Raw genomic sequence first — 144,179 nt, forward strand, 5'->3', positions numbered from 1 at the left:
CCCCCAATTATTGAAGAGATCTTGACGGAATTGCCACATATGAAATTGAGCACAATTTTACAAAGAAATACCCTAATGCCTTAAGCCACTCAGCCATACCTCCAAATTGTTGATCGGAATTTGATGTGCCGGGTTTGGTTGGTTGCCTGAAGGGCTATCTGATCCGATCAACTGCGTTTGCCTTCAACTTGAAATGAATAAATAAAATATCCAAAAAGGTCCTTAATCTCTTAGCTAAAATTTTAAGAATTATTTTATAAGAAACATTATACAAATTAGTCGATCAAAATTCATCATCCACTTTAGAAGCATTAGGTTTATTGAGGATCATGGTTAGAAGAGTGTAGTTAACCTCAAATGGAATGATATGGTTGGAAAAAAGTCTTTCACAAAGTTACAAACATCATTTTTAAGAAGTTCCCAACAAAGGTACAAACACTCCTTAGCAAGAAAAGGAGTGTTTTCCGGATCTTTATCGCCCCCAATATTAGAGGCGATAATTTTCCGTGTTTTCCTTAGAAAGTGTAGCAAACTATTGAATATTGGAAAAACTTTTTGTGTATAGGAGATAGAGCTATTCAACATTAAGTCATTAAGAGCTCTACTATCCTGGCCTGGACCCAATGTCTTCCATTTTTGAGTTTTATAGGCTTGATCATGAAGGCAAAGCAAAAGCAAACACTACCCAAGTCCTCTATATTGGTTTTAATTGTATTGGACATCAATGAACAAGTACCTGCACAAATATTTTGGTTCCCAATCCTTAACAAGCAAGAAGATCCAACTTTCAAAATCTTGGATCAAACACGGGATTGGGTTCCATTGATTCTTATTCAAATTGGACCAGAACTCTGTCAAAATCAGCCTGAACCATAGAAATTGGACTCCAATAGTAAGAAAGATTTCCACAAACCTGTGATTTTATTTTTTATTTTTTGGGAACTTTTTATTAAAAAGAATTATAGATTTTACTACAAGATGTAAGTTTCAATTGCAATTTTCTATTATACTGATTAAGAAAAAGAAGAAGATAGCTAAAAATGAAGATAAAAGAGCAGTAATATTCAATTAAAAATAGGTTGTAAGAATTAGCATTTTCTCTAATTTTGAGTTGTAAAATTGGTCAAATATTGAGCCATTCTTCTTTCCTTCAAAGACTTTTTGTCCATGGCTCTACTATCATCTTTCGCCAAATTTTTTGGGGAAAGTTAGGCTTCCTACCAGTACCCTTCTCTGACTATCATAAACAAACACATTAACATTGACTATATGAGAGAGAGAGAGAGAGAGAGAGAGAGAGATTCAATTCTTTGGAAGTCATTGGATTAGATCAAGGAGAGGCTCCCAAGTGTTTTAATTCGGGCAAAGGACGGGGTTGGGTTACGAATCTGCAAAAAGGCCATTTTAAGTAGAGAGAGCGAGTGAAGTTTATGATTTTTGTCTTTAAGCATACGAAAGAATCCGCACATGGACGATGTGTGAATCTTTTGCCACATCATTAATTAGAAAATTCTCTCCCTATCTCTCCAAGTATAAACTATTAGAAGAGATTTTCTAAGCTAAGCAAGCAGCATAGAGGAGCGCATCAATGACGTGCAATGAAATGATTTCATACATAGGGGGACAACGAGATGATTTCGCATGTAGTTGCTTAGATAACTTTTTTCCTACAGAAGTATTCTCTGTGAGAGAGCATAGCCTCCACCAGTGTCTCCCATAGATTCTCTCTCCTCGCCATGTAAAATGACTTATATGAACAGAGGAGAGAGATGTGTGTGTGTCGGGGGTAGTGGCAGAAGTTACGCTCCCTCACAAAGAACTTTATCACTTTTCTAAAATATTTATGTTATTGAATTTACTACTACAATACTACTAACCATGCCATAGAATATATGTCAGCTCACTCTTTCTCCTTCTAACATTCTCTTCTCTTGATCATTTGGTGTTAGGATCAACTTCCCACGTGGGGAGAGGAGTTACCCTACCCACACATGGGATCCCACTGCCCAAGGGGTATCTAAACCATGGATCGTCATTGACTCATGGTTTGATATCCCATGAACGGTGGGATCGCATGTGGGGAGATCACTAAATGTATGAATAGTGAGGACCTTAACCTGCGTGCCTATTGGCTTGTCATGGGAGATACCATTACATACAAGGGTTGTGTAGATTTCATTCCTATAATTATGTTAAGCAGAAAAACGAAATGGTAAAAAGACTAATATTGCAGAGAAATATAATTATGAGCCGACGCTAGCACCTTCTATGTCTAGCCCAATTATAACTCAATGGGAGAAAATCTTACCATGCAATCATGGTTCAAGGAATCGGTATTGGTAAATTCCTAACCAATACAATACCGATCCAAGGATACTGATCAAGAGTAGAAATATAAATAAAATCAAATTTTATTGAAATTTAGGGATAAATCCATCCGATCCAGATGATATGGGATAATCCGAAATCGGTATCGTTCTCGGCATCAGCCGAGATGAGTATGTTGATAACGATACCAATCCCAATAACGATTACTAAAAAACCCTACAAGCAATTGCATAATAAAAATAACAAGGGAAAGGGAATGCCAACCGGTGTTGTGCCTAGGCGCAGACACACCCTAATATGAAACAGACTGACGTAACGTTGAACCTTTCCACCTTTCCAGATGCACCAGTCTTTTAGTCTTGGGCTGTGTTTGGGCGCAGGTACACGCCCTGGCACAATACCTTTTAGTGATCCTTTTCCCAAATAACAATTACAGTGAGTGGGGGAAAAAAAGAGGTACAGTGACAGGTTATACGGTGGTTTAGCTCCCGCTTTCCTCGCCGGATTCAGATTCCCTCGTTTTGAGAGATAACAGTTTCCACTGGACTTGGGAGTTTCAAAAAACGAATGTTACTGGATCGCAAAAAATGTGAATGCAGGGTTTTCCCTTTGGCCTTTTTTCTTTTTGTTTTTGTAGGCTTTTTTTGGCATTTTGTGTTGTTTTGCCCAACCCCATAGAAAAGTTGAAAGTTATGAAAATCAATTAAAGAAGAAAACAACACTAACAAAGCAAGCAGGCAAGCACTTCATCCCTCCCTACCTCGCCCTCTCAGAAGCTTCCCCTCTGTTCGAGTTTACAAAGTTAAGGCTTAAAGAGTATGGACAATCAGCGCATCTCGCCTCCTAGCTGGGCTTATTACTACCATGGAAAGGTATAATTCCCATCTGGGCTCTCTTCTTCCCCTGCCTGCATTCTATCATAATTCTTCTTGTGGCATGATCAGTTAACGTCTTGCAGTAATGGGGGGAGAGTATTTCTTATATAATGAGTTTGGTATAACTGTGCAGACAATGGACGAGCTAAGGCAATCTCTCTTGTATACCACTCTGGAGCTGGAAACAACGAGGCTAGCAGCCCAAGAGGAGATAAGGAAGAGAGAAGAACAAATGATCCGTCTCCAAGATCTTTTAAGCAGAACCGTCAGGGAGAGAGACGAGGCACAAGACAAATTCCAGAGACTAAACATGGAGAAGAAGCTCTTACTCCTACACAAACATCAGAAGCATCTCCAGCAACCGCAACAAACTACCCCCTTCTCAGGGATCTCCACCATTGAAGACGAAGCTAGAAGAGGAGGAGGTGATTCCAACACCGGCGGCATATCTTCCTCGGACCGCGAAGAAAGCATCGTCTCGTCTCCTGTGATAGACCCAATTCCACCAGTGCAACCACCGTCAGCAACGGTAGAATTAGCACCAGAGAAGCCATTGCCAGAGAAGGGAAAGCTTTTACAGGCAGTGACGAAAGCTGGACCACTACTTCAGACGCTTCTCCTTGCGGGACCGCTCCCTCAGTGGCGACACCCACCTCCCCAACTCGACTCCTTAGAGATCCCACCGGTGGTCGCCATTACTTCGCCTCCACCAACACCCAACCTCCTGTATCAGGAATCTGCGATGGGCATTAATGGTGACATCAACAACAATGGTAGCAGTATAATTGCAAAAAAGAAAAGAGGTCTTGTGGGTTGCGGAGGCTCCGATTCTTCCACCAACACCAAGTACCAAAGAGTTCTTCAATGACTTCCACAAACAGTTGTTCTTAAAAAAGAAAGTCTCCACACCTACAAAGCATTAGGAAAGTGGTTCAATTTTAGGGGAGGATGGAAGTTCAGAGAGAGAGAAAGGATGAGCTAATGGAGTTTTCCTCTCTCCCTTTCTTTCATAATCTGGATTTTTTTTTTTTAAACTTCTGTTTCTGTTTCAAATGTATGGGATACTGGAGAGCTGGAGGCCTCTTAGAGGGAAAGGGGTTTCCAATTCTCCAGGTATTTATTTGAAATGTATTTGGATAATCCATTGATGAATATGAGCACAGAAACTAGTGTGAGGAGATCCAAATCCAAACTTCAAACTAGTTTTGGTGATGTAGTTGTTAGGGATTAGGACTTTGAAGATGAGATGCGAGCAGGTGTGGCCAACAAACAAACGCTCCTTGTCGGGAGAAGAGGGGGTTGGGTATCCGAATCAAGATCATCTACAGCAACTTTTGCTGTTGTAGTTTATTAAATCTTTATTATTTTTTTGGGTAACGGTGGTGTGTTTTCCTAAATCCTAATCAATCTCTCTCTCTCTCTCTCTCTCTCTCCTTTTATTTCTCCCCCTTCCATCTATGATCTTCGATGTAGCAATAATAGAACATCCAGCTGATCCTGATACACAAAGCCCTAATGCCCAAGGAACGGCCACCACACTGGGTTACAAAATTGGAAACCGACAATTGAATTGGTCAGTGCAGATTCTGATCTGAAGCCTGTCAGAATCAGTTTCAAACACCCTAGAATTAGCCACTCAAATATAACAACTCAGCTATCCAATGAGGAAAACCCTAGCATTGGTAGCTCCAAAATGTTCGGATTTAGGAATTACTGCCAAATTTGATCCGAATTAGCCGATTATACTGAATTCCATCCATGATTTTTTAAACAATTGAACCACACAGAGTAGAGTTACAGTGCGGACTCAGAAGCCGCTGTTTCAAGGAGGGATTAGACTTTTTAGAATGTGGTAAAGTTTAAAGAAACCCATTTTCTGGGTTAATGATTAATTGGGTAGGGACGACCCATACAGGAATGGTGACCCCTAGGCCGTAGGCATAGGGAGGCCCTTTGGGATTTGGATGATGGGTGAGAGACAGCATAGGCTGTTAGGTCGTTCATCACTTTCTGGATTCTTGACCCTAGTGCACATGATAATGGTGGATATTTGCTGGTTGGCACCAATACCTACCTTGGCTCTTCCAAGTTGCATCAGTTTGGACTTTGGAGTCAATTGTTTGGTTAAGTAGTATAGTCAATAAAAAGTGGATTGGTTCTTGCCTCGCAGAAATGAATGCAACCTGTTTAGCTCTATCTCCAATCCAAGGGGGGGGAAAAAACCATACCCAGTGCACAAGGTTCCCAATACTTCATGATCTAAGCAGAGTCATAATGTACACAACCTTATCCCCGCTTTGCAAGGGGCCGTTGCACCAAGGCTTGCCCTCTAATGTGAAGGAAATTTACTTAAACTACCTAAAATATAACTATTTCTGATATAGGATTAGTATTGTGGGCACCATTTTTTTCAGCCAGATTACAGGCCATTCACAATTTTGTGAGATAGTGCATAGCTGAACAAACACTTTTTTTTTGTCGAAGGAAGAACATAATTGGATACTACTCTAGAGTTCGAAGATGGCACTACATGATCTTAAAATAATACAAAAAAGTTTTGAAGTATCCTACAAAACTACATGCAAGTGGATATCCTAATTCTTCAAGCCAACTAGTTCCTACAAACATTAAAAAAAATCATTTGCTTGGAGGTGTCGGAGGGATGATAAATACAACAGTGATCAATGAACGCCACAACTAACTATTTTCAATAAAAAATAAATAAAAAAAACCCGAAGGCCTTACCTAATCAATTGACAACAGGATTGCTGAAGGTACATCAGTATATACAAACATGTTTTGCTCATTCAGTGTGCCTTTGATTGGCTACCACCATCCAGCATCAAAGGAACACCAGTGCGAGACTGCTCATAGCACAATTCATGTCCCCATATAATCTCACAACTGCAAAATCAGGACTATGAATTATTGTAAATTATACCCAAAAAAAATGTTTTTTTAGCCATGAACTTAAGAATGAAAAATCCCAGATGCATGGGATGTACATTTACCAACAAAACTAGTAAAAGATGGCACTACTGGGCTTAAAAGCTGCCTGCTTAAAATGAGCTCAAAGAAAGTGAAATCCTGGTCTTAATCATCTTCGTTCTCATCTTCATCCTGATTGTTAGCACCATTATGCTTTTGAGCACGATACATATCAGCAACCTGATCAAAATCAAGATTCCACCATTAACAGATTTGAGATAGGGACGAACTCCATGAAAATCAGCAAAAAAGGAGCTGTCCTAGTTTTACCTGATCAGATGATGTAGCTTGCTCAGGGATTTTATCTTTTCGCACACGAACTAGACGTGGAAATCGGAGAGAGATGCCCTTCAGAAGCAGAGCCAAGGAATTCAGATGGATGGGAAATGTAATAACAGTTGGAATCCATAATTGCAGAACAGTCAATTTGGGTTCAAGTAGTAATCACAGAAAAAGATTAACTACTTCCATTGTCAAACAAGACATCTAACCTTATTTGGATCCACAACACCAATTCCAGCACAATGAACAGGACTAATGGTCAAATCCGCAGCTTTCACCTCCCAAACCTTTGAGAGAAAGAACCACAAATGAATGGGTGATCGATGTGAAGAAAAATTGCAAAGGATTTTTAGATCTCAGAATAAGCCATGGAAACAAAAAATCAAATGGCCACATCTTTAATAACTATTTAATAAATGTTCATATTCTACACATCATGATTCATAAACATAGTTTTCAAGGTGGCAAGGTGAGCCTGGCCAGAGGCCTTAGGCCTAGGCGAGGCAATATTGGTGGTGGTGTGCAAAAAAAAGGTTTAGTCTAGGACCTTTCAGATCATGCCAGTACTTACTGTTTGCTGATATCCAGACCCAGTTATTTTAGTATTTAGTATACCAAGTCCTAATATAAAGTCTAAACTGAAGAGGAGACCTGAAGCATTCACCAGTCAATCAATGATCATTTATCAAAGTAACGAATTAATCGATGATTATCCTCATTCATTAAAACATGCAATAAATGATCAAAGGAAGTCAGTTTTTCTAAATACCATGATTTTAGGACTTAGCTGTATTTGGTTTTCCAATTGCAGTCCCTCCTTACAGACATGATGAGCTGCAATAAGGTGCGCCATAAAAGCATACAACCATATTGGCCAGACATGAGTTCAAAACAATAATAATAAATGAATCTGACCAAGGCGACACGTAGCCAAGCCATTGATACTTCTTTAGATCCCTTGTTTCACTCCGATAGTTTTATTGGTTGATTCGTTAATGGGTACAATGAACGGGTGTGTTATCAACTAATCAGTTCGTTATTAGACCCTGTCATAGTATTTGAGTCTCCAAATACATTATTATTGTATATTATTTCATATATATGGTGCAACCCAATCCTTATTTTCAATGCAAGTTTGCAAAGTTCAGGGAAAAAAAAAATACACTAAAATAAAAAAAAACCTAGGCAACACTGCCAAGTTGTAAAAAAACTAAGCGAGTGCAGACCTTGCCACTGTTAAGGGCCTTGGGGCCTAATGAGGCTAAGGCATGTCCTAGGCGGGCTTTGGCAACCATGTTCCTGAAGGTCAGAAACCAGGAAATAGAACCATGTAATCAACACTACCAGGTGAGCAGTTCCCAATACACTCAATTAACAGATCTTAAAGGCCCAGGAAACTTTCAGTTGATCATCCAAGTCGGGGAACCCTTTTCAAAGGGCATTCGGTTGACTGAAGGATAAAAAGGCATCTTTATAAAGGGGAAAAAAATCCCTGGATTGATCACTAGCATGAGTAGAACCTTTTCGAGAAGTGAACCTGTTGCTCAAACAATTCATTTGCAGTTATAGACAATAACTAAGCTAACTGATCTCAGTTCTTTCCCAAATAGAATTCACCTTTTTGGAACTTCTTTGATAGATTTAGTAAATACCAAATGAATTTTATTAAATTTATCCTTAACAGTCTTCTCGTAGGGAGGAATAGACCCAATAATCATTAGAATAACACCCTCCTGGGAAAATGTCAAGGTAATGAATCTATTTCTTAAAAACTGGAAAAAGAAATTATTTATGGGCAACTTAAAATGCCTTATATGTATTCCCAAAAGATACAAAGAAGAAATATATTCTTGCAAAAAAAATACTTTCTTTTCAAGGACAGCTTTCTCTCATTAAGCTGCCATTTTTCAGGTTACTGTCTTCTAGTATTCCATATATTAAGATATAGTTGCAGTAACAATGCATTTGGTCAAGGAAGATCTGAGCTTTAACAATGCACAAAGACAACACAATAGGTATTCAGCCAAACTAGAAAGTATGACAGAATGAAATGGTGCTGTATGATCCCGGAGGTAGTATGATGCAAAGAGAGAAATATTCACAAAAAGACATCAGGATGACAATTACTACCTCAGATGGTTCAAACCACACATCTGGATTGATTGTATCTCCACACCGAAAATATGGCTGGAAACAACGTAAGAATAAAGTTAAGCTTGTAAAACCATTTGCAAACTGACATAATTGTCCATTTTTCCCCACCAAAACTATTGAGAAGAGAAGTAACCTTGGGTTTTGGGATCACTTTAGTACGAACACTATTGGAACACTCCTCGAGCATTGCTTCAGAAAATCCGGTGCCTGTGCAGCATCAAATACAACTCAATGCATCACGGACATCCATCAAAGTGCAGATATCAATATGTTACAGGAAAGAATGCTTACCTATTTTGCAAATACTTTGAAATTCTTCATTCTTGTCATCATAACAAGCAAGGAGAAAGGCACCATAGAAACCTAGCAGGAGAGCAGTAAAAGCACCAAAATAATTCACTCAAAGGTACAAAAGAAAAAGGAGACACCAAATCTTAAATAAGTCAAAGATAAATAGTAAGACAAATGGTCAAGGAAATCAATTCAAAGAAAAATAATTTCTATTTAGCCATTTCATGGATGCTTGTTAGATTATAGCCTACTTCATATGGAAAATGGCTCTCTCTCAATGGTCATTACCTGTACGTTTCCCACGGCCATGGAATGCAGCAATAGGTACTAAATCTAATGAGTCACCAAGGCTGCAAAACATAGATTTTGTTAGGATGATGTCTTGACGATGAAATTAAATGAGGGCATAGAATCATGAGAGCTCAAAGGCAATTAATGAAAGGGGCAAGACTCTTCATCATTACCTGTCCATGTAATCCTTTTTCAATTTCAGCCAATTGTGGGACCGTTTTGAAGGCTCATAGGTAGCATCTCTATTTAATGTTTTGACAATCAGCCCTTCAGAACTGCAAAGTAAAAATGCATTAATAGCAAGCAAGTGCCAGCATAATAGTTTTTCATATATATATATGACATAAAGACATAATTTTTATTGCTGAACTTCCGATATCCCTTTGACATCATACACATCACAATAACTTCAGATCAAAAGAAAAGGGGTGCACAAACAATTTCAAAAACCTGGTCTTATTAAAAGTCACATGCTCAAAAATGTAGCAGTAGATACATCCCAAGAAACATCAATCAAAGCATAGCAATGCAAAAACTTCTACTAACTAGATTACAAGCAATCTTTAATTTCATTAAAATATAAAGATGAAGACAATATGTCATGATCTGCTAGAGAAGGGAACAAAATCCCAGCATGGAACCTCCTATGAGAACATTTGAAGGACAAGGAGGAAAAATAGACTGATGTCTAAAATGATGTATCATAAAAGTGATAAGATCATTGTTAATGTGAGACAATCAATATCCACAAGGAAGTTTATTTTCTGGGAGCAACAATGTCATAAAAAGAGATTCTATAATTTATGGAGAACCAGCTTTGGGATTATGAGGCTCTAATGGAGGGTATGCCTCAGGGTTAGGCAGACCCAAATGCATACAAGCCATAGCATCATCTATTACACAGAATCAAGACTGACGAGAATAAAGTTGGTTACTAGACCCATGAGTTTCTGTCAGTTCATGAATTAATAAGATAGTTGCTAATAAAAGTAAGAAGAAAGTAAAAATAGCATTAACCATATCATCCAGCAAACAAAATCTTGAACCTTTTATAGCCCCCAAGTACAGCAAATTGTTTGCTGACATAACTGAATCCAGATAAACAATTTTCTTTGGTCCAACAAAGAAAATTTACAGCTATGACATAATCCAGATATGCAGTTTTCTTTTGTTTAACCAAGAAAATCAATACTTTACCAAAAAAAAAAAACCAAGAAAATCAATAAATTCCAAAGTTTTACAGTTATGACATACTTTCTTCAACACAACAAAACCAAAATACAGCAAATACACCAAATGCTTGTGAAGAATACCTGGATTCAACAGCATCTTCGAGAAACTTTTGTATTACTTCAAGATCATCTGATGTTATTGCTTTAGCAAACTCAAAAACTCCTGGTTCTATCTCAAATGAATCATAAAGATGCTGTATCAAGCAAAGAGAATGGAATGAGGTAATAAGACATGAGAACGCAACCACAAAACTGTGTAACAGAACTGTTGCATCAGATAAAGCAGCAAATTGAACAGAGTTTATAGCATAAATGTACCTCCTCAACCATCCATCTGTTAGATACTAATTCAACAAGACTGTCTTACTGTTTCCATTTACCCGAATGGATTTTATATTATTATTTTATTTCTTTGCCTCTGTGTTTTAGAACAGGGTAGCTGTGAAGGGGAAGTATCACATCACAATTACTCGTCCCAATCCAACAGGAAGGTAAAAAATGTTTCCAATAGCCACAATAGTAATTCCGACTCTAGATGTTAAAGTCCCACTTAAGTACTACACTGTGTAATCAAGTCAGGTTATGATCGTTTGCAACAAGATCAGCTGATACGGCTACTCTGCATTCAGGTTTCAGATGCTATATCTGCTGTATCTTGACACATCACCTGTGCCACTACAAAATAAGTGAATGACCTTTCATAAGCATTCCCACTTTGAATAGTTTTACTGATCAATCCCAAGCAGGTAAGACAAACACCTTGAATTAATGAATGGGTTACAATACATACATTGACCATTCATGACAAGTGGAATCTGTCCCGACTTGGCACATAAATGAACATGGATAGTCTGTCTTATAGAGGAGGCCACACTCATCTCACACTAGTGAAGTTTGAGAGGAATTGCCTTGAAAGTGAGTTCAAGAAAACAGAGAATTAAAAAAGCGCTACTGGATTCCATTAGAATTAAATGGCATTCTCACAATCTAATGGAACTTTAGACTCGCTTCTAAACAACTCTCCCCCCCCCCCCCTAGCCTACCTTCTTAACTTTGCATGCTTGTTTCACCCAAAAAAATTGACCCATAAGGTCCATGATTCCCAGGGTTCACAAACTCTGTTTGGGTTCGCTATTGGGCCACCCAAGCTCTAAATGCACCAATAACAAGAAATAATGGCAGTTCTGTAAATATATAAAGTTTCCAAGGGGGAGTGGCAGGGCTGTAATTAACCAAATAGGAGAGAGTCACTTAATAGAACAAAGATTAGGACATAAGGGGAATTTAAAATTATTAACTAGGGATAAACTAGAAATAAACACAAATAAAGGGATGTAAGAGGGTTAGGAATAAAGGTAAGGGTATCTTAGGAAATCAAACAAATAGGGAAAAAGATAACAACCCAAGATTGTGAGGTTGTCTTCAACCTCCAGCAAACAGAACCAGTGGCAGAACCAATTGGTCTCAATGGGGAGAATTCTCTCTCCTAGTCTCGGATTGAGTCGAAACTTCAGGTCAAGGATGCCCTCACACAACTCTCTTGATTACTTACACCACCCAAACAAGTACCTGAGAAGCTAATAATCCAGATCTGAAACCTCACCAGGTGGAAGAAGCAAACAAGTTCCTGCAATCGTTTGCTCAATCCACCATTCCAGCAAGTTTTGGGACTCCAAACTAAACAAGATGGGTCACCCCTTGGGTAAGTAATAACATTCCAAATATGAAACTGAAAGAACTACAGATAAGGGGATTCAAAGGGAAGATTTGGTGGCTGTGTTTGAGCTAGACAGGTTACAGTAGTTTAGAAACCCAATATAGAAAAAACAAGGACTGAAAAAACGAAAAATAAAGAATAGAAGGAACAACAGAAGAGAAGAGAGAGCACCAGATGATGGGAGTTCAGAAATTGCAGAGAGGGAGATGAAAAGAGAAAAGAGAAGAAGAATGTCATGGTTGGTCAGTCATGATTGCACACACACCAGTCAGGCAGTCACACCACAGTAGCAGCTCAAAATAACTCTTTTCGATTCATTCAAATCTGCTCTCCATCATATTACATCAGTATAGAGAAACTCCCTTGCATCATAATAGAAACCCAACTAAAATGGAAACTAAACAATCTAGGCAACATCTCAAATAAATAAACTACCAAAATAATCTACGAAATCTATCCACCCAAATAAAATAAAATAAACTAAACTAAAAGATTGCATCCTATGTGTGACAAACACAGAACCTGGAACTAGCACCTCCAAGTGGAAAGGAGAGAGTGCTAGAACAGGACGGGATGATTCCTCCTATTGTGGGCTAGTCTGATATATATATATATATATATATATATATATAATGCCAAGTCAAAACAGCTCTTAGCAGGGAATCCTACTAATACACCAAGTCTGTTTACAAGGAGTTATAAATATAAAAGGAAAATAACAACTAATGAGCTAACCTAGAGTTAATCTAGTTCTAACTAAAATACTATCCCACAATACAGCATACACCATACCACGTCACACCACACAACCCACGATACACTTCAACACTCCCCCCCCCCCTCCCTCTCAAGCTAAAGTATATATATCAAAGGCTCTAGCTTGGAACAAGTATAGGCATTAAAAGCAGTACCAGTCTTGAACATATGTAGCAAAGGCACAAAGAGAACTTCACTCTGGTAGCAATATCAACTCAAGCACACCAATCACAACAGCATCAGCACATAAAAATCTTCATACCAAATAAATCCAAACAGCAACGAACAAAATAAGTGGTGGAGAACACCTATCTGCAATCCAAAGTACCATATCAACAACAGCAACAGCATAAGCTCTTTCCAAGGAAGGCAGGTAGTAAGTAGTAATCTGCACAAAGAAGACAGAAAAAAATGCAGCATAGGTCGCTGCAAACCACTGGTAAAAGTGCAGTATAGGTTACTGTGGACCACTGCTAAAAATGCAGTATATGTTACTGCGAACTACTGATAAAAAATGCAGTATAGGTTACTGCAGACCAGAGAAAAAAATGCAGTATAAGTACTGCAAACCAAGTAGCAGAGCATCAGGTTGCTGGAGGAGCTGATAAAAATGAAACATAAGTTACTACGAACCAAGTAGCAGCATCAGGTTGCTGGGGACCAAATACCTCAATTGCTTGTTACATAACTATCTTCATCGAAAAAAGTGTTGTTGCACAAGCAAATGACATGACCAAAATAATAATAATAATCTTCAACTGATGGCTTGAGTAGATAATAATAATAATCTTCAATCTCCCCCTCACGTGTAGCATTCCATACAACAACCCAATAATGTAGAGGATACAATTTAGAATATCCAGCATCAAAGAATGAGCATCAAATAAATTTCATAATCAAGAGCAGCTGCAATAAGATCCCAATAAAATAATCTTCAATCTGCCCTCATGATTGCAAATAAAATACCAAATAGGCCAGATTTCAACAAATTCGAGCAAATATTCTCCAATAATAGTAATAACAACCATCATTGCATGTACGCACCAATCTTCAAAAATTGCAACTCCAAAATGATGTGATTTAAGTCCCATTAAAGCAAAAAACAAAAATTGCAAATTTGCGACCAATGGCTATTCTGTAAATTCTAACCATACTTACGGAACCACTCAAGGAAGAGAAGACTCAAATGAATAGCTAGAAAAAGTGGCAGAATTATATATATATTTTGAAACTGTTATTATAAGGGGGACGATATGCTAAACCCTTGATCAGCAATGTTACACCCCGCATGCATGAGATAACTATTTATTATTATATTTGATATCCATGAATATTTTAATATTATTTGCATCATATTAAATGTGCATTACCGCAGTACTATTATTCTAACAGTGGTTTTACATTATTCTAAGAAGTTAAATGAGCAGTGGCTGAATTGTAATTTCGAGCATGACCTATGGTGTGAGAATGTAAGTTATTTAATATTAAATATTCTGTTTTAATAATTTTCTATAATAATTTATAGGGTAATATAGTATTAATATTATGTTAATGTAAGAGACATTATTTTATAATCCCTTATTTTATAATTTATCACATGAGTCTCACTTATTATAAGATTTTATTGTATTATAAGATACTATGGTCATGTGTTTATACTATGGTATGAATATATATGAATATATATATATATATGTGTGTGTGTGTGTGTGTGTGTGTATAAAACTACACAGTATGTGAATAGTGGTTTGATTAATGGTACGTTGTAATTATTAATAAGGTCATATGGTATGGTTTATTGTATGTTTTGGTTTGGTTTGGGGTTGATTTAAATGTTGGGTGGTCCAACCCATGGAATCAGTTCAAGGATTGTATGTGGATCACTTAAGGCTCAAGGGTAGTTTGTGTTTTGAGTGGAGGGTATTTTGGGAAGTGAAAAAATTAGTTAGAGTTGCAATGATTTTCTATTGCTCACATTGTGAGTTGAATGAGGAATCTTTGATGGGTATTTTTGAAAGATCTCTTACTCCATAATTTTATTACAGTTTTGCTGTGGTATGTTTGTACTAAGTATGAAGATCAGCATATTAGTTATGATTAAGTTGTGTTATTATATGGGATATATATATATTGCAAATCTAGATTAGAGCTGAGAAAACCTCAGCACAACAGAACTGATTCTATAGCTTGGGAGTTGAGAGAAAAAGAAGAATGAGAGTTTTGGAATGCAATGAAGATGGAGCTGATGCATTAGTGAGGGAACTGAGTAATAATATGTGATATGGTACTGAGCTTATCATTTGAGTAAGGAATTGAAGTAGGAGCTGCTGAAACTAAAGAGTTGCAGAGAAATCAGGTGAGTTGTTCAAACTTAAGGTTATGACTAGGTCATTTTGAATCTGAAATAAGAAGCTGTTAATCCATGAATTATAGGGTGTTTATAGGTGATTAGTTCTTTAATTAAAGGGTTTATTTCGTGAGTTTTAAATTGGATTGAAACCTCATTAGAAGTGCTATTAGATCTTGGACGAAAAACCCCATTCAAGCTGAAATTTTCTTGACTGGCATACTGACCCTGAAAAGTCCGAGCAGTGTAACTCTTTAATTTTAAATCCAAATGAAGTGATTCCAGTTTGGTTTGAAAGTAGACTCATTTATCTTCATTTTGTGTAGAAATAGCCATTTCTCAATTCTGCTCGGAAATGGGTGATGTGTTTATTGAATGATGCCTGATTTATATGTTGTTACATGAATGAATGATGTGCGAATGCTTAGAATGCTTTACATGATAGTAGTTGAATGTGGTGAAAATAGGCAACCAATACCTCCTCATCCCCACTCAAAATCAGATCGAGTGGACAAATAATAAAATCTAGCCACATACTCCTCGACTGTCATGTTGTCCTGCCTAAATTGTACAAACTTGAGGTGCATTCGCTGCTTAAAGTCAGCCGGTAGAAACCTCTGTTTCATAGATTCACTCGTTTCAGTCCAAGTAGTGACTACCCCAATGCCTCGAATCCAATTCTGCTGCTGGTACTTGATCCACCAAACCCGAGCCGTGCATTCAGTTTAGCATCCGCAAAAAAAATCTTCCTGGCTTCAGTCAACCCATACCATCTGAAAATATCTCCAAACTATGCGCCCAGTCAAGGTACTGCTCCAGGTTATTATCCCCATAAAAATCAAGGACATCCAACCTCGCTCCTCTGTCAGCTCCATAAAGATCATGTCGTCTGGTTCCATATGATGGAGCGATGGTGTAAACTGAGGGGGTGATGGTGTAGTATAATGTGACAATGTTGGTGGTGGCAATGAGGCATGAAAGGAACCCTATGGTACGGAGTTGGAAGAATCCCCATAATGGATGGGACCCTTTTCCTTTTCTAAGCTGTCAATATGGCAATAGAAACCTGAAGGGACACCATCATAGTCTAAAGGGAAGTAACTGTAGAGTTGAAACCGTCAACACTGCTGGCGAGTCTATCAATGCGGTCTGTGAGATGGTGATGTCAGCTCAGGTTTCCTCCTTATTGCAGTTGAGCTGTTTGTATTACTTTACTGTTAGCCACCATAATTTAGAGTTGGGAGTAGGAAATTTAGCTCTAATACTAAATTGATGCAATCTTGGGTTCGAAAACCCTGTTTGAGTTCGCTGCTGGCCCATCCAAGTTCTAAATGTGTCAATAACAAGAGATAGGGCAGTTCTGTAAATGTAGCAAGTTTCCAACGGAGATTGGCAAGGCTATTGTTCGCTACTATTTCACCTAAAAGCTCGAACTTTTAGGGAAGGGCAACGTCAATGTATACATCAACACTCCCTTGCACGTGCAAACAAAGATTCCATGGTCCTTGCAAGTGGAGCTTACGCGTCATTTCCGTTGCGTGGCATTGAGGGAGAAGAAATGTTGGGAAAACTCTTCTGATGCACTTCCCAGGAGTCGAACACTCGACCTCCATACTTTGATACCATGTTCACTACTATTTCACCTAAAATCTTGAACTTGAACTTGAGAAGAACCACTCGGGCATCACACCGCATAATGGGGGACAGAATAGGAGAAGTGGAAAAGCTAGATAGAAATCAGAATTGGAAGGGGGGAAGAGAAGAAGGAGGAGGGAAGGGGGGGGGGGGGGGAGAAGAGTGCAGACGCACAAACTCATAAACTCAATTCATTCTTCACTAAATTTCAAAGATGGGGGATTACATCATATATAAAGAAAATTAAAGACTCCTAAAAATAAAACTCACCCTCTAATCCTACGTAACTAATTGTAACTTCTAAAGTAAAGAAAATAAAATAAACTAAAACACATTATTTCCCCAAATAAGATAAATTCCTAAAATCCTACCAGATCCAAGAATTCAAATTGGACCCAGTTCATCAAAATGCAACTGGGTTTGGATCGATCCAAGGTAGTGCACCAATTGGGACAGCCTGGTCCAAGATTCTCTTGCATTAATTCCCCTGGGGTTCAGAAAAACTCGTCCAGGAGTTTTGTAGAATGAGAGAATCAAAATCGTGCGATTGACATCAACTATCAATCCACGTTCAACTTGTCTAAAAGCCAGGAGCCGAAATTCTTGATTGAAGTAACCATGGGAAAGAACGTAAGCAAATGGATCAACTACACAATCAACTGTCACGATTTCTTTACGTTCATCGACCAATGAAATCGCCTGGATTGAAGTCTGATCCGTAACTATTTCTAGATGTTCATCGGCCAACGGCAATTCCTGGATTGGAATCTGATCATGGAATTTCAATTCTTTGATCGAACCGCTGATTTCATTGTGATCTTCAACTTCCTAGGTCGAAATCTGATCATGGAGCTTTAACTTAAACTTCAACCATTCAAGGTTTGCTTCACGATTCTTAGGACTTTGTCATTTTGTTGACGTATTCTGGCCAGTCTTCAGGATTCATTTGGGTAGTGGAGTTAAAGAGAAAAAAAGAAGTGTGGTGCAACTATGGGTGGGGAAGGGTAAATTTGGAAAATACTAAAAAAATGTGGAATAATAATAGAATTGAGGGGCAATTCTGAAAAGAGAAAAAAAATTGGAAGCTAAACACAAAAGAATATTGCGTATGGGGTAAGAAGGGGTAAAAATTGGAAGAAAATTTTAAAAGGAATAAGGTGGGGGTAGGGGTACTATGGGAAGGAAAACAGAAAATAAAGTGTTACCGTTTGGGATATGGACTCTTACTTGAACCAGAAAAGTAGTGCGAGAAAAGGCGGAAAATGAGGAAGATGATGGGTTGAAGTTCCACTTTTAATGGGAGTCTATCTGTGTCCGCCTGCGATGGAGTTCGAACCTGCAGCAGTGGAGTTCCCTGAAACCAGGTATGTTTTCTTCTTCCTTCTCCCAGTCTGCCCTAACCATTGAGTTCCTAAAGTTTTTCCCAGCCGTACCCTGTTTTCCAGCATTACCTGCAACTAGTCAAATCCGAATCAATTCCAATCATCCTTTAACTGATCCATCTGAAATTAGGAGTGAAGGTCCTACACTCTAGGGCGACTTACCCACCTGAATTTCTGACTGAAATACAAAAGGATTTGGGAGATTAAAGTCAGAATCTGGTTTTACTTGTCCGCCAGAATTAGTTGCAGAGCAAGACATACTGCTATTTGGTGTTTTTTCTTGGACTCTGTTGTTTGCAGTCAAGAAGGATATGGGTTACGATACGTCATCCACAATTTCAAGTTGATCGAACTCCATATGAGAGAGTTTTTGCATCCGCAATCGAGCCTGGTTGTCGTGAGTACAGTTTGGTTAATCGAATGAAGAAGAAGATGCAATTTTTCTCATTTGCAAGTAAGGACATAGTTCTCTATTTACTTTCCAACTCTTATTTCTGAGTTTTGTTCTGTTTTATCCCTATTCTTCTGAAATTCCAAATTTGCCTCTCCCTTTAACACGTTTTAGCTCATTCACTTCTCTAGGAAAAAAAAAAAGGAGGAAGGAGAACAGAATGGGGAAAAGAGATCACAAGGGAAGGAGGAAGATGGGATCCTTCGTCTCCAATACCAGATAATGGGGGACAGAATAGGAGAAGAGGAAAAGCTAGATAGAAATCAGAATTGCAGGGGGGGAAGAGAAGAAATCGTAGGAGGAGGAGGGAGGGGGGAGAGCGTGCACACGCACAAACTCATAAACTCAATTCATTCACTAAATTTCAAAGATGGGGGATTACATCATATATAAAGAAAATTAAAAGACTTAAAAAATAAAACTCACCCTCTAATCCTACGTAACTAACTGTAAATTCTGAAGTAAAGAGAATAAAATAAACTAAAACACATTATTTCCCCAAATAAGATAAATTCCTAAAATCCTACTTGGTCCAAGAATTCAAATTGGACCCGGTTCATCTCCATGCAATTGGGTTTGGATCGGTCCAAGGTAGTGCACCAGTTGGGTCAGCCTGGTCCAAGATTCTCCTACATCACCGCAGAAAATTGATTGGATCAAACACCAATCCCACCAACGAACCACCGGGGCTTCACACCGCAAGGTGTCAATTAGATCAAACACCAATCCCACCAATCTTGATCAAACACAAGACAATCTCCAAAGGAGAGAACAAAGTTGCAAAGCAGCTTGAGCAGAATTTTCCAAAACAGTGAGGAAAAGAGGAGCCACATGGTTGTTCTTTATTTATATTGGCCAAAGGCCTAATTCCTATGCAGCCTAGGAATAGGAAATCCCAGGCTGAGTCTAAATACAAAACACTCCCTCTCTAAATTCATGTAGAGGTGTGGACCCTAAAATATACTTTAAGTTAAAAAGATTCTATCTAAAAGAATATTCTAAAATACTTAAATTGGACCAATGGTTCAACCGGTTCAATTTAAAACACTAAAACATGAAAGTAAACTAAGTATAGGGCTAATCCCATATGCAACTTATGTACCCCTACTTTAGGTCCATAAAAGTGACCTATTACATCGAAAACCCATGGGACCAAAGGCCTAACATATTTATAACCCAACCCTAGACTTATTTCTAAGGAAAGAAGCCCAGTTTGGTGATAAACCTGCATCAGCAACTGCATTAGTCCACGTATATCCCTTCAAGTCTGCAGCATGGCAACACAAGCCTCATGAGGAAATCAAACATCACTAAGAGCTGTGATATAAACCCTCAAACTTGCCAATTGTTAAAGTTGTTGAAGTGATGCCCCTTCAATCATTCAGGGTGGAGATACCCGTTACTATTTAGAGTATTCCCCACTTCCTTCAAAGGTCCTTACAAGTAAGAAGATATTGCACAGGCATCTATTCATAAACAACTAGCATAATAATTCAACTTGCTTATGACTATTATCAACATCCATAGCCATTAAATAGTTAGACGGAAAAAATAAGAATACCATGTATTTTTTTAGCACTGGGGCAATTACTTTTACATCAGGAAACCTGTCCATAATAGTAACACAGGGAGGTGATTACTGTTCTATAGAGAACTTCATAAACCATAATGGATCCCCTTGTCCAGAAAACTTACAGTAAGAAAGAGAAGGCACACTAAATTCTTTTCTTTTTTGTAGTTCTAACAAGTAACAACTAATTAAAATTTACCTGTCTACGAATATTAAGCTGCTCTGGAAGTAATGGCCGTCCATTGATGTACAATAAATCAAAAGCAAAGATGCAAACATCGACTTTCACGTCACTCAAGGTCACCCCTTTACGAGCACGAGTACTGAGGATCTGCCAGAAATGCCAACTAATTAAGCAGCATTTTTTTTGTCAAAATTAAGCAGTACTCAATGACAGCAACATCAAGGGGGGAAGAAAAGGGTTAAAATTGAGGGGGGTAGTGGGTGGGGAGTGTTGGGAAAATTCTAAAATGGACACCCCAAGGAAAGATTTTACACCAAATAGAATGTGATTGTGAAACCAATTTGTGCAGCCAGCCCCAGCTAATTGGGATAAATATTTAATGATGATGGTGGACATAACGATGATACAGAATATTGTAAAGGCCAAAGCAATGCAATATTTTCTTCCAAAACAGAAACTTTTCAGATACAAACAAAACAAGTGACTTGCGAATGAAAACCTCATAATATTCCATATATGTATCTAGGACACATATTAAAAAAGTATGATCAGCCAATATATACTAGGGGAAAGGATTGCCATGTCACTAGTGCAGCCTGTGCTTTCTAAGTGGTAGCCAATTGGGGGTTGGAGCCCGGTTCATGCAACAGAGGGACAGGGAGAACGGAGGAGAGAGCATGTGAGAGGGACTTTGGGTCTGGCGGTGTGTACAGCATTTTCCCTATACACTAATATAGGGACAAAGGGCTACTTCATTACTTATGAAAAATACAAGTTAGAAATACGCAGACAGAACTATAAAAAGATTTTAATCAGATGTAAGAAACAGATCTTAAAAGAATCTGGTCATAGAACTTAAGAACCAAAAGTATGAACTGGTCTGATCTCAAAATCCAAAACCAATGATGATAGCAGATGTAGAAATAAAATACGAACTAACTGAAATTTAGGTCAGGTTAATTCAGAAGTTCAATCAGTAGGGTTAGCAGTCTTCTTGTTAAAAGCATTTTATTATGCATACCCAATCCAGTGATCAGACCAGAAGACTAAAGCCTTTGGATCCTAGGTAGCCCAGTTAGGATTTAAAGGTGAATAGATTCTAGTAATGGAGGAGAGCTTTACAGCAAGAAGGAGAAGAAGAAGAGAAGAAGAGAGGATGAGGGAATCGTATGTGTTAGGAGAGAATTCTCCTAACATCTATTTACTTTACATTACTAAAAAACACTTTAGGGAATTACAAAGACCTCCTTGGGGAGGTAAAAGATAAAAAGAAATAAAAGTTAAAATTACAACTCTAGTGACTTATAACAAAGACATGGACTAAAGTTCCCCTAATACATAAACTCTAACACTCCCCCTCAAGCTGGAGAATAAATGTCATACATTCCCAGCTTGCACAATAAGGTACTAAATAGGCCAGAGATGAGACCCTTGGTGAAGATATCTGCTACTTGATCACCTGTCTTCACAAAAGGAGTACAAATGCAACCAGAATCCAGCTTCTCTTTGATGAAATGTAAATCAACCTCAATATGTTTGGTTCGATCATGTTGAACCGGATTGTGGGCAATACTTATAGCAGCCTAGTTGTCACAATAGATTCTCATTGGTCCTTCTGTGTCAAAACTCAAGTCTTGAAGTAGTCTCTTTAGCCATATAAGTTCACACACTCCATGAGCAATGGCTCTAAACTCTACCTCCGCGCTAGATCTAGCTACAACTGGTTGTTTCTTGCTCCTCCAAGTAACTAGATTACCACCCACAAAAGTGCAGCATCCAGAAGTAGATCTCCTGTCAAAGACTGAACCAGCCCAATCAGCATCTGTGTAACCTTCGATCTGCAAATGGTCATGCTTGGCAAATAGAAGACCCTTTCCTGGGCAGGATTTCAAGTACTCAATGATGCGACACACTACATCCAGATGTCCACTCCTGGGAGAATGCATAAACTAACTCACCACTCCTATTGCATAAGTGATGTCTGGTCGAGTTAAGGAGAGATTGATTAGTTTCCCAACTAATCTTTGATACTTGCCTGCATCTATGAGAGGAGAACCACATTCATCACCAAGCTTGTGATTCGGATCAATTGGAGAGGTGGCTGGTTTACACCCCAACTTTCCTGTCTCTTTCAGAAGGTCCAATACAAATTTCCTCTGGCATATGTTGATTCCTTTCCTTGATCTAGATACCTTAATACCCAAGAAATATTTCAAGAGTCCAGGAATATTTATCTCAGCAACATCATTCCCAGTTAGTACAATGTCATCAGCATAAACAATGAGAGCTGTGACCAAGGATTTAAGTCTCGGACCGTATCGTATCGTCTCGGCCTATACGTCTCGGTATCGGTCATGGTCGATACGATACAGGCCGAGACGTATCTTTTTTTTTAAACAATGCAAATATCTTGACTGTATCGAGACGTATCGACCGAGACGTACAGATAGATACGATACAACGATACGTATCGATACAGCCGAGAGTTTTTAAAAAGTGCCCTGTAGAGTTAAGCAGGACAATGCAAAAACACCTTAGAGATTCCAAAAAAAAAATTCAAGCAAGCACATGATGATGTTAATGCATTGGTGGAAAATTTTATGGAAGATTTTGAAGATTATGAAGGATCGGATATGGAAGCAGAGGAGGACCCAGAGTTGGCATTGGCGATGAAACAATCAAGACATGAAGCAAAAGAGCAACAATGGAGAGCTAAGCAATTGATTAGAAGTCAATTAGCTCGATCCAACCAGAGCCCTGTAGATATTGGTGTTGGCTCCTCTTGTCGTCCATCTCTAAGTAAGGGTAAGCAGCCTATTGGCCTTAGTAGAGCAACCAATGTGAAGGGGATGTTTGACCGGTTTACAAAGAGTAGTAAGGGTAAGAGAAAGAAGAGCCCAGATATCAGAGACATGGATCCTAATGTCTATAGACCAAGGGATGCTGGCCAACAGAGGATTGAAGAAAACTTTCAACCCAAAACACTTAGTAAAAGGATAGGCAGAGCAATCTCCAGATGGTTCCACAGTTCTATGATTCCACCACATAAGGCCAAAGATCCCCACTTCAAGGCCATGGTAAAGGAGATTCAGCGGTGTGGGAAAAATGTTAGCCACCCACACCTCATGAGATTGTTGGGCCTTACTTAGATGATATTGTCCAAGAGGTGCATAAGTATGTGGAGAGGTTCAAGGAGAAGTGGCCACTATATGGAGTGACCATCATGTGTGATGGATGGAGTGGACCAACAAGATTATCCATCATCAATTTTCTTATCTACTGTAATGGAAGGACGATCTTCCACAAGTCGGTCAATGCATCTAGTGAAATCAAAGATGCCAATTACTTGTACAAGTTAATGGATGAAGTTGTGGAGGACATGAGAGAAAAAAATGTTGTCCAAGTAGTAACTGACAATGCAGCAAATTTCAAGAAGGCTGGTCAGTTGCTTATGTTAAAGAGGCAACATCTATTTTGGACACCATGTGCAGCTCATTGCATAGATTTGATGTTCAAGGACATAGGAGAATTGCCCAAGGTCCAAAAGTTGGTTGGTAATGCAAGGAAAATCACCAACTTTATTTACAACCATAGTTGGGTTTTGGCATTGATGAAGAGTTACACACAAAGGGATTTAATGAGGCCTGCAACAACAAGATTTGCAACAAATTACATTGCAATTGATAGCCTCATTTCCCGAAAGCATGGGCTGCTACAGATGTTCACCTCTACTGAGTGGTTGACTAGCAATTATGCAAGGTCTGAAATTGGGAGATTTGTTCAAGATCTTGTCACCTCCTCAAAATTTTGGGCTGCGATGGGCCGACTTTATAATGTTATGATGCCACTCTTTTGTCTGCTTCGAGAGGTTGATGGGGATAAAAAGCAAACCATGGGTAAGATGGTAGAGACCATGGGATGTGTGAAGAGAAAAATACATGAGAATAACCCAACATCAAACAAGAAGAATTTGAAGATTATATCCGATCGATGGGAAAAGATGTTGGTTCAAGATGTTCATTGGGTAGGTAATCTTATAAGTATATGACTTTGGTTTCATTTTAAACACTTAGTAGTTAGTAAGTTACTATTTATTTATTTATTATTAGAATTTCTAGGTTTCTAACCATCCATTACAAACCATGTGCAGCACATTATTTGAATCCGGATATCCAATACTCCAATGATATAGGGTGTAGACCGGATCGATTGCGTACCCTAAGGAATGTTGTGAACAGAATGGAGCCAGATGTAGCGAAGGCCACACTTGCCATGGATGAGGTTAGAGCTAAATTAGTTGTATAAATGATTGAAACCAAGAATAGAGTGATTGGTGGAAGTGGAAATAATATATATATTTTTTTAATACCTCTCTAGGCTAAGTATTTTCGGGAGGCCACTAGTGATTTTGCTGATAGAATGGCTATCCATGCTAGGAGCACACAATACCCAGGTAAGTTAGGTTTATCTAATTTATTATATCATTTAAAATTTGTTTTAAGGTTTTGTCTTTTAATATTTCATTTATTATTGTACAGCTGATTGGTGGCTCAATTATGGGGGTACTAGTGCTCCACACTTAACCCGAATTGCAATTCGAGTGTTATCCGTGACGGCATCCTCTAGTGGCTGCGAATGTAACTGGAGTACATTCGGGTTGATACACACCAAACCCCGGAATCATCTCCGTTATTCAAAGTTGTAGAAACTAGTGTATGTCCATTACAACATGAAGGTGAAGCTTAAATATTTAGAGCTGGAAAGAGAAGGAGATGATGGAGATGTCAACCCAATCGACATCAACCACCTACTTGACGATGAAGATCCAGTTAGAGCATGGATAGAGGATACCGATAAGGTATTGGTGATGGATCAATTAAGTGAGGATCGCCAGACAACCAAACCTGATCCAATGATAGAGAGCATCATTCAACAGATGGATGAGGATGCAACATAGCCACCATCATAAGATCCTTGTCCTAATGTTGAAGAAAATGAAAGTAGCTCTAAAGAAGGTTTAGTCAGGAGGACGACGTCAGGTCATCCGTATGGAGGAACTCAACAACATGTTGATGATGAGGATGAAGACAACGATGGTGATGGTGATGGTGATGGTGGTGGTGGTTCTGTTGCTGCTACTACTGTTGCTGCTGCTGCTGATGATGATGATGATGATGATGATGGTAGTGGTGGTGGTGGCCATGGTGCTGGAGGTAGTAGTGGTGCTGGAGGTAGTGGTGGTGGCCATGAGGCTTCACAACATCGTGCTGGGGTTCAGTTCACATGTGAGGCAGGATACACACGTACTACCCAAGATATGGATCATGGTCCTGAGCCTGCTGGCCATAAGACTTACTCGCGGAAGCCGTATAAAGGCAAGTCTGCCAAGCGCTCCCACAATCCATATGATAGTGATGTGTTTATGCGTGGCATGGAGTCACTTAGCATTAGTTCTGATTATGCTGGTGCTTCATCAGGCCATGGGCATTATGCATCAGATTCTTCTTCAGGCTATGGACATGGGGCTTCTGTAGGGTATGGAAGTTATGGATACGGAGAGAATCAAGCACAAGCACAAGCACAAGCACAACCTAGTGCTTTCGTGACATTAGCCACCCGAGCGATACACGATTCTATTATGAGTGGGAGAGTCACTACCATCGTATTTTGTGGCTCGAGATTGTGCTTATGTTCGGACAAGACACAACATCATCCTAGTCGCTCCTATTGTTGAAGACCCTTACAGACATGACTTTGATCCACCCCGACATTCTTCATGGCAATAGAGTGACTCTACATGTAAGGAATTTCATCTTTTAATCTTTTATAACAATTTCAAAGTGCCGCACTTGTCTGGTTATTGATTATTCACAATTCTTAGTATATATGCATGATATATGACACAAATTGCTTGTTTATATTGTTTTTTGTGTCCAAAAGTGTATTTTCATGTGTATTTTGATCATTTTCATGCATTTCTGCACCGATTGATATGTATCTCCGATACGATACGATACGTCTCTTAAAATCGCCTGACCGATACGATACCCGATACCGATACTTAAATCCTTGGCTGTGACTACCATTTCCTCTCTTGATAAACAAAGTGTGGTCAGCTCGACTCCGGTAATATCCATTCTTTAGGATGGCTTGTCTAAATCTCTCAAACCAGGCCTTAGGAGATTGTTTGAGGCCATAGAAAGCTTTCTTCAAGAGACACACTTTCCCTTCAGCTGAGGGACACTTAAAACCAGGAGGGGGCTGCATGTATACTTCTTCTGCTAAATCTCTATGAAGAAATGCATTCTTCACATCTAATTGGTACATTGGCCAATCTTTATTGACTGCTACTGACAGAAGAACCCGGATTGAGTTATGCTTGGCTACAGGGGCAAAGGTCTCTTGGTAGTCAATACCATAGACTTGACTGTACCCCTTTGCAACCAGTCGAGCATTATATCTTTCCACCGTACCATCTAATCTATACTCGATGGTATAAACCCATCTGCATCCAACTGGAATTCTCCCCCTGAGAAGATCAACCAGTGTCCAAGTATTATTCTTCTCCAGGGCCACCACTTCCTCAGACATTGCTTGCATCCATTTTGGATCGGATAAGGCTTCTGTGACATTTTTGGGAATGGAAGAAGACTCAAGGGCAATGGAAAAGGCAATACCTGTAGGAGAAATAAAGTCATAGGAAACAAACTGGGCTATGGGGTTAGTACAGGCTCTCTTCCCCTTTCTCATAGCAATGGGAAGATCTAATTCAGAAGGAGAAGCATTACTTGACTGAGGAGGATGAGACTGAGGATTGAGGAGAAAGGAGTGCCAAGGGAGATTTGGAGCCAAGGAGTGGAGATGGCATCCAGTTAATAAGGAAGGCAGTAGTAAGAAGTGCATCAGACCAAAAAGTCTTAGGCACATGCATACCAAATAGAAGACTCCTGGTGATTTCCAACAAGTAATGGTTTTTTTTCTCAGCCAGCCCATTTTGTTGAGGGGTGTCAACACATGCCAGTTGGTGGATAATGCCATTATCAGTAAAGAATTGTTGGAGCCTCCCATACATGTACTCACCCCCCTTATCAGACCTAACAATTTGAATTCGAGTACCAAACTGAGTACTGATAAAGTTATACAAACTCTTTAAGGCATCACAAACATCACTCTTTTGTTTCAACAAAACAGTCCAAGTGGATCTAGAATAGTCATCCACAAATGAAAAAAGTAACGAAAACCAGACAAAGAAGTAGTGGGAGAAGGTCCCCAAACATTAGAATGAACAAGAGAAAAAGGAACTGTTGATCTATTACTATGATAAGGATAAGATGTTTGACAATGTTTAGCAAAAATACATGATTCACACTGAAAAACATTAGAAGAAGGAAAAAAAGTAAACAAATGGGGTAACTGTCTCCTCATAACAACAAAAGAGGGATGACCCAAACGTTGATGCCAAAGCATTACAGACTCCAAAGTACTACGGTCACTCCGACCACAAACATAAGCTGCAGCAGTAGATGAATCAGGTAACCGTGGTTCAAGAAGGTAGAGTCTTCCTTTCTCAGTCCCACTGCCAATAACCCTCTTTGTCTCCAAATCCTGAAAAAGACAATAGGAAGGAAAGAAAGTGACACAACAATTTAGGGATTTGGTTAGGTGACTTACTGATAATAGGTTAGTAGCAAAATCAGGGACATGAAGAACAGACTCAAGAGAAAGAGAGGGAGTAACCCTCACGTTACCCTTACCAGAGACAGAAGAAAGGGAACCATTAGCAACCCTTACCTTGTCCCGGCCAAAGCAAATGGAATAGGAATCATAATACTATAACTTACCAGTCATGTGGTCAGAGGCTCCGGAGTCAATGATCCAAGTGGGAGCAGTAGGAGCGGCAGATGAGACCTGCAGAGCTGAGGCAGAAGCAGTGGACCCTCCAGGGGTAGAACTACTAGAGGAATGACCAATGTGGGACATCAGCCGCCGGAGGGCTACAATATCATCATGTGAAAGAGAATCAATAGCAGACTGGGATCTAGATGTCTCAGTCTCAGATGTCACAGAGTGAGCCCTAGCTCCCCCTCGCTTGCCACCCCGAGCACCAGATGAACCACCACGCATACCTGGGGGTTGCCCATGAAGGTCCCAACATCTATCCTTGGTGTGTCCCAGTTTTCCACAATGATCACATTTAAATCTCTCACAGTGATCTCCACGAGTTGGCCCTTGGCATTTCCCCCCGGTTTTCCAGTCTCTGTGGGAACTAGAAACAAGAGCAGATTTCTCCATTGATGGTGCAGTATCCATGGTTGCTCTCCTGGTTTCCTCACTTTGCAAGTAACTACATACTTCATCCAAGGATGGAAGGGGAGACCTCCCTAGGATCTGTAGACGAATGGGCTCATACTCGGGATTGAGTCCACCAAGTAGAGAGAAGATCCTTTCAACTTCCTGGTTCTTGTAGACCTTAACTTCATCTTCAGAATTGGACAGCCGAAGGTATCTGTAGTGATCATATTCCTGCCACAGGCTAATAACAGTGTTGTAATAATTAGAGATGCTCCTCTCACCATGCTTCATATTGATAACCTTTTGGTAAATTTGGTAGATCTTTACATAGTCACCAACTCGATCAAAGGTCCTGGTAATATTATCCCACATATCCTTTGCAGTCTCCTTGTCCATAAATCTCCTACTTATTTCAGGTTTCATGGAGAAGACCAGCCAAGTCATAACGGTGGAGTTCTCAGTTTCCCATTTCAGGTATCCTGGATCAGTAGTAGCGGGCTCCTTAATAGAGCCAGTAATATACCCCAACTTTCCTCTACTTCTCAGAGACATCTTCATAGAACGAGACCAGTCCAAGTCGTTGGTTGTATCCAACTTCACAACCGATATTTGGGTGTTGGGGTTATCATAGGAAGCCATAGTGGGGATACCACTAGCCGGAAGTAGTCCACTAACCTCAGAATCAGCCCCAGAAATAGTAGAGATGGTACCAAAAAACCAAACAAATCAGAATGTTGTCTTGCACAAGTGTGGAGTAAACTCTACCCAAATACAGGCAAGATATCCAGCAAACAAAGGGCAATACACTGCCCATCCAAATATGAAAGGTGTCTTGCACAAATGGGGAGTAAACTCTACCCAAACACAGGCAAGATATCCAGCAAACAAGGGGCAATACACTGCCTAAGTAGTCACAACAGTAAAAAAAGGAGGATAAATCCTTCACAAAAATTAAATCAAACACCTCATGTGCAGCCGAACTTCATTCACAGCAGCCATACACCACATAACAACCAAAAAACTTCAAAAGAACCTCAGTGCATAATACCCAACAAGTGTAACAAGATGTAGACCTTCCAATCTTATCAGCTAATAACCATCTCAATGCATTGGTTTCCAAAAAAGAAGTCAAATAAGAAGCAGAAACAGAGCTGGCGGAATTACTGTAGCAGGAGCCAAAAAAAGGAATTGCAGACCTTGGGCTATCTTCCTTCGCAACCAAGCTTTTGGGGGTTTGAAAGCGGACCCTAAGACAACTTGAATGGGCCAAGTACCACCTCCAACAAAGCTCTGATGAGGAAGAAGAAGAGCATTTTCAATTCTCGGGTTACTGTTCACGGAACAGTAATCTGGGCTGCTTTCTTTGATTTGAGCTGCAAACTGCCCAATGTCTTCCTTCAAACTTCTCAAACTTCTTGTGTATGACCTTCTTGATGATGAGAGAACTTCATTAGATTACTTGTGTATTTCTTTACATGGTATAACCTCCTATTGGAACCCTCTACATTTTCTAGGGTTCCAAAGAAGGATACAAGGCAGCTAGAACCCTAGTCGACTCTCAAACCTAACTCTTATACCAAGTTAGGATTTAAAGGTGAATAGATTCTAGTAATGAAGGAGAGCTTTACAGCAAGAAGGAGAAGAAGAAGAAAAGATAACAGAAGAAGAGAAGAAGAGAAGAAGAGAGGATGAGGGAATCGTATGTGCTAGGAGAGAATTCTCCTAACATCTATTTACTTTACATTACTAAAAAACACTTCAGGGAATTACAAAGACCTCCTTGGGGAGGTAAAAGATAAAAAGAAATAAAAGTTAAAATTACAACTCTAGTGACTTATAACAAAGACATGGACTAAAGTACCCCTAATACATAAACTCTAACAAGCCCAACCAAAAAAACTAGTATGCGATGCGTTTTAAAACATTGGTGGAATTATTCACTGAGCCTTTTCTGGATTTAATGCCACAGATAAGATTCTTTGAAACAACGGATTACAGAAGCCTAGTAAGTTCATATAAAGAAATTTACTAAGCAGATAATATTATAACAGGATAACAGGGTAAGGTAAAAGAAAACTAAGCAGATAAGGTTCCCCCACACCTTGACTGGGCTTTATTGATGAAAGAGGTCAAGTGGCTGGAGCTAGACCATGTTGAGTTCAGAAAACATTACACTCCAAGATATGAATGAACAAAATGCCCATTTTGTAATGTGAGTATTTCACCTGCGTATATCCCTAATACCTTCCCAAACATACATGGTTTTTTTTTTGGATGGTTAGGTCCAAGGAGAGTTGAACTCATGACCTCTTATTTGTGAGGCGTTGGTCCTTGCCAACAAAGCAACCCCCTTGGAGTTTACAAAAATGTATGTTGCTACACTATAAATACATTTTCTCAATTGCAGAATTGAACAAAAAAACGAAAAAAGAAAAAAGTCAGGCGTGGTCTTCCAAATATAAATGAAAAGCCATGTGAATCAAAAAGTTCACTGCAGTTGAAAGAAGAGGAAAGAAACAGAGTGAAAAAGGAGGAACAAGAAATCTATTGCTCTCCTTTTAATGTTGTTAGAACTTCATCCCATCAACAGAAGAAAGGCAAAAATTCTGAAAAAAGAGAACAGATAGAAGCATCTGATTGAAATCATCGAATTAATAAAAGAATTTCCAAGAAGTCTCTGAACTAAAAGCAAAATAACATTTTTAAAGAAGAGAATAGAGCATTTTTCGAAGAAAAAAAACAAGTCCCTATGCTATCCATTTAAACAACCTAACTCCTAATATTGCACCTGAAACTGAATTTACCTAGACGACATAAAAAAAAATTATGTGAAAATGAAATACCTGGAAAGGTTGAATCTTCTGTTTTTCACGGTCATAAGCAACAACTTCACAGTCGAGAACAAATGATTTCACAGAGGACTTCTTCACTCTGCACTCTGACAATAGAAGTTAGGGATCACTGTATCCACACACAAATTGAAAGTAAACTTATTTCAGAAGCAACCTTCCATTCTGGAAAAATGACAAAAACATACAGATCCCCAATTGTAGCTCACAACCCTTTTAACTGGGTAAATATTTCATTTGCGTAATAAACCACCTCTCCTTGTTGTCTCCTCCCCCCCCCCCCCCTCTCCCCGCCCAAATAGGAAAAAGGGGAAAGGTCTGACCCATTTGGAGGTTTTAAAGCTTGCGATTCTGGATTCCTGAAAATCAGAAACCTTAACAGCATACATCTCGTGGGGCCAGCTGGAGGTCATTTAAATGGCTTACTGAATCCAGAATTCCAGGATTTCACAAGCTTATCTTCAACCCAATCGTGGGCTAATTGTTAGGAGTATAATTTTGTTAGTTTTATTACTTTTTAATTGACTAGCAGTTTCTTTCTTTATATAGTGTTATCAATGCATTAGGACGCTCCATTCTTAGCCTACAGCAAGAGGAGTTGGTCTTTGTGACAAACCAGGATCTGTAACCAGTAACTGGAATAGAGGAGAGAGGAGAGAAGGGAGAAAGAGATTAAGAAAGGAGAAGAGAGGAGGCTGCCTAAGAGAGAAGCAGTCGATGTTCTTAGCAGTCCTCCTACTGCACTATATATCATACCAAACAATTACAATCACGCAAGGAATAGAAGTCCTTGCGATAGTCCAAAGATAGAAAACAACTAAAAGAAGCCTAGCCTAGCTAGGAGCATGGTTCAAGAACTCGGTTTTAGTACTAGTTTCGCCCAGCCAGAAAACCGAGTTGGACCGAGTTCTCAGCGAGTTGGTGCTTTTTTTTTTTGTTTTTTGAACTAGGTGGGTTTTCTACCAAGTTTGGTCTTGAAACTTGGCTATACAGCCTATTATGGGCCATTTAAACGCAATGGCAATATCAAGTTGTCCAAAATCAAAGACCAAATAGGAGTTTGACTTCGGACCCTAGTTTGGTAGGCTACGATGTACTAATAGGTCCTATTCTACACATAATTTAGTAATAGAAAGCAATCAAAGCATACAATTAATATAAAACAAATTAAATATGCATTAAAAATGTAAAAGTGTAAAATACATTACTCTTAACATTTACATCTATCATCCCAAGTCATATTGCCGAATCAAGTATTCCTCTGAATGTGCCACATAGGATTCCCATGTCATAGTGTTGTTGAAGAATCGCACATAGTCTTCCATACAATTCATATAAGCTATGTAACATATATTAATTTGACACCCAACCACCAAGATTTGAACATATTTTTGGAAAAAAAAAATAGATTTGGGAAAAATGGTTTACCTTGTAATCCTCCAAACTAAATCAAAATTCTTTGGATTCGTTGTAGATGTAGCAAATTTGATGTTGGATGAAGCTTCTCCGCACAATTCGATGAATTTTCGATGGAAAATGGGATCAAAACCATGCAAATTGGGTTTTCTGGGGGTCTCTGTCGAGACCAGCAAGAGTAGCGAGATCTCGATTGGTCTCGGTCAAGATCTACACATTTTATATGAGTCTGGAACTTAAGTGAACCGAGATCTCGGTCGAGATAATATAAACCAGCCATTTCACCACTCATCTGGGCTCGCCTTTCCAAAAAAGCAAGATCTCACCAAGTTCTTGCATGGCTAGGAGATAGAAATCTAGTCTGATTAGGAAAGAAATTAAATAACACAAGAAACATAACCCAAATAACCACGACAAGGAAACTCCCCCTGTTGTGGTGCATACTTTAACACTCCCCCTCAAGCTGAAGTATACAAAGCAAGGGCTTCAACTTGGACCAACAAGAATAGAAATTAAACACAGCACCAGTCTTGAATAGCAATTGTAGATGCCAGTGAGCACGACGAAAACTTCATTTTGGTAGCAATATCAGCTCAAGCACACAAATCATCAGCAACATCAATTGATAATAATCTTTGTGTCGAATAAAATTAATCATAGTTATCAAGGCGGGAAAGCGACCATGGCGTTTTAGAGGGGCAAAATTCAAGGCGACACCGCCATGGCGGCAAGGGCAAGGCGTCCAAGGCGACCAAGCAGCATGGACAGCATGGCGACACCTTGATAACTATGAAATTAATTAGCAACAAAGCAACAATATCATATTAGTAACAGCAACACCAAAAGCATTTCTTAAAAAAAACGGTAGTTGGTAATAATCTTCACAAAAAGATAAAAGTGCAGCATCCAACGGCTACATCATAAGCCCTTCTCAAGGAAGGCAAGAAGAGTACAATATAAGTTATTGCAAACAAAGATATGATTAGTAAAGATCAGATTCACCCTTGAGCCTCAAACAAAAGTCCCAAATAAAATTCCACTAATAAATATACGATATAGGTTACTGCAAACCAAGTAGCAGCATCAAGTTGTTGGTGGACTAAATAAATGTTGTTGAATACCATCTTAGCCGGCCCCATTTAGTTGGGATAAGGCTGAATTTGTTGCTGCTGTTGTTGTTGTTGTTGTTGTTGATGAATACCATCTTCATAGATAAATTGTTGTTGGGGACACGAACAAATAAATAATAATAATCTTCACTGAAATAATCTTGAGCAAATGACACGAACAAATTAATCTTCATCCGATGAATTGAGCAAATAAGAATCACCAATCTCCCCCTCACTTGTAGCACGACACGTGGACAAATAAAGCATAGGTTGCAATAAATAATATTCATCCAACATATAATAATCAGCATCATCAATTGCAAATAATCTGCAATAAAAAAAAATTAAATCTCCATGCAAACAAAATCCCAATAATATCCAATCTTCCCCTTCCGGTAGCAAATAAGCCTTATGCAAGTACCAATCTTCAAAAATTGTCACCCCAAATTGATGTGATCAAGGGGTCACCAAAATGTAGGACTAGTTCAACTAAGAACCTACCCTAGAATAGGATCGATGTACTGTCTAGCAGTGGAGATCTTCAGCAAAATACCATAGAAAACTGAACCGCTTTGCTATTTTGAGAGGTCTTCAATCAGCAGTGGATTGGAATTCAATAGGGCTTCTTGTATTGACCGGTTACAGAATTCCAACACTGTAGTTAGGCCTTAGATTGCAGTAGACTTCAGAATACAGATCTCTCACAGAATCCGTTTGAAAATAAAAGAAAATTAAAATAAAATAAAATAAGGTACAATAGAATTGTATTGAGTCTCTCACTCTCTCTCGGGCCTCTCACCCTTTCAAGGCATCTCAACTCTCAACTGAATCACACAGCTTCATGAAGAAAACTTCAAGCATTCTTTATCTCAATCATCTCTGGTAATGGCTATTACAAATATATTTAAAGAAAATCCAATTAAAGTCCAAATCTAACTAACATTTTAATTTCAGATTACATATAAGCTAAGATTACATATAAGCTAACTAATAAAACTAATTATTACAACTGTAGGAGTCCTCCACGTATTGGCAATTGAATCTTCAATTCGCATTCAATCTTCACCAGCTGTCATGGGCCCACTCAAACCTGGAATTAATCCTTTCTCTAATCTTTGCTGCAAGGAATTTATTTTCAAGACCAATCTTCTCACCGCTGCCCATGGGGCCCACACGAAGTGGAGTTACTTCTAGAAAATATCTCCCCATAATCAGCAATCTTGATTGCAAGTAAATCTCCCAAATATAACTGATCGACTCCTACTTTATTTCTGGAAATAAATCCCCTTTTATGCTGCAGAACGATATCCTCTTCAAATCTGGAAACATGCTAACTTAAAATCTATTAAATTCTGAAGATAACCTTCCACAAAATACGATGGACGATAGGAGGGATGTACCAGGACAGGTTCTTGCTCATTCCTTATGATATGCTCCTCAAAATTAGAAATATGTCCCATTGGAACAACAACTCAGCCTTATCCCAACTAAATGAGGTCGGCTACATGGATCATTTCAATCAAAGTAGGGAAAACTGAGATCCACACAAAGGGAAAGGGAATTAAAATTGTAAATCTGTAAAAGAAGAAGAAAGGAGGGAGGAAGAAGAAGATGTGCTGCAACTCTTGGGAGTCACAACCGTAAGGTTGGGACTGCCCATCGATTTCAATATATAATAGGGAAAACCCCAAAAACACAAAACAAAAGTCATAAATACCCCCATAGAGAAATCGTGATTAGTAAATCACGATTCCCCTCCCCTCTTTACATTGTGACTTCTAACACTCCCCCTCAAGCTGGAGCATAGATGTTAATCATGCCCAGCTTGTTACAAATATACTCAACCCTTATACTTTCCAAAGACTTGGTAAACAAATCAGCAAGTTGCTCCCCCGTTCAAACATGCCGAGGAGAAATGATCCCTTGTTGCAGCTTCTCACGGACAAAATGACAATGTATCTCAATGTGTTTCGTCCTTTCATGAAACACAGGATTAGTAGAAATATGGATAGCAGCCTGATTATCACACCACAAAGTCATAGGAGAATTGTCTACAAACCCAAGTTCAGTCATCAACTGTTTGATCCACATCAGTTCACAAGTACCATGAGCCATAGCACGATACTCGGACTCTGCACTAGATCGAGCTACAACGGTCTGTTTCTTGCTTTTCCACGACACCAGGTTCCCTCCAACAAACATACAATATCCTGAAGTAGACCTCCGATCAACTGGAGATCCTGCCCAGTCAGCATCTGAAAAACCCTCAACCCTTCCATGACCATGGTTAAAATATAAGACACCACATCCAAGAGCCTTCTTGATATATCATAGAACCCGTATAACTGCAACCTAATGTGATCACCGAGAAGCGGACAAAAACTGACTCAGAACACTGACAGGAAAGGAGATGTCACGCCTAGTCACAATCAAATAATTAAGTTTCCCTACATGTCTCCGATACTTCTCAGGATCCTCAAGAACATCACCATCATATGCCATAAGCTTCAAATTTAGATCCATAGGAGTATCCAGTGGTTTAGCGCCCAACAACCCTATCTCTAAAAGCAGGCCAAGAACATACTTTCGCTGTGAGAGCGAAATTCCTTTCCGTGATTGAGCAACTTCAATGCCCAAAAAATATTTCAGTCTTCCCAGATCTTTAGTCCGAAATTGTTGTCCCAAATGAGCTTTCAAATTCTCAATACTCTCTTATGATGACAATATCATCCACATAGACTATCAAAATATCCTTCCGGAATCCGATAGCCGAAAAAACACCGAATGGTAACTTTCAGATCGTGTCAACCCAAACTCCAACACAACATCAGTAAATCGGCCAAACCACGCTCGAGGCGACTGTTTCAGCCCATACAACGATTTCTTCAGCTTATACACCCTACCAAACTCCCCCTGAGCAACAAGCCCAGGAGGTTGCTCCATATATACTTCCTCATGGAAATCACCATGTAAGAAGACATTTTTCACATCTAACTGAAATAAAGGCCAATGATGTGTAGCAGCCAAAGAAATCAATATGCACAGATGTAAGCTTGGCAACAGAAGAAAAAGTATCCAGGTAATCCACACCATATACCTAGGCATAACCCTTAGCAATAAGTCTGGCCTTCAAACGAGCCAAGGAACCATCAGGGTTGACCTTTACCACAAATATCCAGCAACAACCAATAGCAGACTTACCAGATGGTAAGGAAACAAGGTCCCATGTCTAATTCTCCTCCAGTACAGATAATTCCTCAGTCATAGTAGCTCTCCATCCAGGACTAGACAAGGCCTCTGCAACAGACTTAGGAATAGGATGACGCTCAACTGTAGACAAACAAGCAATAAAACTAGAAGACAAACCAGAATAGGAAATGAAGTTAGAAATGGGATGTTGGGTACAACTTCGAACACCCTTATGATGAGCATCGGAACATCTAAATCGGAAACAACAGGAACGATAGGAGAAGAGGAAGTACCTAGTGCAGGATCAGGAACCGTCGGCAAAGAAGGCGCGATAGAAACATTCAGCCGAGTGGTGTATCTCTCAAAAGGTGTAATACATTGTGCAGCCTCGTTCGGAGCACGGCGTTGAAACACAACATGAGTTCTGTAGAAGTAGGAGGCGGAGCAGAAGACAAAGGAACCTGCAAACCAGGAGAACTTTCGACAACATATACGGGCAGATCATCATCCAAACCAGAAGAAACTATTGAAGACTCAACATAAGGAGTAGACTCAAAGAAGGTAACATTAGCTGTCACAAAAATATTTATTTAAATCAAATGAATAACAATGATAACCCTTTTGAGTTCTAGAATACCCAACAAAAAGACATTTAAGAGCTCTAGAATCCAACTTAGAACGACCAGGATGATGATCCCGAATAAAACAAACACTCCCAAAGACACGGGGTGGTAACACGAACAATGGTGTAGAAAGGAACAACAAAGAGTAGGGAATGCCACCTCCCAAAACCGAAGAAGGCATGCGGTTAATGAGATAGCATGTAGTCAAGACAGCATCAGCCCAAAAAGTCTTGGTCACTTTCATCTCAAACAAAAGAGATCGAGTGACCTCCATTAAATGTCTATTTTTCCTCTCTGCCACACCATTTTGTTGAGGTGTGTCAGCACAAGAGGACTGATGAACTATTCCATGTTGCATCATAAAAGTACTGAAGGAAGTTGAAAAATATTCTTTAGCATTATCACTACGAAGGATTTTCAAAGAAGTACTACATTGATTCTGAATTTCAAGAACAAAGGCACAAAAAATTGAGAATAACTCAGAACGACTTTTCATTAAATAAATCCAGGTAACTCTGGAATAATCATCTACAAAAGTGACAAAATAACGAAAAACCAACTTGGACATTACAGGACAAGGACCCCATACATCTGAATGAACTAAAGAAAAGGGTTGGTCAGACCATTTATTGACTCCAGGGGGATAATTTACACGGTGAAGTTTCCCAAATTGACAAGACTCACACTGTAAACTGGACAATGACCGAAAGCAACTATCCAAAATTTTTTAACTTTCCAATGAAGGATGACCCAAACGACAGTGAATTTGGTGAGGAAGCGCCACACTCGAACATGCCACAATTGATGTGTCCTCAAGTAGATACAACCCCCCAGATTCACAGCTTCTACCAATCGTCTTCTTCGACTATAGATCCTGAAAAACACAATAGCCAGGAAAAAAGGTAACAGAACAATTATAAGTTTTGGTGAACTTTTGAACAGATAATAAATTGAAAGGAAATTTGGGCAAATAAGAAACAGAAGATAATGATAAAGAAGGGGTAACATGCACAATGCTTATACCCCAGACTTTTGCTATAGACCCATCAACTAACACAACATTGGAAGAGGACTCACGAAATGAAGAAAAAATAGCTGAAACCCCAATCATATGATCCGAAGCACCAGAATCAATAATCCAAGGACGATAAGTGGACGTAAGACACGCAGTAGCATTACCTGTCTGAACAAGTGTAGCAGTTGAGACGACTAGGAATTCTGAGACGACTGGGAATTCTGAAATTGGGTAAAGCGCTCATACTCTTCATCAGACATCTTCACTGACTTTCCCTCAAACTGTGGAGATAAAGCAACAACAGAATCACAACTAGCTAAATTGGCAAACTGAGCTGGTTTACCATGAAGTTTCCAACAAAAATGTTGGATTTGACCAGGCTTGCCGCAATGATGGCAAGTTCTCACTACCCCTGAAGCCTCTTAAGTAGCCTGAGTACCAGATACTGGGCCCTTACCAGCCCCACGACCACGGCCAGCACCACCATTCCTAATACTAACCCCACGGTTAGGGACTTAGGGGTGAATGACGCCAATGCAGAAGTTTCCACAGGTATGGTATCATGTGTATTCTCACGTGAGATACGTAGAACACGAGAAAAAGTCTCTGAAAGGGTGGCCACTTTATCGCCTCCAAGAATCTGAGAGCGGACAGCATCAAACTCTTTACCCAGGCCACCCAAAAATCCCATGACTACAAGTTGTTCACGCTGATTTTGCATATGCTGCACATCAGAAGTAATAGGAAGTAAGAAATTCAGTTCCTCATACATACTCTTGAAGTCTACAAAATACTAAGTTAAAGAATGACCCTTACGGTCAACACGATAGAAGTCCTGAGAAAGCTCATAAATCCGAGAGAGATTGTTCTGTCCAGAATACAGAACATTCAAATAATCCCACAGTTCCTTCACAGTATCGATATGGGTCACCAGATCAACAATATGGTGATCCATGCAATTTCACATCTGTCCTAAAATTCGGGCATCCACCACTGTCCATGTAGCATCAGAATCATCCTTGGCTTGTGTCAAGTGCTTCTCATGTCCTCGACCAGTCAAAACCAGTCCAACAATTTTCTCATTGTTGAAAATTGTTGGCACCTTCCAACTTCTTTTCCACTAACTTGTTGGAAGAGATTTCAGTAACAACAGATTTATTATCACCCATTGATTCAAATAAACAGTCCAAATACGATGCAGAATGTATACAGAAAATTGACCAAAGACTGATATAGAATCTGTCCACAAAAACTCAGAAAATTGATCCAGAAAACTGTCCCAAGAAAAAACGATGCAGATTATGTCCAGAAATTTGATGCAGAATCTGCCCAGAAAATTAATCCATAAAGCTGTCCCAAAAACAATACAGGTTTTGTCCAGAAAAATCGATGCAAAATCTGCCCAGGAAATCGATCCAAAAACTGATCGATATCACTATCTCAAACACTTAGCAACACATACCTGAATTGAGCTAGAAGCCGCAACCTTCTAGTCCATAAGTCGATCACCAAACAACAGAGAGCCCTAGTTCTTAAATTCAAAGCATGAACTAGGCTCTAAAAATCTCCAAAATACAGCATAGGGTGTTGTACCCCTTCAAACGAAGAACGAAAGAAGTCTCAAATCACCAACCAGCAATGAACCAATCGATATTGGTTGAAACCGTGAGAAAGAGGAGAACAAGATAGTAGGGAATATGTAGCAGCCCTAAGGATCTTGCTCTGATACCACGTAAATCTGTAAAAGAAGAAGAAAGAGGAGAAGAAAAGAGGGAGGAAGAAGAAGATGTGCTGCAACTCTTGGGAGTCACAACCGCAACCGTGAGGTTGGGACTGCCCATCAATTTCAATATATAATAGGGAAAACCCCAAAAACACAAAGCAAAAGTCATAAATACCCCCATAGAGAAATCATGATTAGTAAATCACAATTCCCCTCCCCTCTTTACATTGTGACTTCTAACATGAATGAAGAATAAAAATTAAGAAATGAGGTAAGAAAAGTGAGAAATGGAAAATGAAAAATGAAAAATGACAAATGAGAGTAAGAGGAAAGAGGATAGCCCAGGAATTAAGAAAATATCAGCTAAATGGTGTCGACAACGTGGATCCTTGCCCTCCAATAGGCTCTATCTGAGGTCATACATGGCAAAAAACGAGACTATGCATGCCATTCTTCACAACCTCATCTATAGTCATTTTAGGCCTGCCCCTAGCTCTTTTAGCTCCTTCAATCAGAATCAGATCACTCCTCCTTACTGAGGCTTCCCCAAGCCTCCGTTGCACATGGTCAAACCACCTCACTCGACATTCTCGGAGCTTGTCGCTGATTGGGGCAACTCCCGCATCAGCTTTAATACGTTCGTCCCTAGGCCTCCATTGCACATGAAGCTGGAATGTGCCTCATCACACCAACCCAGAACCAAGCCACATCAGACCAGGCTGTCTCCCACAGCAATTCTGGACTGGTTTTTGGGCCTTGTTCCGGCAGCTACTCCTATGCTGGAACCTGTGCTACATCACACCATAGCAATAATATGGAAAATATATATAATCCCAATGGCAATTTTATAAATGCTGGCCACATTGATGGACCACAAAAGCAAAATAATGGCAATTTTGGAATTAATCCATGCAATCCCAAATTTAAACCCAATTATTGGCCCACCCAAGAGAGGTAAAACACAATTACAATGTAGTGGCAATCTGGTAATTAACCAGAATGTTCAAGGGGCTCTTGGGTAGATAAAAGGGAAGGAATAGCAGGACCGTAAATATCTCAATGTTAGAATGAAATGGCACGGACATAATTTAGTTGAAATCCAATTTATTAGCAAAGGCTAAGGGCAAAAGGTAAACTTGGAATGGGTTACAAAATATGGACACGGGAGGATAAGTGAAAATGGGAGGGGAATAAATGGAAAGTAAAAATTAAAGCAACTGAAAAAACCTCACGCAACCATTACGAGGAAAGGGAAGAAGTTCTTATTCCTTACATAACCAGAGGAGAAAAGTGGCAGTAACCAAGGGGAAATACCAGCTCGAGATAGATTACTTCAATCCAATCCAACGACTCCACGACTCCAACAGAAATCAGAAAATCAGCAAATCGAAGAGAGAGGAATTAATCAGCACAAAATCTATTGACTCCATCAGAAATCAGCAAATCAAATCGATAGGAGCAATTTGGTAACAAAGATCGAGTTATCAGCAATCGGTATCTGTTATCAGTACTAGCAGCAAATAAAGCAGCGGAAAACCCTAGTAGCAGGTCTCTTCTCCGATCAGCATCAATCAATATGCAGCAAATCAGCAGACACAATCAATCAGATTAAAGACGCAAAATAAATTCAGCGAATAAGCAAACGGTTCGCAACAAAGCAGTAGATAGAAACCCAGAATCTTCGATTATCAATTCAGCAGAATGTAATCACAGCTATGATTTTCATTTTAAAAAAATTCTTCATCAAAATCCATATAAAACCCTAGTTCTTCTTCTATGAACGAGGGTCTCACCACAAACCAGAGAACCTTGAAATAACTCTCAAAGCATGTACCGGTTACAGCTCTGATACCATGTGACAAACCGGAATCTGTAATTAGTAACTGGAATAGAGGAGAATGGAGAGAAGAGAGGAGGCTGCCTAAGAGAGAAACAGCTGATACTCTTAGCAGCCCTCCCTACCACACTATATATATTACCAAACAATTACAATCACGCTAGGAATAGAAGTCCTTGCGGTAGTCAAAAGATAGAAAACAACTAAAAGAAGCCTAGCCTAACTAGGAAACAGAAATCTAGTCTAATTAGGAAAGAAACAAATTAACACAAGAGACATAACCCAACTAACCACGACAAGGACACCCCCAACTAAACATGTCTCATTTTCTCCCTGTAGCAGCAGAGAAACCCATAACCAGTACTTATCAAGCTTTAGGAAGAAGAAAAAAGAAGAGAAAGAAGACACGATAGAAGGAGAGAATGAGAAACCCTATAACCACGGTAGGATTCATATCATGGCCTAGGCCAAAAACTTATACTGACAAACAACATAGAGTCCCACTAATAGTTAGCTAAAAATAGACCCAAAGATAAAGAAAGGAATACAAATACTAATAACACTAATAGGACACTACTAGACTAAACATAACCAACCACTAGTAACTAATATTGACATAAGGAAAGGGGGAATCCCCCTCGCGATATACATTTAACACCCCCCATATAAGAATATCCAGTTTTCATATCAAGTGTCATGTCTGGCAGCCCTTATCCATGTCATACATTGAGACCCTTCTCCCATCCTTATAACAATGTTACAAGGTAACAACTTGGTCCTTCTAAGAGTCAAAATGCAGAGGTTAGGCAAATTAATTGTATAATGCAGGTATGTATAATCTCTAGTTGACAGAATAATTTGACAAAGTTGAGAGGTACAAAGAGGTTTCTTATATGAAAATGAAATGAAAAAGACCATTCCTTCTCATCAAAATAAGATCTAAAAGCAGAGGAGGATCCTCACTATTCCAAGAAGCTCTTCAAGGTCAAACTGGCCCTGACATAGCACGACGTATGTTTCTAGTACAACCATCCTTGCAAATGCTCGACAATATTTAAATCCTTTCCGGACACCCCTCATTCAAACCTGCTCCAAGTATACACTGTTTTACAGGATTTGCAACAAAGCCAATGAGACGTCTGCCGTAGAAAATAACAGTAGAAATCACCCTAAATAGGTAGTTTGAGCTGCCTAAACTTCATATAGAGAGTACATAAGTTAATTTGGTGGCCCAAGCACAACCATGGTGCATGATATGACAGAGGCTTCCATTTCTTGAGTAGAGATTAGAAAATCAGAGAACTCGGAAAAGACCACTTGTCTGCTTCCTTCTGGTGACAGCAACTCTGTCATCTTTGCACAATAAGAGAATTTTCCGATCCTGATCTAGGCGGATATGGCGTATTTCCCTGCCTAGGACCTCATAGGCTGAAGACAGCAACAATTTCAGTGGGGCTAAAAGTTAGCTTTATCCGGTAGCCTACAAAGAATTCCAGTAGGATCAAAAGGAAAAAAGGGTGGTCCCACATTTAAGATGGTTTTGTTATTCTTTTCTTTTTTTCTTATTTCATTCCTTTTGGGATCAGGAAAAGCATTGGTTTTGTATCATTCTTAAAAGAAAAGCAGATACATATATCATGATTATAAATAAATGTTATGGATAAATCATGGCTTCTGTCTCATGAGCCTGGGGTACTCCATATATCTCCTCTTCTTTTATACAAAGCATATCCTATGAACTTCAGAGTCAAACAAATAGAATTATCTACACTTCCTAATACAAAAGATGTGGACATCATGAAAATGGGAGGGGGCAGAGAGAGAATTCAGAAGATAAAGTTGGCTTACCAACCACCCAACTGAAAAGGGAGAGGGGAATGGATACACTATAGGTTAATTGTGGAGAAGAGAAAAGGTAACTTTTAATAGTTTTTATATGGAGTCATAACTCATCACCTGTCATCAATGCCAAACCTACCAGGCCAACTAGGTGGACTTGGCCCACTTTTTTGCCAACGTTGAGCGCCAGGTAGGGGTGGCAAATTCGACCCAATCTACATGGGTCTATTGTATAGGAGATATTGCAAACCACACTAACTCAACTTGCACTGTAAATGAGTAATACCTTACATGGTTTTTTCTACACCTTAACATCAGCCAACAAAACACAATTTTTTGATAGACTAAAGACAACAACAAACAATAAATTGTTACAAATGAAACATACACGGCCATGAAGCAAGTCTACCTTGTAACTGCAAGGACAACATCAGGAAACTTTGCCGTATTCCGTTCCGCATTTCGACTATATATCTCAACAGAACCATCCTCCATGTAATGTATCTGTGTTAAATGAGCAATGCCATATAAGATGTGAACCAAGACCCCGTTGAGGGGGGGGGATTAAAGACAAGCAAGTTACAATCACCTGTGCACGTTCTCCATCATACTTGTATTCACAAGTGAATTCCATACCCTGGAATTTATCCAAAATCTCTGATACCCCTTTGGTTGGTTTAGCTAACATAGGTCCAACTGGAACACCCAATGTAAAGCAACATGTCTCTGAAAGCTTCCATACACCGTCACCAAGAAGAGCGGATACAATTCTGTCATAATTAGGAACTACAGAATATACTTGTTTGACAATTTTGGCAGCCTGAAAAAGCAGAATAAAATATGAAGCATACACTTAATACTGACCATCCAGTTAAATATGAGAAACCCTTCACCACCACCACCACCCCACAAAAAAAGGTTCAGCGAGGCAGACTCGCATTTAGTTGTCCTCTCACAAACATTAGGAAAACCTCCAACACTGGACTGAAATGATACCCAACACATACATGGATTAGGTATTTATGTGTTTTCTTGACACCACCAGATCTAAGGTTCTGGCACCATCTTTCCATTTGATCTACCAATAGGTCAAACTGTTTCTAGAAAAAGCTGTATCCTGTCTTTCTTATAAACTTTATCGCCAACCAAGAAAAAAAAGAAAGAAGTGCTAACAAAAATCCAGGAATTGAACCCTCTAGATAAAGGATCTCAATGAGTAGAAGACTGAATTGCCATTTCCTGTCCTACGTAGAACAAAGAATTGCATTTGCAAAACATGTTTATCAACTTTTAGAAATGTCAATATTTAATCAACAACTCAATCTTCTTCATAATTTACAAGGTGTTAACAGAGGGGCAAGGAGAATCAGTTCAAAGAAAGTATAATTTATTTCTGATTGGCATCCACCTTAGAATGAGCATGATGTTGAGTTTTCAATATTCCATTTTATCTCAATATTTACTTTCTTCCTGCCCTTGTCTTTTGTTATTCTTTGGGCCTTGAGCCTTGTATATCCTTTCCCCCTCAGGGGCCCCTCTGTTTCTTCTTTTTTAGTAATGATTATTCTTCACCCCCAAAAAAACAGACTCCTAGGAGATCCAATCGTAATACCCCAAAATTTTGAAAGCCTGAAAGTGTTGGTAAATAATTGATTATCTATGCCGATGGGTATTTTCGTAATTTTAAACCTCAGGGGCATTTTCACAATTTTACACATCAAGGGCAAATCCATAAATTACTAATTATTTTTCCTTATTACCATTGTGTGTAGAACTTAATCCTCGAGGTAAACTAGTTTTGGATGACTTGTAGATAAATAAAGTACTTAGAAATTAATGACTACTTTAGTTCTTATATTTAAAAAATTAATTTGTGGATTTTGTAAATAAATGAGCATCTAGCCTAGTAGCTGAGACACTAATTTATTAAGAGGTCCCAGGTTCAAGTCTTATAATCATTGGGGGAGTATTTTATTTATATTCTTTTATTATTGGATCTAAGTCAATGGTGGGCCCACCCTATCAAATAAATCGTGGAAAGGGGGGAAATTTTGAATCGAGAATGACGTTGGGATTTTTAGTCAACAATTAGAGATTGAATAGGAGATTAACAAAAAAAAAAAAAGAAGAGAAGAAAAAGAGACCGACAGAGATAGGGAGTGTGAGAAAATAAGTGAATAACGCAAGAGGGAGAGAGAGAGATAGGGAGTGGGAGAGAATAATGCAAAAGATAGGGAGAGAAAGAGAGAGAGAGATATGGGAAGAGATCGAGAGAGGCAAAGAAATAACAAGAGAGAGAGTACATTAATGAAAAAAGGGGCGCAGAAAACCGAGAAGAAGAATTAGGAGAAGAGAGAAGGGGGAATACCTGCCGATTTTTGCTACTAGTGCAACCCTTTCTAAAGATCTTATCTGGCAATTAATTGTCATTACCGCCTTGCAAGTAAGCATCCAACCTGTTTCCTCATATTGGATTTATTACCCATTGTTCCCTTGGTTTTCCCATATGATTTATGATCCATTGTTCTCTTGATTTTCCCATATGATTTATGATACATTGTTCTCTTGATTTTCCCATATGATTTATTATCCATTGTTCCCTTGATTTTCCCATATGATTTATGATACATTGTTCTCTTGATTTTCCCATACGATTTATTATCCATTGTTCTCTTGATTTTCCCATATGACTTCTACACTATTGTAATACCTAAAAGATCCACAACGACAGAAGAGATCAATCATTGACAAATTTCTGATTTGGGCCCATTCTGAGGTAGTTTTCTGTTGCAATTGAGAAATCTCCCTTTTTTTTTTGGTCTTTTGTGCCCAGATTTGAGTTTTTCATCGATTACCTTAAATCTGTCCAAGGTTTATGAACAAGATTTTGGGGGTGTGTTAATACTATCTACTGTGATATTTGACCAAGGTTTTAGCCTATTCTGATTTATGGATTTGAGTAATTTCATAAACTTCATCTACCAAAATTGAGTTCTTGAAAGGAGTTCCAGGGTAAGTTCTTTCAAAATTAGTTTTCATCCAGCCTTTGGATGATTATAAAACCATAGGGCTTTGATTCCAGCTACTGAATATGAGGTCTGTTCCAATTTTCAAACCAATCGGTTAGTCGGATTGAAAGTAATTTCAGTCTTTCTATCTCTAGGATACCCGCCCGAAAGAGATCAATTTTTTCTAAATTACTCCCAAACCACTTGTCGGATCACTCCCATCTTTTGAAGTGTTCTTATCCTTCCTACTAGCTATTGTTTCTTAGAGTTAGACCTTCGTTTGAGAAGGCTGACTATTAGATCAAAGTGTTTACTTTTGTTGACTTTTTGGGGAAGAAGGGTAGTAGACTAGCATTTGGACTAGATGATTAATAATGGAAGTATTGTTGCAGGTTGTGAGTAGATTTTTGGTGCTTGAAACTTGGAGGGTTGAAGAAATATTTTGCAGATTGAGGTAAGTGGATTGTAGTGAGTGTACAACACATGTGTGTGTGGTATGTTTGACTTATGTATTATGTGGAATGTTTGTCATTGAATGTGATATTCGGAATTATAGTGATTTGCATTGTAATTGTCGATGTATGGTGATTTAATAGTTATCAAGTGTGTCATGTGATTGTGTAAGTAAATCCTAGTGATGATGACATTTGTGTGTGGTGATTGAGAAAGTGGTTTGGATCTTACTTGTGGATTTTACCTGTGTTTTCACTTGGGTGTATTAAAGAATGGTTTGGATCTTACTTGTGGATTTTACCTGTGTTTTCACTTGGTGTATTAAAGAATGGTTTGGATCTTACTTGTGGATTTTACCTGTGTTTTCACTTGGTGTATTAAAGAGTGGTAAGTGATGAAAGTGTTTCAGGGCAAATAGATTGCCCTGTGCCAGTGGAGAGTCATAGCCACCAAAGAGGTATTCCGTCGAGCCGCAGAAATCATACCCACTGTGCACAAATGAGTTGTCAATGGTGTATAACAAGTCATAAAGTGGGTGACAATAGTAAGTGATTGTAAGGGGGCTATGTTCCTCTCGTGTTGTGGGCGGTGGCAGCCTGTTTCCCTCAATGCCGGCTAAAGTGACAAAAATGGTGATTTCAAATGATAGAGTTCTATCAAGCAAGTGTTTTATCAAATAGTGTTGTTTTGAGAAAATTTAAAAATTGTTTGATTTAATTGTCGTGAATGCTTGGTTATTGTTATTGTGTTGTACTCTTGCTATTTTTTGTCTAATTGGGCTATTTAGCTCACCCCATTTTTTTAACATCACAAAGGATTGAGACGGAGGTATGCTTTCGGTGGAGAGTTTGAGGGTGACTTGAAGATTTATTTTCATTACTCAATATTTTATTTCATTATATGGACGTAATAGGGAGCAGTTTGAGAGGTAAACTCTAATAGATTGGAATTTGGGATTTTACTTTGGACAAACATTAGACTGCCCCAGCATGAGTTTTTATGAGATTTAAGGCTATTATTTGAATATTTTGTGTTTGAGACTTGAATTTGATGATTTGTTTTGAATGATTCCACATGATTTTAGCGATCGTTTGATCAGCGCCCGTGAGGGATGTGCCTTCACCTGTATCTGGGTTTGAGTCATGACACCAATGATGTAGGACCATGACAAATTTGTCAAATGTATCTCCTCTCTTCTTTCTCGTATTAGCTAATGAGGTAAATCAGTAATTAAACTTTCTGCAGAAAGCTACCAGGTAGTATTAGGCATTGAAATTTCAATACAAAGAAACCAGACAGGCATCTTTTTCAGTTATTTTCTATAGCTAATACTACTTCATTAAGCTTCAGCTATTTTCGTTGGCCAAAAAAAATTCAGCTTTTTAACACATAAAAGTGCTTACTTTTGGTAAACAAGCTATGCGTCTACTGCCAAATCCACTTTTCTACCTTTAGAGACAGAAAAACAAGGAGGAACCCATATCTAGAAACCAGCTCAGCAATCACCAAAATACAAAACTCGAAATAATATAAGATTACAGTCCATGATGACATGAAGGGTGACCAGTGATGTATCAACAACCTTTTTGTTTCTCCTATTATCATTAGTAGCATAGTTCAAAAACTCGCCGAAATTTCGCTAATTTCAACATATCCGAGAAGAAACAAGAGGCAAACCCAAAACCAATGCTGTTTCGCCAAAATTTCACTCATTTTGGTAATTTCTGTCATGTTTACATTGTAGACAAAAATACACAATTTCAGCGAAATTTCGGTTATTCCGGTCGTTTGCCCCCTGAAACAGTCTGACAAAAAATGCACTGTTTCGGCAAAATTTGCCAATCTCAGTGCATATCGCTAATTTTGGTCTGACCAAAATGGCCTAATGAAACGAGTTTTAAAAGTATGATTAGTAGATCATTGGCAACTTTTGTTATCTCGACATAGGTATGTGTCTCCTAACCTCTTCAAGACGAGATTGAATTTGTGAAGAAGGTGTAGATTGTTCTTCAGAATAAACGGCAGCATGTCCCAGAGCCACCAGGAGAGTCTGCTCTGCCAAACCAATTCGTAGCTTTGACTGCAGCAGAAGTATAAAGTTGGTTCATAAAGAGCAGGACAAGTCAAGAAATCAATAGCTATTAAATCATCCCATTCTAACCTGCAATAGACGAATTAAATATTGAGGTTCACAATCAGTAGCTGCAATAAGAAGCTCCCTGATATGTCTTCTTTTCTTATCTTGACTGTCCTTCCCAGATTCCTGTTGAAAATCAAGCCCAAATAAGGCTCAGCAACGCATATAAAGGAACAGAAATGTCATATTATGAGTTAACCTCTCAACAAGTCATGAAAACTCTCTAACTCTAAGGGAGCAGGTTTCCTCCACTACCTGGAAGAAGCCATGCCTCCATTGGTAGGCTCTCAAAATCCATACTCTGTGGGCATGGTGTCCATATCATCCTTTACTTATATAACAACTCTCAGACTGATCTGACTTTGCCATGTGTCGCACCAAAGGTTTTTCAAAATGGTTGATTCTGAAAATTAGTTTTTCTTCGGGGAGGGGGTAGAGAGAAAGACTGAATAAGAGACATCTGAACATAAATGGTAGAGAGTTCAACACAAAGCAGGACATAAAATTGAAAATGGACCAACTTTACATGTGGATATAGCTACCAATTCAATAATTAGAAGAACTAAAACCAGGCATCTACATGGAAGAATATTTGTTTGTGTAGAAAATTTCATTATTGTATGGAACCAAAAGAATTGTAGGAGATGGAACTTTCTACCCTGATTGTATTTATTTGTCTGTGTTTTCATAACAATTGCTATAAAACAGCATCTCTGCCATTTACCAGAAAACTTAGGTGTAAATGAAAATAACTCACATGACTAAATAAAATTGATTGAGAAGATTACCAGAACAAACAACCTTTTACTAGACTAGTATCAGGCTTTTGCTAAACAATATCACACCCATGGAAGAATTGCACATCAGCCAAAATAATTAGGTAAGTAGAGAACAAGAAACCGTATATCCTGATATCTATTTCATCTTGAGTTACTGCATGTATTCTTTTTCCTTTCTCTTTCTTTTTTTTTTGGGGGGTGATAAAGAGTGTTACTGCACCTATGCTGCGGCAATATGAAAACACTGTGATTTATGAGAAGTGAATTTTGCCACAGAAATAACTGCAATGATGAAGACAATAGAGAAATCATGTTTTTTCTATGAACAGTATCAAAATTTCTTATGACTTAAAAGAAATAACAAAACATCCATAGAAAGGAAAAAGCAGGAAATATAGTTAAAATAACCGGAAATGTAGTTAGAATAACCAGAGCAAAGAATTTGATCTGCTAACAAATGATTTACTTATACAGCTCCTATAGTGAATGAATCAACAATATATTCAACGTCCAACAGCATCCCCACCCCCCACTCCCAGACATCCACACCAAGAAGTAATTATAATACAATCAAGGTGCAGACAAGACCTTCTGGCAAATCTCCAAACTCCACATCACACTCTCAACATCAGAAAACCCAAAACACTAAATAGCTTTGTTATAAACAGGCAATCTAAGCGCAATTTAGAGCATCCAAGTGTTAACGAGAAATCATATACACATCCTTTCTGTCATATTGCCAGCAAACCAGGTGACTATATGATAGTTCACACTGCAAACAGTACTGGTTTAGAATTTGAAGCATAATCTCACCACGATTCAAAGTTGAAGAAACACCCAAAGTAATAGCCTAGCTATGTGGGCTCAAATTCTTAAATTATGGGACTTCAGAATCACAACTTTTACACTGTCAGTGATAAAAATCTGTGAACGCAGGGTGCTAGAAACATGCCTAGATGGTTACGATATATCCCTCATAGTATAGTAATCTCTTTGGGAACCTAGATTAACAAACTAAATTGGTTTAGCAAATAAAAGCCTGAAAAATGATGTAATGTTGAATATGAACAGAAAGCATAGATGAATTACAAACAATGGACTCAAAATCTCAAAGGATGCCATCCAAGAAAAAACTATAAGCCTTACATTGACAGGATCAGAAGGATGAACCTTAACAGAACTTTGTCAACACTCCTTCCCCACTCGCCGATTCCAAGGGTAGTGGTCCCCTTGTATGTTTTCTTTCTTCTAATTGAAAATAAGTATGTTTATCCCAAAAGACGGATCTTCCAAATATATTTCTATATGTTGACACAACCGACCTCATCAAAATTTTGGATATCAGTCCTTCCCACTTGCATGTCCTAGGGTAGTGATGCGAACCATAGTTCAAAATCTCGCAAAATTTCGGCGATATTTCTCCAAATTTCGTATATCTCGAGCTGTCCGAGATACGATACCAATCCAAAATGAAAAAATACCATATTTCGACGATATCTCGTGAGATATCGACGAAATATCGTGGACTCACAATATATCGCGAGATATTGAAAAAGTCATGTGCAATATTTCGAATATTTCGGAAATTTCGGTCATCTCGTTTCGGAAATTTTGGAAATCTCGGTAATTTCGGTAATCTCTTTTCGAAAATTTTGGAAATCTCGGTCATTTTGGCATTTTACACCCACAGAAAAATACCATATTTCGACGAAATTTCGGTATCTCGGAAATTTCGGTCAGACCGAAACACCGAAACGAAACGAGATTTAGTACCATGATGAGAACCTGGGTAGGGACAACCCTTATTGGGTTGCTTGTGGGCCCATTCAAAACTTGGTTCTTTCTCCAAGCTAACTCGAAACCTTGGTTTCAAGGCCCAGAAGTTGTTTTATTTACCCTAATTCTTGTTGTGCTGCCTATTTTAGACATTTTGAACCCAATCCATGCATAAGTTTCACATAAATAACACTCAAAATAAAACTTGTAGTTTTGATCCAAGTTTGATAGTGTATATTGTACTTGGACATGGTATCGAATAAGGTTTGACCGGAACATAACTCTTGCAAAGCTTTCCAACAAACTCAAGTCCCAAGATTGCTTAAATCTGATTTATATTGAAAGAGTTATGTTCTGGTCAAAGTTAATTTGGTGTGCACGAATGCTGTTTAAAATCGCTTTGAATGGAAATACGTTTTTAGACATAAAAAACAAATGAATATTTTACTGCTCTTTTAGATTTTAACAATGTTTCATCAAATTAAGATTTATGGAATTTTTTGATTTGAGAAAAAACCCAACATTTAAAAATTGAAAATTACACCTACCATCGAAAATCCAGTTTTTGTTTTGAACTGGGGGGTTGACTTTTTATCCTTTTAGACTTTGATTTAACTATTTTTATTGGATTCAAATAGAAGGGTAAATGCTTATTTATGAATAATATCTTAAGTAAATGAATTTCATTTACTTAAATGATGTTTGGCATAAATAAGTGCATGCCCTGGTTTTGAGCCAGGTTTCCTCAACTTTCGATGGGGATAAGTGAATTTATATAGGTGTTCAGGTCGAAATTTGTGAAATTACCGAAATATGGTCGAAACAGGGTCAAAACCTGTCGAAAACAGGTTGAAAATAAAGTCTACCCACATCTCGTCTTGGTAGGCTGCGAAACCGAGACAAATCGGTCGAAATCTGCAGTTTCAACCGAGTTCTTATTCCATCGTAAGAGTTGAATGGGGAATAGGAAGATGGCGTTTAAGACCCGTGACGGACTGTTCAACTGTCTGGTTATGGCATTCGGATTATCTAATGCGCCATCTACTTTCATGTGTTTTATGGCGCAAGTTTTATGACCTTTTATTGGCAAATGAGCTGTTGTGTAGTTTGATGACATCTTAATTTTCAGCAAATCTACTAATGAACATTTGCAGCATCTACAAGATGTTTTATCTGTGTTATTTGTGTTAAGCCAAGAATGCTTGTTTGCAACCCATGACAAGTGCTACTTCATGAAGAACCGGATCCAATTCTTGGGATTCAATGTATCTGGCAATGGCATCTCAGTAGATGACACAAAGATCAAAGTGAACCAAAGCTGGCCAACCCCAACAAACATCCATGAAGTTCATAGCTTTCATGGATTTGCTTCATTTTATCAGCACTTTATATCCCACTTCAGCACTGTAGCAGCACCACTCACTGTTTGTATGGAAAAAGGTGTCTTCAAGTGGACCGAATTAGCCCAACAAAGCTTTGAGCAGCTCAAGAAGAAGTTGAGTACCGCCCCTGTATTAGCACTGCCCAATTTTATATCTTATTCGAAGTGCATTGTGATGCATTGGGAACGTGATGTAGATCCCACGGCTGACCAGAAGAAGAAGAAGAACCAAGGCCCATCGAACCAACTCCAGATGGACCAGAACTGGACCAGGTCGAGCCAGCCCAGCAGGTCTTCTAGAAAGGCCAAGGAAAAGAGGCAAAAACACTGTTCACGTGAATAGTGTCACAGCCCATATTTTCCTTGTGTGGAGATATTTCTTTGAAGATTTTGTGGACCCATCAAGTGGAGAAAGATTCTATCCTAAAGCTGCCATAATTTAGTTTTTATTTTCAGTTTTAGAAAGTATATTAGGTAGTTTCTAATTTCAGTTTGTTTCTATTTATGTTTCCTTGCTTGTTTAGAAGGCTGAACTATAAAGCCTAGTAGTTTCTAATTTTAGTTACTTGCTATTTTAGTTAGGATTTAGTAGTTTCTATTTTCCTAAGTTTCTATTTTAGATTAGTATCTATTTTGGAAAGTTTTTTATTGTAAGCTTGCCTAAGCTATTAATAGGCATCGCATTATAATGAAAAAACAGACTTGGAGAAAAGAATTTGCAGGCCTTGTTGCCAACTTGCCATCAGTTATGGGAGAAATCCTATGCTGAAACAGCTGAGATAGCTGTGGGTGAGAGACCAAGGGTGAGAGGCCCATTCTCCCTAGCCCCCCTTCTACTTCTTTTTTTATCTTCCTATCCTCCCTACCCTGTTCGATCTCCTTTATTGTTGCTGTCATTTGAAGTTATTACAAGTGTTGTGAGCCTGTGAGGACCTCTTGAAGATCAGAATCAAGTAAAAAAACACAAGTTTCAGATTTGCAGCTGTTGCACACCATTAATAGATCCTGGCTGCAATCGATCTCTCACTGGATTCTCCTTGGTTCGAGATCAACTTTGCATTAGAACGGGTATCGGAGCAGTCCTAAGTCAAGCCTGTTGCGTATTTCAGCGAGAAACTTGCAAGCGCAAAGCAACGTTACAGCACCTATGATCTAGAGTTCTATGCTCTTTATTTACACTAGAGCATTGGCAGCAGTACCTTACACATCCTGGCTTTATTTTGAATACTAACAATGAGCATTAAAATATATTAAAGGTCAACTAAAACTCAACTCGCGACGTGCAAAGTGGGGTGAATATTTACAAGAGTTCACATCCATTATCAAGCACAGAGCTAGCATACAAAATCAGGTTGCAGACACACTCAGCCAAAAACATACTCTTCTCTCTACCATGCGCATTACAATGCTTGGTTTCGATTCATTGCGAGAGTTGTATAATGAAGACGAGTATATTGCTCATATTGCGGAAGACGTGCTTGAAAAGACTACATCGGATTACACGCTTTGTGATAGATTTCTATTCAAGGGAAATTATTTATGTGTACCAAAATTGTTCCCTTCGACTAAAAATTATTTCCAAGTTGCACAACGGCGGTTACTTCGGTCGTGACAAAACGTTTTAGTTTGGTGGCTGCCAGTTACTTTTGGCCCCATTTGAAACGAAATGTAAACCGTTCCGTGATGTGTTGTCAAAATTTGTCAAACGTCCAAAGGCCAAGCAACTAACGCCAGACTTTACTTACTATTACCTATTCCAACAGCAGCAGCAGCAGCACCTCGGGAAGTCATACCTATGGATTTTGTTCTTGGACTACCATGAACCCAAAGAGGCATGGACTCCATATTCGTCGTCATTGATCGGTTTTCCAAGATGTCTCATTTTATTCCTTGCAGGAACACCATGGATGCTTCTCGAATTGCTGACTTGTTCTTTAAAGAAGTCTTCAAGTTACATGGTGTTCAAAAGACTATCACATCCGACAAGGATTCTAAGTTTCTTGCACATTTTTGGAGACAACTATGGCGAGGTATTGGTACTACTCTCCAATTCAGTACCGTATTTCACCCTCAAACGGATGGACAGACTGAAATCGTTAACAGGTTATGGAGCAATCAATTACAAGCTTTGATACATGATAACCCCCGAGCTTTATTCTTTTGATATTAGAACAAAGCTTTCTTCTGTTCAGTTTGTTTGTTCTGATTCCCCAAGGAACAGGCATATTGTAGTGTCCTGGGGATTTCCCTCTTCCTCTCTCCAGCCTTCTTCCTCCTCTTCTTGAGGTAGGGGCTGCTTGTGTATTTTTTTTCCTTTTTCTTTCTCCCTTTCAGGGGTCCTTTGTTGTTCTTTCTTCTTGGTAATGAAATTTTTATTCATCCAAAAAAAAAAAAAAATTTATCATTGGGAGAATTTGTATACAATTGCTCCGTAAACCATTCAACTGATTGCGCAGTCCTTTCATGATCGTTAACGGGAAGCAAACCGACAACAGCCCTTGATCTTGCACCTATTCCATTTCCTGGGAAATCTCTTGCTAAGGTGGAGGAAATTGTTTCTCAGTTTCGGCTTATACATGATGATGTGCAATGGAACTTGGAGGTAAGTTCTGAAAATTACAAGAACGCCATTGACAAATGGCGTCTTGAGGTGATCTTTGAGCCTTGGGACAATGTTTGGGTACCCTTCCACCAAGATTGCATCAGGAAACCTCAGGTTTGATGCACCCAGGGAAGGGATTTCTTAGGCCAGAATAGGGCAAAAAACGAGAAGATCTGACAGAGGACAAATTGACTCTATTGAACTGTTAGGGTTTCTGGTCACAGGAACAGGGAGAGATGATTAAGTGTAATATCAGCAAGGAAGAAAACAAGGATATTAGCAGAACATAAGGATATGTGCAAAGATGAGTTTTTTTTACCCAAGGGGGAATTGAAGCAAGACATAAATCCCATATGGATATGCGCAAGCTTGGGAGGCCCATAAGGTGCTTGTGTTAGTCCAATAGGCAGAAATTGACCTTTGGATAGCTATATTATATGATTAGCCTTTTATTTTTTGGGATTTTGTTATGAAAACCAGAAATTGGAGAATGCTTGAATGATCGATTGTGATCAGCCAAGCCTATTATTTATAGCTTTAAAAATTACATTCATATGACAAAAATACCCCTGCCATAGCCGACATAGCTAGGCAGCACATAAAACACTTAAAAACATAACAATAAACACCAAAAAGACCAGAATACCCCCACGGTATTCTGGTTTACGTCATTCAACACTCCCCCTCAAGTTGGAGCAAAGATGTCGATCATGCCCAACTTGACTAGATTAGGATGAAATAACTTTCCAGGCAGCCCCTTGGTGAAGACATCAGCAAGCTGATCAGCAGAGGTCACAAAGGGAATACAGATCTGCCCATCTTCTAACTTCTCCTTGATGAAACGCCTATCCACCTCAACATGCTTGGTACGATCATGTTGTACTGGGTTGTATGCTATGCTGATCGCAGCCTTGTTGTCAGAGTACAACATCATAGGAAGGCGAATAGGAATACTAAGATCTTGTAGCAAACCTTTAAGCCAAAGTAACTTACAAATACCTTGTGCCGTAGCTCGAAACTCAACTTCGGCACTAGAACGAGCAACTACATTTTGCTTCTTGCTACGCCATGTGACAAGATTTCCACCTACAAAGGAGCAATACCCAGAAATCGACTTGCAATCTGCAGAATCAGCCCAATCAGCATCGGTGCATGCCTCTATCCGTAGGTACCATGTGCAGACAAAAGAATGCCTTTTCCAGGAGCTGACTTCAAATAGTGCAAAATACGAAAAACAGCCTCCATATGAGAAGTGTAGGGATCATGCATAAACTAACTCACAATACTCACGGAGACAACAATGTCAGGATGAGTGTGTAAAAGATAAATCAGCTTCCCTACAAGTCTTTGGTACCGGCCTTTATCAACAGGCTCACCCTCATTTTCCTTGAGCCGAACAGTAGGATCCATAAGAGTATCTGAAGGATGGCAGCCTAACAACCCTGTTTCAGCCAACAAGTCTAGGACATACTTTCTTTAGGAAAGAAATATGCCTTTAGAAGATCTGGCCACTTCAATCCTAAGAAAGTATCTTAATTTCCCTAGATCCTTAATCTCAAATTCTTGGCCAAGGAAGGTCTTCAACCGTCTGATCTCATCACCATCATTGCCAGTAACCACTATGTCATCAACGTAGACTATAAGAACAGTGAGTTTTTCACCAACCCTCTTGATAAAGAGTGTGTGATCAGCATTACTCTACTTATAGCCCACAGAAATCATGGCCTTGTGAAATCGACCAAACCACGCTCGAGATGACTGCTTTAGCCCATACAGTGCACGCTTCAGCCTACACACTTTTCCTTTATTCCTGTCACAAGAGAACCCTGGTAGAATGTCCATATACACCTCCTCCAGTGCTCCATTTAGGAAGGCATTTTTTACAACTAGCTGCTGCAAATCCCATCCAAGGTTGACTGCACATGATAACAACACACGAACAGTATTTAACTTCGCAACAGGTGCAAAGGTTTCCTGGTAATCAATGCCGTATGTCTGAGTAAACCCCTTGGCCACGAGCCGTGCCTTATACCTATCCACAGTGCCATCCACCTTCTGTTTCACCACAAACACCCATCTACATCCAACGGTTTTCTTCCCAGGTAGAAGAACCACAAGCTCCCATGTGTTATTTTTCTTCAAAGCCTCCATTTCTTCCATCATGGTTGCCTTCCACTTTCCATCTGATAGAGCTTCCTGCCAATTGTTAGGAATACGAACAGAAGAAAGAAAAGAAACAAAAGCACAAAATGATGGGGAAAGGGAGTCATAAGAAATAACATGAGATATGGGATGCTGAGTGCAAGTCTTGACACCTTTGCGAAGAGCAATAGGTAACTCAGGAGAAGGAACATTACCAGGTGGAGAGGCAGGTTCTGGATACTGAAGCAACAGTTGATTGAACCTGCTTATGTTTCCTTGCATAGGTCTTCATGTTACTAGCATCAATCCTCCTCTGAAATTCACTAATAGTCCTCTGGACAGGAGTCTGGACTGGAGTAGTTTGCTCCCCCTGCATAGGAATCTCTCCCCCTGACTCAAGGGGGATACTAGAAGCAGTCTCAAGGGAAGTACTAGGAGCAGGCCGAACTGGTTCAGACTCATGGTAAACAGACTGGAGTGGAGGAGGAGAGTCTATAGTCAGCACATCTTCACTAACACTCTCCCCCTGAAGAGTTGGGGACACATAGTATGAAACACTCTCATGAAACATGACATCCATGCTGACAAAAGTCCGGCGGGATGGAGGGTAATAGCACTTGTACCCCTCTTGTGTAGCAGAGTACCCTAAGAAAATACAGCGGAGACTACGTGGGTCAAGTTTACCAGGGGACCTTATATCCCTGGCACAATAAACGCAGCCAAAGACCTTAGGGGGAACTATAAAGGAGGAAAAGCCAAGTAATAGCTCAACAGGGGGTCTAGAGTTGAGGACCCGACTGGGCAGCCTATTAATTAAATAGGCTACAGTAAGGATAGCATCCCCCCAATAAACGGAAGGGACATTGCGAGCAAACAGGAAAGCTCTAGCTACCTCCAAGAGATGGCGGTTTTTTCTCTCAGCCACACCATTTTGGGTTGGAGTATCAACACAGCTGGTTTGATGGAGGATGCCATGGGCAGCTAGGTATTTTTGGAACTGACCTTCCATATACTCTGTCCCATTATCACTCCTCAAAATCTGAATAGTGGCATTAAATTGAGTTTTAACCAGCTAGTGAAAGTGCTGAAAACAAGAAAATACTTCATTTTTAGTGTGCATAAGGTATACCCAAGTGAACCTAAAATAGCAGTCAATAAAGATTACATACCACCGATGACCCGAAAGAAAAACTTTTCGACTAGGACCCCACACATCAGTATGAACAACATGAAATAAGGAAGATGACCTTTTATTAGAAATTGGATAATTGGAACGTGTCTGTTTAGCCAAGACACAAGGCTCGCAAAAAAATTCTTCCTTATTACAATTATTACTTAATGCTGGAAATAAAGTAGATAAAGTACCTAAAGGTGGATGTCCTAGTCTAGAGTGCCATATGTGTAGTTCAGAAGAGGATGCTGGGGAACATAACCTAGAAGGTAAAGCCTGGGTAGATGCCGGGTCTCCATCAAGCAGGTACAATCCGCCATGCACTTTACCCAATCCAATCGTCTTCCCCGAGTCCAGATCCTGAAAAACACAATGAGTGGGGAAAAAAAATCACTTTACAATTTAGAGATTTGGTGATACTGCTAATGGAGAGAAGATTAGTGGTAAACTTGGGAATATGCAACACAGATGACAATGCAATAGAAGGGGAACAACCAATGGAACCTTTCCCAGATATGGAGGAGAGGGACCCATCAGCAATTTTAACTTTGTCCTTACCAGAAACAGGAAAATATATGTTAAAAAGACTGGAGGAACCTGTCATGTGATCAGTAGCACCGGAGTCTATAATCCAAGGAGTGGAAACTACTGATGCACAATGACCAGCAAAGGAAATACCTGTACGGGCAAAGAAGGAACCTAAATTGGCAACAGATGTAGTAGGGGCAGCGAATGTGTTCAACAGACGCCGGAGAGCTTGAAGTTCTTCCTGGGAGAAACTAATGTCAGTAGTGGGAGCTGAAGCTACACTTTCAGTCATAGTTGTCACGGCGTCACGGCGATCTAAGTCGGTGGAGGGGTGTCACGTCGATATATCGACATGTCGCCCGCCATGGGGTTGCCATGGCGAGCATGTCGACCATGTTTTATTTTTTATTTTCTCTATTTTTAATGTGTTCATAGATGTATACTCAAGCCATGTTTTATTTTTTCTCTATTGTTTCTCAAGTTTTAAGAAGAAAATTCAGAAATCGAAGAAGAAATCGAAGAGGGAAAGAAGAAATCGAAAGAAATCGAAGAGAGAAAGAAGACAGGAAGAAGAAATCGAAGAGGGAAAGAAGACAGGAAGAAGAAATCGAAGAAGAAATCGAAAAGGAAAGAAGAAATCGAAAGAGATTGAAGAGGGAAAGAAGAAATCGAAGAGGGAAGAAGAAATTGAAGACAGGAAGAAGAAATCGAAGAGGGAAAGAGAGACAGGAAGAAGAAATCAAAGAGGGTCGCCATGCAACCCTCTCCAGCGCCAGGACGCCATGACAACTATTCTTTCAGTGTGATTGGCTTTGTTTTTAGGCTTAGCACGACCACATTTGGCTTCAAAATCAGCAGGTTTCCCATGTAGTTTCCAACACTGAGCCTTAGTGTGATATGGTTTGTGGCGATGATCACACTTCACAGGCTCTTTACTTGTAGCAGTAGCAGCAACACTGTCAAAAGAATTATCAGGGGTAGAGCCAGCAGTCTGTAAGGCTGATCTTTCAACTTTAGGAGTAATCATCATAACAGCCCTCCTTGTCTCTTCACTGTGCACATAAGAAAATGTTTCCTCTAAAGTGGGGAAAGGAACCCGACCAAGAACCTGCACCCGAATAGGATCATACTCATCATTGAGGCCAGCCAAAAATTCATAGACCCGAAACTGATCTACATAGGTGTGGTAGGCAGCAACATCAGCAGTAGTAGTAGGCTGAAACCGAGCATAGTGATCCAATTGCTGCCATAAACACTTGAAGGCAACATAATACTTAGTGACAGTCATCTCCTTTTGAGTAGTATTTTGAAGTGTTTTCCTAATCTCATAAACCTGAGCACCACTCCCTGAACGACCATAAGTACCCTTGACAGTAGTCCATATCTAAGTAGCAGTGTCAAGGAGAAGATACTGACTAGAGAGGTCAGTGGTCATGGAGTTCAGAACAAAGGACATCACCATTGCATCATTGGCAACCCATTTAGTATGAGCAGCACCTTCTTTAGTAGGCTATTTGGTGGTGCCAGTAAGATGGCCAGTGAGTCCCCTACCAGCCACGGTCAAGGATAATGATCTAGCCCAAATTAAATAGTTAGTGCCATCAAGCTTAATGGCAGCAGCATAAGGAAGAAAATCAGTCCTAATCTGATCTCTTCCAGAAGTAGCCAAAGTTATCTCTGAGTCGCCCATAGTTCAGCCAGGCAGAAATCGATCCTTGAAATTGGAAAAAATCAGATCTTCAAAAAACTGCAGCAGTTGGGGCTGAAAGAAAGGTCGAGTGCAGCAATATAATCAGGAAATTAACCCTCAAAAAATCTCCTCAAACAGCAGCCCAAAAAGCCAAAATCGATAAGGGGTCAGGGTTTAAAACCCTGACAGTTGAGATCGATAAAGGGAAAAGAGGGGCTGTAACTTGAGGGCTTCAGTTTGTGATAATTCAGATGTGATAGATGTTGTCCAGAGGCCTGCCGGTGGTGCTCCAAAGTGAACAATCAACCTTACATGTCAATAGGGTCGATCTCCAAAAAATAGGAGCAATCCAAAAATCGTAGAGAGAAAAAACACAGCAGCTATCGTGATCTTGTATTTAGGGCATTAAATTTGAGGTGTGATGGAGGGCAGCACTTAGACCATAATAAGATCACCTCATTAGTGCTGCCCTTGAAGGATGGAGAGAACCAAGGAAAGGGAAAGAAGAGAAGAAATCGATGGAGAAGATGGGGGGGGGGAGAAGGTTTTGAAAAACCCTAGATCAGAGAAGACTGCTCTGATACCATGTTATCAAAACCAGAAATTGGAGAATGCTTGAATGATCAATTGTGATCAGCCAAGCCTATTATTTATAGCTTTAAAAATTACATTCATATGACAAAAATACCCCTGACATAGCCGACATAGCTAGGCAGCACATAAAACACTTAAAAACATAACAATAAACACCAAAATGACCAGAATACCCCCACGGTATTCTGGTTTAAATTATTCAACAGATTTCATTATAATGCACCTAATTTATAAGCTTATTACGTGGGGATAAAGTTAGTAGAGGGACTAGTAGTTAAGTGTTTGGGTTAGATTAGATTATTAGAATACTTAATAACTAAACAGAGTCTGTTTTGAGTTTATTTACTTTATTGAGTGTGTGAGTGATGGTATTAACTATGTGGAAAGTTGAACCATTACAGCTGGGTAAATCACGAGATAAATAATGAAAAATATCTCTATTAGGTTCTCATCTTACAGCTGTTTCGTATAAAAATAAATTAATTTGAACAGAAATTATAACTTAGTGTCATTCCCAGCTGTGCTGAAATGTGTCTGACAACAATGTGCAAGGCAACAGTGCCAGACACTTCGTGTACTCTTTTTAGCAAGGAAAGAGAAACAAATGAAAGGAGGAGAGAAGGTTTAGACTTGAATATTGCATTGACTCACCTTAGCAATGGTGCGAAATGTATCAAAAACCCTTGCAACAGTTAAAGGTTTAGGCTTGAACATCAAACTTTGAGATGAACGACTTGCTTTTGCAACAAGACCCAAGTCTCCCAGTTCCTGCAATAATAATCTGAATGTGAGAGCACCATGATAAAAAGGAGGGGGAAATGTCCACCTAAAGTACATAGGTGAATAATTGTCTTCTCTCATATCAGATGACGAACCAAAAACTGCTAAGCATATTCTTAGCTGATAGCTCAATACTCAACCAAAGAACTGGGATAGATAAGTATCCTAAAATGTGCTAGATAGACATGCTTATACAAAAATTAGCAAAAATAAACTACCACCAGGGAATTGATAATTCACTCACGATCTAAAGGATAAATGTATAAAAGTGCTTCAATGCAACTGCTGCATTTTTGCCTAACAGGAAAATATTGCATGCTTAGAACAATCCTAGTTCCCCAAGTAAGAACTTTGTTGTGTCCTTTCCAGAAAATTAAGAGGCAGAGAGGGAGAGAGAGAGAGAGACGTAATTTATAGATAATGGTTTCTCCATACTAAGGATCAAGCAAAACTTTGACCAATGACCAGCAAAAGGATAAAAGCAGAATTGGAGTCTCCAATGTAATAGCACAATAACTGATACGATTGCCTCATCAGTCTATTTACAGAACTGGGTGTGAGAATTTATTCTGCCACCTGTACATTGGTTTTTGCAGCCTTTTGGCAGGAGTTGAGCGATCGTCATTGCAAAGCATCCACACCTCAGTTTCTGCTGTTCTACATCAAACCAAATTTTCACTACTTCATGAAAGAGCAGCATAACACAGACTACAAATACAAATTTTTCCGAAGCCTACTTGAAAATTGATGACCTTATGTACTCAGAACTCGGGGGTGTCCAATAAAAAAAAAACCCAAGTTTACCGAAAAGAAAAAAAAAAAGTTTCAAATACATTAACACATCTGTTACTGGAAGGAAAAGTGACTGAGGTCACAGCACATGATGAAAACCTATGAGCTGAGCTAAAGGAAGAAGAAAAAAAAAGAAAAAGAGGAGCTAAAATGGAACTAGAGAAAGCAAAGCCGGTGATCACCTCTGTCTGTTTCTTGATTTGTGCTTCACTCCTTCCATACGCTTCAGCGAGAACTTTATTTAGGGCAGAATCTCCAAGCCCAAGCTCAACGCCCTCGTGAGATGGAGCAACCTTATTCGCGGAAAGATAAACAACAGAAATCAAATCACCTGGGGTAGTAGCCATCACAGTCCGGAAAACATTACAGAGAAGCTCCGTAGTGGCAATTCGACCCTTCTCTTGACTAATAAAATCAAACGCACGAGCAAGAAACAGAAATGGGACGTGTTCTCCATCTTTCCAGAATGCAGCGGATTTCGGTTTAAAATCCGACGCCTTCTTCTTCAATTGGGCAATGCGGTCGTCCAAACTGAGAGACCGATCTTTCATGGCCGTCTTCGCCTTCTTGGGCGATAGTTCTTCGGATTGTTGTTCGCTCTTTTCTGATAGAGATTTAGTGTCTTTGTCGTCTAGGGTTTTGGATTTCTTGGGCGAAGGAGGACGAACATTTTTCACGGCCGGCTTCGCCTTGTTGGACGACTGTTCTTCGGATTGTTGTTGGTTGTTTTCTGATAGATATTTAATGCCTTCGTCGTCTAGGGTTTTGGATTTCTTGGGCGAAGGAGGACGAACCTTTTTCACGGCCGGCTTCGCCTTCTTGGGCGAAGGTTCTTCGGATTGTGAGGGTTCTTCAGATTGTTGATGGTTGTTTTCTGATAGAGATTTAGTGTCTTTGTCGTCTAGGGTTTTGGATTTCTTGGGCGAAAGAGGACGAACTTTTTTGCGAGAAGCAGCGGCTCGAGCGGAGGCCATAAGAACATCGTTGATGGAACGGCGTTCAGACATTGAAGATTTGGGAACTGAAGAGAAGAGGAAGGAGATGGAGGGTTTAGGAGTGGATGCAGCAGAGACGACGAGAGAGAGGAGAGAAAATGATCGAGCGAGAGGGAAAAATCGCGTCTGGCTTACCAAACACTGCCCGAGCATTACTTTGTGGGAGTGTTTGTGTGAAAGTGCCTTAATTGTTTGTAGGCAGTTCGCAATCTTGTTTGCTGTGTGTAATAAAATGGCGGGATTAAATTTGGCAATCCCGCGAGAGTCGAGACGATGAAAGCTTGCAGCCATGGAGAGACTTTCATAGCAAATTACATAGTTACCTAACAGGGGTGCGAATCGGTCGGTTCTTTCTGGTTTTAGTCAGGCTGAAGCGGTTCGATCCGGTAAAAGGTCAAACTGCAATTGAATTTTGTTAAGACGCCTTTTGGTTTTGTTCGGTTTGATCTTTCATCGGGTTGGTTTAACAGGTTCTTATCAGTCCATTATTGGGTTGTTAACGGTTTGATTTGTTTTTCAAATTATATTAAACACCACTAAGTAGAGTTCTTTTTCGGTTTTTCCCATTTATAATATATATATTAAAAAAATGAAAACAAATTTATTATTATTTCTTGTATTGTGTTTTCCTGGTTTCGTTTTGGTTGGTCCAATCTGGTTCGGTTTTCTATTGATTTCATAAAAGGCCAAATCAAAACTTAACCGTTAAATGTTCGTTTCTATTCGGTCTGATTTTCTCATACTATCGATTCGGGCTGAAAATTGCCACCCATGTTATCAGTGTTTACTGCAGTTCTTATCATTATCAAAAACCCCCTAGGGGTGTCAATCGGTCGGTACGTTTTGGTCCAACTCAAGCGTGTTGAATCAGTTCTAGCTTGTCACTAGGCCACCCGAAACCCAACTTTTGGGAAACTTCAATCCTGTCTTGTTTGGTCCGGTTTCCTTTTTTTATCGGTTTATAATCTTGCTACTATCAGTTTAGTCCAGTCTACTTTCTAGTTTTACACATATACATAGGAAATCAATGGAACTTTTCTTCTCCGGTTTTTTTCTTTGGTTACTATTAGTCTGCCTCAACTTTTTATAAAGTTCAGTCCGCTTTCTCAGTTTTTCAGTGGATGCATTTTGTCGATCCAGCTTGATTTCAATTTCTACTAATTTCATAAAACCCGAAATCAAACTGATAAAGTTTTGGTTTGGTCCGGGTGAAACCTGTCGCTTTCAATCAGTTTGACCGGATCATGCTGAACTTTAACACATTTAGGCTACATTTGGTAAATGTCTGAACAAAGAACGCCCATTCTTGACTAAAAACGTTCTTTAACGTTTTCGGTCTGGAACGACATTCTGAGACCGAAAATGACCGTTTGGTAATGGTCTCAAGAACGCCGTTCAGAACGAAAATGGTGTTTGGTAAAACTTGTTCTTCCCTATTTGATATTGTTAGCAAATTAGCATTCCATTAATCACAGAGGTTTAAGGATTACCTGAACCGAATGGAATCGCAGCGAAAAGGATGATCAAATGCGGCTTGCAGCTACGAGTAGGTCACGATCAGGAACAATGTCAAAAGGTTTCTCCACGAAGAAGAACTCCACACCACAAAACCCTAGGCAACGATGGAAACCCTAGGATAACACAGAACTTGAAAGAGAGGGAGAGAGACGGCTTCTCAAAAGATACGAAATTAATTGTGTTAGGGTTTAGGCCTAATACTTATTTATAGATAAAACCCTGGGCGCCCCTCTCACTTGGTCGACTGCCACTAGAGGTCTAGACCGAATAGAAAAGGGGAGGGGTTGGTCACTTAAGTAATCGACCCCTCCAGAGCTCGGGTCTCGTGCGGCCAGCCCCTCGTGGCGCACTAATTGGGCCCAGCCCATTTACGTTTACATCTCCCACTCGCCCACACAAGGCGCATAATTTTAATTATGCATTCAAGTTTCTCTCATTCTGCCATTATCCTCCATACTGGGGTGTGTGACCTGTCGAGATGGTACAAGGTAGGAGTACTATATCAAACTTTCATCTAGCCAACATAATACATCACTCTCAAAAGTCTCGAAATACCCCAAACGATCCACTTACACCTGATCTAACACTCTCGACCCCTCATGATGAGCAGTGTTAATCCTTGGTATGTAATGTACTCATGACTGCATCAATCACAAATACGACACGTCGCCAGGGCAATGAGTCACATAACAAAGGTGTAACGTCCAATGATTTTTCCTGAGCCCCTCATGTCAATCCAAATATCCCCAATAGCTTTCCCAATCGCTTTCCGCTGGACCGCATCATCCATGGTCCTAAGGAGAATGTCAAAGTAGCATCATTAGGTGTCTTTTTCATGATATTGTCTTAGGTAATAAGGGTATTGAGGGATTAATATAATCCACGTGCCTCACACAGTGACGAAGCAGGGATCCATTCGGTCACTCTCACTATCGGTCTTCATGAGCACATGCAGTATGATATGCATGCTATGATGTAACTCCCACTAGGGTGGGCTTGTCACTCGCAATAAATAAACGTCATGCAGATCTTAGTCTAGTCGCTACTCTAAGCGCCTAACCTGAGTCTCTAGCGCAGTCACCCTCATGGTTTCTACCTAGAACCTCACATCTGGCTTCTAACAGGCTACTTGGAAGTGTGGTGTCTTCCAAGTTGGACCAAGTAAGGGTCTCATCTTAGCTCTAACTAAGGCGCCATAGAGCACACATGCTCATGGGCTCATCTCGCTCACTACACCCCAATGCCGAGGTGAATCACCGGTGTGAGTGGGCCGATTCTAAGCCTGGTGACATCGTTACAAACAATGAATGTATGCACACAAGATTACTCAAACAAATATATACTCATCAATAAATGTAAGAGAAATACAGATAAATGTCCATCACAAACAAAGTGTTCTCAAAGCAAATACATATCAGATCCGCCTGAGTCCCAAGTTCCTAACGTGAACTAGGAAAACATCTCTGGCAATGGGCTTAGTCAATGGATCAGCCAACATATTGCCAGTGGAGATATGATGCAGAACCACTTCACCTCGCGCTACCATGTCTCGAATGTAGTGATACCGTATGTCAATGTGCTTGGCTCTACCATGGAACTTGGGGTCCTTTGCAAATGCAAGTGTTGCCATGTTGTCACAGTATATAAGCACAACGCCGTCTGAATGAGCAGAAACGCTAAGTCTCTGCAAGAACCTCCTGAGCCAAACGGCCTCCTGTACTACGGCTGAACATGCGACGTACTCTGACTCCATCGTGAACAGGGCGATGCAGGTCTGTTTCTTGCTACTCCAAGTGACAGCCCCGCCTCCCAGGACAAACGCATACCCCGAAGTGGACTTGCGCTCGTCTCTATTACTAGCCTAATCAGCATCACTGTAGCCTCTCAGTCTCAAGTCTGAACCACTAAAGATGAGTGAGAGGTCTGCAGTGCCACATAGGTATCGAAGTATCCTCTTTATTGCCTGCCAATGAGCTGGCCCTGGGTTACTCTGGTAACGGCTCACCATGCCAACGACAAAGCAAATATCTGGACTCGTGCACATCATCGCATACATCAGATTGCCTACTGCCGCTGCATAGAGTATTTTGGACATTTGGTTTCTCTCTTCATCACTCTTAGGGCATTGGTCTAGGCTCAAAGTGCATGCCTTGTCCATTGGAGTGTCAACGGGTTTCGAGTTGCTCATATGGAACCGCTCCAGGACTTTCTTTATGTAATTCTCTTGAGAGAAACTAAGAAGTCTCCTAGTGCGATCCCTCACAATCTTCATGCCCAACACAAAGTTGGCCTCACCCATGTCCTTCATCTCAAAAGTAGAGAACAACCACTCTTTAGTGGCAACAAACATTTCAATGTCATTCCCAGCCAGCAAGATGTCGTCAATATACAATGATAGGATAAGAAACCCCGCCTTGGACCATTTAACATACACACAGTGGTCCTCTTCAATCATGTCAAAACCCGCAGTGGTAATGACATGGTGAAATCTAATGTACCACTGTCTGGACGATTGCTTAAGGCCATAGATGGAACGTTTGAGATGGCATACTTTGTGCTCATGTCCCTTCTTCTCAAAGCCCACAGGCTGAGCCATAAAGATCTCTTTGTCCAGTTCTCCATTGAGAAAAGCAGTTTTAACATCCATTTGGTAGAGCTCCAAATCTAACTTTGCGACAATGGCTAGAATGAGGCGTATTGAGGCCATTCTCACCACAGGGGAGAACGTCTCATCATAGTCTATACCCTCCTTTTGGGTATATCCCTTCGCCACAAGACATGTCTTATACTTGTCAATTGATCCATCTACCTTTCGATTGACCTTTAGGACCCACTTGTTCCCGATGGCCTTGCGCCCAGGTGGACGATCAATTAACTCCTAGACTTGGTTCATACTCATAGAACTCAACTCATCTTCCATAACAGTTTGCCACATTTCCTTAGCTGGAGAAGAGAGCGTCTTACTCACTGAGGTCTGCTCATCCTCATCCCTTGGGGCACAGACGAGGGTAGTGTCCCTTCAATCTCAAAACGATGTTGAGGAATGTGTCCATGTGCACTCTTATGCGCAAAAGGTTCTTGACCCATGCGCTTTCATTAGGTAGCGCACTCCCACTGGGCTAATGATTACTCTCACCCTCTCTGGCGATCTCTTAATGGGTGTTTAATTCCTCACCCTCGCCAAGAGTAGGCGAGACGCTTTCATCAGTCTCTATCTCAAAAAGATCAAGGTCTCTACCAGTGTCATTGATGTTAGGAAAATCGGTCTCAAGAAAATCCACATCACGGGACTCACTCTCTGTCATTCCTCCTTCTTGATGTTCACCGTACACTACATAGCCTTTTGAGGTATCGGAATATCTTATAAAGATACTCTTTTTAGCTCTAGGGCCAAGTTTCCCAAACTTATGGGAGGTACTATGAACATATCTTGCACATCCCTATGGTTGCATATGCCCCAAAGTGAGCTTTGCGCTTTTCCATAATTCATAGGGAGTGGAGGGAACTGACTGTGATGGCACGCGGTTAAGGACGTAGGCAGCGGTCAACATAACATTCCTCCAGAAAGATATTGGGAGGTTGGCCTGTGCCATCATCGATCTAACCATATCTAAAAGCGTCCTATTCCTCCGCTCTGCTACACCATTTTGTTGTGGAGTGTGGGGAATAGTCAGCTGCCTAGTGATTCCTTTTTTCTCACACATCTCTTTAAATTGATCGGACAAATACTCGCGTCTTTGGTCAATGCGCAGAGTTTTTAACCGCTTGCCTTGCTGATTCTTAACCTCTACTACAAAAGTTTTTGAAGCAATATAGCGCTTCGTAGCGATGAGTGATCAGATACACATAACCATATCACGAATAATCATCAATAAAAGTGAGAAAATAGGAAGCACCATGACGTGCCTTCACGTTCATTGGTCCGCAGATGTCCGAATGGACAAGCTCTAGGGTCTGGGTTGCCCGTTTAGCCTTTCCAAAAGGCTTCCGGTGGGTCTTACCCGCTAAATAGGCCTCACATGTCGGTAGGTTGACTTTAGCGAGTGAGCCAAGAAGGCCTTCTCGAGCTAGCCATCCCATCCTATCTCGACCTATGTGTCCTAGTCTAGCAAGCCAAGTAATTGAATCAGGACTAATATTAGAATCAACTACAAAAGATGAGAGGGAAACAATAGGAATTATCAAATCTAATTTAATAAAACCATTCTCAAGCCTACAATATCTAAAACTACTACCATCCAATCGTATCTCAAAAGAGTCACCATGAAAAATAAAAGAATATCCTAAAGTCAATAATATAGTAACTGAAAGTAGATTATGCTGGATTTCTGGTGCGTATAGCACATCATGAAGTAGCAAGATGCGCCCAGTGCGCAAGGTGAGCTGGTAGGTACCAACTCCTCGAACTGCTTCACTTGTGCCATTCCCCATGTAGATACTTTGGGTGCCATCCAGAATCTTTATATAATCTACGAACCCTCCTCAATCTCGCGCTATGTGTCTTGTTGTACCTGTATCCACAATCCAATCAGATTGGATTTGGGCAACCAAAACGTGTGTACATACAAAAGTACAAGGAGAGAGAGGCAAAAATGCTACTTGCTTCGCTTCAGTGCAGTCACGAGCGAAGTACCCCATCTTCTGGCAGTTATAGCACTTGACCTTGGTGATATCTTTCTTTCCACCTTGCTTGCCACGTCGGCGCTTGGTGGTCTTACGCCCAGTTGGTGCAGCTTTCTGAGCTTGATCCTGATTCTCAGTGTTTCTCTGTCTCTTGCGCTTAGACCCATTCTTGCGTTGCCCCGCTTGGGCAACAAGGGCATGTGATTGGGTGGCCTCTAGGCGCTCCGCCTCTAGTTCCACATGAGCGACAATGTCATTAAATATCTTGACAGTGTCGTTATGTGTTAAAACTATCTTCATCTACCACCAGGAATCAGGCAACGTCCTGATGATGGCCTGTACTTGCTGCTCATTGGTAAGGTGTACCCCAGCATCATCCAATTTTCGGATCATGTCTTTCACGACCCTGAGGTGTTCAACCATAGTGTGCTTAGGGTCCTTATGATACATCTCAAACTTCAAGGTCATGGACCTAAGTCTGGTCGTGGATGTACCGCCACAGTCGAGCCTTACCTGGTCCCACATAGACTTGGCAGTCTCGCACTTCTCATACTGGCCGATAAAATCATCATGCATCGTGCTTAACATAAGAAAACGCGCACTATGATCTCTCTTAAACCAATTGTCGTAAGCCTCTTTTTCTTGACGGTGACAGGCGGTAGTACCCACTTCGGGTGGGGCCATCTCAGTGGTCAGGAGGTCTAGGTAATCTTGCTCATTAAGCAAGAACTTGGCCTTTCGGTGCCACATGTCATAGTTGGTGCCATCCAACTTGTTGCCTTGGTTAAGGTCGGCAACAACAGTCTTAGAAGTCATCACTACAATGTGCAAGGGAGGACATTTAGTATACATCCATAAATCCACAAATTTGTTCAAGAAACCCTAATTAAAATTAATGGTACCCTTTCCTACACAGTGAGACCAAAAACTTCGCTAAGCTAGTAATCAAATCGCACAATGTGTGGGTCTGGGGACGTATAACTTTAACTGATTTCGAACAAATGTAGGAGAAAAACAAGAATCTCCTAACCACAATTTAATGCGTCATACATACGGGTGCGCAAGGGACTCACACAAGAGACCCAAATTTTGATACTCGAAGTGATATGCCGAGTGGGTACAAGGTTGTGATACGCAGTGCAATAGCTCCCATTACATGGCTTCTCAAAAAATTTTTAAAATTACAACCGGCTCTTTACATTTAAGATCCCTACTACAAACTACCGGCGAGCACTGCACTTTGTATCACTTCCAGGTACTAACTCTAACGCACATCTATCCAAATAAAACACATCACTCAAAGTACCAAATCCATCCCATGAAGATATCAAAATAGCAAAACACATGGTGTGCATGGGATGGGGTGTTTGACAGCGGTACCCTAATGGCAGCGTCAAACAGGTCTGTACCGCAATGGGGGGAATCACATGTTTCTTTATTAAAAAAGTGGCCTTGGGCGATCTCCAATACACATGGGAAAAATATGGGACGATTTGGGGCAACACCCTATCTCCCATTTTTCTCCCATGGATCTCACAAAATGATTTCTCGCTAATGGGGGGTTGCACATGACATAAATAGAATACCCCCAAAACGAGAAACCCTACAGGGGAGACCCCCAAAATTTGTTAAGGGTCACAAGAACAAACCATGAGCGAATAATATTAATTGAACAATCCACATATGATATGCATTTCAATAATATACATTGTTTATCCCAAAAACAAGAAAACCAAAGAAAACATATAACAAAGTATAACTCCCATGCTCAAGTACATAACCAATCACATGCATATAAGACATAGCTATAACCAATCAATCAATCAAATGCATATATGCCTATTAGGGAAAAAAGGTAAGGGGTGGGTGAAGGGATTCCCACTTCACTCATCTCCTTCCCCCAAAAAAAAACCTTAAAAAAATGCCTAAAAGGAACTTGAAACTGCCCATTTTTTATATATATATATATATCCGTGCACAGGCACATCACGGGCAGAGGGAAAAAAATTTTGTTTGTTTAAATCTGAAAACAAAGAAAACAAACAAATTCTGAACCGAAATAAACATTAAAAATACTCATGTTCAATTTTCAATAATTCATCATGATTGCAAACCCATCTCACGGTGACATCACCAATTATATATAAAATTCCTATTTCTTTCTTCCTTCCTCTTCCTCTTCACTTTCAGATCGATTGCAGCAGCCGCGCTTGGCCACTGTCGAGCATGGCTGCTTCCACCTTTCATCGTTTTTAAAAAAAAAAACAAAAAAAAAAACCACCTATTGTCGAAAAAAAAAAACACAACCGGAACGATTGCAGCGGCCGTGCTTGGCCACTGCCGAGCATGGCCGCTGCCCACTCAACGTTCCCTTCTTTTTTTTTTTTAAATTAAAAAAAATATAGCCGGGTGCGGCGCGCCTTGCGCCAAGGTCGCTGCCAAGGATGGTCGATCGATAGGCAAAGTGGAAGAAGAAAAAAAACTACGAATAACAAGCCCTAATCGGCTCTGATGCCACTGTTAGCAAATTAGCATTCGATTAATCACAGAGGTTTAGGGATTACCTAAACCGAATGGAATTGTAGCAGAAGGGATGATCAAATGCGGCTTGCAGTTACAAGCATGTCAAGATCACGAACAATCTCGAAAGGTTTCTCCACGAAGAAGAACTCCACACCACAAAACCCTAGGCAACGATGGAAACCCTAAGATAACACAGAACTTGAAAGAGAGGGAGAGAGACAGCTTCTCAAAAGATATGAAATTAATTGTGTTAGGGTTTAGGCCTAATACTTATTTATAGACAAAACCCTGGGCACCCCTCTCACTTGGTCGACTTCCACTAGAGGTTTAGACCGAATAGAAAAGGAGAGGGGTTTGTCACTTAAGTGGCCGGCCCCTCCAGAGCTCGGGTCTCGCGCGGCTAGCCTCTCGTGGGCGCACTAATTGGGCCCAGCCTATTTACGTTTACAGATATTAATTACAATAATGTCATTTCCTTGTAAATTATACCAAAAAATACTTGTAAAATCCTTTTATCTTACCAACCTTAGCATAAAAATAAAATATCTCATTAACATAACCAAAGTAATTATAAAAATATGTCAAATTTCAAAGGTGCCATTAAAATTGGGTTTGTATGTGGATCAGTGTCATGGTGCCATTAAAATGGTATGAACAATTGAATAAAAAGAGCCTTGGTGGATTTGAACCACCATCCCCTTGGAACATGCTCATGTTCCAAGTGATCTACCAATTTGAGTTAAAGACCCATCAAGTAGAGCTTTGTGAATAAGTAGTAGTTAGTGTGGACAAACGGTATAAAGTGCCAAAGTATGTCTAATAGTGAAAAATATGCCTTATGTTATCGATAAATATCCAGTACATACATGAGGTCAGCAAAACCATATCAACCTCAATTATCTAATCTGGTGGAAACTATAAATAAATAAAGACAAATTTTCAATAAGATGAACCTTTAATTCCATTGATTCTCGAGGCCTCAAGCATGTTGAAACTGATCATTGTGTTATTGTACATGATTACAGAATGGTTGGACTGTATGAATCCCATTCCTCCCATATCAGTAGCAAGGTTAAACACTTGGTCCACCTCAGAGGTGACCTACAAACAGCCATCCATCACCCTGAGATCAACAAGGTGGAACTCATGACAAAACATGTCTTCAGACATATGTTCATTCTTCTTCCAATCAGAAGCAATGATATAATGTCCTTCACTCTTCAACCTTCTGGCAATGTGAGAGGCAATAAAACCACCAGCTCCAGTAATGGAAATTCGGAGCTTCTCCAATGGTCAGTATGGTTCCCTCTCCAGATTCTCATAAGTGTAAGCGCCATTTGTCCCGTCGGTGCTTCCCATTCTGCAGCATTGAAGAATGAAAATAATAAATAAAAAAAAAAAAAAACCTAATCTCTGTACCACAACCATCGTATCCACCAAAGTTGAAGAATGAAAATAGAAACATAATGAAACCGAATTGAAGCTTAAAACCGTAAACAACCAATGCATGTGGACAAGCAAATAAGCACCGAAAAGAAATCTGGCCTATTCATTTCTAAACAAGATTAATCATTATCGACATTATTCAATTCCCCCCAAAAAATAACAGAGTTCCAGAAAAGAAAACTAAAATAAGAATAATTCCAGCCGGCAAACAAATTCGAAAGAAAACCCATAAGCACACAATCATCTTTCAGCAAGAGAAAGCAAAATCTAGAGTCCATTTCGCAAAAGAGTTACTCAGGAAGTGATCTCACGTTCTCAAAGCTAATAAGCATACCACCAAATTGATTTACCAGATGAAACATATGACTAAAATAGCAGAGAATGATGATGAAGAAGTAGAACCAGAGCATCCCTAGAAGTTGGCTCTACTGCCATCAAACAAAAAAAAAATAAAATTTGAACCCACAAAAATTAACACCTCAAAATCACATCTTTGGGTTGCAGAACAAACTTGGAGGCAAGTAGAGAGAACTCCAAAACTACCAACATAAATCACAAAAGAAGAGTAACTAAAGTGCAACCCAAATGAGATCATAAGAAACCACAGTTCTCTTTACCTCTGAAACCCTGAACTCAAGCCTCGTCGTCGAAACGTAATCTGTGAACGAGAGAAGTAGAAGAATCCATACCTTTCTGTTTCTGATTTCTTCAATCTAACACCAGAGGGCTTACAGCAGGCTGATTCTTACCAATTTCTGAGACAAAATGGGAGAAGAAAGAACAAATAGGTCAGATCAAAGACCCAAAACGCTGCCTACATCTCGCAAAAATCAGAGAGCGAGAGAGAGAGAGAGTTGCAGAGACTGCGAGAGAGAGAGGGAGAGAGAGGGAGAGACAGAGCGAGACAGAGAGAGACGGACAGAGAGATAGAGAGCTAGAGAGTGAGAGAGGAAGCGAGAGTGAGAGATGGCGAGAGAGCGAGACAGAGAGAGACAGAGAGAGCGAGATAGCGAGATAGCGAGATAGAGAGTGAGAGAGGAAGCGAGAGACGGATGCAGCAGGTTTTGGTCGACATCTTCGTCAATTTGTCGTTCTTTTAGGCAAAAATCCTTCCGGTTCGTTCTAAAATATCAGAAAAACGAACCGTCATGCCAAACGTAAATTTATGTTTTTTTGTTCTCAAAGAACGGAAAACAGTTCTGAACGCTGTTCAGACATTTACCAAACGTAATCTTACACCCCCCTCGAATAAGAATGTCATGTACAAGTATTGGGAAAAGGAAGCATATGCCGCCCCTCATGCAAATTCCAATATACCCCTCCCACATTATAAATAGTGGCGCCCATGTTGACACACTCTCTCCTTTATGACAATGTGGACCCTATATGGATGATATCATTCTCCAAACACTTGTCGGTGTGGTGTGAATATTCCTTCTTACAGTGCCCTTGTGGGAAACCATCCCCAAAAATATTATAGGGCAAATTTCCATTTACATCGTGTGGATTCTAATAAGTTTATCTAACTGATTAACCATATCCATTTACATGGTGTGGGTAGTTATTTTTTGGCAAATTACTATGGTTTCCCCCCCCCCCCCACCCCCCATTTACATTGTGTGGGTAGTTATTTTTTTGGCAAATTACTTGTGGATTAGTTGGACATCTTATAGAGTAGCCAAATTCAAATTTCAAGCTCATTTAGTCAAATACCCTCTCATCTATGTGCCGTCAATATATGTTCATGCACTCTTTCCCATAGTCCTTATATTTTCAAAGTTTTGTTTTATCACTTGATGAACTCCGTTTGAGCTAAAATTTAACATATAGATACAAGACCTTGTGGTCTACCTATCCACAAGATTTGAACACATTCAATTCCATGGTGGTAAATATATATATTTTTTTTGGGGTACGAATTTGGACTGGTTAATTAAGTTTATCCTTTCAACCCAAAAAAAAAAAAGTTTATCCAAAACATAGGCCGTTTAGAAAACCCTTGACCTTATTATGGCTTAGAGTCTTAGACTCAATATAGATTATAAAGCCAATTAACTTCAACTTGCCATAAGTGGGTTGATTTTAGGCATATCAACTTGATCTAGCTGCATCTTGATTTTTGAAAATCACATTAGTAGATGAATATGATTGTTGTAGGGAAAAGCCCTGGCCAACATGCAAGCACGATTTCTTCTGGTTGGGATAAATAGAGATTTTATTGAATGCAAGGACATGAAAGACACCTAGCTTCATTGATACAGAGTTCGTTTAGTTAGAGAGTAGAATGCAACCATTTTGTCTTACATGACAAAGACAAGGCTTTCTGGGCAAGAGAGTGAGCAATTTGGTTTGCTACCATTGGAACATGCAAGAATTTACAAGTTCTAAAGTTTGTAGATTCATGGTGGATGTCCTCGAAGATTTGCTGGAGCTAAATAGGATGACACATACATTGATCGTTGATATAAAATGATCACCTCCAATCAATCAGATTCTATCTGTATCCTTCTAAAATTGCAGGCCTGGGCATGAAGCAGAACAGATCTAATCGCCAATGCCTCCCCCCAAGAATTGTTCGAGAATGAGAAAGACTCAGAGAAGGCAACTAAGCACAAAGCTAAGCGATCACGGCCAATCACTTCAACGCCTCCATAGTACTAATTTGGTTGAAACGCAGCGTCACAATTCAGTTTAAGTAAGCCCATAGGGGGAGCATTCCATTGAAATCAATCACGGGTAGGAGGACTGGGATGGGGAGCCGGATGAGCTCCAATATCTTGACTTGAATTCAAGGATTCATGACAAGTTGATTGGGCTGATTCAAACACCTATTTAGGGGACCAAGTTCTCATCCTAATTATCTGGTCATTCCACGCAATCCACAAACTAAGGCTTCTGGATGCATTTGTTTTGTCTTGGATAATAAGTTGGTCCCAACGTAAGAGCCGTTCATGTAATCTGGGATTACTAACTGTTGTGACTAAGTAAGATAAACAACAACCCAACCAAGAAGCTATTGTGAAAGGGCATTCCAGAAGTATATGATCAATAGTATCCACAGGGCACTCACAACACGGGCAGATAACATCCCTTGACATATGACGCACAAGAAGACTCTCCACTGTAGCAAGACCTTGAGCGCGTGCTCTCCAGAGGAATGACTTGATCTTAGGTAAGGTCTTGCAAGACCAAATTCTTTTCCACACTCTGTCCAGAATACATTGCCACTCATGGCTTCTTGAGGAAGAGGCCTGCTGATTCTGGGATAGAACTCTTAGATTATCTAAGAGTTGATAAGCAGACTTAATTGAAAAAACTCTATTTTTAGCACCACCCCACACCTGCACATAAGGTCTTGGATACAAGCTAAGGGCTATTTTAAGAATCTCCTTCTTTTTTTTTTTTTGGTAACTGAAATTTCATTCAAATAAAAGGCAAGAAATACACAAGGTTGGGGTACAATGTATCCGAAACCAAGGAGTGGGAAATGACCAATCTATCGTACATGCAATTGACAGGGTCTCCCATGCTAGGGTATGGGCAAGCCCAGCAATAACCCTAGACAAAAAACTGTAAACACAGCAACCAACACCACTCAACATATGACACGTGTCCTTGAGAGTAGGGATGGGCATGGCATATAGAGCCATGTGAATACCCAACAAGTTGACCCACAGACTGTCTTGTCCCTACTTTCCCCTATGCCAGCCTGGTAAACATAACCCATTGTATTCCGACCAATTGCCGGTTGTAGCGTTGTTGGAGAGACAGTTGTGGGTGGCGGATTCTTTGAGCAGAACCGGCATTAGCCTAGATGCCTCCCAACTCCGGTGTCTGGTGTTGATCCTCTCAACAGCGAAGGGGTCGACCACAAAGGTACCCTTGCTGCCGGCGGCAATGACTCGAAAGCCACTATGAATGACGCTGAGGTCTTGGCTCCAATCGCGTGGAGCTTTCGTCTAGTTCCAAGCAAGATGCATGCAGACAAGTTGGACTGATCGGAGTGCTAGGGAGGTGGAGGTGGAGGTGTTGCTGTAGAGGTTGCGGTGGAGGATGACGTCGATCTAGATGCAGATCCTAATATCCCCGGCATTAGCAGCGGTAGAAACCCCACTAGCACCGATTCCGTTCCCCCTCCCAGTGAAATCTTCATCGACTCTCACCAAGGAAGAACTGCCAAGGGCCAATAGTAGTGCCAAAAACAGAACAAATATGAAATGAGATGAGAAGAAGAAGGAGACCGAGTTTGGTTAGTGTGAGATCTGGGATGAGGCGAGTTAGAGAAGGGGAAGAAAAGGAGAGGGAAGAGAAAAGGAAAGAGGGGAAAATAGGTAGAGACACGCCACTAGGGGTGGAGGATTCACGCCACCACTGTGGCGGAGAAGGATCATGCCACAGGGGCGGAAAAGCTACATCGCGAACAGGAGGGCATGCGATCGTCGATGGCTGCTTGAGGAGTGGTGGGCGTTGTAAAAGTTCTTTCGCTCCGGAGAGAAACCCTAAAAGACATGTGCCCCGTCACAAATTATCTACCTTCGCCTTTTCCTATTCCCAAAAGACCAAGAATAATCTATCTATCTGTATTGTATGTGTTAATTGTTTACAATAGATTGGAAACCCTAACAGGATGGTACGTTACGACCTGAGTACTAATCTCCTTCTTATCATCTAGATGGAAAAACTCATCAAGGATCAATATTTTCCAGCATCTAATGCCATCTATTAGCCGAATCAATACGATCTGAAACTGATAGAAAGGCACGCTAAGTTGGTCAACTAGCTTAACCTATAAGACTCGGTTTATCTCAACATAACAAAATGCTCAAAAATAAATAAAGAGAGGACAATATTTTTTACTTCATTTACTGCACTTTGCATTAAAATAAAATTGTACATCCATTCTATATGATTTCAATGAAATAAGTTGTATAATTGAAAATTAGGAGAGGGATCGCTACAACGCTAAGGTGTAATTTTCCACCACTGAGGGGGTGGGAACCTGAATCATCCAATAGGGGTGTGTGCACTAATGTCATGGCAATCTTTTTTCCTTGAAAATTTATGTTCATTTGCTTTTTTTGTTTTATTTATTTTCACCCATTTTACATCAAAACAAATAGGGAAATTTACTTGTTTTATTCATTGCCCGATTGCTTAATATCCCCATTTTTCAAAAACTTACTTGAACATCCCCTGCATTTTACGATTTCTTTCAAAGAGGTCATGTCCGTTAGTTAGTCACCATTTAGTGATGACTTTATGGATTAGAAAATTTCTAAATGCCCAAACTACCCTTTAAGGGTAGTGAAATGACCCTTTTACCTCTAAGGGTAATAAAGTGACCCTTTTACCCTCCTTCTTCTTCTTCCTGCAACCCCACCCCCCTACCCCCTACTGCAACCCAACCCACCAGTACATAGAGGTAGGGACCTGGGTAACAGTTGAACCACAGCAGTAGGCCTGCTATAAATTCAACACCAAGCCGCCTCAACAACCTAGAATGAGAGATGTTTGAAACCCTGCAACTACACCTGGCAGTACTGTGGCAAGACAAGGTAAGATTCTGAGAATCTCACAGTAAGGGGGATTCTTTGGGACTGAGATTCTAGGGTTTGGGTCATTTTATGATGATGACTTAACTCTCAAAACATGAAACTGAATGAACAATTGCAACCAAGAAAATATACATAAAAGGTATTGTAACTCCAATTGTATGATCTGAATAGGATTGGTAGAGCAACAACCATTAATCTTCATAAAGTAATAAATAGAAAAAACTATAGGCAGAGAGAACAACAACATGGCATGAACAGAAAGCCTTTCTTTATTCTCCATTAATAAGAGTTTCATCAACATCTTCAGGAGATTTTGTTTTTCTCTTTTTCTTCTTCATCACTCTGATGTCATGAACTTTCCTCTGTTCTCTCCGTTTTCTTTTCTTCTTCCTTTTTTTCGCTATTTTTGGGAAGTGATTTCTTCCCGAGTTGATTCCCTTTCTCTCTTGCCCTATGGATTGCTTTCATTTTTGTTTCAAATCCTGTTTCATTTCTTTGTATTTGTTGCAGACCAGATCAAGAATCAATCGAACCGTTGAACTGTTAACGAATGAGATCTGATTGCTGTTGTATAGATAGTAAAATTATGTTGATTGATCTTAAATTGATTCTATTGTATATATGGGGTAGGGAGGTAGGTGAGTGTACTGGTTTTCCTTTCTTAGAGGATCCTTGATCGTGATCCTTGGGGGTGACTTGTATTATTTATTGTAGACTTTTGTTCAGGGAATGTAAGGAAGTGTGAGAGTATTCATGGTGGATGTAGGTCACAACTGAGACCGAACCACATTAAATTGCTTAGTCTTCTTCATGTGTGTGCTGCTCTCACCTACGATCCTCTGATTCTATCATGGTATCAGAGCACAGTTTTTAATTTTTTTTTTCTCTCATTCTTTCCACATCTCCTGGTTCGATTCTGTTTCTCTGCACAATTTTCCTTGTGCTGCTGCTATTTCTCTTCTTCCATGGAGCACAAAGTTAGCATCGTGCACGCCCGGTTTAATGGGTCAAACTATTTTCTGTGGGAGTTCCAGCTTCGAAACCACATTCAGGGGCAGGGTTTATGGGGCCTTATTGATGGTACTGATCCCAAACCCTCTCCCACCGATGCCAAGGAATTCAAGGTGTGGCTGACTAACAATGCCAAGGTCATTTCATGGCTCATAAACTCTGTTGAATCTTCTATAGCTATCAATCTCCGCCCGTATGCCACTTCCAAAACCATGTGGGAGTATTTGGCTCGCGTGTACAAGCAATCCAATGAGGCACGCCGGTTTCATCTTGAACAGGCTCTAGCTACCTTCGTTCAAGGCGGCAAAACAATTCAAGAGTACTACTCCGACTTTATGAACATGTGGATGGAGTATTCTTCGATTGTTTGCAGTGGGGTTTCGGCGACCTCTCTCTCGGATATCCAAGTTATTCATGCTGTGTCTCAGCGAAATTAGTTTCTTATGAAGCTCCAGCAAGAGTTTGAATCTATTCGGGCAAGCCTTCTCAACCGTGTGCCATCACCTGATCTGGATACTTGTCTTCAAGAACTTCTTCGTGAAGAGCAACGTCTTTGCTCTCATTCTCTGCTTGATCCTCAGAATGCTGAAGTATCTCCTCATGATGTGGCTTTCCTGGCCCATCATGATTCCCCGAAATCTCAGCATAGGGACCTGACCAAGGTCCAATGCTATTCTTGCAAGGAATTTGGATACTATGCCACTAAATGCTAGAAAATGTGCCGCTATTGTATGAAGCTTGGTCACCACATCTCTGAGTGCTCAACACGGCCTCCACGCAACCATGTGAAAGCCTATCAGGCTACTACTTCTGATGCACACTCACCTACTGTTGATTCCGTGGTGCCTCCCACTCCTCATAACCCTATGGCTTCGGATGCAATTCAAAAGTTTATTCAGTCCTCCATCTCTTCGACTTTTACTGCCATGGGTTTTACAGGTATTCCTCACTCTATGCCTCATACTTGGATATTGGACTCAGGTGCATCCAATCATATGACCTGGTCTCCCCAGAACTTCAAGAAGTTCAAACCATCTAACCAATGTCCTTCCATTCACACGGCCAATGGTCATACTGTTCCCGCTTCTGGCTTGGGACAAGTTTCTCTTGCTCCCTCCATGGATCTTCAAAATGTTTTATTGGTACCATCTCTTTCAGACAATTTACTTTCAGTTGGACAATTGGTGGATAACAATTGCAGTGTATCTTTTTCTTGTGCTGGTTGTGTGATACAGGATCAGGGAACTGGGAGGCTGATCGGGAAGGGGCGTAAAAATTGCCGGCTGTTCACCTTGGATGGGGTCCCACCCTCTCCTATTTCTGCTTTTTCTGCTTCTGTTTCCACTAATAAATTAATCTTGTGTACTCTTTGGCATCGTTGGTTGGGCCATCCCAATGTTAAAAAATTACTGTCTATGTTAAACTCGGATTCCTTTCCTCAGCATGATCATGTGTCATCTTCTGATGCTGTTTTTTCTTGTTCTAGTTGCTTAATGGGGAAAAGCAAGGTTTTGCCTTTTCCTGTGCATACTTCTAAATCTACTGCGATTTTTGATCTTGTGCACATTGATGTCTCGGGTATGGCCCCGGTTATTTCTCGCCAAGGCTATAAATATTTCCTCATATTTGTAGATGATTATAGCCGCTTTACTTGGGTGTATTTTTTACGGGCTAAGTCTGAAGTTTATTCCATGCTTCTTCAATTTCTGGCCATGATTAAAACCCAATTTGGGACCAAACTAAAAACCCTTTGGTCCGACTTAAGGGGGGAATACTTTTTTTAACCTTTTCAATCTCAGTTGCGAGATAGGGGGATTATTTCCCAACGGTCTTGCCCCGACACCCCTCAGCAAAATGGGGTTGCCGAGCGCAAGAACAGACATATTCTTGAGACTGTTAGAACCTTGCTCTTGGAATCCGAGGTGCCTTCTGTTTTTTGGCCTGAAACCGTTCAAAATGTAGTCTATCTCATTAATTGCCATATCTCTGCCACCATAGGCAATGACACTCCATATTTCCGGCTGTACGGTTCTCCACCCAAATATGACAATCTTCGAAGTTTTGGGTGCCTGTGTTATGTCCACCTTCCATCTCGTGAACGCAACAAGTTCATGGCTCAATCATCTGCCTGTGCTTTTTTGGGTTACGCTGTGGAACAAAAGGGGTTTCTTTGTTTTGATCCAAAGGTTAATCAGATACGGGTTTCTCGAAATGTAATTTTTGTTGAAACCACATTATTTTTTCCTAATTTTAAACAGCCTTCATCCTCGTCCTCGGCTCTTCCTCTTTATTCATCTTCCCCGTACATGGACACCCCCACACAGGCACACCCAACCACGCCTCCTACCGATCGTGCTCTCCAAGCCCTAGACGCCCCTGCATCGGCGCCTCCTATACCCTTGGTAGCGCCTGACGAGCCCGTGACTGCCCCTCTTATCGTTGATCCTGTTCGTCGTTCTACACGTACTATTAAGAAACCTGACCGCCTAATCCCTTCATTATTTGCCACTTTGGATACTGTTCTTGTGCCGCCTTCTTATTCACAGGCTATTAAACTTGAGTGTTAGCAGCAGGCCATGAATGATGAACGCCAGGCTTTGGCAGAGAACAACACCTGGGATCTTATTCCATGTCCTCCAGGTGTCAAACCAATTGGGTGCAAGTGGGTTTTTTTCGTAAAGTTGAATTCTGATGGCTCCCTGGAATGCTATAAGGCGCGTCTGGTGGCTTTGGGGAACCGTCAGGAACACGGCATCGATTATGATGAGACTTTTGCGCCTGTGGCTAAAATGACTACAGTTCGCCTCTTATTGGCTTTGGCTTCCTCCCATCACTGGCACATATATCAGATGGATGTCAAAAATGCATTCTTACATGGGGACCTTAAAGAAACCGTTTACATGCTCCCCAGGGCTTTGATAGTAATTCCAGCTTGGTATGTCATCTTAATAGGTCTTTATACGGCCTCAAGCAAGCACCACGGACATGGTTTGACAAATTTCGCACTACTCTCATTCATGCAGGGTATTCTCAGAGCCAAAATGACCACTCTCTCTGTTGGACAAGTGTGTGTCCATCAAACCCGGTTCGGTCTAGTTCAACCCGGTTCACCTTTGTATTGAACATTTATACATTTTAGTTTAATATTGTCACATGCGATATAAACTTTTTGAGCATTATGTGTCCGTAAGTCATACTTAAATGGTAGTCACGACTAGGGTTTGGGCTGGGCACCCTTATCATATGGTCGTCGCATTGGGTATGCCTAGACATGTGATGTCAGGGTACGAATGCGAGTGTTCACATGTTTGATGTGTGCATTGGCAAAGAATCTACTTTGTCGATTCCCTCATGTATTACTGCCAGATGTAGGAAGGGATAGACATGTGTCACCGACACCCTGTACCTGAGGGAACCCTATCACTGCAAAGTGTGATCGCATTCTTTGGTTCATCAATGACTGAGACTCAAGCGAGTCAAAGCCGATGTTCTGGGAATGCGTGAACACTTTGTGAGTGAAGGAGTTATCCAACACGGTCACCTCGCCCGATTGGGGAACACCAAGATAGAGACGCAGTGCATGGTCGGATCGAACGGATCCGATGCACCGTTTTGGAAATGGTTTTGCAAAATTTATTTTACATATAATGATACATTATTTATAGTTATTTCAAATAAAGTGTTTTGTGAGTTTTGCGGACCCGATCGGATGCACAGACGCTCTTATATGGACATGTACTATGGATTGGGGTTTGAGACATGTGTACATGCCCTAGATTCCATAATGATGGTGTTGATTAGTGGGGGGGGGTTGTATATGATAAATTGTTATCATATAGGGAGTTATTTGGAATTTACTAATTTAATTGGTTCTTTATTTAATTAATGGATTTGGTGCTAATTGTAATTATTCATTAATAATTAAATAAAGAATCGAATTAATACTTTCCCTATTAGATTCTGCTTCTTCACCTGTGTAGCACTTTGAGTTTAAACAGAACTGCTAGATTGAGAGAGAGAGAGAGTCAGACTCTCACTAGGGCTCTATTAAATCTATCTAGGATTTAATTAAACCTTATTATTATAAATAGGGGGACCATAAAACGCAGAAGGAGAAGCTCTCCACATTTTTGGAGCAGACACTCTCTCTCCTACGTTTTTGGTTTCTCTCTCTCTCCCTCTTGTGATCTCTCTTCTTCTTCTTGCTTCTCTCACCTGCGTTTGAGAGTTAGGGTTTGTGAAACCCTAGATCTGTGCTGAGGAGTTTGAGGGCATCTGGGATTGGCGTGTAGAACCTTGATAGCACCATTAGAGGTTCAGATCTGTATGCTTGGAGCGCTCATTGGAGGAAGAACCACTGTCTATTGGAGGAGCAACACTTGAGGCTCACCAAGTTAGCAGTTCTTTATTAATTCCTTCTGTTAATTGATTATTAATATTTATGGGATGCGAAAGAAACTCGAATCGATTAATTTCCACTGCGCATTCGAATATGGGATGGATCCCTCTTGCCATGTGATGGACTAGAGACGAATTTCTCCGTCCTTATTGTGATAATTAATTTTATGGAATGTAATAGGGAAGGAGAAACCCTAACAGGGATGCACTAGGGTTCCCATGGTCGACCATGGGAAACCCTAAAATTAAAATGGGGCACCCATGGGACACCATGGGCTAACCCAGGGAGTGCAAAACCCTAAAGATAAATATATTGGTCTCCGTAGGGAACCATGGTTTGATCCCTGGAACGTTGTTTGGCCAACAGTGTGGTATCAAAGCCACCTTTCCCACCCATGAATATTAGATAATTAATGGTTAATATGATTATCATGAGTGGGATACAAGTTGGCACATGGGTGGTTAGGATATGGTTGTTGTAACAACCTTCCCATGTGCACATGGGTAGTTACAAGGTTGTTAGTGTAACAACCTACCCATGTGATGATGGATTTGGTTTGTTTTGTTTATTCCAATTATTGAAGCATGTATCCAATTAGGTTGTGATTACTAATTTTCATTTTAAAATTTTTTAATCATGTTCTATATGTGGGGGGGAGCGCACGCTGCCAAGCCTCTGTGCACGTCCTTCCCCATGAACCGACCCTTGTGCGCATCCCCTTGCGGGCTGTTGCCTGCAGCCTACGCAAGTGGGCTGCATGCACCCCCCTTGTTTTCTCTCCAGTTTAACAATAAATAAAAAAAAACAGATTTTTCAAAACAGAATTTTATTATTTTGTTTTGTTTTTGGAGGATGATGATGGGTGAAGAGATTCCCTCTTTACCCACTTGCAATTAAAATGCGATTTTAATTTTATGGGTTTGGATACATGTTATCACATGCGATGTGATGGTTCAATAATTGAAGAAATCCATGTTTTAATTTTTGGTTTACTTGCTTTAATGCCCATGCATGAAATTATATTATGATGTGATTATGGGAATGACATTCTAATAAATGGATGGATTGTTTATGTCTGTGATACATGGGGTTATGGGTGGATGTGATGCTTCTCTCTCTTTCTCTCTCTTCCCCTATCTTTTTTATAAACAAATGTACTCCACCCCATGGGCAGCCCAAATGGTGGGTTGGTTTCTCCATGCGGGGTTTCTTTATTATTATGGAAAGAAAAGTGTATAGAATTTTTTTAGGTTTCCATTGTAATTTTAGAGGAGTTAGGACTCCCAGGGCATGTAGATGGTGATCCACATGTGGCGCTCAAAGCTTATGGAGATGCAAGTCACCTACTTTGAAGACATGATCGGGCGGAGGAGATGATCGAGGCGTGGCATCCATGGCATGAAAAATACACCCAAAGTTATTAGTTTTATTTTTATTGGGAGGGTTTTTTAATTGCTTCTGATAAAAATGCCGCCATCCCATAATCACTTTTAATCAATGTTGATTAATTATGTTGTTTAAATCTATCCATGTATGTGAGAGTTAATTAATCCCTCTTTATTCACAATGCATGTATGATATGGACTAGTCTTAATCGGTAGGCATGTTCATGGCCCCCTATTGAAAATAAATGTAGAAAGTGTGTGACATGACCCCGCATAAGCCGACAGGACATTGCCAGGACCTCTGTCATGCATTTATCTATATTTACCTCTATCTAGATACGTTAGGGTATGGATAGTGAGAGGGCACTGCGACAGTGGGCCATCTTTCATGATTCCATGATTCTAACTAATGTAATAGGTAAGTACATGACTTGGGTGTATGTCAGCCGACAGGATCTGGACATGACACCCAGGTGGCCAAAAATATTGGAAGCCCATGAGGCGGACAGCTTAGTCCACACTACCATGGTGTGTATAATGACTCCCGACAGGGTAAGTTATGCATGCAAGGGTTGTAGGTATCCAATTCATCTTTTGGGTTATGAGAAAAACCCAAATAATGAAAGACCATTGATGTGTGTGTGTTCAATTTATTATTTTCAATGGTAATTAATTAGCATGTGGCTATTTACTTGTGCATGTGTAGATTAATATACGATGGTTGCCGTTAATTCCAACCTGTTAACACTCATTAGCGAATACAAACTTAATCGTACAAACTATGTCGATTGGTACCGGAGCATTAAGTTGCTCCTGACTGCTAAAGGACTGTACACAGTTCTAGATGAACAAGTTTCTCCTCAACCCGACCCGAACGATTTTGAGGCAAATGAAGTGATGCAAGAGTTCCTCATGAGGGATTCCAAGGCATCACTCTATATCCTAGGATCGTTGGAAAAGTCAGTTGTAGACTCAATCTAGGATATATGCATTGCTGGGGGTAAAATGGATAAGCTTACTGAATTGTTCAACAGGCAATTGACACACGCACATTCTGATGCGGTGAGTCAAATCCATAACTCCAAGATGTCCCAGGGGACTTCAGTGATAGATCATGTAATGAAAATGATTAATCTGTTTGAAAAACTGAAATCCATGGGGACTGATTTCAGCCTGCGATACAAGACTGATGTGATCTTAGCGTCACTCACTTCTGCCTACGCACCTTTTAGGATGTCCTACAAGATGTTCGAGAAGGAGATGGAGCTCACCGAGCTTGCTAATGCACTGGTAGAGGCTGAAGCGTCCTTGAAAAAGGATAAGGCTGAGGTCAATGCAACTGAGGCAAAACCTTCTTCAAATGGGAAGCAGAAGAAAAAGGAAAGTAAGGGTAAGACCCTGAAAGCCAAGGGTGGGAAGTCTGGCAATAAAGGTAAAGGCAAGTGCTTCTATTACAAGAAGGAGGGTCACTGGAAAAAAAACTGTCGTGCTTACCTGGCAACTTTGAAAGACAAGAAGCCGGATGAAACAGAGGCTGCTAAAGAAGGTACATGTGATGTTCACGTTCTTTATGAGTCTAATTTATCTTTTGAACCGACCAATTCTTGGTTGGTGGATAGTGGATCCACTGTTCACATTTACAATAATTTGCAGGGGTTCAAGGAGACAAGGAACCTAGAAAGAAATGAAGTGCGTCTTCGGATGGGCACTGGAGCTGAGACCATGGCATTGGCTATGTGAACTTTTATTTTAAATTTTAGTTCTGCTAGTTTAGTTTTAAAGGATTGCTATTATGTACCCTCTTTCAAGAGGAAGATAATTTCAGTTTTAAAACTTGTTTTGGACGGATATAGTTTTTCCTTTAATTCTAAATTGATTATTCATTTTAATAATTCCTTTGTGGCATCCGGATATATGCAAAGTGGTTTGTATTTTCTAGATTGTCCTATTAGAATGAATGTTGTTTCAAATGTTGATTTGAAACGGAAAGTAGCTCCAGTGAACTCAACATATCTGTGGCATCTAAGATTGGGTCACATTAATGTGGACCGAATCAGTAGATTTGTGAGGGATGGGCCCTTAGAGAGTCTGAGGGTGGAACCATTCCCCACATGTGAGTCATGCCTTCAGGGCAAAATGACCAAGAAACCCTTTAGCAATAAAGGTGCTAAAGCCACAGATCTGTTGGAGTTGATACACACTGACGTGTGTGCACCTATAAACATACAAGCAAGATATGGGTATGAGTACTTTATTATGTTCACCGATGATTACTCTAGATATGGTTACATATACTTGATGCGTAGGAAATCAGAAGCCTTTGATAAATTCAAAGAATTCCAAGCTGAGGTCGAAAGACAGCTCGATAAACGCATCAAGTCCTTACGATCAGATCGTGGAGGGGAGTATCTATCAGATGAGTTTAAAGAACATCTTATATCCCAAGGGATAGTTAGTCAGCTAACTAATCCAGGCACACCACAACAAAATGGTGTATCCGAACGACGCAATCGGACCCTATTGGATATGGTCAGGACGATGCTCACTTATAGTGAGCTGCCTCTTTCTTTCTGGGGGTATGCTTTAGAGACGGTGATATATATCTTGAATAGGGTTCCATCTAAGTCTGTAGCCAAGACACCCTTTGAGTTGTGGAAAGGGCGAAAGCCCAGTATTCAACACCTTAGGGTATGGGGTTGCATAGCACAAGTGCGAAAGCAACAGACAGACAAGTTGGAATCCAGGACTTCGAGATGCAATTTCTTAGGCTACCCCAAAGGCATGATGGGCTATTATTTCTATGACCCAGTTGACCAAAAGGTCATTGTAAGTAAACATGCCACATTTTTTGAGAAAGAAATGATGACCCAGAGGTCCGAACCAGTAGTCATAAAAGAGCTATCAGATGGCTCAGAAACGTCACTTCCAGAAGTGAGACCAACTGACATACCCGCTGAAATACCAACACCTGAGGAACCTCGATGCAGTGGGAGGACTATTAGACCCCACACACCAGGCTAACTCTTCTAATCGAAGAGGAAATAGTGGAAGAGTTCCACATGGTATCGGTTGAATCGGATGATGATCCGATGACATACTCTGAGGCTCTAAAGGATGTTGATGCCACTAGGTAGCTGGAAGCAATGCGCTCTAAAATTGATTCGATGCATTCCAATAAGGTCTGGACTCTAGTCGATCCACCACTTGGCGTCAAGCCGATTGGATGTAAATGGATCTTTAAGAGGAAGAAGGGCGCAGATGGAAAGGTCGAGAGATTCAAAGCGAGACTGGTGGCAAAGGGTTATACCCAGAAAGAGGGTATAGACTATGAGGAAACCTTTTCACCAGTAGCGATGATGAAATCCATCAGGATTTTATTGGCTATCGCAGCACACTTTGATTATGAGATCTGGCAGATGGATGTGCAGACTGCATTTCTAAATGGGTTCCTTCAAGAGAAAATCTACATGGAACAGCCAGAGGGGTTCTCTTCCTTGGAGGAAGAAAGAAAGGTGTGCAAATTACAAAGGTCCATTTATGGGTTGAAGCAGGCTTCCAGGAGCTAGAACATCAGGTTTGATCAATCAATCAAATCGTTTGGTTTTGATCAAAACTTGGATGAACCATACGAGGAGCTGGAACATCAGGTTTGATCAATCAATCAAATAGTCTGGTTTTGATCAAAACTTGGATGAACCATACGTTTACAAGAAGATCAGTGGAAGGGCAGTATGTTTTCTTGTTTTATATGTAGATGACATATTGCTGATTGGTAACGATGTAGGTTTTCTTTCATCGGTAAAACAGTGGTTATCCACAATGTTTTCGATGAAAGACCTTGGTGAAGCTAGCTATATTCTTAGGATCAAACTCGTAAGAGATCGCCAGAAAAGGATGCTAGGCTTGTCATAGGCTACCTGTATAGACAAAGTCCTGGCCAGATTTAGTATGGAGAACTCCAAGAGGGGAAGTGTTCCCTTCAGACATGGAGTCAGTCTTTCCAGATCTCAATGTCCTCAGTCTCAGACGGACATTGAAGAGATGAAGAGGATTCCCTATGCCTCAGCAGTAGGAAGTCTAATGTATACTATATTGCGCACAAGGCCGGACGTCTACTATGCAGTAGGTATTGTGAGTCATTACGAGTCTAATGAGTGGAGGTGCCATTGTATAAAGGAGTACAAAATAGAAATCTATAGTTGATCCCTATTTTTATGAACACCTTGCATCATGTGATGCGGCTAATAAGGTGTTTGGGTTAGGAAGTTCCTAACATTTTTGGAGTAGTCCCTGATCTTGTCAAGGGCCCTATTCCCCTGTTATGTGACAACAGAGGGGTCATTGCACAAGCTAAGGAGCCTAGGGCTCATCAGAGGAACAAGTACGTGCAGCGGAAGTATCACCTCATTAGAGAAATTATCCAGCAGGGTGACGTGAGTATCTCCAAAGTGGACACAACTGAAAATGTGTCAGATGCCATGACAAAGGGTTTGTCACCAGGAGTGTTTGAGAAACACATGGAGGGCATGGGTTTAAAATGTATGGGGAATTGGCTTTGATGTACAAGTGGGAGATTGTTGGACAAGTGTGTGTCCGTCAAACCCAGTTTGGTCCGGTTCAACCCGGTTCACCTTTGTATTGAACATTTATACATTTTAGTTTAATATTGTCACATGCGATATAAACTTTTTGAGCATTATGTGTTCGTAAGTCATACTTAAAATGGTAGTCACGACTAGGGTTTGGGCTGGGCACCCTTATCATATGGTCGTCGCATTGGATATGCCTAGACATGTGATGTCAGGGTACGAATGCGAGTGCTCACACGTTTGATGTGTGCATTGGTGAAGAATCTACTTTGTCGATTCCCTCATGTATTACTGCTAGATGTAGGAAGGGATAAACATGTGTCACCGACACCCTGTACCTGAGGGCACCTTGTCACTGCAAAGTATGATCGCATTCTTTGGTTCATCAATGACTGAGACTCAAGCGAGTCAAAGCCGGTGTTCTGGGAATGCGTGAACACTTTGTGAGTGAAGGAGTTATCCAACACGGTCACCACTGCCCGATTGGGGAACACCAAGATAGATACTGTCTGTGCATGGTCGGATCAAAATCTAGATCCAGTACCGTTTTGGAATTGGTTTTGCAAAATTTATTTTACATATAATGATACATTATTTATAGTTATTTCAAATAAAGTGTTTTATCGAGTATTGCGGGACCCGATCGGATGCACAGACGCTCTTATATGGACATGTACTATGGATTGGGGTTTGGCAGTACATGTGTACATGCCCTAGATTCTATAATGATGGTGTTGATTAGTGGGAGGGGGTTGTATATGATAAATTGTTATCATATAGGGAGTTATTTGGAATTTGCTAATTTAATTGGCTCTTTATTTAATTAATGGATTTGGTGCTAATTGTAATTATCCATTAATAATTAAATAAAGAATCTAATTAATACTTTTCCTATTAGATTCTGCTTCTTCACGTGTGTAGCACTTTGAGTTTAAACAGAATTGCTAGACTGAGAGAGAGAGAGTCAGACTCTCACTAGGGCTCTATTAAATCTATCTAGGATTTAATTAAACCCTATTATTATAAATAGGAGACCATAAAACGCAGAAGGAGAAGCTCTCCATGTTTTTGGAGCAGACACTCTCTCTCCTACGTTTTTGGTTTCTCTCTCTCCCTCTTGTGATCTCTCTTCTTCTTCTTGCTTCTCTCACCTGTGTTTGAGAGTTAGGGTTTGTGAAACCCTAGATCTGTGCTGAGGAGTTTGAGGGCATCTGGGATTAGCATATAGAACCTTGGTAGCACCATTGGAGGTTCAGATCTATTTGCTTGGAGCGCTCATTGGAGGAAGAACCACTGTCTATTGAAGGAGCAACACTTGAGGCTCACCAAGTTAGCAGTTCTTTATTAATTCCTTTGTTCATTGATTATTAATATTTATGGGATGCGAAAGAAACTCGAATCGATTAATTTTCGCTGCACATTCGAGTATGGGATGGATCCCTCTTGCCATGTGATGGACTAGAGATGAATTTCTTCGTCCCTATTGTGATAATTAATTTTATGGAATGCAATAGGGAAGGAGAAACCCTAATAGGGATGCATCAGGGTTCCCATGGGCAACCATGGGAAACCCTAAAATTAAAATGGGGCACCCATGGGACACCATGGGCTAACCCAGGGCGTGCAAAACCCTAAAGATAAATATATTGGTCTCCCTAGGGAACCATGGTTTGATCCCTGGAACGTTGTTTGGCCAACACTCTCTTTCTTCGGCAATCCTCATCTGGCATTACTATCCTATTGGTTTATGTCGATGATATTCTCATATCGGGTGACGATCTCCAAGGCATTTCCAGAATTAAGGAAACTCTCAGACATTCCTTCCATTTGAAAGATTTGGGGGAGGTGACATATTTCCTTGGTCTTGAGGTTCATAAGTCTTCTACAGGGACATTCATCAATCAATAAAAAGATGCCCGTGATTTAATTGCTCTTGGGCGTATGGATACTGCTAGGGCTGTTTCTACTCCCCTTGAGGTAAATGTTAAATACCGCAAGGATGATGGGGATCCTGTTTCAGATCCTACTCTATATCGGCGTCTTGTGGGCGGCCTTATCTATCTCACCACGACCCGCCCAGACATAGGTCATGCGGTGAATATTGTTAGCCAATTCATGGCTGACCCACGCCAGCCTCATTTGAATGCAGTCTTTCGGATTCTTCGCTACTTACTTGGCACAGCTGATCACGGTCTTTTTTATCCCACGGTTTCCAAAATCGACCTTCGGGCTTATGCGGATGCGGATTGGGCTGGGTGTCCTAACACTCGTCGCTCCACCACCGGATGGTGTGTGTTTTTGGGGTCTTCTTTAATTTCCTGGCGATGCAAGAAACAAGATCGTGTCTCCAAGTCCTCTACGGAGGCTGAATACAGGGCCATGTCCTCTGCTTGCTCTGAAATACAATGGCTACGAGGTTTACTATCAGAAATTGGGTTTCCACCCACCGGCCCGACTGCTTTGTATGCCAATAATACTGGTGCCATTCAGATTGCTACCAATCCGGTTTTTCACGAGCGTACGAAACACATCGAAGTTGCTTGTCACGCCATTAGGGATGAAGTTCAACGTGGCACTCTTAGTCTGCCCCATATCTCCTCTTCTTTATAAGTTGCGGATTTTTTTACCAAGCCCTTAACTCATGCTCACCATGATTTCCTGGTAAACAAATTGATGCTGTATGATCCTCCCAGCACCAATTTGAGGGGAGGTGTTAACGGATGAGATCTGATTGCTGTTGTATAGATAGTAAGATTATGTTGATTGATCTTAAATTGATTCTATTGTATATATGGGGTAGGGAGGTAGGTGAGTGTACTGGTTTTCCTTTCTTAGAGGATCCTTGATCGTGATCCTTGGGGGTGACTTGTATTATTTATTGTAGACTTTTGTTCAGGGAATGTAAGGAAGTGTGAGAGTATTCATGGTGGATGTAGGTCACAACTGAGACCGAACCACATTAAATTGCTTAGTCTTCTTCATGTGTATGCTGCTCTCACCTACGATCCTCTGATTCTATCATGAACATCCTTGATCCATCTCCCATGCTTCTTCGAAGCTTGTCTCACACTGATGTCTATGTTGCTGTGTCCGTGAGTGAAAGCCATCTTCTTGAGGTTTCTTGTAGCATTTTGATGGCAGAAAGTTGAACCAGGACCCATCTTCTGACCTACTTCCCTTCGACTAATGGTGGGAAATGCTGTCCTCTACAACAGAGATCATGAAGAGAATTGGGGTTTGTTTCTGCCATCTCAAAAGAACAAGTTGTCGGCTTCCTTTTTGGTGCACGCATCAGTGACGAACACATCAATGGCTAAAATGAGTCCAACCAGGGACTTTCCTTAGGCAGCAATGGATACTGATATTATAAAATGGAGCAAGATGTTCATCGGCATACAGAGAACATCGGTGAGTTCACCGGGGTCGGACGGTGCTGCGACTGACCGCTGGAATGTCCAACTGAAGTGCAACACCAAGGGCTGGGTTCTGGATTTTTAATTGTAGGTTCTTCCTGCGTTTTTACGATTTACTAACAGGCTAACACCGTTAGGTTTCAAGGGGTGTGAAATAATTGTTTGAAACGGTTGGTGTATTAACCAATCGGTCAATAGTATATGGGGTGTAGAAGTAATTTTTTCAAACAAATAAAAGCCTCAAGAAGACCCATTCTATTTTTATTACCACAACCGACAAGAGGGAGGAGATTAAATGGAACCAACGTGGGAATTGGCTTAAACTTGGAGATAAAAATACCAAGTTCTTTCATGCATCAACAATTCAAAGAAGAACCAGGAATCGTATTATTTGGCTGGAAGATGATAATAAATGGATATCTGAGCCCCAAACAATTCATGACCACATTGTCAGCTTCTACTCTAACTTCTACTCCTCTTTAGGCTCTATGGACCTTGAGAATCTAAATGAGATAATTCCAAATTGCCTCAGTGCAAGTTCCAAGTCCCTCCTTGATAGACCTTTTAGTAGAGATGAAGTGCATCGTGCTGTCTTTCAAATGGAGGGCTCAAAAACCCCTGGTCCTGATGGTATCCCCCTAATTTTCTTCCAAAAATATTGGGACGTAGTGGGTGATGAAGTCACTGATGGTGTCCTTAGATTCTTCAATAATGGTTTCATCCTCAAAGAGCTTAACAATACATTTGTATCCCTCATTCCTAAAGTAAAGGACCCAAAATCTCTTACACAGTACAGACCAATTAGTTTATGCAATACCCTGTACAAGATAATTTCTAAGGTCCTGGCTAATCGGCTTAAAGAGGTGATGCATAAAATCATTTCCCCTTTACAGGGAGCTTTCATTCCTGGTAGACAGATCTCAAAGAACATTCTTGTGGTTCACGAAATCCTCCATTTCATGAAAAATTCAAGGGGTAAGACTCATTACATGGCCATCAAATCAGATATGCATAAGGCATTTGACCAAGTCGAATGGAATTTCCTTCTTAATACCATGAGATGTCTGGGTTTCGGAGAAAATTGGATCAATTGGATAAGTCAGTGCATCTCTACAGTTACATATAGGATCCTCATCAATGGCTCTCCTTCAAGCATCATTACTCTTACTCGAGGTCTGCGCCAAGGAGACCCCATTAGTCCCTACCTCTTCTTGATTTGCACTGAAGCACTCTCATGTATCATCCAAAACAAGATTCATCAAAGGGGACTTCTCACAATTAGGATTGGTAGAAATGGCCCAAGAATCTCTCATATGTTTTTTGCTGATGATAGTTATTTTTTCATGAAGGCCACCCCTAGAGATGCCCAGGAGATTAGTGAAATCATTTCTCTCTATGGTGGTGTTTCTGGTCAAATGGTTAGTCACCAAAAATCTGAAATCTATTTCAACAAAAAAACCCTTGAGCATATTAAAGTTACAATTTCAGGCATTGTCAAGATGAAATATGTTTCCTCACCTGGCACTTATCTTGGTCTCCCTTCTGATATCTGTCGATCTAAAACCAAAACTTTCTCTTACATTATTGATAGGATTAGAGATAAAGTGCAAGGTTCGAACAAAGACTCCTTTCTTATGCGGGAAGAGAGATCCTTCTCAAATGTGTGGTTTCTGCTATTCCTAGCCACTTGATGTCTTGTTTCGTCTTGCCTAAAGGCCTCACAAACAAGATTAACCGCATCCAACGACAGTATTGGTGGGGTCAAGTCAAAGATGAGAAAAAATTTTGTTGGGTCAGTTGGGATTTCATGACTAAGAGTAAAAGTGAGGGTGGATTAGGTTTTAGAGATCTTCGCCATTTTATCTTGGCCCTTTTGTCTAAGCAAGCCTGGAGATTATTGGCTAATCCCTCTTCTTTGTGGGACAAATGCATGAAGGCCCACTACTTTCCTAACTCCACCTTTTTTCATGCTCAACTTCCAGATAATGCATCCTTAGAGTGGAAGAGTGTCTTGGCAGGGAGGGATGTTTTCTTTAAGGGCATCAGGAAAATTATTGGGAGTGGCACTTTGACTAATATTTGGTTAGACCCTTGGGTTCCCTTTACACAAGACTCAAGAGTTCCGTATCTTAAGCCTATTGATTGCAATCTTGAGTATGTGGCTGACCTTATTGATTCTAACACTAGAGAATGGAAAAGTGATCTCTTATCTTCTATCTTCCCATCTGACTTCGCTCTTGAAGTGGCAAAAATTCCATTGAGCTCCACAATCTCTGATGACTGTTGGATTTGGTCTTTTGATAAGAACGGTGTCTTTTCAGTCAAGTTGGCCTACTATGTTTCCAAATCATCTTCTCCCTCTTCTTCTCGCTCAACTAGACCTAACTCTCTCCCTTCTTCTATATGGAAATCAATTTGGAATCTTGATCTCCCCCCGAAAATTAAATCATTTGTTTGGAGAGCATGTCATGATGCTTTGGCTGTTAAATCCAACTTGGTTGAGAGGAATCTAATCTCCGACCCTTCTTGCCCATGTTGTAATGAACCAACAGAAACTGTTGCCCATGCCCTTTTGTCATGCAATCATGCTAAGTTAGCTTGGTTTGGATCTCCATATTGCCTTCGACCTTAATGTCTTACTTTACATTTGCAGAGTGGGTTAAGTCTTGGTTTGAGGTTCTCGGTTTTTCTAAAAGAGATTGTAGAAAACTAGCACAATTTTATGCTATTCTCTCTTGGGAAATATGGTGTACAAGAAATAGAAAAGCTTTCAATAATATTGCTACTAACCCAAAAAAAACTTTATTCTTGGCCAACAGAATGATGCAGGACGTGGCAGCCCCTTTCATTGACAAACCTCCATCTATGATCAATCCCTCACAGGGAATTACTCATTGGACACCTCCTATACAAGGCTATGCCAAGCTAAATTCTGATGGTGCCTTCATTAAAGGAACAACTTCTCTGGTTATGGTGCTCTCATCCGAGATGATAAAGGTTTTTTCTTGGCAGGTGTTGCGCTCAAAGATATTCCAAGATTTGCCTTTTATTCTGAATGTGCAGCCATGAGACTAGGCTTGTTGCTTGCTTTGGAGTTGGAGATCCATGATTTGGTGGTGGAATTAGATTGTGCAGATTTAATTAAATATGTCAGACATCTTTCTAATCCACCGTGGGAAATTTTACCACTTATGCAAGACATTTGGAGCTTCCTTTCACACTTTCATTATGTTATTATTAGGCATGTTGTGCGATTTGCAAACTCTTCAGCGCATCTCTTAGCTGCTTTTGGAACTTCTTTTTATGATTCATCTCTTTGTAAATGGGTGGGTATGCCCCCTACTTTCTTTGGGATGTACTTGAACTTGATTGTGGGTATATTTCTAATGCATAACCTTCCATTTGACCCCAAAAAAAAAAAAAAAAAAAAAAAAAAAACTGACAAGACTTGGTAAATTTGAAAAAGATGATTGGAATTTCCAAATTGAAGTGAACATGGTGGAACACCAAAATAAAATGTTAAGAGGCATGTACTTCCACTCAATACCCTCCATGAATAATTCTCAATTAAACATGGATTTTTTTTTTATGGGAAATAAAATAGATTACTAAGAGAAAGTACAGATACTGTCCAGGGTATACAAAAAATCATATTGTCTCATTGTTGAAGGTCTGAAATACCCTATTTTAGGCAGAGTGAAAAGATGTGGGATCTTATAGTTTCTGTACCAAACTTCATGGCTGGAGATGTTCTTGCTTTGCATGCTTTACTCCTTCCAGGATTTCCTACAACTCAGAAGCAAAAGGATGGGTGTTTGCACAAATCCTGCAGCAACTACAATGACACATCCATCCACCAAAACGCCAAAAACCCATGAAGAGTTTCTTAGGGTTGGGTTAGCAATCCTTGCACATATTAGAATTGGGAAATTAAAAAGGGGGAGGGGTTCAGTGTAGGGGTCACATAAAATGTACAAAATTAAATCAAAATGATCATCAAAAGGGGGAGATGAAAAAGTAGGGTGAATATTCATGTCGGTGATCCATAGGATCAGGCTTAGCTAAGCCCCTAAGAACCTTGTTCCAGAGAAGCCAAATATATTAACAAGTTACAAAAAAAAAAAAAAAAAAAACCAAGAGAGATAAAGTTTGTCAAGAGATCCATCAGTTTCTTTCAACCATGGTGAAGAAAAAATCTCTTTCTAGACAATATCTGATACCCTCCCATTAGATTAAAATAGGGCATTTCGGAACTTCAACAATGAGGACAGAAATTAATGATGTCATTAACTATTCTAAGAATCCAACCGAAATAGCATAGTACCATGGGTGAAGTCTCTTTCATCCACTCTTTTTATGTTGGGCAAATCTGAAAGGGAAGCAAATGAGAGAGAACACCCAACATGTGTTTAAAATGGACTTAAGTCAGGGAAGAATCATTGTGGGAAGACCCTTCCTAAAAGAAAAATATGGTTTTGCCTCTTCCTTTATATTGAGAAAGTAATTATCAAATTTCAAACTATAAAGTAGCACTTCCAAATGTCTAAATTAGTTTTTTAAAATATGGGCAAGAGGTCTCTACTTGGTAGTGTTTCCTATGCCCTCTCACAAGGCACCGTGAGATGACGCCTCTGCCTCTGATAGATACCCAGGCGTGTTCACCTATTGGAGAGCATAGGAAACACCACCAAGTAGAGATCTTATTCTCTTCAAATATATATCCATATTTTTTCCCCTTGACAAGCATGATACAAAACTTAGGAGAACTGACCATTGAAAGTCGGCTCATTGAGGGAACCCACCAAGCCCCTTAATAGTACTGATATGGGATCAACCTCCATAAGTCCATATGATTAATATGAAATTGTAAGAGAAAATCTATTTTTATCATGTGGTAGGTCAGGGAAGATTAAAATTCCGTAGATACTAAGGTGCCCTACTCACATGTCAAGTAACGATCTAGCCACATTGCTAAGCAAGGATGGAAAAATGAAGGATTAACGAAAGAGTATACATGAAGATCCATCGAGTGATGCATGAACATATGTAATCCTCTCACCTCCCCTTTTGAAAAAGACCCCTTTACCCTCATGTATCCAACCTTGTGATTGGTGTATGTAGTTAATTTTTTTTTTTTTTTTTGATGAAAGTGTAATCACACAAACCATACATCAATCTCAAAAGATTAACGAACTTTTAGAACCGTGAAATAATGGATATACACAACACACACCATACGATGTGGGATTAAACCCACACACCCAACGCACAATTTTTTTTTTTATGTATGCAGCTGACTTGCGAAGGCTAGCAGAGTAGCAGCCTGCCCAACCTTTTTAAAAACAGAAAAAAAAGAAAGAAAAAAGACAATTGTAAATTAAGAAGGCAATGTCAAATATCCCCACGGCCCCACCTTATTGCCTGGCAGCTTTAATTTCCTCTTTGCAGATTCCACTGCTTTGGGTTGATAGCAGATACGGTAAAATTTACCAGTAATCCGGTATGGGTATACTAAAACCACACGAAAGTCACATGTGCGGTTTGAAATTTGATTGCCCTCCAGAATGCATGGCATGAACCAATCTTAAAATTTAGGGAAAATTACTGCCCTTTCTCCTGTACTTTGTCTTAATTACATATTCTTTCCTTCGACTTTGCCCAATTCCAAATGATTCCCCTATAATTTTCGTTAAATTACTAAATCCTCTCATATCGGTTGTTAAATCGTGACGTGGCATATTTCCTTTTTTTTTAATACCAAAACTAACCCTAGGTCCATATAAATAGACCCTTTTACCCTTTGGATTAAAAAAGATTCTTCTTTCTTTTTCTTTTCTTCTTCTTCTTCTTCTTCCTCCTCCTCCTCCTCCTCCTGTAACCCTACCCACCCCCACCCCTCCGCAATCCGGGCTCATTGTCGACAACATCGCTGATTTCGCTGCCAAACCCAACGCTAATTGTGAATGGTTAACAAAAACTTGTATCCATAGTGGTTTTACTGCTTGCCTTTGCAACTTTGAGGCAATTGCAGTGCAACAATCTTTTAGGTTGTTTTGCAAGTGAGAATCCAACTCCCATTGAAGATTCAACGAATAACAAATTTGCTTCTATAGCATCAAAAGTAGAAAAAAATTTGAAGATTCTAGACTGATAAATTCTCATTATAAGAGAAATACAAAATTTGGAAGAAAAAACCCTAATATGAAAATCTGTACTTCTGCAAGGACAAAATGAACTCAAGTCCAACTCCGTTTCTTTTAACATGAATAGCGCCCAATTCAACAGCAGCACCATATCCTATTGATGAACAACTAGGACTTAATACATAAAAGTGGGAAAATAGAGGAAAGAAAATGGTATTAAATAGGAGAAGGAAACAGGAATTGATGAATTAATGAATTAAAAAAAGAGAAGAAGAAGAAAGAAGAAAAATAAGAGGAAATGGGGGTAGGTGATTGATTGATTGATTGATTGCTAAGGCCTACCTCTATTAAGCTAGAGAAGGAGAGGCCTCTTGGATGGTTGAGATTGAGCTTAAAAAACCCAGTAGAATAGAGCCCTACCTGGATGGACGGTCATGTAGCCTGAGAAGTGTGAGATGGGTGGGTTTGAGGGCAGACCTGGGAGAAGAGTAATCCTATCAAATTGCTGGGTTGCAGGTGGTGGGTTGGTGTAGGTTTGCTGTGAAGCATTAATGCCTGTAACAAAGAATGACTCAAATCCAACAATAAACCCAAACAATGAGAGTAGAAAGAAGAGAGGCGATGTCGCTGAGGCTTCGAAGCAGGGTGAGCAGGGCGGCCGTGGTGAGGGATTTTTAGTTATATGCTTGAGGGGTTTTCAGGCCATTGGATTTTACAGTGTATCGATTTGAGAACAAAGGCGGTGGTGGTGGTGGAAGAGGAAAGATAGAATCATAGAAATGGGTGATTGAGGTTGAAGATGAAGAAAAGGGTAACATTGTAATTTCATTTATGATGTTTTAGTAAAAGGGTTAAATAGTCTTTTCAATACAATAACTAACAGTAGGTTAACACCATCAGCTAGAGGGTGTCTAAATATAATTGAGCAAAATCGAATAGAAGAGTGTGTAATTAAGGCAAAGTACAAGAGAGGGATAGTAATTTTCCCTAAAATTTATGACCTGGTTTTAGAGCCTCGGAGTGGAAGCCTTTCTTCTATTTTGCTTTAGCTTTTGCTTCTTATTTTGTATTGAAAGTTTTAGTACCTACATGAGAAGCGAAAACCCATACAAATGAGAATGAGATGAGATGATCTAGTTTTGAGAATAATGACTGGAGTGCTGCAATTACCTTCGGTAGTAATCCTTAAAAATTTCTGTGTTGGGATCGAGTATCAAAGGTAACCGAAACCAAACACTACTCTGCATTACAAACCAAACAGCCTAACATTGGGTTCTTGCCTGTCTTGGACAATTCAGTTCCAGATTCCTTTTCTACAAACCCTGCAACCAATACCATTGTTAGTCAATTATATGAAGCTATAGAAGTAGAGAGATGTAAGGTTGACCCAATGTTCCATCTTTTTCCTCTTCTCTTGAGAACCTTCAAGCTCTTAAATCCAGGTAAGCATGTGTGTGTGTTTGACAGTTCTTGTTCTCACTCATGGTTTGTTTTTGTTTGTTTTCAACTCTGTTAAAGTATTTTTGGGCTTCTCATCAGTTAAAAAACACAATACCTCTCGTCCTATCTCTGTCTCTTGCCTTCTCCCTTATGTCGTAGGCTCGTAGCCCAAAGTCATACTTCGCTGTTGGATGCTTTGGATTTTGATTTCACACCCTTTTTTCACTTCTCTCCAATTAAAATTTTCCTGGGTCTTGTCGTGTAGTCCGTAGGTATAGTGAAGTGGAATCCACTATTCCACTTGAGAGTTGACAGAAGAGCTCTACGATTAGCTCGACCACCGTGATAGTAATTTAGCCGTCCAGAGAGAAAGAAAGAGAGAGATCTGAGCCTATTAAGCCAAGGGTAGGGGAAAGAACACAGGAATTTAGCCAGCAAAAAAGAAAGAGAGAGCAGTGTAAGGGCTTAACCAAGGGGGACTGGTGTGGCAGAAAAAAGAAAAAAAGGAAATAAAAGAGAAAGGTAACGCTGAAGATAGAGAGAGAATCAGAGAAACGAAACACTGTGTCGGTCATAAGCTCCCGTCATTTTCTCAAAATTTCGGTACTTCTGCAAGTTTGTTGTTCTTCAGCTCTGATTTCCCGGTGGGCAAAAGAGCTTTCTTACAGAAGAACAGCTACTCTCGGGTTTTCTCAATGCTTAAAATGTTGGCGGTTCGTATTCCTCACTCTCAACTTACCTACCACATCCACATGAAAGCAGCTTCTTCTGCCCTTCCTTCTATCTGCTCAGGTACATACATTTCCTCCTCATTTTTCTTCTCTGGATTTCTATCATTTCCTTGAAAAAGAAAAATGAATTTTTCTTTCTTATAGATTTGGGTTCTTAAAATGCTATACCAAGTTGTAGCAATGGGGATTTTCGCTTCATTTTTGTTTTGTTTTGTGGAATCTGTGATATTTCTTCTTTCTTTAGGTTCATGGGAATGTTATAGCATTTGATTTGTATCTTAGAAATTTTTTGAGATCCTCGAGCTTGGCCTCACATCTACCGGTTGGCCCTAGGATTATCAGTTTGTAAGAAAGTTAAAAAAAACCCACTTGGTCTCTGATGTCTTCCTCTGTATTGGATTGGATTCTTAGGATAGTTTGGTGCCGGAGCTCATGCTTTGAGGGTTTTCGTTTTGGACCCCGTTCGGTTTGAGGTGTTTGTGAGAGGGGGAAAATGGACGACCGGATGAAGAAATACCGGCAGACGAGCCCGGAGAGGGCAAGAGTTTGGACGGAGCCGTCAACTAAGCACCAAACTAGAAAAGTTCCTGTTGTTTACTATCTATGCAGGAATCGACATCTCGAACATCCTCATTTCATGGAGGTTCCACTCTCATCTTCCATGGGTCTCTACTTGAGAGGTAAGATAACAGAGGTTTCTTGATTTGAACCCTCACCTTAACTCTCTTCTGATTTTTAATTTGTTATGCAGATGTTATTGATAAGCTTAATGTTCTTAGAGGAAGAGGCATGGCTTCCATGTACTCGTGGGCTTGTAAGAGGTGAATGTCCTGGCTGATATTGCTAGTTCTTGTTTGATTATTCTTTATTTTTGCCCTTATTTGATGCTATGCTTGATAAAGGAGCTACAAAAATGGCTTTGTTTGGCATGATCTGTGTGAAGATGACCTGATTCTTCCTACTAATGGAAATGAATACGTTCTCAAAGGTTCCGAGCTCTTCGAAGAATCTCATTCAGGTAAACCAGAAACTGGAAGGAACTCCCATTTTGATGCTAGATCAGTTATTTATGTAGGAGGACAAGGAGAATGGAAATTCTCAAAGAAAGATTTTTTTCCCCCTTCCCCCTCCCATTCCTTTCCAGATCGTTCTCATCCCACTATTTGTAAGAAGTTGCCATGTTCAAGGCAATCACAAGAACACAGATCATATCGAAGCCAGGAGGCTGCTTCATCTTCTTCAGGCATGATGGTTGTAAAGGGGGTAAAACCTTCTCAAGAAGATGAAATATCTTCTCTGCTTCAACGCACAAGTTCCTCTGACATGTCTCCGGATTCTAGAGTTGGAAACAACCACTTGTCATGTGGGTTTAGGAGCCTAACAGAGTACAAGGTCTGTAAGGGGGCCCAAGCAGCTGATGCTTCAACACAAACTGAGGTGGTTAGTGTGAGGAGAAATAAGGCCCCAGAAACTTGTACAAGAGGTGTTTCAACTGATGATGGATCAATAGAGCTTGAATGCAATGAGAATCCTGAGAACCAGATTCCACAAGCTAAGGATAACTCTGAGTTGTGTAGGGATGAGATCTCCCCACCTCCATCTTCTTCGAGCACTTCTTCTTCTGGTGGAAAGGCAGAGACTTTGGAGTCTTTGATCAGAGCTGATGCTAATAAGATCAGTAGCTTCAGGATACTTGAAGAGGAAGATATCCGAATACCCTCCACTATGAAATTCAAGCCTGCAAACATGTTGATGCAATTGATCTCCTGTGGGTCTATCTCAGTGAAAGACCACCATTTTGGCCTCATACCTACCTACAAACCTAGTTTTTCTGATTCAAAATTTCCCTCACCATTGTATTCTAATACAATGATGGTGGGAGAGCTTGATTGTCTGTCAGAGAATCCAAGACTGATGGGATTGAGATTGGAAGACAAAGAGTATTTCAGTGGAAGCTTGATTGAGACTAACACTTACAAGGAAGAAGGAGATGGACCAAGTGTTCTCAAAAGGTCTTCATCATACAATGCTGAAAGGTAATTCTGCTTCCGGCCTCTGTATGTTATTCTTGGTAATTGGTATTTCTCATGTGGAATGAAGTTCCAGAAATCTTGGTTAAACCCAGGAAATGCATGATACTACTCGATTTGGTGAATTTTTGGCTAGATGTTTGGAGACCACTTTCTTATTTTCTAGCTTTATGTTACAACTTGGGTTGCGAATAACTATACAAAAATTAATAATGAGATGCCTCATGTAGAATCGGATAACTGATATTCCTTTGAAAGGGGGGATCACTCCTATGTGGAACTGCCCTTGACCTTTCATTTGAAGTCGACTGCTCTATTCTTTTCTTTTTGTTTAATATTAATTGGAACTGTTCTAGTATGTGGAGAACTAATGCAATTGTTGCAGCCTCTTCAATCCCCCACCATCTTTCCACAACAAAACTTGGAATTGTAAAACATGTTCTTAGGATCCTGACATCTATTTGTCCTTCTAAGTAGGTAACAAGAATCACTTACAAAATGCAGGACTTGTAAGACATCAGAATCAGCAGGTGACAAGGAGAGGGAGACTGATGTTGCTTATTCAAAAGGCATCCCTCGAACTATCAAATCCTCTCTGTGTAAGCAGCCAAGGAACGAAACAATGAGATCCCCTGTTTCAGAGGGGCCCAGGAATTCCTCGGCAGGAGCAGATGGTTCATGCAATGGTGGCAGCAAGAGAATCACAGACCCTTCCTCAGAGAAGCAACCATCAAAGAGACTAGACTCCTTCAGGGAGGAGAAAGTGATAACAATTGAAGAAAGTTGAGTGTCGATCTCTACCTCCTTGCCTGTTTATGATAACTAGATGTCAAAATACATGTGTAATGGTTTTGTTGTGGTTGATGGAGAATGCTTTTGGCTTATTCCTGCAGGCTTGCTTCAGGAGCTCGGGTTATAATTCAATTGAAGGCCCCTTGTGATGAGAATGAAGGCACCTCATAGAAGGTGGGATTGGGATGATCGACCAATTCTTTTCTTCCAGAGATGATTGAAATATACATATGTTGTTTCTACTAATTTGCAGGGAGGGTTGAATGGGGACTAATATTTAGATATGGGAGGCTTGTGTTGATTGTGGTAGAACAAGTACGGGTTTCGTTGTTTTCTCTCAGAGAAATAGAGAGAGGGAAGAAAGAGGGGGGAGGGGGAGGGGGAGTTGGCCAGTGGCTTTGTACAAAATTCAAGAAAGGAAAGAAAACGGAAGAAACAGAAAAGAAAAATGTTCCAAGTCTTGAAACATTGTGAGATTTGAAATAGTATTTTCTTTTGAGCAACGTATATCTACCACGTGACATGTAGGTTGAAGCCCAAAAATTTTTGGAAGCCAGAATTAAAATTTGCAATTGGTGTTAAGAGCGGTTTTGAAGCTATAATCTATAGTGTATTTTTTGTTTTGTTTCAAATTCCTTTCGTCATTCTCACCTGTTTTGCACCAGAAATCAATAGAAGAGGGAGATGCAGTGCAATTCAACCATTTTTCTGGATGGTGAGATTGTGTAGGCATCCGTTTGTTGCCAACTCCTGTGCATGCTTGTATGCGTAGGGTGGTGGTCGTCCTACAAACCCATTGAAGGAACCATTTTACATGATGTACATTCGTAAGGGAGCTCTGTTAAAACAAATATGATGGACATAAGGCAGCTCCATTATAACAAATTTGGCCGCAAAAACTTTGAATAGCTAGGACCCTAGAAAACAACGGTAAAATCCCATCCATGGTGATTCATATTATTGAAATGAGTTAATAGATTTTCTTTATGTTAGTGTTAGTTGCTAAGCCATTAGCAACATAAGAGTTTCTATTTTGATGTTATGGCAACTAAGATCTTATTACAAAACAAGGTCACCGTGATGCTTCCTGCTTCTCTCCCTGAGTGCTAGCCACTCTGGCCGGTTTAAAGGGTTTTCTCTCTCTTCCTTCCGCTGGCCCTGGGAGGATGACAATCGCCTCCTCTCCTCCTCACCCTACCCTTCCACCTCCTCCCCCTGCTTCTTCACCTCCTCCCCCTTCCCCTGCTCCTCCATCTCCCTTGTGGAGTACTCTTTTCAGTGCTACCCCGACCCACTCGTGTGAAGGTCTTTCACTTCATTTCATTGCCCCTGCACTTGTTGGCAGTTCTAAAGTAGGTCTGTGTCTTCCTAGTTTTCTTGAAGATGAAGCTAAAATCTGGGAGAATTGTTTGGTTGGGCACTTTCTTGGCTCAAGGCCCCCCCTTTCACATAGTCAAGCTCTCTCTCTAAGCAATGGTGAACCCATGGAAACCTTGATATTTATCTTCTGGATAATGGGTTCTTTATTTTCAAATTCTCGGATAAGCTCGGCAAAGTTCATGTGCTCGAAGGAGGACTGTGGAAAGTAGGGAAGAAACCCATTTTCCTTCGTCAATGGAACCGGCAACTTCAGCTCCAACATGTAGACCTATTGACTATCCCTCTCTAGGTATCTTTACCGGGTCTCCCTCTCCACTATTGGTGCACCGATGGCTTTAGTACTGTGGGATATGTGCTGGGAATTCCACTTTTCTCTGATGTTAGAACAATGAGGAAAGATCGCCTGGCATATGCAAAAATCTGCGTTGAAGTTGCAGCGGTTGACCCCTTACCTACCTTCATTACAGTGAATGAAGGAGATGGTTACTCTTTCGAACAAGTCCACTTTGACTGGAAACCTCCCCACTGTTTGGTGTGCAAGACTTTCAACCATGACTCTAATCTCTGTTCTCCAAAAGTCGCATCTGATCCAGGACCGAGTATTACCACCTGTGATGGGTAGCCTAAAAGACTTCTTTCATCTAAGGATGTCCTCTGTGCTTCTCTCAGCCAAAATGAGAATTGCTCTCCCTCTCGTGGAAGGCCGAGAACCAGGAATAGGCACCAAAATCATCATCGGAAAGTTGCTCAAGCTTCAGCTTCTTTGAAGGATAACCCCCAGAACCGCCAGTCCATGCTTGTCGGTTGGAACAGATTTGAAATTTTGAACTTTGTCGAAGTGATAGAGCCCAGTGCCTGTCCTGATGAGTCCCAAGCTCATGATACTCTACATAGTTGGTCTCGTATGCCAACTTCCAAATCTGGCGGAGGATCTTTTGTGCCTCGATCTTCTTCGCCTCTGTTGTCGGGTAATCTCCATTGCTCGCAGGTTGTTGCTTCGGACCTACTCTAGGTTACTCCCTCCTTTTTGAGACCTACTTCTATCGTCTCCTCTGAGTTCACTGCTTTCTAGGGAAACGATGCCTCTTTCAACTCTTCTTCCCTTGTGGGGCCCCCATCCCATCCTTTATCCCCTTGTACTTTTCCCTCTAATCTTTCTCCCCTTGTGGTCCTCACCACCTCTTATAACCCATCTACTTTTGGCCCTATTTCTCGACCCAGGTCCTTTAGTGATTTTTCTCCTTCGGGTTCTCGAATTTACCCTGTGGGTGCTCCATTGTCTTCTAACCCGATAACCCCTGCACTTTTCTTCCTATTTCTTCTCCCTCGTTGTGCCTCCGCCTGGTTTCTGGCTAGCCTCCCCCTTCCATTGATCCCATTCTCTCCCTTGTCCCTCTAGATAGCTGGTCCCTTGTTTGCTCCTACGTCCGGCGGCATCGAAGCCCTTCCCATCCTAGGTCCTTCATCTCAGGGCTCCATGGGCCTAAGTTGCCCCTCCGTCCTTTATCCAAATGAATCAAGGTGTCATTCGGAACACCAAGGGTCTCAATTCCCCCCCAAACATACTGCTATTCGCTCCCGGCTTTGTCAAACTCACATCAAAGAGTCTAACGCTTCATGTATCTTGAATTCCATTGCTCCTGGCTAGCCCCTATTATCCAATTAATCCCATCATCCAAATGGTCATATTTGGGTCTTTTGAGGTCCTTATAAAATCACAAAGTTTCCCTCATTACTTCATATTCTCAGTTCATGCATCCCAATTTCTTTGACTGCCTTGTCCAATTCAATTTCCTTTTCACTGTGGTTTATGCTTTCAATAACCCTGCTGAAAGACTCACTTTATGGTCGGATTTACGTTCCATTGTTGGTTAGATTGGGACTCTTCCTTGGGGCTTGGGTGGGGACTTTAATGTGATAAGATTTAGCCATGACAAGCAAGGATGAGATCATTCAGATATGGATCCTGTGGATTCTTTTAATGATTGCATTGAAGATATTGGTGTGAATGATCTTAGGTGGACCGGTCCAACCTTCACTTGGAACAACAAAAGGGATGGTAGTGCCGCATTGCATGCAAGCTTGATAGAGTGATCGTAAATGGAGTATGACTTACATCTTTCCCATCCTCTCATGCCTCTTTTAATACTCTAGGCATTTCAGACCATTGCCCCATCTCCTTAGCCATTCAACCCTACATTTCTTTTGGCCCTAAACTTTGCATATATTGTGATATGTGGTCCTCTCACCCTACATTTTTTAACCATTGTCCAGGAAGCTTGGGATAAGCCTGTCCAATCTTTCTCGTCTCCTATTATTGCCTTTGCCAAGATACTTCGTAATGTGAAGGGCGCCCTTAAAGTTTGGAACACTAACACTTTTGATAATATTTCTCAGCAAGTTTTGAATTGTAAAGACAAGCTTTCTTCTATTCAGTTGCAACTCCAAGCTGATAATTCCAATAGGCATTTGACAGATGATGAGAAAGTGGTGTCTCTAGAGCTCTCCTCCTTGCTCTCTCAAGAATAAAGTTTCCTAACGAAGAAATCCAAGATCAGGTGGCTGGAATAAGAGGACTCTAACTCAACCTATTTTCACCATTCCATAAAGTAAAGAATAAATGTTAATTCCATTCTCTAGGTTATATGGCCCCAGATGGATCCCCTATTAATGGAGTCAAGGATATTAAAGATATGGTGGTGAATTATTTCAAAGACCTTTTCAGTGGCTCTCCGACTGATTCTGGTCCCATCCTTAACAACTTGCTCAACGAATTCCTCCCCAATGAGCTCCTTTCCTCTCTCTGGTTTATTCTGAACAAAAATACAAGTGTGGTTGCTATTCATTTGCTCAAGATGAACTAGGATCCTGGGCCTGATGGCTTTAGTATGGGATTCTTCATAGCAACTTGGAATATTATAAAGGAGGAGCTTATCAAGGCCATTTAGAGCTTCTTCCTCCAGATCAAGGGGGTTAATCACACTTTCCTTTGTCTTATCCCTTAGAATGAAGGGCCTTCAGTGATTTCAGACTTCAGGCCTATTGCATTGTACAATCTGTTATAGAAATTTATTGCTAAAATCCTCGCCATCAATCTTAAGGTTGTGGTGGACTTTCTTGTTAGTGAAAATCAGTCGGCTTTCACCCCATAGTTATATGTCTTTTCTCATTTGGTAAGTTTTTTTTTAACAAATATTGCTTTCTTAGATGTCACCTCAGCTTCTCTATTGTTTCTGTGCTTACCAATTTTGGAACAATGGCCAATGGTGAACATATATAAATTTATGCATCCACAACTAGGAGATCATATCCAATGTTCTCCAATTAGTTGTTAACAACATTGGGATTGAACTGGAAGAGAAGAAACGACTTAAGTTTGGGAGGTTGAAAAGATTTTCTTTTGGGCTCCTCATACATTACTCTAATAACCTCATAAGGATCGCTCAAGCAGAGTTATGGGTAATTCTATGTGTTGTAGAAACACATCTGCCTCTGATCAGAATTTAACTACCAATAAGGATATCATGCTAATTGAGGAGGATCACACAAGCGATCTATCAAACGAGGTTTTGAGCTACATTATATCATTGTTAACATTGAGAGAAGCAGTGCGAACTAGTACTTTATCAAGAAGGTGGAAATACCTTTGGAGGACATCAGTTTTCAATCATAATTTTGATGTTGAGAACATGCTTGGCTGCCAGAATCCCCAAATACATTAAGGTTGGCAAGAAAGAACATCCAAATTTATAGGTGTAATTGATTAAACCTTAGAGCTGCTTAAGGATTTTAAGGTTGAAAGGTTTAAGATTTCCTCTCAATTGGATAAGAGGCATACGAGTTATCTTTACAGATAGATCAAGTTTGCAATAATATCAGGGGCCAAAGAACTTCATCTTGACTTGTACAATAGAAATAATTCTACACCAGATGTTGGGCTTCACAGATTTCCCTCTAAGCTTCTTGCCTATGGAAAAAATCCTCCTTGAATCACTTACATTTGAATTGTTGCACATTGAGAATCTTGAAACCTTACCCTGGTTTCGAAGGTTTTGACTCACTCACCATCCTTTCCTTAGAGCATGAATGTCTAACTGGGAAAGATGTGGATGATCTATTGTACTATTGTTCTCTCCTTGAATGGCTGAAGTGGGCAAAATGCAAGCATCTAGTGAATCTAAGGATCTCCAGTCCATCCATGAGACTCAAGTACCTTGGAGTAAATGACCTTTCTCAGTTGGTTAAAATCAAGTTATGTGCTTCAAGTCTTGTCTCATTTGAATTCAGAGGGTACAACATGGTAAACTTTTGTTTTAAGAATACGCCACTATAGGTAAATCTAATGCTCCATATTGTTACAAATCTTCCAGCATATCTCCCTCAACTTGAGACTTTATTAATTTCCAACACCTGGCTTTATGTTCCACTATTTCCATCCTCAGAAAGCTTACCAATTTACACTAAGCTCACTCAATTAGTGATGGTTGTTGTAGTTCCGGAAAAAGATTTCTTCCTCTGGATTATTACCCTAATAAAGGGTTCTCCTTTCTTTAAGACACTCAAACTCCATCTAACTCACATAAAAGAAGTATTTGAAACAAGAGAAATAGTTAGACCTTCTAATTCCCCTCATAGTTACCTAAAGTTTATTGAGGTAAGTGGGTTTGCTGGTTACAAAGAACAAATTGACATAATAATTTACATTCTTAAGAATGCTATTGGACTTGAGTCAGTGTTGATCGACACTCATCCTAGATTTTATGTTGGAGATGGCAAATGGGAGACCCATGATCGCCAATGGTTATTATCTACTAGAGAAAGAAAGCGGATATATAAGTTGCTTCTTGAAGAATCTCAACCAGGTGTTCGGCTAACAATTCTGTAAATCTTATTGTTCATCTTTTTTTAACCATAAAAGTTGGCAAGTATTGTAAAGAATCCAAGTACAAAGTTGACTTAAATTTCAGCAAAAAAAATCAGTCGACTTTCATCCCTGGCAGAAATATCTCTGACAACATTCTCTTTTGCTATGAGATTGTTAGAGGATTTGATAGGAAAAATTACTCACCAGCTGCCCTCATGAAGATTGATATCCATAAGGCCTTTGATTCTCTGAGATGGAATTTCATAGTCAAAGTGTTGATTATGATGGGATTCCCCTTGTTTTTGTTCACTAGATTCACTGCTGCCTCTCCTCTCCAAGGTTCTCTATCCTGGTCAATGGTAGCCCAGCTGGTTACTTTGCTTCATCAGTGGAAATTCTACAAAGGTGTCCTCTTTCTTCCTACATTTTTGCTTTGGCTTTGGAAGCTTTATCTAGGGATAACCAAATTTGCACTAACCATCAGCTCATATCTCCTATTCCCAAGTGCAAAGCTCTCAAGCTCACTCATTTGGCCTTTGCTGACAACCTCATGATATTCTCTAAAGCCTCCATCAGCTCTTATGAGTCTATTATGTCTTGCTTTTCTTCCTAGACCTTTCAGGCCTGAGGATCAACCCAACAAAGTCTCTTATTTTTAGCAGGAGTTCTTGAAGTGGAAAAAGCAGCTTTGATTGAAAAATCTGGGTTTTTAGTTGGTTATCTTCCTGTTAAGTACTTGAGCTTACCTTTGATCCCAGCCAGGCTTTCTACGCACCATTGTACTCCTATGCTGTATCTCATCAAGAAAAGGCTTCAACTCTGGAAAGACAAACTTCTTTCTTATACAGGGCATGTGGTTCTTATCAAATCTGTTTTGGAATCCTCTTATATTTACTGGTCTGGCATTTATGGGTTGCCTCAATCTTCTATCAAGTCCATGGAGACCCTCATGTCTTCTTTTCTCTGGAAAAGTACTGACTCTGCGAGGTTTCTTCGCCCCATAAGTTGGGCCTCTGTCTGCCTTCCAAAGGAGGAAGGAGGTTTGGGTATAAGGAGGATAAAAGAAGTGAACTTGGTTGGAATCATTAAATTGATTTGAAAGATGTGTCTAAAAAGAGAAGTATTTGGGTTGACTGGATCTACTCAGGGCTCCTTCTCTATGATACTTTATGGTTAGTCTTTGCCATGCTTGATGCTTCATGGGTTTGGCGCAAGATTCTAGCTACACGCCATATGGCTCTAGGAGCTATTCACTCTCGCATTGAAGATGGTAAGTCTACTTTTCTCTGGCTGGACTATTGGTATCTCATGGAGATTCTTCTCTATTTGGCCAGTCCTAGAACTATTTATAGTTTGGGTCTTACTAGAAATTCTAAGGTAGCTGGATATTCTAGATCATGTTGGTTGGGCTCCTCCGCTCTCCCTCCACCCGGTGCTTAATAACATTTGGAATGGCTTGCCTTCTATCCCCAGAAGCCCCGTCGGGAGAGATGATTGTATTATTTGGACATCAAATTCATTTGGCTCCTTTATTGGTAAAGCTGCTTGGGACTTCATTCGCTTTAGAGGCCCCTTGGTTCCTTGGAGAAAGCTGGTTTGGTTCAAACATCACATCCTTGCCATTGCTTCACAGTTTGGCGAGCTTTGTCTAATTGTCTTCCAACGCAATCCTTTCTCCGCCATCGCTAGATTACTATCTCTCCTATGTGCTGCCTTTGCTGGAATGTGGATGAAGATATCGATCACCTGTTTTTTGCTTGTCCTTTATCCTCCTCCATTTGGAAAGGTATCTTAGCCAAATGTTGGCCTAGAAGTCGAAGAATTCTCCCTTTTAAATAGAGAGTGGATTTGGATCGATATGAATTTAGGAAGATCTTCTATCTATGACACGATTGGCAAACTATATTTCTGTACTATCATCAATCACATTTAGATGAAACGAAATATCAAGAAATGGACTACAAACTCGCAACCTCTCCAACGGGGTTCCATTTCTTTTAAAATTAAAGCTAAGCTATCGACGGTTATTCCCTCCGTATTGACACCCCAAGGAACAGGCTTTTTTATCTTGTCCACTTTGCGAAGAATAAAGGGTTTATGGAGAAGATTCCTGTACCGGCCATTTAAGAATTCTCTCTCCCTCCTTTAAAAAAGTGCATAACATTCTCTCTGTCTCTCTCTCCTCTTAAAAAAGTGCATAACATTAGGATTTGCCTGTTATAAAACCATGTCTTGATCTTTTCGCTTTTTTTTTTTTGGAAATAGCAGCTAGTGGCAGTCCCAAACAACCAAACCAACAAAAAAAGCATGCGGTAGCATTGTCTGAGAAGAAACAATAAAGGACCGATGAAAATCGGAGTAAAGGCACTTAAATGGACAATTGATTAAACACACATGTAAGCCGTTCACAGAACCCTACACAGTCATTCACCTTCGTTCTGAAATTAGTTAAACACTGCACTTCATCAATCAAATGCCCAATTGATTGTTTACTTTCTCTTACCTTTATAGAATTTGATCTTCAGTTTCTCAATCAGCAAAAGGAAAAGGGTCACGGGTTTCTAAATTATGGTTGTAAAGGGCATCATAGAGCATTATTTTAATACAGATTATAGTGCCCCAAATATCAAACATACTCATCACTCAGCCTTAAATGTATAGTCCGTTTCTAAAGACCTAGACCCAAAGTATTTACATACATGTACACTCACAAACGAGACGGTTGCCAGGTTTTCCTCACATGGTCCCCAAGCTGGATATAGTTGACAGGTATGTATTAATTTGAGCTCTCTCCCAATCATCAGATCATTGCCCTGGAATGTTCAGCAGTAGATGCTGATGTTGCACTGAGCCAAGTCCACTCCTTTTCCACATTAGTTTCTTTTCGCAGTTGCTTGGGTGCCCTTCTTGCATTTCTGTTTGCTTTGATCATCACCAACCTCCTGTTCTTGGCATAAGCCAAGATTGCTGACAAATAAAACCAGCTACAATGAGGGAAGGTAAAACTACTGAGCTCTTCAACACAATTCTAGTTCCATGTTGCACAAAACAAGTTTCAGAGGAAAATAACTAACAACCTGAAATAGAAGTTCATCATGGGTCCCCAACCATAGCTCAAGGTTATGGATGTGTTCCAATCTTATTATGTTCTACTAGGAATAAAGATAAATTTCTTTGTGGGGGTTAAACTCTAGAACTTTCCATGAAACACAATAATTTCAGAACGGGAGAAATATGTTATAATAGGTGGCCAATGTGTATAATTATAGGCTACAAAACCCATTTGTGATTCTGCTATCAGAGCCAGTGATCACTGAGCCATTGATTCCAACCATCCAATGTCCAAACACTGCTGCTTCTTTTTGTTTGTGCATTTTTTATTCACCTTGATAGATATCAAACACCACTTTGAGTTGCCAAAATGCAAGACCCAATCAAGAGCATGAAGATGGATGAAAATTTTCAGGTAAAATACTAACCCACACCCCCCCCCCCCCAAAAAAAAAAAAGAAAGATCTTACAATTTTTTCCCGTGGTTTTCACCTGAAAAAAACCCCCTTGGGGACATTCAAGTGAGTTAAATCAGTGGAGTGCAAACCTATGACCACACTAGTAGGGGCAACGTGGTGCAGGTTTAATTCCCCGAAGAACACGGAGAAGACTGGAAGGTATTGCTTTCCCCAGCTGTAAGGACCTCGGACTGTTGTGGCCAGGTCTTGGGATCGACACCCACCTTCACCCTTTTTATTCTAAAATGTAGGTCCAGTTAGTAAGAAAAGAGATGACGACTTGAGATTCAATAGAAAACACTGGCCTATATAGAAATTAGAGAGGGATTGCAAAACATTATTCGTGTAGCAGACCCTATATAGTCAGGAGAAGGCTTTGTCCAGTTGTAATTTTATCTTTTTCATTGTTGCCAGTTGCGAGTGGATTTTTTTTAGGGGGGGGGTTTGTTTTGCCAAATGATTGGAGGAGAAGTATTGTAGTTCCGGGCTACAAAAATAAGGGCGATGTCCAGAGCTGCAATAACTATAGAAGCATAAAACTAATGAGTCATACTATGAAACTTTGGGAGAAGGTTATTGAAACCCGTCTAAGAAGAGAGACTCATATCTCCAAGAATCAGTTTGGTTTTATGTCGAGTAGATCCACGACTGAAGCTATCTACCTACTGAGGAGGCTCATGGAAAGATGTAGAGCTAGCAAGAAGAACCTCCATATGGTCTTTATTGACCTGGAGAAAGCCTATGACAGAGTCCCCAGAGATCTAGTCCAATATGTTATTGCAAAGAGAGGGGTGTCAAGTAAAAATACAGATGTAATTAAAGATATGTATGAGAATATGGTGCTCACTTACTGAACGCTTGGTCACGGGTTCAAGTCCTGGAAACAGCCTCTCTAGAAAAAGGGGTAAGGCTCCGTACATTTGACCTTCCCCAGACCCTGCTAAACGCGGGAGCCTTGTGCACTGGGTACGGCCTTTTATGAGAATGTGGTGATTAGTGTGAGATCTGTAGGAGGCTAAGGCAAGAAATTCCCAATTACAGTTGGGTTACATCAAGGATCATCCCTAAGCCCTTATTTATTTGCGCTTATCATGGATGAATTAGCCAATAACATCAAAGACGAGGTACCGTGGTGTATTCCATTCGCCGATGATATCGTTTTGGTGGATGATGATATAGTGAAAATTGAGGAGAGAGAGTTACCACCAAGTGACTTTCAGATTTCTAGGGTCTATCATACACAAAGAAGGTGATATAGATGACGATGTTTCACAAAGAATTAAAGTGGGATGGATGAAGTGGAGAGGGGCAACCGGAGTTCTATGTGACCGACACATTCCTTTAAAGCTTAAAGGAAATTTTATAAGACTGCGGACCAACCTGCTATGATGTATGGGGCAGAATGTTGGGCAGTTAAGAAGTGCCATATAGCGAAGCCATGTGTTGCAGAGATGAGGATTTTAAGATGGATTTGCGGCAAAACTAGGAAGGATAAAGTGAGGAACGAAAGTAGTAGAGCCAATGTAGGAGTTGCGTTGATCATCAGCAAGCTCCGAGAATGTCGTCTAAGGTGGTTTGGTCATGTGCAAAGGAGGCCTAGGGACGCTCCAGTAAGGACTAAGGAGTGACCTGATTTCGATTGAGGGAGCTAACCAAACTAGGGGCAGGCCCAAAATGACCATAGGTGAGATTGTGAAGAATGACATGCAAAGTCTGGGTCTTGTGCCAAGTATAACCGCAGATAGAGCCTACTGGAGAGCAAGGACCCACGTTGTCGACACCAGGTAGCTGAGATTTTCCTGATTTCCTAGGTTTGCCTCTTTCCTTTTACTCTCATTTTCATTTTCCCGTTTATCACTTTTCTCATTTCTTCTTTTTTATTCTTCATTTTTCTTACTTACACTTTTTTAGGACCTCTATTTTCCCTACTTTGTTTGTAAGGACCATGTAGCTGACCCCATTTAGTTGGGATAAGGCTGAGTTGTTGTTGTTGTTGTGGGTGTTCTGCCAGATAAAGCCCATTAAAGTCGGGATATAGTTGTTAAAGGAATTTTCTAATTGAACACCCCTTACTGGGCTGAGCCTCTGTCCTCTTACTTTCTTCCCTCATATTTTATCTTTCTTTTTATTTTCCATCTTTCTTTTGTCATTTCCAATTCTTCTCTTCTCATCTCTTCATTCCTCATTTCCCTTTTTCTATGTTTAGACCTCATTTTTTTACTACTTTGTTTTGTTTGGATCCATGTAGCCGACCCCATTAAGTTGGGATAAGGCTGAGTTCGTTGTTTTTGTAATTTCCGGCCCTTTTAGTATGATACATTTTTTTTTCCAATGAAGGTAAATTCTGTCATTTCATGTGTACTTGAAAAATGTGCAAGATAATGACAGCTTTTGATAACGACATAATGATAACTCACTTTCAAATTATTTTGAAAACCTTTTTACCCTGGACTTAAAGAGTTTTTGGGAACAAGACAAGGGGCAATCAAATGAAGGTTGAAAAATTCTAAATACACCTATAGAGGTGTCATTTAGACAATCCCATTATTAAAAGGAATAAAAAGATTTTTCACAAACATAAAACACTAAAAATACGCGCACATTGATAGTTGCCAGGCTCAAACCTGATTAATGGCAAAATTGCTCATTGGAGAAGTTGGGATGCTAGAAGAGCCAACTGACAATTCCTGCAATGTCATATTAAGGAAATTAGCATGCCTTTTTAAGGATCAGACAGGTGTTTTAACACAAAATAGTTCTAACAAGGAGTCAACGCAGCATAATTTTTTGTGCAGACTCACCTGATTTAGGTCAAAAATATTTGGTTCTGAGCTCTGAATGCATGAAAGGCCAGCCAATGATTCCTATATAGAAAGACCAAAAAAAATGTTCTCCATAAAAATATTTTATCGAGATAAATGGCAAATTGATTGCTTGAATAGCTAACCCCGAAACTGGGAGTGTGTGAAGATTGATATTCGTTGTTTTGATCACCCGAGGAGCCAGTTGGAGTACAGGCATACAAGCATATGTTTGGCCATATAAACCTATCATGATACATATTTCTGAATCACCACACAGCAACAATTTAATATAAATATGCAGTCTGAGTCTTTATGTTTTACTTACGACAATCTACTGCAATTTTGGGGTTCCTGTCCATCTTTTTCACCAAAATGGCATGAAACATTTGGTGCTGCAGCCAAAACAAATTTTTTTAAGCAACAAAAGACTTGAGGAACACGATCTATATGGAGAAAGAACAAATAAGTTTGAACAATTATAGTCACAACTATATAAATCAGAATTTTGATATTTTGATACATGCCCTCTTCCTCTCTGGTGGAATGTGAAGGTTGCCCGTCATGTTCAATCGATTTAAGTGCCTCTAAGTGTAGAAGTGTCTCATTGTGTTCACTTGATTCAGTCCCTTCTCTAGCTTTCTTTTCTCTTTGGCTATTCTCCAAGCAGGGCATGATTCTTTTAGTTGGTTGCCCTTCTGCTCTCACAGGTGGTGGATCACCCAAACTTGTTTGATCTGATGGATATATTGTATGATCCTCTTCACTTTCCATGCATTTTGAACCCCTCACATTGTCAACAGCTTGAGCTGAAATTTCCATGCTTCCACAGTCTTCACTGCCATGCTGAGTGATAGTCATATCTTCCGCAGTACCATGTCCTAGTTCTCTTGCTGTCTCAGTACTTTCCTTTCCTGCTTTGTCAGCATTTATAGGTGTCACACCTCTGGCAGAGTTAGAAGAGCAGAGATCACTACAGTGGGAGGCCATCGATTTCTGACCACCAGAGAGCACTCCCTTCCCACTTTCATCTGAAATAACATTGGACTTGACTTTTTTAGTCCATCTCTTTCTTATGTAGACATCCGGAATTAACATAATGTTTCTTACTGTGAAGACTTTCAAGATATGCCTACATAGAATGCCCTTAAATTCAAAATTTTGACAACTACAGGTAACCTGAATATCAGTATCATGAGAGTTGAAATTGACGAGGAATTTCCTGTTCTGCCCCCATCTTGACACAACATAAGTCCAAGTTGTCTCTGCCCTTCCAGTCTCTTTAACAACATACTTAAAGCTATCAAAAAACTCCTGATGGAACTCCTTAAACACAGATCTCGTGTAAATTTCAGCTGCCTGTTGTTCCATAGGAAGATCCAATTTCAATACCGGCCTTGTTTGGTGGGACTTGAAGTCTTCATAAATTTCTTTCTCACGTCTACTAACAGCCGCCTTCTCACAGTGTTTAACAAACTCACTAAGGGGCAGAGACTTGTTCAGGTACCCATTAAAGAAGGAGTTAATACTTTCACTCCGCTGAATTGTTGTCATGTCCGCATGGAAGATGTACCTTGAGTAGACTGGAACCCATTTGTGCCGTTTCTCATACATGTTATCAAGCCACTCGTTATCATGGAATTTATATTTGTCAAGTAATGATGACCACCTTGACTCAAACTCATCAGACCATCGAGATTCATAAATGCATTTCTTAAAATCAATAAGGAAAGCATCCTCAATTTTATACAAATGATTTAAATGTTTAGTTGCATTCTGGAAGATATGCCACAAACATAGACGATGGTGGGTCCTCATTAAAACTCGTTCAATTGCTTTTGTCAATGCAACATTTGGATTGGTAATAATTGCAACTGGATGATGCCCATACATTGCTTTCAACAGTGTCTTAAGTAACCAAGTAAATGAGTCCTCAGTTTCATTCAGAAGTATTGCGCAACCAAACAAGACTGTTTGTAGGTGATGATTTACACCTACTATTGGAGCAAATGGTCGCCCATACTTGTTGGCTCCATACGTTGTGTCAAGATATATTACATCTCCAAAATAACCAAAATCCTCTCTTGATCTTGCATCAGCCCAAAAAAAGTTTGACAGTTGGTTTTTTTCTTTATCTTGTACAGCATAAAAGAAGGATGGATTTTCAGCTTGCATTTGCCTGAAGTAGCTGAGGATAACCTGTGCATCGGCCATTTTGAGATCCTTCCCCCTTCTCTCACTGAAGTGACTGCTTGAACCTTGTTCGATATAGTCAGCCTTCTCACTTCCACAAGCTTCTCCAGTTAAGTCAGACATTAATTGTTTTGGATTTGTGTCTTCATTAGTGACTATATCATTAAGTTGTCTGCTAATAGGTTGTCTGCATCTGTGAGACCTCATTAAATGTACTTCTCCCTGATGAACACATTCATGGTTATGTTCCTCATGAAATTTTTGGACAATCCATTTATCATTGGACATTTTTTTTAAGTCTAGTTTTGCTTTGCAGCCAACTCTTGCAATCAAGTGACTTCGTGGTCCAACCTTCACAATATCACCATCTTTTGCCCCTTTTTGGTCATCGCTTTCCAAGCTTTTACGGCTATGACCTTCCTTTGAACAACAAAGTCGACGAAAAAGAATAGATCCATCAACATTTGATTTACGAATTTTCCCTTTCCGTACACTGAAACCCACAATCCTAGCATAATCGTTGTATAAGAGAAATGCTCTATCAAGAGAGTCAAACTCCATCCCAACAGATAGTTTAGGACATGTCAGTGTGTGAACTTGTTCTTCCTGTGTAGATTGCTTGCACTTGTGAGACCTCAGCAGATGTGTTTCACCCTGTCGAGCGCATTCATGATTGTGTTCCTCATGAAACTTTTGTACAACCCATCTACCATCACTCATTCTTTTCAAGTCTAACTTTGCATCGCAACCTACTCTTGTGACTGACTGAATGTTCACTCCCAACTTCAATGGTGCACCAAGTTTCTCTTGCTTTAGGTCATCATAGTCATTACTCCTGCTTGTTCGGGAATGACCTTCCTTCGAACAACAAAATCGACGAAAAAGAAATGATCCATCGATATTTGATTTACGAGTTTTACCTTTCCGTACACTAAAACCCACGGCTCTAGCGTATTCATTGTAAAAGAGAAATGCCTTATCAAGAGAATCAAACTCCATACCAACATATGGTTTGGAACATGTCACGTCACTTGGAACAAGCAATTCACTTGATGAACAAAGTTCTTCTATTGCGTGAGCCTCATGATGCATCATTGTTTCTCTGCATCTTGTAACTTCAAATATCTCATCGCTGGCATCCAATGAATCACACACACTTGTGCTTTCCATGTTGGTATTCTCTGGAACCAATAGATATGCATGCAATTATGTCAAAACAAAATAAATTTTGAAAAAGAATTAGCAATGAATTAGAACAAGTGTTTGAATCCTACAACAACTGAATTGAAACTGAGACTCATAGTTCACAAATGCTAATATAGATGCAGAAAAATAACTTTTCTCACTGACACATGTCACAGTGAATGCAATATAATGCCTTGAAGAACAAAACAAGACAGTCAGTATTTAAAATCAAACATCCTACAAAGTTCCAGGGGAGGAACAGATTATTAATATGCATAAAAGACAGTATTGCATGAATTGTAAGTGGTTCCTAAAATTTCTTTGTGTTTCCCAAATTATCAGGCGAATTCATGAGTTCTTGTTCGCACCGATGAAAGGTATTTCAAAAAATGATTCACCAATACTGCCACCGAAGCTAATACTTTCTTATTGCATGTTAAGTACTTCCACTTCATCAATTGTGTACCATAAGAAAACTATGATAGGCTTTTCTTTTGTCCTTGTCTTCCCAATCACTGCCATTGTAAGGAATAAGTAATTTTATCCATAAAACAACTCTAAGTTGAACCAAGTAATAATCACAGGGAAAAAGAATGAAGTTAAGAGCCTAAATCAAACAGGAGATGCACTGTTAAATTTTGCAATGGGAAACTAATTTGTCAGTATGTTTCACTATTAGTTGGCTCCACTACTTTACTACCAAACTCAACTCGGTTCAGACTGAATCAAGGTAGTCCATGACCATGTCCCCATAAAAAATTTATAGTTAACTTACTAAGAGAGAGAGAGAGAGAGACTGTGTGTGTGTGTAACCAAGCATTTCCGTTTTTCAGTACGACCAGGCAGAAAGTCAGTTCAAGCATGGCCAAAAAATCCAGTCGACACCATCAATAAGAAACAAGAATAAAATCAAACTCAGAATGATTAAAAATAGAGGCCTTTAAAAAAAATTTGACGAAAGCAAGCTAACCTCAGAAAAAGCAACAGAATTAAGCTTAGAGAGGATAAAACATGAAATACATTAAAAGTTGATTTTTTTTTTAAGTTCAATAAAATAGAGGAACCCTAAGAACAACTATGAACAGAAAAAATAAGTAAATTTTTTTTTTCCTTTCATCCACGCACGGCATTATTACAATAACTGGTAACGGGACAGAAAATCTAATTTGGGAAATTAGAAACAGAGAAAATAAGCACAAATTCAACGAAATGGAGGGAGAGGGAATATGCTCTGATAGTGTGACGCCAGATCCTCAAGCAAGTGGTTTTTTTAGTTTCTGATCAGAATAAATAAAATGGGAAGAGAAATATTATCAGTTAAAATGGTTTAGATTTTTTTTTAAGTGGAGTACGATGAGTTTACCGTGCAATTATGCCTTGGGAGCCCTCATCTCGTCCCTTACTCAGTCCCTCCAATGATCACCGGAGCTTTCTTTCTACGATGGGCAAAGCATCAGAGAAGCGAGCTTTTTACGATGATCGCCGGAGCTTTCTTTCTACGATGAGAAGACTACCCACTGGTGCAGAAACTGCAGATTACGGGAAGAACCTTCCAATGATGGTAAACAACGTCAGCGCAAGGTAAAGAAAAAATTGTAACCCAGAAGAAGGGCGTGATCGAACGGACGCTGGCTGTAGATTTCATTTGAGTAAATTACTCCCCCCTCCCCTCGATTATGGTCTAATGACAAACCCCTCCCCTGGGTTTTGAGAAATGACTCTCCCCTCCCCTGCATTCCCAAGATTCTATCAACCGTACCCTTGCCGTTAAAAAGGGCTGTTAAGTGATGACATCACCCTAATTATATTCGTTTAAACCCCAAACTGCCCTTATATTTGTAATATTCCAATAATACCCCCGCCTAATAAGAAGAGAAAACAAATAGAGAGAAAAGAGAAAGAGAAAATGTATCTCTTCTTCTTCTTGTTCGAATACATCGTATCTTCTTTCTCCGTGAAATCGGAGAACATCATCGTACAAGTTAGCGGTTAGCTGCGCCATATTCTTTTAAATGCTATCCGGCTAAAGAAGGTAAGCCCAAATCGATAAACCCTAATTTTTATCTCTAATCCCATCGATAAACAAATTGATAAACCCTAATATTTGGGGACAACCCATTTTGCAGAAATTCAGAAGGGGTGGTGCTACATCAAATGTGATAAAAGTTCATTCAAAAGATTGATCCTACACACGGTTAGGTAAGATTTGCACCTATAGTAGTGCAATTGATTTCTGGCTGGTTCTTTTTTTTTCTTTTTCCCCAATTCTACTGTTGTATTATAAAAACGTTTCTTTTGGCTTGATTAGATGATTATATGCTATTCCGTTTCATTATGGGAGTGTATATAACCTATATTCAATACCTATGTGATTAAACTAGAGAAAATAGGCAACCAACTCCCATCTCACGGCTTGGATCGGCAACCAACTCCCATCTCTCTCTAATTTTTATTGTTTAGATTGGAGTTATTTTCTCACTCCCATATCTCTCTGATTTCTATTATATAGGTTACGGTTTTGTATTCTTTAGATCACTCTACAACATTGATTTGTTTTTTTTGTTGTTTTTGTTGTGCATCTTTTACAGGTAAATGTATCAAATGTCTAGCTCAAGTGTTAATTGCAGCAATCCTAATACACTCAAGTACAAATCCTTGAGGTGCAAATGTAATCGGAAAGCTGTGATTAGAATATCAGAGACTGATAATAATCCAAATAGGCTTTTTTACAGTTGCCCACAGATTAATGGTTGTAATTTTTTTGTTTGGTGTGATCCCATTGTTGCACCAACAACCGAGCTTGTGCCGAATCCCACCCCTGATTTACAAGAGTTGCAGGAGGAGGTGCGGGTGCTACGAGAGGAGATACGGGTTTTGCGAGAGGTGTTACGGGGGTTACAACAGGCGGTGCGAAGTGGAACAATTAGAATGGATGAAACGGAGAAGTTTGTTGCATCAATGAAGCTTGGAGTTTATTTTGTTCTAGTTTTCTTTGTTGGTGTAATTGTATCAGTTATGATTGGCAAATAAATGTGAAACTGATGTACTTTTTTTTTTTTTTTTTTTTTGATGAAAGTGAAACTGATGTACTTAAATCCCAGCATTAGTAATGAAAAATTGTACAACATCATTAGCAAATGATTCTACAATCATATTTAATCAACAAGATCTTCTAATTGGCTTTTTCCTCAAGTGATCATTATAGGACTTTATATTGAACTTCTTTCTCATCATTAAACAGAGCCAAGCAGCAGAACCACTATCACATACAATTTTAGATGAATTGCTGAAACCATCACACGGTGTATTCACAACTCAACTCCACCACCTCACTGCCCCTTACAAAACCATTTATGCAAGCTTTGGACAGCATTCCCTTGTATTAGTCTACTGTACCACAACATCTGGATATTTGGACAGCAATTCCCTTGTAAATAGGCTTTTAAAAATCTGAAAATTTGGACAGCATTTCCCCTTTAAATAGGCTATCTTAAACCTGAAAATTTGGACAACATTCCTAAATTATCCAAAAAAAAAGTCTATGCTTCCAAAAGTATTTGTCTACCATACTTCAACATCCAACATATCTAAAAAAAAAATTTGTTTGGATCATCCACATCCAACTTAACATCATGTCCAAAATAAAAGTCTACCACAAAATCCAACATATCCAAAAAAAAAAAAAAAAAAGTTTACAATCATCCACATCCAACTTAATATCATATCCAAATAAACATAAAAATCATCAAATTACAGCCTATGATTCTAATTTCTTCACTGCCTCTCCTCCCCTCTTTGAACTTATTTCTTCTTCATTTCTCTTGCTTTCCTTTTATCTTCCTTGGCTTTCCTTTGTGCTTCAATCTTGGCCTGCATATTGTCATAAGTGATGGTAGAAGAAGCTTGAGATCTGGTCAATCTTTGAGAGGTATTGACATCACATTTGCTCCCACTTCCCTTCTTTCCCTATACAAGCATGAATTCAATATTAGAATCCTTGTAATCATCACGATAACATAAAATAAGTATGAGTACTTAGGATACAATCTTATGATTGTACCTTTACTTCCTTCCCTTTAATTGGAGCTCTTTCGCATTTCCTTGAGTTGTGGCCTACCTCCTTGCAGTTGCTACATCTATAGACCACAAGTATTCCTAGCTAGACATCTATTGACCATGCATGGTGATATTATATACATTTCTATAGGAAAGCATTGTCAGTATGGCAGTTGCCGGTGCGATAATTGGTGCTGCAATTGGTGGATGGATGAACGATCGATATGGCCGCAGGATCTCAATCCTGGTTGCAGACTCTCTCTTCTTCAAAGGAGCTATTCCATAAATTAAGACGTTTGCTTAACTCACTCACCTGATTCTCAGTCAATCGTCAGTACGGAGCTCTTCAAATCGGCGTTCGATGCCAAGTACACTGTCCCATGTACTAATACGCCCCCGAGCCGGGTCAGTCAACCTAAAGAGAGTGTACAACGTGGGGAGAGATTAGTGCCTTAGGGCTAGAAGAGTTGGGCCCCATAAATTATCAAACAAGGCTAAAATAGGGGACCGGCACATACAGCAAGGCTATATCATGTGCCTGTCTATGTGCCTGTCCCTCTCGAACTTTCCCACCGACAGATCTAGGTTCTCAGGGACTGACACTTGCATGTGACTGTCCATGTGCCTGTCCCTCTCGGACCTCCCACCGCGAGATCTTTCTCGGGCGCACTTGCATGTGCTGTCCATGTGCCTGCCCTCTCGGACCTCCCCCGCTATTTTCTCGGGCGCACTGCATGTGCTGTCCATGTGCTCTCCTCTCGGACCTCCACGGGATCTTTCTCGGACGCACTTGCATGTGCTGTCCATGTGCCTGTCCCTCTCGGACTTCCCACCGCGAGATCTAGTTTCTCGGGATTGGCACTTGCATGTGCCTGTCCACGTGCGTCTTTTTGTTCATGCCATTCCGAGAATGGTTTTGCAGCCCCAAAGTCTTGGGCTAAAATGGGGTATTCTTAGGGGTTTTTAGGGGTCTCTTTGGCCATGAGAACAACTCCAACCAAGGTGCCATAGCACACACCCAACATGGGTTTGTAAACCCCATGATCGATTAGGTTTTTCTCCATTAAAATACATATGGAAAGAAAACTCGTGGGTTTGGGTATTGGGGTTTTGAAAGGGGCTTTAATCAATGTTATTTAACAACCCACAAACCACACCTCTATGGTCGATGTACCTATCCTCGACGACTTCTTTAGAGTCACGGTCAACAATCTTGTGGGATGGCTTGAGTATCATGGTCCACAGTTCACGAGCGTACTCCGCTCCCGGTTCTACATAAAAGGTTCAAACCAGACCAGTGGTCAGACCGAGTTTTAAACCGGGTTTTGGGCACGGATTTAACATCGTTGGTCGTATTTTTGTGGGTCTCGGTGTTGGTATGGCATCGATGACATCTCCATTATACATCTCAGAAGCTTCTCCTGCTAAAGTCCGAGGTGCCTTGGTTAGTACCAATGGTTTCCTTATAACAGGAGGCCGGTTTGTCTTACCGATCAACTTAGCATTCACCAAGGTAATTAAGCCATATCTGTAAAGTAGTAGTAATGATCTGGTCTTGTTTCTTTTGGTTTAGTGTTAATAGACAAGACAACTTTAATTAACCCATCAGATTTGATGTTTCAGGCTCCTGGGACATGGAGGTGGATGCTTGGAGTTGCAGGGTTACCAGCTATGTTTCAATTTGCACTAATGTGGTTTCTTCCAGAGTCACCACGCTGGCTTTATAGAAAGGTTCACACTTATTTTTATTCCCAGTTATTTTCGAGTTCTTCAAATGAGAACTTTTCAAACAATTTTTATATTGTTATATATCTAGATAAGTTGAAACTTGAGCTCCAATTATCTCGAGATGATTAAGAAAACCAATTTTTTGCTTCTTGTGTATTTATAATGTTATACAGGAAGGGAAGATGAAGCCAAAGCCTTACTCAAAAGAATCTACCCCGTGGATGAGGTGAAATGGAGATACAAGCTCGAAAGAGTCTATTGAGACAGAGATCAATTGCACTACTATAGGTGCAAATCTTACCTAACCGTGTGTAGGATCAATCTTTTGAATGAGCTTTTATCACATTTGATGTAGCACCACCCCTTCAATTTCGCAAAATGGGTTGTCCCCAAATATTAGGGTTTGTCAATTTGTTTATCGATGGGATTAGAGATAAAAATTAGGGTTTATCGATTGGGCTTACGTTTAGTTTAGCCGGATAGCATTTAAAAGAATATGGCCGGAGCTAACCGCTAACTTGTACGATGATGTTCTCTGCTTCCGCCGGAGAAAGAAGATAACGGATGTGTTCGAACAAAAAGAAGAAGAGATACGTTTTCTCTCTCTTTTCTCTCTATTTGTTTTCTCTTGTTATTAGGAGGGGGTATTATTGGAATATTATAAATATAAGGGCAGTTTGGGGTTTAAACGAATATAATTAGGGTGATGTCATCACTTAACAGCCCTTTTTAACGGCAAGGGTACGGTTGATAGAATCTTGGGAATGCAGGGGAGGGGAGAGTCATTTCTCAAAACCCAGGGGAGGGGTTTGTCATTAGACCATAATCGAGGGGAGGGGGGAGTAATTTACTCATAAAAATAACAGGTCTGGCCCGACCATCGAGGTCAAGGTTCAACCAGCATCCCACGTGTAGAGTGTGTAAGTTTGAAATTCCTAGGAACCGGGTCAGGGACGCTTCTTCCGATGTGAACAGGATAAGACCAGGACCGGATCGACTAATTATTTTAAGCCACGTCGTTAGTACCATCGAAAGACGGAAATAGATAATTCAATTTTTTTTAGGAAAAATTTTTCTTATAAGACATTAATTACTAGGTGAGGATTTATAACTTTTCTAATTCTTTGTCAAATATTCTCTCAACTTACACAATCGTGTGTGAAAATTTTTCTCTTATTTTTGAAAGGAAAAAAAAAGACATATAACGTGTAATCCACCCACCCCCTCCCATTTCGTTTGTCAGAGACGGAGGCCTGAATTATTGCTTGTAGAGAGTTTGGTTAGACCCAATAACCACATGCAAGCCGCCGCCTAGAGAACAAATGATACGCTACCGAATAAAAACGTGTTAGAAGTCCCGTCTTCCGAGTCGCAGCAGTCCGGAATCCCAAATCTAGAGGCCGCTAGTTGTTTTATTCTCTATCCAATCTGATCACGACTGAGGGGATAATGATGAATGAGAGGAAAGCAAGTTTACAACGGTAAGCAAATTCAGTTTCTTATAAGGAAATACTAGGTTTACCCTTGCGCGGTTTTCCCGCCAAACACCAACCCGGTTGTTATAAAAGGGGTGGGTCCCTGTTCAACAGTCATTCCAGAGGCTTGCAATTTACAAGTGAAAGTCGACGACGGTGTCAGGTTTTGGTTATTCTCAGTTCTTTCTTCCTCTGAAAGTCTCATCTCTGATTGCCATGAGACAAATTACCGGAGCCTATTGGTTGCATTTTGCCTCGTTAATGCTCACAGAAATCAACATTTTCAGTTAGATTCTTCTTTGAAGAGAATGACGGGCGGTTTCGTGACTCACTTGTCTCGTGCATCTGCAGATTTTGAATCTCCTAAGAATAACGAATATTGATGGAGCTTGGATCTGGGGATTTTGGGTATTCATCACTTCTATCAATTACTCTTTTCCCTTGGTTTCATTTTGTTTAGGGAGGTGAGGGATGGAGGTTTGTCTGATTGTTATTTTTGGAACGAAAATTGGCTGTTTAGGTGCGCACATTACAGGAGGAGATGTAAAATCAGAGCCCCTTGCTGCGATGAGATTTTCGATTGCAGGCATTGCCATAATGAAGCTAAGGTCTGGCCCACATGATTTTTCTTTTCTTTCTTGTTTCTTCCATTAAAAATTGTGTCTTACTGATGAATTTTGTTATTCATTTAAAGATTTACTGATGGGTGATCCTGAAACAGAACTCGATGGAAGTTGATAAACTCAATAGGCATGAAGTTCCTCGCCATGAATTGAGAAAGGTTAATTTTTCACTATTTTCTTTCTCAAATGTATTATGGCAGTTAATCATTTATTTCATTTTCTTACTAGTTTCTTCTTTTAAGTCATCAGAACATACTGGTTCTTTATGTTTTTCCCCCTCTCCCGAGTAAGAATACCTACTGGGTCATATCTTCCTCACGAATGAATTTGAGTATCTACATCTTGAAATTTTTTTTTTCCATGAGAGACGATTTATTATCCTTTATCCAACATTAATCTTTTTTCCCCTATTATCTTTGTTATTTTGGTGGTTGGAGTAATCGGGAGCATAGGGCTCAAAACAACCACTTTGTATTTTTCTTGGTTTGTACAAGTTCTTTGGTATCTAGGGATATCCTGTTAATCAGGTTGTCACCATTACACAGGTTTTGTTCCTTTTATAGGCTCTTAATTATTCATTAGATCACTGATGCACCATTGTTTCTTTGCCATTAAACTTTCAGGTCATCTGTTCACTGTGTGGCACAGAACAAGATGTAAGTTTAATTCAGGATACTAAATCAAAAGATAAAAATTGTGATTGGTGATAGATCTTCATTATATTTCTCTCTCAGATTCAACAAAATTGTACCAACTGTGGGGTTTGCATGGGCAAATACTTCTGTGCAAAATGCAAATTCTTTGATGACGATGTAAGTGAAAAAGAAGAAAACTTTATGTGAATTGACTCTCTTTCTCTCTCTTTTGGGTGGGAGGGGGGATAGAATGGACTCCTTTTGCACATCAAAATGGTTTCTTATTTAGCGAGCTGGTTCGAATGGCAGGTTTCAAAGAACCAATATCATTGTGATGAATGTGGAATTTGCAGGTTAATATCTACTTCCTAACATCTAAAAGAATTAAGAACCAATGCTTTCTTCAAATTCTAGTTTGCATCCTTTTGTTTCTGTTACAGAACTGGAGGGCAGGAGAACTTCTTCCACTGTAATAAATGCAGTAAGCTAAAATGATCCTTATTTTGATGCTAATTGGAGCTTTTCTCTCATTTTTTGTACATTATTTGATGTTGGGGATTTTGAAATTCCTGCTTCAGGATGCTGTTATTCAAGGTTATTGAAGGATTCACACCGTTGTGTGGAAGGAGCAATGCACCATAACTGCCCAGTCTGCTTTGAGGTGAAAATTGAAAAAAGATAACAGAAACTCTCTGTCAACCCTTTCCTTTAATACTTGTTGGTTGTCTTTGTTGTTTTGTAATTCTTATTCTGTAATTGCAAACTTGACGTTATCAAGAAAAAAGAAAGTGATTATCAGAGACCTGAGTTCTACCATCATTTCTATGTGCAGTATATATTCGATTCAACAAAAGAGATTACTGCATTAAAATGTGGACATACAATACATTTGGGTTGTGTGAATGAGATGATGCAACACCTCCAGTAAGTCAAGGAGACCTGGTGTTTTACCTCGTGTTCAAATGTGTGGGAAAAAAATTAATAGGTGCGGTTTTTCTTATTGATCTGATCATTTTGCAGGTTCGCATGCCCTGTTTGCTCAAAATCAGTTTGTGACATGTCAAGAGTGTGGGAGAAGCTTGATAAGGAGGTAAATCTATGATGTATCAATTTGAATTTGGAATTGCCTAAGCATGCAAACCATTCAAATTTTCTTCAATTTCTAACGAATCCTGAAAATCAATGTAGATTGCCTCTACGCCCATGCCTGAAATTTATCAAAACAAGATGGTAAGGGGACAATAATGCACAATAATTGTCTCTACATTGCTAACATATGGTAATAAGTTTCCAAACTTAAATTTTTGGATATCTTGTTGTGATTGATTAGGTGTGGATCCTGTGCAATGATTGTGGAACATCATCCCAGGTCTGTTTTCATATTGTGGCACACAAGTGCTTAAGCTGCAGGTCATACAATACTAGGCAGACCCAAGGAGCTCCTGCTTCATGCTCATCAGGGGTTTCAGAATTGGCGAGATGATGATTCGTTGATCCAAGATTTCGCTGTGCTGCTCCTGTTTTGAAGAACATTTACTTCTTGAATGGATGGGATGCCATTGACCGGTGAAATTTGATTTATAGAAAGAGAACATGAGAAGTTTTTATTTGTTCATCAATTGCCAGTTATTCCTTTGGTATGCCTGGAGCTGGTTTTCAAGAAATGGCTACTCCCCATCACTACCGAGCCACCCTGCCCGTTGGTAAACAACCATTTTCTCACTGTACGCCTTATGCTATTGCTCTGGAGCTATTGGATTGTATGAGATGAGCTGGCCATTTTCTGAAAGGCAGGCTCCAATCTAACAGGTGTAACTCAATTTGGTCAAATAACTAGAGCAAATACAAAGGCTCACCTGATTTGCCATTTTCTGAAAGGCAGCTCCTTTCTGTGTCATCCCCAAGAAAGCAGTGGTTGCCAGCAACATTTCTTCTCCTGAAAGGCAGTATCCATGTGCTCATACAAAGGCTAATCAAAAGGAAATTTTGGATACCTGCTGTCATATAAGGGGAAAACACTGCATGCATTATCTGATATAAGTTAATCAGAAGCTTTTATGGTACAGAGACGTGAACAGAATAGTCACTGATACCATGAAAATGTTGGTGGTGGTTGTGGGGCGATTGGAATGAAGAATTAGATAAGAAAACAGAGTAGCTACAGATGTCTTAGGGTTTGATGACCTCTGCTATCATCAACAATAATACTACTAAAAGCAAACTGCCTTATTTTTGTTGGAGGTAGGGGGTGGGTTGTTAAAGGAAGCAGAAGTATCGTTGACTCCTTGAATGGTGTCAGCAAGACTGTGTGGCTTGGTTCCCTTCTCTGATAGTGTGAGAGACTCGAACACTTCTAGTTCTGAACTAGTGTTCGAAATCATCTACGACATTGAAGTCTGTTTGTTGATGCAATCTACATTTATTTGAAGTCTCCTTCAATCCAAAGGTTCTTCTCTTTGAAGTCTTGTGCAACATTAAAAGTGTATTTTGCAGCTAGAGATCCAGCTTCCAGCAAGCTGCACCTCCCTATTTGATAAGCTTTGAATTACAAAGGCTTTCTGGATTCACCTCTCACAATTTAAGCTGCCACTGCCTAGTTGTCAGAACACAGATTCATCGAAATTAATCTAATTTCAACCACTAGGGGAGGGATCCATGATATCATAAACCCAGAATGATCATTTGAAGGAGAAGCAACAAAAATGTTCACGGGATTGTTGTGTGTGGCTTCAATATAAGGAGAGAAATGCGTAGTGGTCCAATCTCTTCGCTTTTAATATAAACTAGTAGAGGATGGAACTGGCTACAGGAACAGGAATTGACAATTATATTTTCTCAATCCCCAAATATGCCTAGAAACTCTGTTGAACTTGTAAGTACCAAATAAAAACAGAACGCTCCAAGTAAAAACATTGTTACTGCATGGTATAGATTGGAATGATAGACGCAAAACACTAACAAACATTTCTAGCTATTTAATAGCATACTAGATAGCAATGATCCGGCTACAATAGTAAATCTGTATATATCAAAGCAAATGTGGAATTCCAACTCCAGATATCAAAACTAAAAACTATAGGGAAAGGGATTTTAAGTACATTAGAGCTTTTGGTATAGTTCATATATTGTGTTTCGACACTAGAGGCAAAAAAAATGAGAGTGGAGTGCTTGGAAATAGGAGACATGATTCTACAATGATCATCATCATCTCCTTCTTTTTCTTCTACCCCTTGGTAGGAGTTGTATTAGGATTCTAAACTCTTTCTTGACATTTAGACTTTATCTTTGGTGATTATATGGCCTTCCACCCAGATCTTGAAAGAGAGAAAAATTTTACATGTTGCAATTGGAAGGTGTATACCCTTACATGAAGCAGAATGGTATCAAGAGTACTGCAGCTAAACAATTTAGTACCATAAACAAATAAATAGATAATTCTGATAAATTCTGCTACAATACCTCGTCTAGGTCTAAGCAGCATTAATGGATTTTTTTGTATATCCTTTGTCTGGTTAAAGGTTAAAACGAATCGGAGAACACATGCCCCTGCATTTCATATTTCATGGTTGAGCGGTTTGTCAGATCACCAATAGTCTTTGCAAGAACACATCCCTCCAGTGAAATGGTGAAAACGGTTACTATCTCTGAGTATTATCTCTCTTCCCACAATCTTTGAGATGAGCTTTATAGCCGAATGACAGTCAACACAAACTCGGAGATTTTTCACCATTCTAATAAGGGTCCCTTCAGGGCTGTTGATCAATCCAAAGGCAATTGCTAGTTTCTCACTATGGACATAAAGTGACTGCTCCTTCTCTTCCTCCTCTACGTCACAGAATACAGAGTCTACATCTGGGGTATAACCTTCGCATTCCAACTGCTTAGCCAACTCATCCAACTTTGCATAAATCCTATCACTTTGGGGGTGGGATTTATCTCCTGCAAAGAACTGATGGACAACATTGTTCGCTTCTATCCAACTTATCCCAGGTAATTTCTTCATCCCTGAAATTCCCATAATCTTTTTCACCATTTTCATGCCATCCAAGTCTCCCGTTCTAGCATAAGCGTTGGATAAATATACAAAGCCTCCAGAATGTTGGGGATCAAGCTCTAGAATCTGTCGAGCAGCATGTACACCCAGTTCATAGTTGCAATGAATCCTACATGCTCCAAGCAAAGCTCCCCAGACAACAACATCCGGCTTGATGGGCATCTCCATGATGAAGTGGTAAGCTTCATCAACATGGCCAGCCCGGCCTAGAAGATCAACCATACATGCATAGTGTTGGAGCTTAGGGACTAGAGAGTAAACCTGAGTCATGCAGTCAAAGTAATGCTTTCCCTCATCTACCAAACCCGCATGACAACAAGCACATAAGACTCCAACGAAGGTGATGTCATTGGGTATCAACCCTTGAAATCTCATATGTTCAAAGATCCTAATGGCCTCCAATCCCCGCCCGTTCATGGCCAACCCCACAATCACTGCACTGAAAGCAACCACATTCCTTTGAGGCATCCTCTCAAATACTTGAATAGCTTCATCAACCATACCACACTTTGAGTACATATCTATAAGAGCACTTCCCACAAACAAATCCAACAGATAACCATTATCCTCCAATAGAGAATGGACCCGCTTCCCAAGCCCAAGAGCACCCAGATTTGCACAAGCTGATAGAACACTCACCAATGTAATATCATTCGGCTTCAGCCCTGCAGCACCCATCTCCTCAAACATCGCCAATGTCTCACGGAAATACCCATTTTGTGCATAACCCGATATCACACTAGTCCAAGAAACCAAATTCTTCTCGGGCATCTCCTCAAAGAGATTTTTAGCAGAGCTCACATCTCCACACCTCGCCAAACTTGAAATCATGGAATTCCAAGAGACAACATTTTTAACAGGCATCTCCTCGAACACCTTGCGTGCGAACTCAATGTCATCGCACTTTGAGTAAGAATCAAGCAGGGTGGTTCCAACGTAAACATCATCGTAAGTTCCGAACTTTGTAACTTGAGCATGAATTTCTTGGATGGGTTTCACTAAGGAGAAGGCAGCGACACAGGCCTTCAGCAAAGGGGGGAAGGTAAAACGGTTGGGCCTCCTCGTGGGGTCGGTTCCGTCTCGCATTTGAAGGATATAGAAGGAAAGGGCATCGCTCTGGGATCCGGGTGTTTCGGAGAAGGCTTGGATCATGGCGTTGGACAAGTACGTGTTGGGGTTGTGCATCTGGGTGAAGATAGAGCGAGCATAATTGATGGCTTGAAAGCGTTGAGAGAGAGCAGTAACGAGAGCGGTAATCAAAAATTGGTCTTGGTGGAGGTCGAGTAGAACGAGGCGGCAGTGAATCTGCTTCAGGTGGTTGATGGTGGACGAGAGCTGCAGAAGAGAGTGAAGAGTCTTCTGGAGGTTCTGTGATTTTCCTACCTGCATCTAACTGCATTGGGTCGCTTCTGTTTTTCGGTGTCTCCAGGGTACGGATTGGTGTCGCTTGGCCGTTAACGGTGAACGACACCCCCGAACATATTAAAATGGGTATCAGTCGGTTCCGAAATTGATACAATATCAATCCGTTTTTTTTTATTTCTCTTTTTTTATAACAAAAAACAAATGTATAAATTAAGAAAGAGCGTGAGTCTGTTGTAACCAAGCAGGCTGGCTACAAACAGACTTTGTAACCAGACATTATATGCCCTTAAATGTAGTTGATTCCAATTTCAATAGATAGGTAAATAAAGTAATTTCATATTTTTTAAGTATAAGGTTGTTTAAATATATTAAATCCATTTAGTTAAAGGGAAGAATAGGAACTCCGTATACCTAGCCCCTAAATCCCAACTCAATATTGTTTGATCAAATAAACTTGCCCGAGCGATCCCTCCCCTTGGCCACCATGGATTCAGGTAAGAAGAATGGATTCTACCAAAAAAAAAAAAAAAAAAAAAAGGTAAGAAGAATTAGAAGAAACAACCCAAATTATCGTTTGTTTCGATCACTGACTACCATTTCTTTTCATTCTCTGTTCCACTTTTTTAGATCTTGTGGTCAAGTTTCTACCTTTGAAGGTCTTCAAATCTCACGTTTTTTTTTTTTTTAAAAAATTTATGTACGCCAATGAGGAGACTGAGTAGTAGCCTATTTTGCTAAAGTGAACAAACGTACAGTTGAGTTGCTAATGCAATGGAACCACCAGTGGACGTCTAAAATCCGAATCAGCAACAGCATTGGCCCTCAAGACAGAAAGAAAATGATGATACCTAGTTTGAGGGTCTCGAAGAAATCGGCAGAGAGGGCCGAGAATGGGAGAGACCATTGATCTACCGTAGTGGTTGCGTTGTTACTACCGGTGAACCACCACTACCACTGCTAATTATGTTGAAAGCATGAGCAGAAGAAACATTTAATACTAAAATCTTGAGGTTGCTCGCTGTTAATTATGTAGGCTAGGTGAAATTGAGTGCTCGCATACTCAGGAATCTGAATCTTTCTAAATGCGAAACCTATTGGAATTTATTTCTTTCTTTTTTTTTTCTGATTCTCTGGAGGTGCAGAAATTTTAAGCATGAAGAGAAAAGCAGATACATAAATGGGAAAGGGGGATTTCAGTCTATCGATTTCCCCATCTTTTTTTTTATGACATATCTGCTCTGCAAGTTTTTGCAAACTTATAGGAAAAATCCACGAATTCATCGGTTGTGGAAGCTGTCTAAGTTTGAAATGGAGAGTAACAGGAAAATTTCTCACTGATATCATTCCTTGGGTGCTTTCAACGGTTCCTTCTACAACAGACGCCGTCATGCGATCTCTCTTCAACACCACGGTTGTCAGGGAAAGGGGTAGTTGCAGATGGGGTTGGGGCGGGCAGCAAACAGAGGAGGGGGTGGGACCATGGAGGTAGGGGTTGGTGGAGTCAAGGAAAGGGTGGGAGACAGAGGAGGTGCTGTGTGGAGTTGTACATGGATGGGATGGGAAGAGGAAGCCAACGCCGGAGAGGGAGAGGAAGTTACAAGAAACTAGTAAGAATGATGAACCTGCATATTCCGGCTATTACTGGCGAGTCCAGCAAGTTACTTCCTTTCTATGTAGGGATGTAAATGGATAACCGAAATCCGAATCCGAATTCGCATCCGTATTCGTTTAGGGGCATCCGTATTCATTTAGAGATATCCGGAAAATAATCCGAATACTCCGATTAAAATCCGTCCGAAAAAAAATCCGAATACTTAATAATAAAAAATTAAGTAAATAATGATTTCAAGGGTTTTTGAAGATTAAATAAGTTCTAGAATATGATGAAAAGAGAATCATGATCTAAGAGATATGGATTGAGAGTGAATTGTATCCGCTAGGGGGAGGAAGGTCCGGGTTACACAAGGCAGAGATGTAAACGGATGGTCGAAAATCCGAATCCGATCCGCATCCGAATCCGTTTAGAGGTATCCGTATTCGACCAGGGAATATCCGACTCCGATCACATCCGATCCGTATCCGATCCGAATCCGATCCGTTTACATCCCTATTTCTATGCCATGTAGATGACAATAAAATTACCTTAATGCCCATATAATAGAAACTTTTAACATTTTTTTCCTACCATCTACCAAAAGAGAAATGACAATTTAATCCCTAATGTGACAAGATCAATAAATGTCTATTGATGGGCATAAAAGAGAGATTACATCTTATGTTGTAACCACTTGGTTACAAACAGCTTTTCCCTTATTATTTTACCAAAAAAAAAAGAAAAGAAAGAGCATTATTTACAATGTTTCCATTTAACACAAACTGTAACGTATTTGTTATGGTAAAGTGAATCAAAAAAGTTGGTGAGAGTCAGCAAGATAGGGTCCTGATGATATGATAGAGGAATTCCATTGAAGTATCCGAAATCTTCAAAAGTTGTGGAATTTAGTGCCAACGCCAGGGAAGTTTTGGAACAACTACAAGGTCAAGCAGTCCATTCAATCACCAAATCTCTCTCATCTTCATATTAAGATTCACAACATGGTCAAGACCCTTTAACAAACTTATAAGTTATAATCAGTTGCTCCGAAAAATGAACTATGTCCAAAAAAGCTGTAGCGACCAAAACAATATGTGTTGTATTATTATTTCTAAAAGTATTTTTAGAGTCAAAGTGAGTCAAAGTTTCAAAAGTGTCTTTTGTTCATTTCTTCCTTTTTAACTTCCCTCCAATTTTTGGTTTGAATTTGTTGTGCACTTTTGTGTGCAAGAGGCAATATGGAGTTCAAGAATAGTCCCACATTGGTTGTAGGAAAGTAACTTGAGTGGAATATATATATGGTCTGTTTCTTGAACCGTACACGCTTATTCGTATACGAATAGATATACCCCCTCTCTATACGTGAAAAAAATACGTACTGTCACACTTCCCTTGCAAGAGTTGCTCCCCTGTACGTAGGTCACCTGTATTCGTATGGGTATATCCCTTCATGAAAGGGTACTCCAACACTGAATTGTCTCTGCAACAGTTTGTTCCAGAGACCTATTTCTTACTATATTTTCTTTTAATTAATAGAGGGCTAGTATAGCCATTTGGTATCCTCAGTACTCGTATCAGGTTCTACAACCTATACGTTTAGGAGTTGTTTCATCTTGGAGGGCTAGGTGCAAGGTCAACCCCATTGCAGAAGTGGGGGCATCTAAAACCTTAAGGAGAGTATCTGTCAAATATGACTCAACTCAATTCGTTCGTGCTTGTTCCTCTCTGGTTCGTTTCTCTCTGCAATTGTTGTGCGATTACAGGTATTTATCTATCACTGTATATCTTATTAGTCTTACAGTCTTTGCCTTATATAACAATATGTCCTAATAGAATGTAAGAAGTGCACTGCACTCTATCTAGGACTGGGTTAGAAGTTCTTGTGCCAATCAAGTATAGGGTACTTTATTTTAGGTAATGATTTAAACACGTCAAAAATAGAATTTTTCAGATTAACTTGAATAGATACATCACTGGGAATAATTGGGGGATGGGGATGGATATTGAGATCACTCATCCATTGAGAAACATTTTTGAGGATGCAAGTCGGATTGGGTTTAACAACCCCATGATTTTTCTTGTTCCGGTGGTGCCAAATGAAGTAACAAGTAATAGCAAAAATAGAAAAAAATTATTTTAGAAGTGGTTTATCAAAACTATTTCTAGAAAGATAAGAAATGCACATCTGTTCCAAGGAAGGGTAGGAGAAGTATTCCGTTCTCAGTCACAAATGAACTGCAGCCCATATGCGCTTAATCCAGTCACATGATAATAAAAGATGTCAGATGGATTCAATACAATATCTACAAAAAAACACAATTGGGGTCGATCTGACTCCATTTTGAAAATGAAGTTTTAACTAGAATTCCTGCATTTAAGATACACCAAAAAAATACCTTAAATTTTGGATGCAAAGGAAAATTCCAAAAGAAATGCCTCAAAACTGAGTACTGAGAGTTTGTTGGATGTTTTGACGACAAAAATTTAACTGCTAATTTGATAGAAAATCTACCTCCTTAGTTAAAAAATCATATACATCTTTCATCATCACTAGAAGCATTAACATTATTAATTAAATAAGCATAAACCTATTATAGAGCAATGCTATGTTTCAATGATTATCAATCAGATAATTACAAACAAGAACCTTAGAGTTAAGGAGATCAGGAAAAATAGAAGAAAGATTAAATCCTGGAAGGTAAGAAATCCAAGGATCCATCTAGAAAAAAGAGATCCTACCATTACCGATATGTCGATGTACCAATGTCTTTAGAGTCAGTAAGACATCTCCTATACTGTTCCAAGACCAAGATCCTCTCTTAACCATAACCTCTTGGTCAAAAATAGATAAATTTGGGAAATACTTAGCTTTCAGAACTTTATCCCAAAGGTCATAATTGTTTGAAATAAATCTCCACCCAAATTTAAGAATTAAGGCTTTATTGTGAATTTTACCCTTTCTGATTCCCAAACCTCCATGGATAATGGGGGCAAATTTTATCCCATACCACTAAACATGCTTTCTTGGTAGATCCTGTGTTATCATTCCACAAATTGAGGCACATAGAGTCAATATTCTTGCAAATTTTGAGAGGAAATAAGAAACAAGACATCAAATAGGCCTCCGTATTGGCTAGTATCAGTCTGATATTGGTTGAATCAACCGAAAATTCAAAAAACAAAGCAACTTTTTGGTTGATACTAGCGAAACATATTGGTAAAAACCTACACATATAGGTAAATACCTAATTGATATGGATCAGTCAATACAGTAGAGATATGTTTTTTTAATAATAAAAAATGGTGTTTTGGACTAGAATTAGGTTGATACATATCGTTATTGGTGTTGATGGCCACTGATACCATCTGGCATCAACACCGTGAACTAAATCCATGATGTTGACTGGTTAAATGTGGTGTGAAAAAAATTATACACACCCCAGGTAGTAAATGTTTTCTCACATTTTCTTTCTCCTCTTTTACTTTGTGGGTCTTCTTATGAGATATTTTTTTTTGTTTGAGATGACAAATCATGTAGATCTCTCTTCCTAAAAAAATATGAAAAAGTACTTTTCTAACTACCAAAATTGGGAAGGGGTGGGGGGACTAGATTATATTAAGGCACCCAACGTTTAGGTTATTTATATGGAATTTTCTTATTAACACTCCTTAAGGTGTTCATAATTTGCATCCTTACTTTTTTTGCTTTATAACATATATATTTGTATTGAAGGAGGGTGATACTATCATTTCACATTTATATTCAAAAAATGTGCAAGACAATGACAAATTTTTTTTAATTGCCATTTTATAAGAGAACACTACCTGGGCATGTGCGTTATGCAGCCCTTGCACCCAGACACATGGGTGCATGAAATGACCAACATGCCTCTGAGAAATTCCATAGGAGCACGGCAATCATTTCGCGTGCCCTTATGTCTGAGTGCAGGGGCAGTGCACCGCATGCGCCTAGATAGCGTTCTTTCTCCTTTTATCCTTTTATAATAACTAACCATATGGCTCTTAAATTAGACTTGTGCAAAGCCTATGACAAAGTGGAATGGACCTTTCTTGAATCTATGCTTCTAAAAATAGGCTTTTCTAACAAATGGGTCCACTGGGTAATGCAATGTGTCACCACTGTCAATTATCGCATTAGAGTGAATGGGAGGATTATTGGCCATGTTAACCCTTCCAGAGGACTTAGGCAGGGATGTCCTCTCAGTCCCTATCTTTTTATTTTCTGCCAAGAAGCCTTATCTTGTTATTTGCTTCAAGCTGAGCTGAACCATCAAATCTCAGGAATTAGAACTAGTAGACATGGCCCGATTGTTTCCCATTTACTCTTTGCTGATGATTGTTTGTTATTTTCTAAAGCTGGCAGACATGAGAGTTCCCTCCTAATAAATCTGTTGAATGATTTCTGCAAGGTGTCGGGTCAAGAATTAAGTATTAATAAATCTAGTGTGCTTTTTAGCACAAATGTGACCCCTTCAGTTGAGCAGGAGGTAGCCTCCATTCTAGGTTTTAAAGTTGTGACCATTCATGGGAAATACTTGGGCCTGCCGACTAAATTTGGAAGATCTAAAAGGACTTGCTTTTCCAACCTCATTGAGTGAGTCCAATCTAAGCTTGTAGGGTGGAAAGAGAGCCTTTTGTTTGCTGCCGGTAAAGAAGTTCTTATAAAATCTGTGGCCACTAGCATTCCCCTTTACCCAATGTCCCTTTTTCTTCTACCCATTTCTATTTGTAATAAGTTGAACAAAATCATTAAACATTTTTGGTGGAAAGATAGAGCTGGGAAAGGGATCTTTTAGGTAAGTTGGGAAAACCTTTGCATAAGTAAGTCAAGTGGGGGATTGGGCTTTAGAGATTTTAGGAGTTTTAACTTGGCTTTATTGGCCCGTCAATGCTGGAGGATTCTATCAAATGAAGAGGTTCTTTGGGTTAAAGTTCTCAAGGGAAAATACTTCCCTAACTCATCTTTCTTGAATGCTTTGCCTCGTCAGAAATGTTCTTGGGCCTGGAGAAGCCTCCTTAGGGGTTGGACCCTCTTGTCTGAAGGTATCCGCAAAAAAATTGGAGATGGGAAATCTACCTCCATTCTCCTTGATGCTTAGGTTCCTTCCCTTCCTGGGGGAAGGATCAGAGGACCAGTACTAAATGGAAATATCAATTTTGTGGAGGACCTCATTCTTTAAACCTCTAAACAGTGGAATGTTCATCTGATTTGCTCATCTTTTGAGAATAGGGAAGCTCAAGCTATTCTACAAACCCCTATCCCTATATCTCCTTCAACGTACTCATGGTATTGGGGTCCTTCCTATTAGTGTATGAGCATTCCATTAACTACAAAGGTTTAGGGATTACCTGAACCGAATGGAATCGCAGCGGAAGGGACGATTGAAGGCGGCTTGCAGTTATGAGCACAACACGATCTCTACAGCCTTCTCCATAGAGAACTCCATGCCATAAAACCCTAGGAAACGCAGAACTTGAAAGAGAGGGAGAGATCTAATTGAAATTATTCTCCTAGGATTTATGCCTTATGTCTATATATAGGCTAAACCCTGGGATTGGCCAATCAGAGGAGGGATCGGTCACTTAAGTGATCGTCCCTCTCTCTCTCTCTCGTTTTTGGCTTTGCCGGCCTGTCCCATGTGGGCGGATCAGCTGGGCCTCAGGTCCATCACCGATTTACATCTCCCACTCGCCCACACAGGGCGCATATATTATGCATTCAAGTTTCTCTCATTCCGCATTATCCTCCATATAGGTAATGGGGCGTGCGACCTGTCGAGATGATACAAGGTAGAAGTACTATATCAAACTTCCATCTAGCCAACATAGTACATCACTCTCAAAAAGTCTCAAAGTACCCCAAACGATCCACTTACACCCGATCTAACACTCTCG

General features: G+C 40.0%; 6 protein-coding genes and 1 long non-coding RNA gene across 12 annotated transcripts; 3 read left to right on the top strand and 4 right to left on the bottom strand.

Annotated features, from left to right (window-relative positions):
• Nucleotides 1-3,119: 3,119 nt before the first annotated feature.
• LOC122656333 lies at nt 3,120-4,071 on the top strand. Its single transcript, XM_043850809.1, has 2 exons — nt 3,120-3,200; nt 3,337-4,071. Exons 1-2 carry the CDS (start codon nt 3,147-3,149, stop codon nt 4,069-4,071), a joined length of 789 nt encoding a protein of 262 aa, XP_043706744.1. The 5' UTR covers nt 3,120-3,146.
• A 1,851-nt stretch (nt 4,072-5,922) lies between these two features.
• LOC122655930 (DNA ligase 1) lies at nt 5,923-65,395 on the bottom strand. Of its 2 annotated transcripts, XR_006332018.1 has the most exons (20): nt 65,147-65,395; nt 64,898-65,002; nt 64,391-64,771; nt 63,288-63,404; nt 49,998-50,099; nt 49,800-49,916; nt 44,965-45,195; nt 44,785-44,879; nt 31,619-31,706; nt 20,499-20,630; nt 10,523-10,635; nt 9,383-9,484; nt 9,207-9,268; nt 8,919-8,990; nt 8,761-8,834; nt 8,604-8,660; nt 6,683-6,760; nt 6,462-6,539; nt 6,215-6,371; nt 5,923-6,107 (listed from the first exon to the last, which is right to left on the bottom strand). XR_006332018.1 is itself a non-coding variant. In XM_043850320.1 (18 exons), the coding sequence occupies exons 1-18, from the start codon at nt 64,757-64,759 to the stop codon at nt 6,011-6,013; spliced, it is 1,986 nt and encodes a 661-aa protein (XP_043706255.1). In that variant the 5' UTR covers nt 64,760-64,880; the 3' UTR covers nt 5,923-6,010. The 2 variants fall into 2 exon arrangements, 1 of the variants encoding a protein (XP_043706255.1); XM_043850320.1 differs by lacking the exons at nt 64,898-65,002; nt 65,147-65,395 and having other exon boundaries at nt 5,923-6,035; nt 6,298-6,371; nt 64,391-64,880.
• A 9,655-nt stretch (nt 65,396-75,050) lies between these two features.
• Nucleotides 75,051-76,007, bottom strand: LOC122656336. Its single transcript, XR_006332088.1, has 2 exons — nt 75,931-76,007; nt 75,051-75,227 (listed from the first exon to the last, which is right to left on the bottom strand). It is a non-coding gene; the product is annotated as an uncharacterized LOC122656336 (long non-coding RNA).
• Nucleotides 76,008-103,837: 27,830 nt separating this feature from the next.
• On the top strand, nt 103,838-107,085 carry LOC122656921 (protein SOSEKI 3-like). 2 transcript variants are annotated; one of them, XM_043851618.1, is made up of 7 exons: nt 103,838-104,040; nt 104,396-104,659; nt 104,731-104,800; nt 104,882-104,997; nt 105,124-106,015; nt 106,514-106,792; nt 106,903-107,085. In XM_043851618.1, the coding sequence occupies exons 2-7, from the start codon at nt 104,473-104,475 to the stop codon at nt 106,970-106,972; spliced, it is 1,614 nt and encodes a 537-aa protein (XP_043707553.1). In that variant the 5' UTR covers nt 103,838-104,040; nt 104,396-104,472; the 3' UTR covers nt 106,973-107,085. The 2 variants fall into 2 exon arrangements, with proteins under 2 accessions (XP_043707553.1, XP_043707554.1); XM_043851619.1 differs by having other exon boundaries at nt 103,838-104,039; nt 104,405-104,659.
• Nucleotides 107,086-115,601: 8,516 nt separating this feature from the next.
• On the bottom strand, nt 115,602-124,295 carry LOC122654787 (protein FAR1-RELATED SEQUENCE 7-like). Of its 4 annotated transcripts, XM_043849035.1 has the most exons (7): nt 124,099-124,295; nt 119,883-122,738; nt 119,684-119,750; nt 119,502-119,601; nt 119,356-119,418; nt 119,179-119,241; nt 115,602-116,012 (listed from the first exon to the last, which is right to left on the bottom strand). In XM_043849035.1, coding segments are annotated over exons 1-7 (3,186 nt in total). In that variant the 5' UTR covers nt 124,100-124,295; the 3' UTR covers nt 115,602-115,976. The 4 variants fall into 4 exon arrangements, 2 of the variants coding, with proteins under 2 accessions (XP_043704970.1, XP_043704971.1); XR_006331963.1 differs by lacking the exon at nt 119,502-119,601; XR_006331964.1 differs by lacking the exons at nt 115,602-116,012; nt 119,502-119,601 and having other exon boundaries at nt 119,879-122,738.
• A 6,035-nt stretch (nt 124,296-130,330) lies between these two features.
• On the top strand, nt 130,331-132,961 carry LOC122654788 (E3 ubiquitin-protein ligase RZFP34-like). Its single transcript, XM_043849037.1, has 12 exons — nt 130,331-130,400; nt 130,513-130,600; nt 130,714-130,773; nt 131,239-131,271; nt 131,350-131,427; nt 131,560-131,603; nt 131,691-131,731; nt 131,829-131,911; nt 132,083-132,174; nt 132,271-132,340; nt 132,439-132,480; nt 132,581-132,961. The coding sequence occupies exons 1-12, from the start codon at nt 130,375-130,377 to the stop codon at nt 132,731-132,733; spliced, it is 810 nt and encodes a 269-aa protein (XP_043704972.1). The 5' UTR covers nt 130,331-130,374; the 3' UTR covers nt 132,734-132,961.
• Nucleotides 132,962-134,635: 1,674 nt separating this feature from the next.
• Nucleotides 134,636-136,768, bottom strand: LOC122653586 (pentatricopeptide repeat-containing protein At4g21065-like). Its single transcript, XM_043847472.1, has one exon. It carries the CDS (start codon nt 136,691-136,693, stop codon nt 134,834-134,836), a length of 1,860 nt encoding a protein of 619 aa, XP_043703407.1. The 5' UTR covers nt 136,694-136,768; the 3' UTR covers nt 134,636-134,833.
• Nucleotides 136,769-144,179: the final 7,411 nt, after the last annotated feature.

This window comes from Telopea speciosissima, chromosome 3, assembly GCF_018873765.1.
Source record: "Telopea speciosissima isolate NSW1024214 ecotype Mountain lineage chromosome 3, Tspe_v1, whole genome shotgun sequence".
NCBI classification, from domain to species: Eukaryota; Viridiplantae; Streptophyta; class Magnoliopsida; order Proteales; family Proteaceae; genus Telopea; species Telopea speciosissima.

Bases quoted from the DNA above. Each gene is read 5' to 3' on its own strand.
- LOC122655930 (XM_043850320.1), bottom strand. From the start codon at position 64,759: ATGAAAGATCGGTCTCTCAGTTTGGACGACCGCATTGCCCAATTGAAG. The intron at 20,631-31,618 runs GTATTTCATTTT...CATTTCTGGCAG, and splicing joins AGAAGATTCAACCTTTCCAG to ATCCTCAGTACTCGTGCTCG. The intron at 6,036-6,297 runs AGACCAGGATTT...GATGCTGGATGG, and splicing joins GATGAGAACGAAGATGATTA to TGGTAGCCAATCAAAGGCAC.
- LOC122654787 (XM_043849035.1), bottom strand. The intron at 119,242-119,355 runs GTGAGTCTGCAC...ATGACATTGCAG, and splicing joins ATATTTTTGACCTAAATCAG to GAATTGTCAGTTGGCTCTTC. The intron at 116,013-119,178 runs GTTTGAGCCTGG...TTTATTTGTCAG, and splicing joins GCAATTTTGCCATTAATCAG to CAATCTTGGCTTATGCCAAG.
- LOC122654788 (XM_043849037.1), top strand. From the start codon at position 130,375: ATGGAGCTTGGATCTGGGGATTTTGG. The intron at 130,401-130,512 runs GTATTCATCACT...TTGGCTGTTTAG, and splicing joins CTTGGATCTGGGGATTTTGG to GTGCGCACATTACAGGAGGA. The intron at 131,428-131,559 runs GTAAGTGAAAAA...TTCGAATGGCAG, and splicing joins GCAAATTCTTTGATGACGAT to GTTTCAAAGAACCAATATCA.
- LOC122656333 (XM_043850809.1), top strand. From the start codon at position 3,147: ATGGACAATCAGCGCATCTCGCCTCCTAGCTGGGCTTATTACTACCAT. The intron at 3,201-3,336 runs GTATAATTCCCA...ATAACTGTGCAG, and splicing joins CTTATTACTACCATGGAAAG to ACAATGGACGAGCTAAGGCA.
- LOC122656921 (XM_043851618.1), top strand. From the start codon at position 104,473: ATGGACGACCGGATGAAGAAATACCGGCAGACGAGCCCGGAGAGGGCA. The intron at 104,660-104,730 runs GTAAGATAACAG...TTTGTTATGCAG, and splicing joins CATGGGTCTCTACTTGAGAG to ATGTTATTGATAAGCTTAAT. The intron at 106,016-106,513 runs GTAATTCTGCTT...TACAAAATGCAG, and splicing joins TCATCATACAATGCTGAAAG to GACTTGTAAGACATCAGAAT.
- LOC122653586 (XM_043847472.1), bottom strand. From the start codon at position 136,693: ATGCAGGTAGGAAAATCACAGAACCTCCAGAAGACTCTTCACTCTCTT.